This window comes from Canis lupus, chromosome 4 (genome assembly GCF_003254725.2).
Source record: "Canis lupus dingo isolate Sandy chromosome 4, ASM325472v2, whole genome shotgun sequence".
NCBI lineage: Eukaryota > Metazoa > Chordata > Mammalia > Carnivora > Canidae > Canis > Canis lupus.
Genome location: NC_064246.1, coordinates 60285926 through 60430104, shown reverse-complemented (window position 1 = coordinate 60430104; position 144179 = coordinate 60285926). Strand labels below are relative to the sequence as shown.

The 144179-nt window shown below is 45.3% G+C and overlaps 1 protein-coding gene, 2 long non-coding RNA genes and 1 other non-coding gene across 9 annotated transcripts; 2 read left to right on the top strand and 2 right to left on the bottom strand.

Annotated features, from left to right (window-relative positions):
• The first annotated feature begins 3747 nt into the window (after nucleotides 1-3747).
• On the top strand, nucleotides 3748-20173 carry LOC112651578 (uncharacterized). 4 transcript variants are annotated; one of them, XR_003130903.3, is made up of 6 exons: nucleotides 3748-3913; nucleotides 5250-5479; nucleotides 7459-7599; nucleotides 7795-7864; nucleotides 18533-18669; nucleotides 19968-20173. It is a non-coding gene; the product is annotated as an uncharacterized LOC112651578 (long non-coding RNA). The 4 variants fall into 4 exon arrangements; XR_003130904.3 differs by lacking the exon at nucleotides 7459-7599 and adding an exon at nucleotides 18334-18387 and having other exon boundaries at nucleotides 3749-3913; XR_003130901.3 differs by lacking the exon at nucleotides 7459-7599 and having other exon boundaries at nucleotides 3752-3913.
• On the bottom strand, nucleotides 11252-46524 carry LOC112651579 (uncharacterized). The gene is made up of 4 exons (XR_003130905.2): nucleotides 46357-46524; nucleotides 30134-30215; nucleotides 15514-15672; nucleotides 11252-11460 (listed from the first exon to the last, which is right to left on the bottom strand). It is a non-coding gene; the product is annotated as an uncharacterized LOC112651579 (long non-coding RNA).
• Nucleotides 46525-85749: 39225 nt separating this feature from the next.
• On the bottom strand, nucleotides 85750-140793 carry SH3TC2 (SH3 domain and tetratricopeptide repeats 2). Of its 3 annotated transcripts, none has more exons than XM_025434193.3 (17): nucleotides 140599-140783; nucleotides 130086-130184; nucleotides 126450-126577; nucleotides 122821-122926; nucleotides 121262-121405; nucleotides 120018-120219; nucleotides 119192-119265; nucleotides 116615-116810; nucleotides 108512-108645; nucleotides 105967-106008; nucleotides 104154-105842; nucleotides 103866-104046; nucleotides 95696-95846; nucleotides 92346-92468; nucleotides 91013-91163; nucleotides 88970-89181; nucleotides 85750-86688 (listed from the first exon to the last, which is right to left on the bottom strand). In XM_025434193.3, the coding sequence occupies exons 1-17, from the start codon at nucleotides 140648-140650 to the stop codon at nucleotides 86497-86499; spliced, it is 3876 nt and encodes a 1291-aa protein (XP_025289978.1). In that variant the 5' UTR covers nucleotides 140651-140783; the 3' UTR covers nucleotides 85750-86496. The 3 variants fall into 3 exon arrangements, 2 of the variants coding, with proteins under 2 accessions (XP_025289978.1, XP_025289979.1); XM_025434194.3 differs by having other exon boundaries at nucleotides 88970-89166; nucleotides 140599-140781; XR_003130671.3 differs by lacking the exons at nucleotides 85750-86688; nucleotides 88970-89181; nucleotides 91013-91163; nucleotides 92346-92468 and adding an exon at nucleotides 101458-101602 and having other exon boundaries at nucleotides 95708-95846; nucleotides 140599-140793.
• Nucleotides 140794-143844: 3051 nt separating this feature from the next.
• LOC112652039 (U6 spliceosomal RNA) lies at nucleotides 143845-143948 on the top strand. Its single transcript, XR_003131208.1, has one exon. It is a non-coding gene; the product is annotated as a U6 spliceosomal RNA (small nuclear RNA).
• Nucleotides 143949-144179: the final 231 nt, after the last annotated feature.

Genomic DNA, 144179 nt, shown 5'->3' with positions numbered 1-144179 from the left:
ATTCAAGTAGCCAGAAGCTGGAAACTGCCCAGATATCTATCAACAGGAGAACAGATAAACAAGTTGTGGTACATACAATGGAATGCTTCTCAACAAGGAAAAGGATTGAACTGAGATACATAGAACATCATAACTGAATTTCAGAAACATCAGGGTGACTGAAAGTAGCCAGGCGTCCGAGTATTTTCTGGATGATCCCACTTATGTGCTATTCTAGAAAAGGCCAAACCAATCTACAGTAACAGAAAGTAGATCAGTTATCTCCTGTCACTGCGGCAGAAATGGGAACTGACTACAAAGGAGCACAGGGGATCTTTCTGGCTTGGTGGTTTCAGAGCTTAATTGGGGTGGTGATCTCACAAGTGTATTCATTGGTCAAAATTCATGAAACTGTACTCTGGAATTAAGTGCACATTATTCTATGAAGTTGTATTCAGTAAAGTTGATTTTAAAGCTCCTCTTTAAAAAAAAAAAAATAAAGCTCCTCTTTTAATTACCAAGCTAAACAGGAAAAAAAATCCTTTAGAGAAAGAAGGCAAAAAATCTATATATAGGATTTGAAATAAGAATCTTAAACTTAATGTTAAAAGGGCAGATATTCTAAATTGCTGATGTCTCTTTTAAAGCAAACTGCTTCTTCCATGAGCATTGTTGGCAGCTGTGCTCCAAGAGGAGAAGCTGTAGGGATGGGTTTCACAAAGAAGCACCTCCAGAGCTCCCAGTGGATAACCATAACCGGGAAGCGATGAGGGAATGCACACGTAGGGACCAGACTTGTTGGTGTAGGAGACACTCCTAGAGTAGTCCTTCTCAAATCATCTGTGGTGAAGAGCCAGGAGCCTTTTTATTGTTGTTCCTTGTTTGTTTGTTTTATAAAATAAAAAATCACATGTGCTAGAGGTCACAGCATGTCACATTGCTATGAAAGTCTCTAGACACTTCTCAGTACATGTGCTCACCCGGTCAGCAGACATGCACAGACTCGCCCAGCTCAGAGCACTGCCCTGGGCGCCCTGCAACTACTTGGGACCCACTTTGGGAGAGACCACGGCCCAGTGTAGGCAGACAAGGCTGGAGTCAAAGACAACTGGGTTATGTACCTGAACATGCCCTTGTTTGTAGGTAGTGGATCGTAAGGTCTAAGGAAATATGCTCACAAAGATTTCAGAACAGGTGCATGAGGTCAGAAAACACTGCTTTGAAAAACCTCATCTGGAAGCACCCAAAGGATGGTGAGGAAGAGAGGCCCGAATCACAAGATCTGTGAAGGTTGTTGCAACCAACCTGGTGGGCGACAGCCGGCACTTGAACCATGGTGGTGGGTGGGGAACTGGAAGAGAGAGGGTGCAGGCCAGAGGGCTAGGGAGGGATTGACAGCACTGGATCCACAGAGGGGAGACAGCCTGAGGGACGAAGGCAGGGTTGGAGCTGGGTTTGTAAGGTGGGAGGAGGCAGGTATTCTGAGACAGGAGGAGGGAAGAGAGGAATCTCGAGTCTGGGCCTCCATGTACCCAGGAAACAGGAAGTAAACTTCTTGGTATGCCAGGGTTCCCTGAGCCCGGCAGTCTCCTGAGGGCTGACTCTGCCTGCCTTGGCCTCTGGCCCAGCAATCCCTGACCCATCACCACCCACAGTGCCACCCACGGAAGGGGCGGGAGGAAGCTCATGCCTTGTGTGCGCTGTTTTCTGAGCCTGGTGTGCCTGCTTCCTCCCACCCATAGTCCACCTGTAGCTCCTCCTCACCTTGCAGGCCCAGCCCAGATGTCACTCCAGGCAGAATGAATCACCCTTCTCTACGCTGCCATGGCCCCCAAGCGTGTTAGAGCACACCATCACAGCATACGCTGCAGCATCACCATAGCGGTCATGGCCAGCTTCTAGATCGCCATGGGTGCCTCATGCAAGTGACCGTGCTCAAGACACAGCAGACACAAATGAGAAAGCACACCGAAGGAAGGCGAAGGAAGGACCAGAACAGGTGGGGAGCTGGTGAGATAGGCATAACAGATGTGGAGGTGAATAGGAACCAAGGGTCACATGAGTTTTCTTCCCTCTGCCCTTTGATACATGTACAGTAACCATTATTTGAGACTTTAACTTCCTCAATCCCAAGTGTTTTAGGGGCTCTTCTCTGAGTGAAGAAATGCTTGCACCCCATCAGGGTAGAAATAATTCTCTGGGGTGAGTTAGCAGTGCCCAGAGCAGTATTACCTTTAAAGACCATAAGAAGGCAGATGGAAGACGATCTGATCATTGAGCTGGGGAGTCATCACCTTTGGTCTGAGAACAAGAATCAAGAGAGAAGCCAGGTAATCCCTCAGATCCATTGGCCCTAAAGTCACCGGCATGACGATGGAAACAGGTGACATTATCCCACACCTGGAGATGGAAGCCCCTGGGGGCAGAGAGCACCCACTGGTGGGGCCCTGGGGCTTGTGGCTCAGTCCATTCTGATGAGTGGGTGTCTTGCCATAGAGGATGTCACTTGCTTTGAGTAGCACATGTGACCACATCTTTTAGCAGAGGGGATTTTTCCCAGTGATTTTCTAAAGAGAAGAGACATCTACAGCATCGAGGGGAAGGGAATTGGGACCCAAAATGGAAGTACAAGAACCATCAGGCAGGAGAGGTTTCCGGTGGAAACAGGGATTCCTAGACATGAAACATTAATTCCACAGGCAAACCAGGACAGCAGTGAGCAAACGGAGATGGCAGGTTAGCCTAGTTGGAAGCCACCTGAGGGATCATTGCCTAACCCTCTTTCATAAAATAGAGTCCCAGAGAGGCAAATGATTGGGCCAAGTTGCCACAGAAGCCAGTGGCGGAGCTGGGCCTGGAGCCCAGGTCACCAACCAGCCTGCAGGCCCTTCCCTCGACGGCGCTGTCTTGCAGCATCCTCTGGACGTTGGCCTTCTTCACTTCCATGACTACAGCTACCAATTGGTACACACTAAGCAGGGGGTTCGCCAACAGCTGATGAACTGCTAACCGGGACATGGGACGGATGTCAAAGTTTCCCCGACACTCCAGTGTCCAGAGGGGTGGAAGTCAAAGTGGGGGGAAACCCCAAGAGAGCCGCCCTGTGCATCGCACTCTCTTCTGCCTGTCTGAGTCCGGCAGTGCCTCGGGAATCCTTCCAACTTGTTCTCTGGCAGCCTCTGTACCCTATGAAACACTCTGGTCTCCAGCTTGCACTAGGGAGCCTGTTCCCTCTCTCCACCTCGGGCCCTAAACTAGACACACACAAAGTCTCAAAAGGAATAAGGTCCCCTTCCTGGGTCCCCCTCAGCACAGCTTGGGGAGAGGACAGAGAACAGAGGCAAGTGGAGGAACAGTGGTCCAGGGTGCAGAGCTCCATCTACCTGCAGATGGCCCCTTCCGTGCACCACCTCCTGTGAGGTCTGAGTGGCTGAGGCAGTGATCCCTCCACCCAGCCCTCCAGGAGTCCATGGTCCCGGAGCTCAGGCCCTGGGGTGGGGCTGCCTGCAGGCGTGTGACAAGGTGTGCTTCCCCAAGGATGATAAGATCCAGGGATGGGCAGATAGCTGGCGCGGCCAGACTTTCAAAACAAGCATATACAGAAAATGAACATTGGCTTCTCCTGTCTCTCTTAACCCCAGGGCTATCTGTTTACAAATGTGGTGTTTTCTTCTTCTCCCTTCTCATGCCTGAATCTGTTCAGGAATGTCACATTCCAGCCTTTCTGGGCCGACCACATGTCACAGTGGCAGCCGTGGTAATGCCGAGCATCCCGGAATGTGGCATTTCTGAATGAGTCAGGCAGGAGTACGAGGCGTTCAAGAAGCAAAACCTGCCTCACACTCCTCTTCCATCAGGGGACCCCAGGGCTCCAACCCTTCGGTGGGGGTATTTAAGATTCTCGAAGACCACATGCAATTTACTGTCCAATTTGGTAAGTGATAAAAACAGACATGTTTTTACACCAATAATGCAGAGCCTACTTTCACCACTTGCAAATCTATGAAGTCCTTTCAGAGCCATACTCTCAATCGGTTCTTATAAAAATCCTTGCGAGGAAAGCCAGGGTGCAAAAGTGCAGAAAGCAAATGCCTCAGATCAGATGACTGGCGAGGGCCAGGCAGGTCTAGGAGCTGAGCTGTTGGAGGCGAGCAGACTTCGGGGCTTTTCCCACTACCCCGTCCAAGGTCTGTCCGCTCCGTCCTCCTTCAGAAGTAGATGTGCCCATTAATCCATGATGTGGCCTGGCAAACTCACTGGGGCTTTTCTAAAGCACTGCGGTAGAAGCTTTGCAATAAAGCAAATGAGGATTTAAATGAGGATTAAGTAGAATAAGGTTTGGGAAATGGCAGAGTGTCGTGGCTGAGAGCCATAGCTCTGGAGTCGCTGGCCCTGGAATCAGGCCCCAGGATTGCCATGTGCTAGCTGTGCGACCTTGGACGAGTCACATCACCTCTCTGGGTTCCGGTGTCCTCATCTGTGAAGCATAAATAAAATTAGTACCTGCTTCAGACGGCCCCGGAGGATTCCCTGCAATAAAGTAGGCAAAATAGCTTAGTGCAGTTCCTGGCACAAAAGAGGCACTTGATAAATATTTGCTGAATAATGAACTGGCAAGGTGGGGGTGTGCAGGAAGGGCCGGCTACCTCTGAAGCCAGCGCTCTTCACGTTTATGAAACACTGCCGTCCAAACATGCCAAGCATCTGGCACCAGACAATCGGGGTAAAAGGCGTTCTTGAAATAGCGAGGTGATTCTCCTTGAAGCCCCTTCCAAGCCTCAAATATCCACGCCGCTCACCTGCTTTCTGGGATCCATCCCAAGAGCCTTCGCGGGGGAGAAGCTTGGGAAGGAAACACAAGCTCCAGAGCTCTGTCTCCACACGAGGGAAGACTATGAAAAACAGCTGGGTAGATTTGGCTCCATTCTACACCCAAGGCCGGACGCTTCCGTCTTTGGAGCGCCGAGGGCAGAAGGAAGCCATAGGGAGAAGCTGCTGCAGAAGACGCCGAGGCCCAGAGAGGTGAAGCCGCTTGCTCGACGCTGCACAGCCAGGTGGTGGCAAAGCCAGGACCAGAACCCAAGCTCCTGACACACAGCCCCAGACTCCCTGCCACCACCTCCCTCATTACCCAGGATTTCAAAATCATTAGGGGACAGAAATAGTTCAGCACTAAGCTTTCTAAATCCCCACGGGCCCTCCCACAATTCCTCCTGAGGACAAAATTACTCAGGGAGAAAACTGTACTAAGAAGTCTTTTGAAATGGCAGAGGAGGGTGTCCCCCCAGACAGGAGCTCCTGAGAGAACCAGAGTTGAGACCCTGACTCCATCAGCGCATCATCTGGGCTCCACGCCTTGAACAACTTGTCTGCTTTTCGGCCTTCCGACAGCGAAGTGCCAGGCTGGTGAGCCCGCCGCCCTCTGAGAAGCGCGTTCCGATGTCTGGGCTGCGATGCCAACGGAGCGGCAGGACCCGCTCAGCCTTCAGGCCTTCAGCAGGTTGGGAGGAACAGGTTGCTTTAACCCCCTGTCATGTTCATTAGGAGGTGCCCCAACCACCCCACCCACGATTCCAAACAACGGCTCCGGCTCCGTTCTCACTGTCCTTCACAACTAGGTCATGGGCCTGGCTGGGGAACGGATTCTGGAACCCCAGGATATCCGAGCTGGGCAACAGCTCAGGAACGCTCTGGTGAAACTCCTTACCTCTCGACTGGGGGTAGGGGGGGGACAGAGGCCCAGAGGGAGAAGGGGCCTGTCCAAGGTCACTCGGTGGGGTCACGGTGAGAGGGCTGGCCGTTTGGCCCACCATCTCCCCTGACTTCCCCCGTTGGCCTGAGCAGTTCAGATGACAAAGCATCTTGACAGAGAAGCCGGAGCTCCAGGGCAGCAGGGAGCAGGCAGAAGCGCCCAGCAGACCAAGCTGCTGGGAGCACCTGGCAGCCCAGGGGGCCTGTCACCTGACAGTGCAGGTAGCCCAGCCCCGTGCTGCTGCTGCCACCAGGTGCTCGCATAACCCGGAGCCACGCCTACCTCAGACAAGCACCAAAAGGAGAAGGGAGCTGTTCCCCTTCAGGTGTGCCCGCATCGAGTCCCTGGAACTGGATTTCCCGAACAGAGAAGTCACCTGGAGAAGGGACACTTTAGTTCACAATAGGAGCCATGTAAATTAGTTGCAAGGCGAGACAACCCTAAGTCTTGGAGCTGAGTGGCATTACTGAGGAATTTCTTTTTCCTTGTGAGGCAATTTTATTAAAATGGCAGGCATGGTTCTCTGAGAACGTATACTTCTGGAATTGAATAACCCATGTATAGGTAAAGTCTGGAAAGCTTGCTTGTAGAAGTCGTTGCCTCTTGTTGGGATTTGAGCTCCGGGTTTGTGGGACTTTTCTGTTTGGGTTTTGGTTGCCAGGAGTGGGGTCCCTTCCAAATATAGTCCTTGGAGAGGTGATTCAGTTACCCACAAACAAAATAACAACTCTCCAAGAAACGAATACTTGGACATGGGTAGGAACCATGCACAGAATCACAAAATAAATTCTGGTTCCTAAAGTCACCTTCAGGAATAGCTGATAGAGGAAAGCTTTTTGTCTCAAAGAACAAAAATAGCATAGGCACTTCCACGAATCACTCTTGAAACCATATATTCCTTCACACACCAACATTCAAAAGCTTCAGACGTTCATGTTTTAGACCAAATCCTTGAAGTTTGAAAAGAAAAAGAGATGTGTGTTTTCAAGACAACCAACGAAGGTTCTTAACAGCAAAAAGCAGGAAAACTTTACCTTCCTGTAGTTGCTAGCCTAGGCAATGCTTATCCTCCCCAATGTAGACTCTCTCGATCAGGTGACAGTCCGACTATGAAGAGGTCTGGTAAACAGAAGGCACTCAATTCATGTTTGTTTTACAAGCAAGGATAAGAAAGATAATAATTTTTGTGGAAATTTAAAATAAAAAAAAAATCCTGGTCAAAGCTTTGGAGAGTGTTAAGGGAAATGGAAAATGCTGGCTCCATGTCTCTTTGAACAAAGACTGTGAGAGGCTAATGGTGCGACTCACACATACTGAGTACCTTCTGTGTGCCGGGTACCGAGCTAAGTGCTTCACATCAACTCCTGCATCCCATCCTCACCATCACCCTGTGCGCAGTAACCATCTCGTTAGTTCCACTTTCCTGGCTGAGTAACTGAGGATTAGGGAAAGTGAGAAATTGGCCTACTAAATGGCAGAGCTGGGATCAAAACATCTTATTTCAGTGCCTGTTTCTTAAATCATTATGTCCTACTGCCTGCCAATCTAAAGAGTTTCTGGTAATTTAGTTAATGAGGGCCCTCAGTGGACAGTATGTTACTTTCATGAATTAGCAGAAAATAAACTTCAAGCTGAGCATGTGTTCTTAAGTACCACAGTTTGGCTCTCAACCTGGTCCCAAGAATGCTGGGGCTCTTCATTCAGCAAACACGGGTTCCTTCATTCAGATCCCTACCAGCGGCTTCGACAGGGCAGCTTCTATACTTAATATGGATTATGCAGAAAGAAGGGACACAGGGTCTTCGCCCGGGAGTTCCCAGCCTAGTGAAGGGAACAGACTAGATGCTGCTTTGTGACCACTCAATATGGTAGGTGCCACAGGAGGGGTAGGTGTGGGGTCCTAGGAGCAGTGGGACATGGTGGTTATGTGAATTCATGGATTATAGAGTAGGGGAGACCTGAGATTGAATCCTTCCCCCTCCACATACAAGGGGAGGCGGGTGACCTGGACAGGTTCCTCAACTTCCTGACCTTCAATTATTATCACTTTTAAATGTTGACAGCAATATAGTCTCTGCACCACACCACTCTTCCATGGAATAACGCCTGCTCCAGCGCACGGCCTCACACACGGTAAGTGCTCCATAAATGGAGACCATTAGGGAAGGCTGGTCTAGGGAATCCGGGAGGCTTCTACACAAGACTTGGCCAAGACGGCTGAGTAGAAAGTGGCCATTTCAGGAGGAGAGACTCCAGAAAGAAGCAAGAAGGGGTGAACGTGCATCGCGTGCTCAGAAAAAAAGAGGGTTTTGCAGAAGAGAACCAAGGCCACAACTGGAGATACAAGAGTATCAAAAAAAAAAAAAAAAAAAAAGGAGTGTTTGGCAGTGGTCAGTACTCTGAGCAAACGTATGCAAAGATGTATATAAAAGGAATTCATCAGAGCACTGTTTGTAATAAAAATGAATGCATGCATGAATGAATGAATATGCAAATACATACATACATAGAAACAACCTCAGTATCCACACAAAGAAGATTAGTTAAATAAATTATGATATGGCCATATAATGGGACACTGGGCATTTTTTTTAGTGTCTTGTATCTATTGTACTTAGAGAAGGAGCCAGAGAAGAAAAGAAAAAGGGGTGTGCTGCAGAAACCTTGAAGGAAGGTCCAGGGAGGGACAAGGGAAGAATAAGAATAAGGTCAATCCAGTGAAAGGGATACATTTAGGGACGGAGGGAGAGAGGGACGGAGGGAGCAAGAGAGCAGGAGAGGAAGAAGGAGACGGTGGTCAGTGGTCGCCAATCCTGAGTTCTGAGAAAATGGTGAGTGGCAAAGGGGGCAGGAGGTGGTTTCCTGGTCAGGAGAGGTGGAGGAGTGTGGTGAGTTCAGGTTGGGGGACCTGATTTCTGACTGCACCCAGAAGTGACAGGAGGCAGTTGCTCCTAATTGGACCCAGGGAAAGGCATCCCAGTTGGCAAAGCCTGGAGGGATGGGCGTTGCAGGGGGGCTCCCATTCCCGGACTCTGCATCCCAGATTTCCAGGCTTCCTCGTGCCAACACCCTGTGCTCTCTCCAGTCATAGCTCTTTGTTTTCTGTAGTGTCCCCGGGGATGTGAAGGTGAGGAAGGCCAGAGGGTGGGTGGCCTGTGGCTACAGCTACTAACAATGCTGCTTCCGGGTATTTTGTCCCTGGTGGAATAGGAATTTTTTTTTTTGCTAAGGGAGGGAGACACAGCTCTCCAGAGTATACTAGTAAGGCCTGAAGGTTCTCAGAACCAAAGCTTTTCTTCACACCCTGGATCCCTTGGGGTTGGTCAGACCCTGATTGTTCTGTCTGAAACTATAACCAGGAACTCATTCGTATTGATAATTTCACCATTGCTGAAATCATCCTCAGCAAGTAGAACGTGGAATGTGGAAAGAGAGAAGAATGAGGAAAAAGGAAAAGAAGGGGAGAAATGAGAACAGAAGGGAAGGTGATTCTTTAAATCTCAGAAGAAGGTGTAGGTGATAAAGAGAGATGTGTACCTGCAGCCAGATGGGAGGGTTGAGGATGCTGAGTAGAAACCTGCGACTATTTCCTCTAGGTCACTGAGAAGCACTATGGAGCTGAAGGGTTCCATGCAGGGACCCATCCACATCCTCTCATCCTTGGAGGCTGGCTCAAGAGAAGGAATGACAAGCACACAGTTCAAACTTTTCTCGAGCCAAAAATCTAAGGAATACCCACCCCACTTAGGGGAGTAGGGCAGGGCAGTCCTCCTGGGCTGGGCTAAGCAGAGGTCTATGCCAGAGGAAGTTTAGTCCAGAGGAGATCAGCTGACATCATCTAGCACCCAATGACAGTGATGCTGGACCTTCTCTGCTGTTTTGAGATTCAGAGGGCCAACAGCAACAAGAAGACCAGACCCTAAAGGCACAGTGTCTAAAAATACCAGAGCTCGAAAGAATCTTAAAGATCTTCCAGAAAGAATTTATGATTTCCTCCTCTCTGTCTCTGTAGCCCTTTTCACAGATAGCATGCTGTGCTATAATTTATGGTCATGCATCTATCAAAAAACCCTATTTTATCCACTGGTGCATTGGCGAAATGCGATCTCATTCAGGGTCCACTCCGTGAATGCTTGTGAGCGTTTGTTGCACCTAAGTCTTTCCCCCTCATTTTATCAATGAGAAAAAAAGAAATCCAAAAAACTGAAGAGACATTCCAAGTATTAACTTGCCCAGGCTATTGACATGCTGGCTGAAGGCTTAGCTCCAGGCTGTAGCAATCAGGCCAAAACATGAAAGCTTTCCATACTGTGTGGTGAAATGGAGAGAAATCGGTCTCAACACACGGTGTGTACAGCGCAGGCACAGCCTGGCAGCTACAGTTTGAAAACTGCCTTATAAGCAAAAGGGATTCACAGTATCTGGCTAAGGAGGCCAGGCCCCCAAAAGATGCTCTCACCCTAACAGTAGAATATATGAGATCAATCTTGCATGAGGAAGGGCTCCATCTCTTGCCTGTTGAATCCTCTCAGATGTGTTCAGAAAGCACTTTAAGGGAGTAAGGTGTCCTGGTGAGTGGCTGAGTTGTGTATCAGGGACCGTGAAGGGTCAGTCTTTGGATTCACTCCTTGCATAACAGCCTTTGACCTTAGACAAAAAGAGAGAGGATGGAATCCTCTGACACAGTACCTGCTGAAGTGTTCCCTCAGAACACTAGTCCCTGCATATTCTTGGAGAGAAAAACTTTGCTTTGTGTGAACAAGAAATATGGACACATGCTGTGTGTGTCTGAACCTGCTCTGGAGGAGCCATCATATGCATTAATGCATTAAAGGTGCTGAGAAATCCTGCAGTGAGGAATTAAGGTTGAACTCTGCTCAACCCGGTATTGCACAAAATTATGTCAGCACTTTTCCCATGCCATGCTTAGGATAATGGCTCTCTGACTTTCTTTGTTCACAGTACAATTTGAAATTCTGGAATTTGTGGGGCACCTGGTTAGCTCAGTCGGTTGGGGGTCTAATTCTTGGTTTCAGCTCAGGTCATGATCTCAGGGTCATGAGATTGAGCCCCATGTCAGGCTGGGGGTGGAGTCTGCTTGGGATTCTCTCTCTCCCTCTACCTCTACTCTCTCCCCACCCCCTTAAAAATTCTGTAATTTGGGGCAACACACTTAAAATCAGTAATATGGGCAATGTGTATGGACACATCTAATTTCTAACAAGGTCTCTCTATAGGATAATCAGATTGCGTGGTTCACTCTGCCCCTCAGTCCTGAGCTAAAGATTGACTTGAACTTGGCTCTGCCCTGATCAAGCTTTCTAACTCCCAAAACCAAGCTGTCACACCTTCCAGAAAAGTCTTCCTTGGAATGCCTTGCCATCACATCACAACTCTCTGAAGCCAGCTGACCCCACTCTGCAAGATATCACGTCATCCACTTAGCTCAGAATTCTCCCCAGTAGGCATCATTGCATGGTGTGATGTGCAGCTGAAACAAAAATAAATTTTACACACATCGATGTTTGGCAGCGCATTTGTAAATGCTTTAAACCACTCAAGCTGAGAGCACTGGCCCTGGAATTGGTATTCCAAGAAGAAGGACTGTGGAGAAGAGGTACTCGTGAGGTTATCTTGAGCCAGCTCTTGTCCCTCAGGAGGCCTGCAGGATTGAATGGGACAGGGATGGGCAGGCCTGCGGGACCCCTGGAAGCCGATGTCTGAAGTCCCTGAAACACAGCAATGGGAAGTAGCATGTAAATCCCAATTTCCTGTTTCCAGTGACTTAAATAACACATTTTGTTGGAAGGACTTCAACGTTCACTTATTTAATTACATGCTTGTGATTTGCTATTTTTTAAAGCAACCTACCAGAAAAATACGGTAACCCTTAATTAATCCTCATTAGGGAAATCTTGATGTACAAAAGGGCATCAGACAAAAGCAAAGACGCCTGCATTCGCTTCCTGACTCTGCCCTGCCCCCTCTGAGGTTCAATGTCCTTAGCAGCAAAAAGATAGGTTAGATTTGGAAACTTGTAGAATACTTTCAATGCTAATACTATTCTGATTTCTAATAAGTGAAAAATACTATTCTGGTTTCTAAAAATGCACGAGTTAGTTTTAAAATTAATACATTAATAAAATTATTAATCATTTTAAATAATAAGTTTATTGCTAAATTGATAAAATTAGTTTAAAAAGCAAATAAAGCATCATGAACAAAATAGCTATTTAATGATTATTTACCATTACCATTTATTTAAAACAACATGCCAGGCATTGTTCTAAGTTCTTTGCATGTTATTATCTATTTAGTCTTACAGCATTCCTCCCTGTGAGCTGATGTTATTATTAGCTTGTTTTACAGATATTAAGATATTAATCTGTTACAGAGATTAAGTCGCTTGGCCAGGACAACATTGATAGTAAGTAGTGAAGCTGGAATTTGAATCCAACAAGCTGACTCTACACCACAATGCTGTTGATTTTCCAAAAAAAAAATCAAGCTTAGAAGTATAGTAACAGAAGCTGGAGTGTTTATCTATCATATGAAATGCATTTGAAATATAAAGGTTGGAAAGAACATACAAACTCCTAAAGGGGAAAGATGTCTGAAAGGGGCTGGGGTGATAACAAAACTAAACTGTCCAGCCAGAACAGAGATTGGAATCTATCTCACACACGCCCAGCGACCTGACATGTTGCACCCAGGATCGCTAAGTTGCCCGGGCAAGATTCCGGAGCTGGGTTCGAGAAGGAGTGAGGAGTGCAGGGCAAGCCCCAGAGAGAGGAAGCTGGCAAGCATCCAAGGGTAGGTGGTGGGAACCTGACAGTGGAAACTTAGAATCTGTACATCTTCCAGCTACTTGGAAGCCTAGAGGTCATCCCCTCAAACCTCCCACCCAAAGCAGGCATTCCTGTTACAGCCCTCTGGTGGGTGTTTACCCAGCCATGCCCGAATCTTCCCAGAGGAGCTTGCTCTGCTTACCAGAAAGCCTTTTCTCTTGCTGGACACCCTAAGATATTAGAAAGCTCTGCTCCTTTTAATGAGACAAAATATATCCTATGGTGGTTTCTACTCTATGCCCTGGTTCTACCTCTGGGGGACCCAAAAGTGACATGTGATCCTCCCCCTTTCCTATGATAGGCCACAGAAATTGGGAGACTCACTGAGTCTTTTACCACCAAGCTAAATAAAAAGCCTGGCTGCTGTGGATGTTCCTCACGGGGCAGCTCTTGCCCATCACCACCTCATCACCATCCTATGGGCCTTGTTAGACTGGCCATGGCCACAACCTACTCACCATAGTGTCCACTGTAGGACCTGGCCAGGACCTGCCACGTGGTAGTAGGCACAGTAGGACTGGTTGTTTGAATTAAACTGAGCAAGGAAACTGCAAGAGGAAAATACAGCAAAAAATGCAAGTCTGGGGATGCCTGGGTGGCTCAGTGGTTGAGCATCTGCCTTTGGCTCAGGGTATGATCCTTGGGTCCTGGGATCGAGTCCCGCATCAGGGTTCCTGCAGGGAGCCTGCTTCTCCCTCTGCCTGTGTCTCTGCCTCTGTGTGTGTGTGTCTCCCATGAATAAATACATAAAATCTTAAAAAAAAAAAAAAGAGAGTCTGGGGTGTCAGCAACATTGCATAGACAGTACTCAGGGGCATGTCTAGATCTGGGGCAATTTTGCAGATCCTCCCTGAGAGAAGCCATCTTCCCCACATGCTGTAGTTGGGGTAGGAGGGCACTGATCCCTGCCCAACACTTGAAAGGGGGCATTTTGGGGATCAGCGTTATGACACCAGTGCCTCAGCCCAGGGCCTAGCCCACAGTGGCAACCAGAGAAACACCAAACAAACGAAGGGCAATAGTAGCTTTTTGTGTTCCTACTGCGTGCCACGTTCTTCTGTGCATTATACATATCATCTGATGCACATCTTCCAGAGTGGTGATTAAATTATAAATATACCCATTTTACAGACAAGGAAACCACAAATCCAAGAGGTTGGGAAGTATGCCCTAAGTGACTCAACCAGTAGTAGGTAGAAAAGCCACAGTTCCAACCCAGACGTGCCTACCTCTAAAGTCCATGCTTAACTGCACTATACCGCCTCCTAAAAGCAGAAAGGAAAGATGACAAGGAGACAGGTAGAAAGACTAGGGGCCAGGAAAAAGAAAGAGCATGGGAAACAGCTCTGTGAACTGTCAATCTCTCCATAAAAGGAAGCATCAGGACCAGTGTGAGAGAAGGGCCCCTCTAGACCAGTCCCCATCCAGGTTTTCTAACCTAGAAATCAGGGGTGGAAAATCCAGATTCTGATGTCCATGCTTGGCACGCAGGCAGTTTCGGGGTTGAGTTTTCAGAGCTTGGAGGCACATGAAGACATGCATCCTTTTCTCTAAGTGCAGTTGGCAAACACAACTCTTTGCCCCCGTCCAGTTCCAGAGATCTAGCTACAGTGAGGCCAGGCCAGCCTCCAAAGTCTTGGTACACTCCTGGTAGGGTGCACCCTTGCCCCCAGGTATGCCCTCCTCTACCCCAGACACTCCTCCAGGATCTGCTACCCTTCACTGCATCTCTTAAACACAAACATTATCTGGCTTTTGCCCCAATTTAGGTCACAAGGGTTTTGCACGGCTTTGTGCGTCCTGTGTCCAGCTTTGTGTTTGACACCTGTCTTAAAAGAAATCACAGCTGAAATCCCCCATCCAAGCTGTGCATACACGGGTGAATGACACTGAGCCATGCAGGCACTATGCACAGGGCGAGGAGCCAGTGCCCCTATCAAGAAGCCTGTGCTCCCCAGCCCATTCCCTTCAATCCAGCCAGAGAGATCTCACATCAACAGCAAACTGAACCTCATCGCTTTCTTTATTCCTCTACTTGAAACTTTCATGGCTGTCCACTGTGTTTAGAATATGAACTAAAAGCCCAAGAAGCCCATCAGATCTGCTACCTGCCCCCCACCCAGGTTCACCTGTGTCCCTGCTCCTGCATGGGCCAATTTTCAGAGCCTCAAGGTACACGCTGGTCCCTTTGCCCAGACAAGCTCTCTCCTGCTCCTTCTGAACCTCATGTCCTCCAAGCGGGCGTCACTCAACACAGGATTATTCCCCTAACAGAAGGCCTCGAAAGCACCTCCACTCCCTCACTGCATGCCTTTAATTGTTGTTGGTTCAATGTCTATTCCCCTGCTAGAGTCTAAGCTTCATGAAGCCACGGACCAATCTACTGTGCTCACCATTGTCTCCCCAGAGCTATAGTAATCATGGAGGCAACATTTGGTTGTATGCAGGGTTCTCACCCAGCTGCAAGCTCTAGTTGGTGTCTGCCTCGGGCAACTCCCTCCCAGACACTAGGCCTCAGTTTCACCAGCTAAAAGGAGGCAGATGGCTGAAGGACCTCGGAGGCCTCTCACCATGCTAATTTCTAGGTTCCACTTGAGAACATTTACTTGTAGCATCAGCCCTGAGCATAATCATTCTAGAGCACCATGAAGGAAGACCCTGGGAATGTAACTCCCTCCCTGTGGTGTGGGCTGTGTTTACAAAACAAACCCAAGAAATCATCATAAATCATTCCAAGTGGAGCTGCCTGGGTTGAAGCAACAAGACAAAAATACTTCTGGGCACTGCTCCTCTGGGCCCCCACCCAGCTGAGGAGAAGCAGGGCCAGACAGGCTGTGCCCTCTGAAGAGTTAGCTGCTGGCTTTTTCTCTCCCTACTGGGCCCCTCAGTGGGGACTTCTCTCCTACCTTTCAGACTTTTAATCCTTGCCATTACCTGCAGTGTCCTAGTGCCTCGCAAAGGGAGAAATGACCCAGGAAGACCAGGGACTGGTGTCAGAAGATGCCTCTTCTGAGATATGTTAACCCTCCACAACTTTTTCTTTTGTTCTGATCTGATCGGTCAAATAGAGGATATAACATCTGCTCTGATGACCTTAGAAAAACACAGAGGAGAAATATTTGTTAAATCTTAAAGGGCTACATAAAGGCAGGCATACTTTTGGCCATTGTTTCTGGCTGGCTTGCTGACTAAAACGTGGCTACCCAGAGGCCCAGCATTTTCTCTCTCACTGGGAAATGGAAAGCCTGGTCCCCAGGTCAAAAAATCTCAGGCATCCAAGTAGCAGGTGGTTCAATCACCCCGGACTGGCTCAGCTTGCCCTAAAGGTAAACCTAATTCAAGCCTTACACAGTGTCCCTGACTTGGGGTCAGGGGCCTGAGCTCTATGCCAGATCCGGTTCCAAGAGCTGGATGCAAAAGCACCTGGGGCCTTGTGATCCTGGGGACCTTGAAGCCCTGATGTAGCAGAGGGGTTCAATTGTGTACCTTTCCAAACAGGCCTTGATTGAGTTTCTCTCTGCTGTTTAAGGCTCCCTGAACTTCAGTTTGCTCTTCAAGAAAACAGAGAGAGTTGATTGCCCTGCATATTAAAAGCTACGATGGATATAATGCATTTAGTTATATATATATATATATATATAGGATTTTATTTATTTATTCATGAGAGACACAGAAAGAGAGAGAGGCAGAGACACAGGCAGAGGGAGAAGCAGGCTCTGTGCAGGGAGCCTGATGTGGGACTCAATCCCGGGACTCCAGGATCACGCCCTGGGCCGAAGGCAAGTGCTAAACCACTGAGCCATCCAGGGACCCCCTGCATTTAGTTTTATAAACATGTCACGTGGTAGGCATTTTAAAAATAATATTATTATTGTTATTGTTGTTGTCATTTATATTCCAGGGCTCTCACACACACCCTGGTCTTCTCTGCATTCCCTGAGTGCTTTTTCCACTTCCTGCCCTGTCTAGCCTTGCCTTGTCCTTCCTGTTTTCCTCTAACAACATTGCTAGACAAAGATTTCTAAATTTACCTTATAATTTACCTAATTTTACTCAGTATTGCTCAGTAAATGCCTCTGGAAACAAAAATTCTAGACAAACAAGTCTCTTGGTCAACAAGTGTACCAAATTGAAGCACCATGATGGCTATCTCTGGGCATTGGGGCAACATGGCACAGGAAATCAAGTCCCAGACTCCTTGGAGTTGAAATGTCTAGACCCAGCTTGGCCAAGGTGAGAATTGCCATAGGATTTAACATCCCTGACCTCTCAGTCTTCCTATCTATACAACTAAAACATCTATTTCTGGATGCTTTGTCTATAAGCCTTTTCTTCTAGCTAGATAAAAACCTGTTTCTCTAAGAAATCTTCTGCCAAAGGCCAATACATGCAATACGTAGTAGAACAACAGCTCTGTATATAGAAGGGGCCAGATAGGCCTTCTTGCATTCGCACTGTCTTGCCCCTATGCCTCCTCCCCAGGGCAGCCAAGAAGCTCCCATGGGCACCCATCAGGCTTCGTAGAGTCCTGCTTACATAACTGTGCCAGTGTCCTCAGTGGTTGAGTGGGAACTACTACCACACACAAGGTTGTTTGTAAGAATTAAATGAGGTAACATGGATAAAGCCCCCAGCATAGTGCCTGTACTAAAGCACTCAAGAATTGTTAAACCTCACTAGTACTGGTACCGCCACTCGATGGCCAAGGTGCCCCTCACCCAGAAACATTAGGAATCTGTGATCGTGCAGATATGTCATAAAAATGAGCCCATGTACAAAAATTATTAATTACTCCACCCTCCATTAGGGCCCTTCCTCTGTTTTTATGGACACAGGAGGAGATATAATGTTATATCACAAGATGGATCAATTCTGTTTCTATTGAAAGCATGTTTTATAAAACAATACTTCAATATTTTTTGCATTCCTTGATTCTTCTGACAAACAGAGCTTCCATTCTGTATACTGGGGTTGGTACTGGGAATAAAAATAGAAGGGACAAGTAAAGAAAAAGAGAACTCAAATTAACAAAGCAGCCAGTCTGTGTTTAGTGCCTAGTGGCCCATGCTGTCATTTGTCCAACAAATATTTATTGTGCAATTACTATGAGTGGGGCAGCATGCTGAGGACATGCAACAATGAAGAAAAGCCAGCCCCCCGTCATGTGGAGCTTGCTTTCTAAGGGGTACCAATAGGGATTATGTGGAAAGAAGGATTCATTGGAGCTGAAGGTACAAAAGGTGGAGTGGGGGAAGGAAAGGCATCCATAGTGCAGAGAATAATACTTACTTCGGCAGGGTTCAATTCCAGAGCGGAACAAGGGTGTAACCCCAGGTGAGGTGGGGCTAAAGGGAACAGCATGTACAAAGCTATTTATCCAAGGATTTCCAAGAACACTACTGTTTGCTTCTATTAATTCGCTCCTCTAGGAGGACACACACTGCTTTTTTTGGGAACCAACTTTTTGCATTCTAAATAAGCTCTTTTATAAACAGTTACTGTAGGGACACTTGACATAAGCAACATGATTTTGAATGATCCTAGCATTAATCTTCTCTTCCTGAGTAATAGGCCAGAGTCTTGTTTCACTAGAACTTTTCATTCTGGGAAGTTAGTTTGACAAGACTTAATTTCCTATAAGGGACACTGAGAGTGACTTTCAATAGAGGGCCCAGGAAAGAGCTAAAGATATGAGGAAGACCCAACTTTGGACCCTAGATTCTTGTTAATAGAACTTCCTGTCTCTCAACCCAGTTCCTCTTTGGTAAAACGTGAAGCCTGACACTCCCCACAAGACAGGACTACCAGGTGAGACAACAGATGGGAAAGTGACCTTAGGACATATAGAAGCCATTTGTATTTATTTTAATAACTTCCTTTCTTTCTTTGTTTTCCTTGCTCCTGAGTATAATGAAATTGGATAAATTTTTTGGCTCCATTTGTTCTGTTTCAGATGGAAGGATCGATATCTAACAATGGCATTGCAATTCTCTTGGGCTCACGTGTCACCAAAGAATCTCTGATACAATCTATCAGGGAAGCCCATTCAAAGAGCCTCCTTGGGCTGATCCTAACAGCCTAAGATCCAAGGTGAGCAGGATCCTCCCCATCCCCACCTGCTTAAAGACAGCCACTCTGAGCCAGAGTCCAGTTCCCAGGACCCGACTGTCTGTTCCACACTTCCCGGAACTTTTTTTTTTTAAGATTTTACTTATTTATTCATCGTACACGCACACACACACAGAGGGAGAAGCAGGCTCCCCGCGGGGAACTTGATACGGGACTTGATCCCAGGACCCCAAGATCATGCCCTGAGCCGAAGGCAGACACTCAACCACTGACCCACCTAGGTGGCCCACGTCCTGGAAATTTTAAGCCTAGACAAGCCTCTGTCCTTCATCCCAGGGTGCCTCTTCCTCCATCACACCTGCCATACCAGCTCTTTCCCTCCCGTGCTTTTCACATCTGAATCCCCCACTTACTACCTGTGTGTCCTCAGATTGGTTAAGATCTTTGTAACTCATGGACTTTTTTAATCCATAAAAAAGACATGATAAAAAAAAATCTGCCCCCTAGGATTGTTTTCAGGATTACAGGTGATTCTGCGTCCTAAAGACTTCACACAATTCAAGGCAATTCTCAATACTCAGAAAGGACCTATTACAGTTGCTATTACTCATATTTCCTTCCTTCCCTCCTTCCCCCACTTCTTTTCTCCCTTCCTTCATCCCTCCTTCTACCTCTTGCTTCCTTTTTACCCTGTTCTGTCACTAACCCTGGCCTTCTCCTTCCTTCCCCAGCCCCTGCCTTCTGCCTTCCTCTCATTCCCTGCCCTTGCCCTCATGTGCCCCTACCTCCCCTCACCCTGACAGCTTCCCCAGCCATGAGTCATGGGAGTTTGCTCCCACACTGGCTCCCGAAAGCCTCTGGCCAGCAAGCTGGCAGGCTGCAGGGGCAGACACAAGCCCAGGGCGGGAGGCGCAGCTGCCAGGGCCAGAACTTGCCAGATGGAGCCAGCCTGGTACTTGACTTCAGGCTACTTCTAGGACTTAAATATGCATTTATGAAACCACCGGCCATTATTTTTGAGAACCACAAGAGACCCAAAGTCCCTGAGGATGAGGAGAGGATAAATGTTGTATTGCCCATCTTTGCTAAAGGAAAAAGGTGGGGGAGAAAGATTGATTCTGGTCATTTCAAGACCTTCTTTTGATATCTGGGAAACTCTGCACTGAGTGGTCACTCCATCTCAAGAGCAGGGGCCCGTGGCTGAGCTCTCAGGTTCTTCTTAGCTCCTTCTTTCATCCCTTGTCTCTTTCCCAGTTTGAATTTGGTATCTAATCCTGACACCACTGACCTTTTCTCTCTCTCCTCTTCTGGACTCCCAGCTCCTGGAGGACGGCCCTTTGCCCCATTGCACCGAATTGTCTTGGCCCTTTGCCATGGGGGTTAGGACCATGTGATTTGGAGTCAGACCAACCTAGGATTCAAGACGATCTCCACTACTTTGTTCTTGGGACCTTGCATGGACTGGTCGATTTCTCTACCCTCATCCGCCCACGTGCTCATCCAATAAAGACGTACTGAGCCCTTAGTCCCGGGCGCTGTTGCCAGGTGTTGGATGTAGAGCAGTGTAACAGGCAGGCGGCCTTTGCCCTCATGCCACTTAGAGCGGGGTGGGGTGGGGAGAGAATGAGTGAAATCACAGACAAACAGTAACAAAACAATACATCACGATGAGCACTACAAGCAAGACACTCAGGCGTGGAGCTCAACAATGTCACAGGTGGGGAGCAGAGACCTGTAGAGTACAGTGGACATGAGAGCCTAGAGCAGCATTTCTCAATCTCAGTGCCTTGACCCTTCTGGGCTGATGTCTGGAGTGGAGGTGGGGCCATCCTGCCCATTGCATGATGTTTAACAGCATCCCCCACCTCTACCCACTGGATACCAGTAGCCAATGGCCTCCTGCATTGTGGCAAGCACAAATGCTTCCAAGACATTGTCAGTGCCCTCTGGAGAAGCCAGAGGGGCCCAAACCACCCTCAGTTGAATGTGAGTCACACAGATTTGTGTTTGAGTTTCCCCTCCACCATTGACTCGCCATGATGACTCTGGATCGGTAATTACACCCTCGGAGCCTCTTCCCTCCTGTGTGAAATGGGGTGTTACTAGAAGGAATAACATCCAGCGTGTTGTCATAAGGAATAAAGGAGGTAATCCTGGGCCAGAGTGAGCCCTCAGCAAGGCGGCGATTACTGCTGATGCCATCATCATTACAAATCTGTCCTTACAACTGGCCTCTGGCTCCCTGGGGACAGAATTGGCGTGGGATCTTGTCTGTGTCCCCAGCCCACAGCACAGAAGCCAGGACTCCTTAGCAACCTGGTGCACTTCTGCAGCAGGAATGTGAACAGTCCCCACACACAGACAGGACGGAGGAGACCCTCATGGCCAAGTCAACGGCTGTGGTTTTGATCCCAGGGAGCCCCAGTGCTCACTGACTTGACATGTGCCAGAATGAGGCTTTTTTAAGTGATGAAGGAGGTGGCTCCTCCCTGCCCTGCTAAGAGAAGGCTGTGCTCTTTGGAAAGCTCATTCCCCCACAGGGAGTGGCCGATGAAAGATAATATTGCCTTTGGTCTTCCTCTTCTCCCTTAAACAATTGAAGGGGCCTTTCCTTTTCCCGTTTGGCTGGTTTGAAGCCCCTAATTGGCCTTCACGCGTCAGATCTCGCCTCTGTGCAGGCTTTATGGTTCAGCCAGCACACCGAGGCAAGTTTGTTTTCAGATTTCCATGCCAATCCGGGGCGAGCGCGTTGGCATTTCGTGGCCTCTCCTGCTCTTCCGGAGCACTTCATGGGACAACTTTCCATCCCCCGCAGGACTGGATGTGAGGGGATAAGAGTGTCAAGAGCTTTCTCCAGCTCCCTATTCTGCTTTCTCAGGGAGTGTGTGATCTTGGACACTGAGTGCAGATTCCACTGCCCCACCTCGTTGCCCTGAAACCCCTTACAGATCTATTAGTCTAGATTTGTTCTATCCTTACAGAGCCCCAAGTAATTCCTCCATGGGACAGATAAAAGCAAACCAAGAAAGGAGTCTACCTTAACCGTTTCCTCTTCTTAGGGAGTATTTCAAATATTGTCCCAGACCTTACTCGCCCCAGTGTCTGGATACTTGTTCAAGCCCCTCACTGCTTCCAGATCCTGTCTTGAGGCCATTTTGGCAAGAGAAGTAAGGTCTGATTTCAAAAATCTTTCAAAAAATGGTATTTCCCCCAAAACTCTATTGTTCAAGATTCTCCGCTGGCACCACGGTGGTGACAGTAAAGGAGAAGGCCCATCCCTCTGTGAGTGCCATAGAATACTTGCCCAAAAATGCCCAGTGAATATTTGTTGAGTAAGGATGTGGCCTTGACAGGGAGATGAGAGCACAAACATCTATTGAACACCCATCGTGTACCAGAATTTATTGAGTGCTCAAGGTACAAAGTGCGACTCTGCAGATAAACTGAGTCTTGGTGGAGATGAGGCTGTCCGCAGAAAATGATCCTGAAATGGTATATCATTCAGGAAGTGCAAAGAGAATGTTAGGTGCCCACAGAGGGGTGGTACTCTGCCCAGGCTAGGAGTTGGGGAGGCCTTCTTAAAAGAGGTGACGCCCAATCTGAACCATGAGAAATGAGACTAAGTTAGCAGGAAGGATGTTAGACAAGGACCAGAGGAATGAAAGGCATGAGATCTGTGGGCATTTCAGCAACTGGGCTTGACTAGAAGGTGATGGAAAGAGACACGAAGTGGCCAAGGGTGAGGCAGCAGGCAGATGGCCGAAAATGAAGGGCCTATGTGGCAGACACACAGAGGAGCGGCCCAGACCCTGCTGCCCAGCTGTCGGTTCCATCAGGGCCTGCCTCAGCTGGCCAGCCCGAGTGCCCCCACCCATTGGGGTAGGCTGGTCTGGAAGGCCTGGCCATTGGGGCCCACCTTGGGGAGACGCAGAAGGGTGATGCTCGCACCCGAGCTCCCCACCACACTGTCTGGGATTTTTTACTTCTGCCTCTGCCCAGGCCTGCATCTGCCCATGTCCTTAAACAGATGTTGATCCTATATAAACATCTCACACCCCAAACTCCATCCCCGGGTCTGCTTCCGGTGACCCCAGCTCTCTCCAGAAGAGCGGATATATCTGACTGGTCAGTGCCGCAGACTCAGGGTTCTGGGCTCCAGCAGACAGGGGACCACTGTCTAATCTGTGCTCAAGGCTTTGCGGGAAGCTCGGGGTGGCCAGTTCTGGGCTGGCTGGGAAGCCTTTGGTGGCCCTGTCCTGTGGGCACTGGGAAAAAGCGTCCGCATTCTGCTTCCTGTGCACGCAGCACTCCCTACCCAGTTTTAATCAGTATTAATGGGTCTTCGTCTATCTGAACCCTCAGTTCTGGACATGGGCAGCAAAAAAGGGTGTTATTTTTCAAGGCCTCTAAAATACCCCAACACTCACACTCCAACCCTTTAAAATGTCTTGATGTACCAGTTTCTCAGCACCCAGAGAATATCAAAAATAAATGACATGTGTGTCATTCTAATGAAAAGCTACAATCCCACCATAGGAATCATGGCTGTATCATTCAGTGAGGGGTTCTACGTGCGCTCCGGGGATGATGGACAGAAGCCTCAATTTAATTACAGCCTCAAATTGCATAATATTGTCTTAGTGGTGAGCCACAGCATGTTTACACAAGGGAGAAGGCCGGGGAACTTAACCTCCAAGTATTCTGCAGTAGGAATTCAGCCTAATATTTTGAGACTGAAAACTACAGGACATTCAAAAAAAAAAAGAAAGAAAGAAAGAAAGAAAGAAAGAAAGAAAGAAAGAAAGAAAGAAAGAAAGAAAGAAAAGAAAAGAAAAAAAGGTAAAGGGTCTTTTTCTCTAGCAGAAGGAAAAAAAAAAAAAAACAAACCAGATGAACATCTTTCTTGGATCACCTGCTAGAGGCTAAACAAAATGGGACAGTGTCCCCTGAAGGAGCATAGGGTTAGGAGTCCATAGACCTTGCTCCCGACCCACCACCTTGAGGGCTTGCTGAGCAACCTCACTTCAGACATTTTAACTCTTGCAGCCCATTTCTGTATCTACAAAATGGCTATGATACCTGATAAGCTCTCCTCACAAGGGGCTTATGATCAAGAGTGGTGTTTGACTATAAACCATACTAAGAGATACCATTTGTTGGGTGCTGTGCACTAAAGATAATACTATGCACCTTTTGTGGATTTTCACTCTATGAAGTTGTTACTGTCATCCCCATTCAACGGATGAGGAAACTGAGGTCCAGAGAGCTTAAGTAACTTTCCCAGGTTCTCACGACTCGTAAAAGCAGAGCTAGATTTTGAACCCAGATCACAGACTCCAGATCTATCTGATCCCAAAGCCTATGCTTTTAACCACCCTGCTCTACACCTTCTAGGCTGAAAACAGTGGGAGGGAATAGACAAATATTGAGTGTCAGACGTGTCCCTAGCCCTGCCTCAGGTGAGTCATTAACCCTTTCTGGGAAGCTAGAATAATGGCCCCCAAAGACGTCCACACCCTACTTCCTGGAGCTTGTGAATATGTCCTGATACGTGACAGAGAGAAATGCAGGTGGCAGGTGGAATTAAGGCTGCTAACCAGCTGACCTTAACATAGGGAAAGTATCCTGGACTATCCATCTGGGCCAAAGGTAATCACAAGGGTCCTTGAGAGTGGAAGGGACAGGCACAGGGGGTGAGGTGCTGTGATGGGAGCGCTCATCCCATACTGCTGGCTTTGGAGCTGGAAAGGGGCCAGGAGCCAAGGTATGCAGGCAGCCTCTGGAAAGGAATGTAGCCCCGCTGGCATCTTGAGTTTAGTCCAGCGAGGCCCGTGTTGGACTTGTAACCCACAGAGCTGTAGGATAATAAATCCGTGTTGTTTCAAGCCAGTAAGTCTGTAGCAATGGGTTACCGCAGCAGTAGAAGCCAATTCACCGTGCTCCCGACTGTAAATGGAAGGCTTGGGCTTGAAGCTGACCGCTCAGGCTTTTCAGCCTCTGACATCCCCTGAGCTTGTGCTCTGTACAGTTCTTTCCAGAGCATGGGAAGAAGCACAGGAATAAGTGACAAGAAGTAACTTGCCCCTGGAACATAATAGGCAACCAGCCCAGGGCCAAAGTCTCAGCTCATGCCCACCCTACCCATTGTCCTCTGCCCTCCTCCCTCCTGCACCACTCCGCCTCCTACCAGCACAGGCCCCTTCCAGACTCCGCAGGCCGCTCAGTGGGCCTGGAGCCAACAGTAGAATGGAACAGCAGCCCTTTGATCCTCATACCTTGAGTTCCTGCAAAGCTGTTGTTATGCTGCTTGACAGACATTGGTCCAAAGGGGTTGTTTATTTTAAACTATAAGGAATAGGGGGCACCTGGGTGAGTCAGTCGTTAAGCATCTGCCTGCAACTCAGATCATGATCCCAGGGTCCTAGGATCGAGCCCCACATGGGGCTTCCTGCTCAGCGGGGAGTCTGCTTCTCCCTCTCCCCGTGCCCCTCTCCTCTGCTCATGCTCTCTCGCACGTGCTCGCTCTCTCTCAAAAAAATAAATAGAATCTTTTAAAAAATAGAATATAAGGACTGAAAAGAAACAGGAGGAGCTGAGAGTGAGCTGCAGGGATTCTCCTCCTCCTCCCTTTCCCTGACCTGCAGCTGCTCCACATTCTGGACACATTCCAGAGCGTCTTGAAACAGAACCCTGCCAAACAGCACGTGAGCCTCTTGGTGGTCCCGTATCACATTCTCAGGAGCCATAAGAGACTTAAGTGGGAAGGAGTCAGCCAGGTGTTGGGGCTGCTGCTGATCAGCAAGGGGTCATTACCTAGGGCCAAGGTCTCCAGGTATTTTGAGGAAAGGGGGTCTTAAGATGGACACCTGGAGGAGGATGGGAAGGGGGTGAAGTCTCTGAGCAGAGGGGGGGGAGACTGGAGGCCCTGTGTCCCTCAGACTGGACCTCCTATAGGGAGCCTGGCTGGGGTCACCTGCAGCGTCTTGGACAGCTCTGCAAGAAGAGACCCATGGCCTTAGTCACCACATATGACTATTCATAGGAGCACAGGATGACAGATTTGCAGGCTGGAAAGTCTGCTCTTGTACCACCTTCTCTACTTTTGCCAGAAGCATAAGCCCTCCATTCCCCTCTTGACAGAGCGTTTTCTTTAAATGACTCCATTTTTTCTTCAAGAAATTTATTTTCTAAAGGACTTTTTTTAAATCACTTTCTATAGTAGAAACTGCTAGTACTCTTTTTGGTCTTCCTCCCTTTCCAGGCACATGGGAAGATGCTAATCTTGACACTTCCTGCCCTCTCCACATGAGCTGCCCTCAGTTGAATGGAGGAGGCTCATGATGGTTTTAGCCAATGAGTTATGGAGGAAGTGGTGTGCGTTTATTAAAAAAACACAGAACGATTCTATTTATTTTTGCACAGTTTTGCATACTCTTTCAATGTATCCGTGAATCTGTCAATTTTAGAAATATCTGGAAGTCTCTGGATATAGCTGCAGTATTACCTCTGGGGAGGCACCCAAGAGGGATGGGGAAGAGGGAAGAGTGGTTAAAAAAAGAACTTTAAGTTTACTTGTGTTAAGTTTCCACAAGGAAAACATTTGAATGTTACTTATATAAGTAAAAAATTAATTCTAAGGTGCAGCAAAATTTAAGAAGGAAATACAACAAACAGGTAGGTGATGCAGGATCTCTATCTTGAAGCATCTGAAATGCCAAGCTAAAGGTTTGTGCTTGCTGCTGTAGGCAGCCAGAAGCCGAGGAAGGTGTGTGCAGGTGGGCCAGAGAGGCCCCAGACTGGGCCATTCTGGGCTACGATGGTGCCTCCTCCTGGGGGACATGAAGAGTGGGTGAGTGAACATGCCTAGAGTGCTCCCCAAGAGCGCGGGATCCAACGAACTGCTGCTTTCCACTCCGGCCACACTGGCCTTTCCCATTTTCAAGAACATTCAGTGCTTTCTGCCTCAAGGTTTTCATATGTGCTGTCCCTATTCCTACCATTCTTTTCTTCCTCTTCTCCTCATCCTTCAGAGCTCAGCTTACATATTAGCAGCTCCGTGACACCCTCCATGGCCTGCCCTCTAAGCACTTCCCCAGCCAACTGTGAGTGTCTGTTAAAGCGTCCCCTTGGTCTTCAGAACACTTGTCACAATTTGTAATCCCATCTGTGGGCTTTTTAAACTTTTACCTGTTTAAAGTTTACCTCCCCCCCACCCCCCGCCACTCAGAATATGCAAACTCCACTAGGTCAGGAACAGGATGTGCTACCAAATGCTGTTCCCCAGTGCCCATCAGAGTTCCCGACACAAAACAGAAGTAGAATAGCAGTGGTAACAATAATGATAGGAGGGCTACTATTTATTGAGCACTTACTGTGCGTCAAGCATGTTTTCACATGTATTAACTCGTTCCGATACCTCAATAATCCATTTGAGTGGGCATTAATATTGTCTCCACTTTACAGATGAGGAAACTGAGGCATCACAGAGATTAAGAAATTTAACAAAGGTCATACGGTGGAGCTGGAATCCCATCTTTCGGTATACCACGATATTTTATTAAATGATGGGTTAATTAGTTAACATAATGCGGGTTTGTGGTGTTCCTGGTGTCCTTTTAAGCCAAGCATTGCAAGTGCGATTTGTTTTAGAATAAAGGAGAATGATTAGCCTACTCAGTAGAGTGTGTGTTGGGAGGTCATGGCCCTTGGGAGGAGGAGGAGGCCACTGGACTCCCCCGAGAGGCAGTGAATCAAGCTCTGTGTGACAGGGAAGGTGGCAAAGCTGTGCACCCACAGGGCACGGTGTGCTGGCAGCGATGTGGGAAGCTCACCCGGCTCCAGACCACAGAACCTGGTGCTTGGGACAACGCCCCCTGCCAAGCCCAGCCAGGGCCAGAGCTCTGAGAAGGGAGTTCTGGGAGCAGGGGGGACCTGGCCACTCTGGGGAATGATGCCAAGGAAGTAGGAGAAAGCAGCCTCTGAGTTAGGTGAGGAAGATGTCTGTTCTATCCTGGCCTTGAAAGGCAAGCCCTTCCTGAAAGCCACCCCTGGCCAAGTCCTGGGAGGGGGGTCCCAACGGCAGCCAGCCAGGACTCTATTTGCAGAGACGCCCAGAGGAAAAATAAGCCCAGTGGAAGACACAGCTAAGTTCACGCCTTCCGGGCACGTGCCAGGTACTGTGAGAGGGGCTTCGGACCCACTGTTTCCTTTCTTTCTCAAACCTCAACCCCCGCAGAGGTTCCTGCAATGGTCATTTAGACAATAAATGTTTATCAAGCTCCTGCAATGTGGATGAGTCAGGTATTATGTTTAATTCTGTTTTACAGATGAGGGAAAAGAGACTTGGAAAGGTTAAATAATTTGCCCAAGTTAGATATTGGCAACTTTGGAACTTAAATTCAGGTCTGCTTCATGCCAAAACTTCCTTCTTTACCTCTACTCTGATCCGCCTTTTAACCTGAAACCACTATATCTTTCTAGATGTCAGGTACAATGCTCTACCACCTTTACTGGGAATTAGCCAATAAAGTACTATTGCCTGGCCCATAATAAACGGTCTGCAGATATTAGTATATATTATTCTACATATTACATGTTTATCTATTGGGATGGTTAATTTCATATGGCAACTTGGCTAGGCCACAGGTATTTGGTCAGACACATCTGCATATTGCTGTGAAGGTATTTTTAGATTAGATTAACATTTAAATCCAGACTTTGAGTAAAGCAGATTACTCTCCATGAGGTGGGCCTCATCCAATCAGTTGAAGGTCTTAACAGAAAAAAACCTGACCTCCCCCAAAGAAGAGAGAATTCTGCTTTCAGACTGTCTTTAGACTCCAACTGCACATTAACTCTTCCCTCGGTCTTCATCCTGCTGGCCTGCCTGAAGATTTTGGATTTGGCAACTTCCACAATCACATGAGGCCATTCCTTAAGATAAATCTCCTTCTCTCTCTCTCCCTCTCTCTCTCTCACTTTCACTCTGTCTCTTTCTCTGTCTTTCTCTCTCGGACCACATGACACCTCCATGCAGGAATGAGCTGGCGAGTCCACTGACATCCAGCCACCCGTGTGGCTCAGTGCAGGCTGTGTGATGGTACTGGAGGTGTGAGGAAAGAGCCACATCCAACAGCCAGAAATCACTCGGCTGGTCCCAAGGTCACCACTACCAGGCAGGTGACCTGGAGATTTCTTTCAAAGGTCTCAGCTTTAGTTTCTTCCTTACCAAAACAGTAGTAATAATAATTACTCCAAGGGTTATTGCAAATATCCACATGAAATGCCATAACATGATATTATTTTATGAGTGGCAGTTCTTCATCCTCTGCAAGAGGAGTCCAGCTATTAAGTAAATGTAAGCAGTTTCTGGGCTCAACTTCAGAATAGGGTCAGCCCTGGGTTGCGCTCTGGAGTCGGCCTGGATGGTTGATGGTCACCAGGCATGTGCCTCACTGCAGCTGATGGGGGGGAGGGGCGCTAATCCGGTCTAATGTCTCCAGGAGGCAGGCAGCCAGGGAGGAAGGGGTTAAACTCATGGCCCCACTCCAAGGGAGAAGCAAGCTGGGCTCCGGCATCATCTGCACTTGAACTCGAGTGTCTGCCCTTCCCCATCACCAGGTAAGGTCAGCTGACAGCTAGAACCTAACCAAATAATTCAAGGACTGGGAGAGCCAAGCGACTCAGTCACAGGTCCTCCTAAAGCTGAGGCCCTCTCACCACAGTGGACGATCTGGGAGACATATAAAGACTGGAAAGAGAAATTAATTTGAAAAACACAGAGAAAGCAACGGCAGGATTCTAATCAGAGAATCGGGCTGCCAGCAGAATGTCATGTGTCTCTTGGAATTCAAACCTGATGCATCATTTTTGCCATTATCTTAGCATGGGGGAGAAATGAAATGCATTTTCATCTCACCAAACTCAGTCACCACCTCACTCCGTGACATTGGGCAAGTCATTCAGCACCTGAGTCTCGGTTCCCCCTTCCAGAGAGAAACAAAGGCTACAAAATCAGTTTGCCAAACTCCAGGCATCAGACTTCTGTGATCATGAGCTTCACCGTACATAAGCACCCCGGTGACTATTTACTCAATGTCGCTCTTTCTATATTTAAAAAGGAAATTCTCTATCACCCCGTAAACGTCAAAAGAGAGCCTCTTGTGTTAAAATTTATAATGAACACATAATTATTATGATTTTTATATTTCTCACATGCCAGTCCCCTGCAATCACACCCATCCTATCCTTAGGAATCACTGGTCTCCAGAGCTGGCATCCGGCCAGTGAAAGGCCTTGATCCCTCGCAGCATTGCTAACACCCAGGGAAGCCTCCCTGATCCCCTACAGCAGGCTAGTTCCCTCTGCACATCCCCAGTGAGTCGTTTATCTTTCTTTTCCCTGCTCATGTGCAGTGGCTGAGTGTATGTAGTGCCAGACAACCTGCGCTCCAGAGGCGGTGCTGCTACATTATTAGCCCGCTCACCTTACGTAGTGTTGCTTTCCGTCTCCACGATCAGTTTCTTTAGCCACAAAATGAGGTTAATTTTTTCTTCAGTGAATGGAATCTGAAAAAAAAAAAAAAATGTTGAAAGTAATTTAGGTGAGAAAAGCAGAAGATACTTCTGGTGGTGGCCCCAAAGGCTCGAAGTCAGGGGAAAGAAGAGTCTATCCGAAGAGATAGGAGCATGTTTACGTTACGCAATAATGCACATTACGCAATAGAATTCGTGTTGTTCAATAGAATTATGATGGTCATTACTGATACTTACTGATCGGTTACTATTGTGTTAGGGGCTTCAGAAGCATGATTTCAACTGATCTTCACAAGCACTGTTATTCCCCCTTTACATGAAGAAATAAAAGTTCGGTGAAGTGATGAGTCTGGTCCAAGGAAGCAACTAGAACATGACAGAGCAGGGACTGATCTCGAGTCTAGTTGACTCCAGGGCCCCTGCTCACAACCCCAATGGCAGGGGGTTTCTGAACTGGGCACTGTGGTCATCACTCTTTCAGGCTCGCAGCTGACCACCCACTCCCTTCCACAGGCTCCGTTGCTCGTCCTGCGACAAGTGAATACAATTCCTGATAAGACACTGAAACACGTGCCTTATCTCATGCAACTGTCAACTTCCTCTTGAGTCAACCCTTTTCCTATCTTTTCCTTTCTGACCCTTCCTGCATGCATCATCAGATTAAAGTGCCTGAGCTAGGCCTTCATCATGGAAGCCAATGCCCCTCCCTCTGCCAAAGAGTGCCAGTGGCTCTGGGTGACCGATGGCACAAAGCACCAGTGAACTTGGTGACTTCTAAAGGGAGTTCCAGTGTGGCGCCCCAAGAAGAGAGCAGCCGAGAGGGCAGGCCGGCTTCATCTTTACTACGCAAGTATTCCCTGCATAAAGTGTCACACGTGCGAAACTTACTGACAGAATGGCATTGGGCGTGGATTTCAGAGACCCAAGCTTGTTCCTGGCCATGCCACTAAGTAGTGTCTCTGGGCCTCGGTCTCTCCATTGGGACCATGGAAATGACCAGCCTGTCTCACAGCACTGGTGGGGGATGCAAAAAAAGACAGTGGACAAGACTAGTGTATACAAGCAAAGTATACATGAAGTGTACATGTCAACAAACCCACAAAGCATTAAGATTAAAAGCATTGTGTCCCTCTAGCATTTGAAACAACCTCTTTCCCCTTCCTTCCACACATCCTGGTTTCCATCAGTGCTGATCTCCTGTTCATGCCTGTTTCGTCTTCCTTGCCCCACTGGATGCCATCTCCTCCCTCTCCATTGATGCAAATTATAGGAGATCTTTGGGCACTAACCTGTCCTCTCTGATCCAACAGCCTGGCAGCTGATTTGGCATGACCTGGAGTAGCTACCAGCATAGATGCATCTGCCACTTCCGTGCATATGTATGTGGTCTTGGTCTTCATCACCTTTCTGTCTCTTCCCCAGAGATCTCTGGCCATCCCTCAACAGGCAAAGCTGAATGGCCTAACACCTCCATTGTTAGACCTCTCTGCTCACAAGCTCTCAGTAGAGGCAGCCACAAGAGGGTGACCATAGCTCTGAGGACCACCCTGGGCCAGCCTAGCCACCTGCTGCAATGGCCTCATGAAAGGGAAAAGATGGACAAGCCAACAGCTGGAGGGACAGGTCAAGGAGATAAGGGTTCTGATTGAAATATTCCTTGTCGGGAGCCAAGTCATTGGCATGATGCAAGCCTTTTTTTTTTTTTTAAGCCCTGAACGAGGGGGATCAGACCATTCCCTAAGCCCACAGATGATTATCCTGGGCAGGAACTGTGGCTCCTCAGCAATAGCAACCTCAAGGGCATCAGGTTTTTAGCTTCATTCTGGGGCTGCTGGGCCAGTGCTCACCTGTCCCAGGTGGTCAGTGATTATGAATAAATAAATGCCTTAACCTGGAGGAGCTTAACTCTGGGCTTTGAAATTTAATTCCTTGTGCCTTCCACCACAAATGACCCCTGTCTCCCCATTGCTGGAAACTAAGACTGCCAATCTTCCACAAAGCTGAATTCTAGGTATTTTAAATTAATTAATTAATTAGTTTGTGAAGCATAAATAGACGTGAACCTCGTTTAGGAAAATTAACACACATGAAAGAACTCCCCTGGCGTGAGAATTCACATCACAAATGGTTGACTCTTTGAAGTGAGGTCCCTGTTCCTGTTGGGAATATAATGTAACTGAATTACAAGAATTCAGTTTAGACACAACTTTTCTGGAATATGCATAATAGAACATAAACGAAGGTCAACTGGGAGCCTCAGTGTCAAAAATCCTTTCTATGGAAAGATGGCAGGATAATAATTCTCATATCTTAAAGTACATCTGAATCACCCAGAGAGTTCATTAACATGCAGGTTTGGGGCAATGAGGCCCAAGAATCTGCATACTTCACCAGCTCCCCAGTGATGGGAAGCAACCAATCTGAACCACACAGTCAGAGGCCCGGAGATAACTCTTCAGGTGGCTGTCCTCCTCACCTGAACAGTTCCCCCAGACCCTGTATGTTTGGAGGTTCAGCCCCTGGCACCTTCTCAGTCAGAGGCCATGAAGTCAGATCCCCTTTTCACCCAAGAGTTGGACCCCAAGCTCCTGTGACTTCTCAGTCACGAGCACCCCAGATATGTAAGGTACTAGTTCCTATAGGTGAAAGCTCAGGACTGAAATGCTCTGCAATTATACAGTTGGGAGAGCAGAAGACAAAGAGGGGAAATGACTTGTCCAACAGCACATGGCAGCCCAGATGGGCAAAGAAGGCCCTGTCTCCTGATCCCTCTGCCAGTGGCTGCACGGCCTCCAGGTCTCCACGAAATGGCCCTTCCTCGGAGAGTGAGCTCAAGAAAGACTCAGGCGCCGAGTTCCATCCCGCCCCCAGGCCCTGCCTTTCTCCTCCGCACTAATCACAGTTAGTAGCTATGTATTGTTTCTCGATGTTCTTCCCCACTAGACAGTGGACTCCATGAGACAGGGACCTGCTTTTATACCCTAGAGTTTGTAGCATCTCACCCAGGGCTCAGCATGGATTTCAAAGTCACTAGCTATTAGTTGGATGCATAGACAGACAGAAGTTACAGTTGTCTCTCCTACATAGCAGAAAATAGGAATATTGAAAAGGAGAGGGGTTTCCCCACAACCAGGAGCAAGTCCGTGCCATAGGGTCAGGGAAGCCAGAAGAAACAGTCTCCCTCAGACCTTGGCCCAGAATTGGACCAAACAGGCTCTGAGAGCAAGCCTTCCAAGTCATAACAGCCTATATATTTTTAAATTTTATTTGGTGAGTCCAGAGTATGGACAGAAGAGAGTGCACTTCACCCTTCCCCTTCTCCAAAAGGGGCCAGGGTCCCTGAGGCCACCCAGCTTTATGGTTTCACATCGCCCTCTAGCGGCCAGGATATGTCACCTGTGTGTGATGTTCATGGAAAAGCCCCTTAAATAAATTTGTAGGTCGTCCTGGCCTGACTATAATTAATAATTTACATATATACGAAATGTATTAAATCCATTGAGCTAGTCGTGGATCCATTCAACAACTAATCACCTTGCCTAGCACATGCCTGAGACAAGTGCCAGGTAAAAGGATGTAGCAGCGAGCATGCCAGGTGTATCCCCTGTACGCTTTTGCCTTAGAGGGGGATTGGGACATTCAGTCATCACACAAAACTGGGGGAGAGACCCCTGGGAACAATTGTAAGGAAGAAAATATACAGAACATGAATATAAAATATGACAAGCGGTGGACCCTCTTCAGGCAGGCTTCTCTGAAGAAATCATGCTTACGCTTAGATGGGAAAGACAAGAATTAGCAAGATGAACGTACAGAGTGGATGGGAGGGAAGGAAAAGGCAAAGATTCCTGGCAAGAAAGAGTTCTGTGAGCATGAGGCAGAGAAGGCCCAGTAGCCTGGGGTGGGGAAGGGCACAGGACAAGGAGACTGAGGAAGTAGGTTGGTATTATTACTCCCATGACTTTCCCATTAATTAGGGAACTGAGGCCCAGAGATGTGACACGAGTTGTGGTTTCATGGCTTCAGAGCAGTAACGGAGAGAACAAGGGTGGCCCGGGTTGGTACCAAGGGTGGCCCGGGTGGTCAGCCAGGGGGCCAAGGCACCTGAGCATGAGAGAGGGGACCACACAGCTCATCCAGCCCAACAAGCACTCAGGTGACAGCTGCTCGAAGGTCCTTGCAAGGTCACCTAGGCCTCCTGTCCATTTGACAGGTGAGAAAACACCCAGAGAATGGGGGCTCATGTAGCAGAGAACGGAGAAGCATCGGCTCCCACATCACAGATGCTCAGGCCTGGAGAACTCGCTGTTGCCAGGATGCTCCAACCTGGCAGCCCAGCCTCAGGCAAAGGTCCAGTTCTTTGAAAGGGCTCCACCTCTCCTCAAAATGCCCGAATCTCAGTCTCTGAGTACTTCAGTCCTAGGATCCATCTGCTACCCCCTCAGGGGCAGAGGACTCAGAGTCCATATGAACGAGCTGTCCATCCACCCCAACCCTGCCCTCCAAGCTGCTCCAGCCCGTGCCCACCAATTGCTGCCACACTAAATGCCTGCCGTGTCCCTTGGCATGTTGTACCCTCCTTCCTGCCTGCAGAGACTTCTCCCTAAGACCCCTTTTTTCCCTCCTCACAGCCTGGCTGACTGTTGCCCATGCTCTGGGTCTTATCTTGGACTCCATCTCCCCCAGGATCCCCTCTGCTGGACTCCCCCATCAGAGCACTGATCACGCTGCCTTCTGACTGCCTGGCTCCTTGCTCATCACTCAAGTGGACCTGAGATCAGGACCGGAGATCAGGACTCCATACATCTCATTTTCTTTTGTGTTCCTAGCAGCTAGCTCAGTGCCTGGCACTTAGAAGGTGCCCGGAACTGTTCCTTAAATAAATAAATGAAGGCAAATAAGTTACTCTGACCCGAGTCACCTGCTGTTCACCACCCCACACTGCCTTCACTGCCTTTCTTGCCTCTGTCACTCTGTGTCAGAGTGTCTGAGACACTCTGTGTCTGTGTTGGTCTCTGTGCCCCCTGTGTTTAAAGGGGGCCTGCTTACTGCTATAATCTGGTCTAAGAGAAAGAAGACCGCTCCGTCCCAGCCCAGGCAGCAACTCGTCATCCTTATTACTAGTGGCAGCTGCTGAGTGTCCCCTACTCTCCCTTGGAAAGTGCGGAAAGTGGAGAGAGAAGCAGTAAGGAGCAGTCTGCATTTCGGACTTCTCAGGCTTTCTGTCTACCACCAACACTGTTATCCTGGAGAAGAGGAATGCACTTGAAAGATGCATTTTCTTTCTTATCGCTTCCAACTGTTTGGATCTCTCTGGGTGAACCTACAAGCCAGAACAGACCTCAAGGCCAAAAAAAACATAAGGTGGCCCCACAGTGAAGCAGCTTACCCCCCAGCTTCCATGCAAAAGGGGTCCTGGTGGCTCTGCTCAGTCAATGGCACCCATCTATGGAAGGCCTACCATGTGCCACGCTGTGGTAGGTGCTTTCAATAGGCGGAAAATAGTCAGACTTCATCCCTGCTTTCTGCAGAGCTACCACTCTAGCAAGAAATGAAGAATTAACCAACTTATGACACAGTGATTCGAGGATAATTAAGATGCAGACCAAGGAGGAAATGGGCAAGGTGCCAAGAGGACACAACCTGAGTGGCCTGGGCTCACCTGGGAGGTCGGCAGCTGCCCTGAGGCTGTGACCTTGACTTTCCAGTTGAGAGCTAAAGGAGGAGGAAGTGTTCATTAGGAAAAAGGGAGAGTGTGTGCATGTGTGATGTGTGTGTGCCCACATACACACAGGTGCACGCAAGCATTTGTGAGCATGAATAGCCATTGGTTTGGTGTTGTATGTGTGCATGCATGCACATGTCTGTGTGAGCGCACACACCACGTACATCGCGTACCCTTGTGCCTGTGTGCACATCCGCATGCACACATGCGCTACAAATGTATCTATGGCCATGCGTGCAGATGCCTGAGTGTGTGTGGCGGGGGGGTTCCCAAGTGCATGTATGTCTCCTACCTAATCAGACAGTCTTTAGCCTCTGGGCCTCCTTCCTACCATAATAAGTTGTCATGATGAAGCAGATTTCAGGACTTCTTTGTATGGAACCATGGTTCTCAAACCATTTCAGGTCATTTCAATGACAATAACAGCTAGTCCATGTTAGTTGTGTGGCAGCCATCGTGCCAGCCAATTCATGTGTGCTCTCTCATCTACTCCAGCAACACCAGGAGGCAGGCATGGCTACTGTCCCATTTTGCAGAAGGGGAAACAGAGGCTCAGGAAGACCAAGGGTCTTCCCCAAGGTTACCCAGCAAGGTAGTTCTGGAGCTGTGATTTGATCACAGGTCTGTGTGACTTCAGAGCATGCACTCCAATCCACGGAGCCCACTGAGCTCCCTTTCCTGTCTTGAAGGCAAGAGCAACAGAGGAGGCCCATAGGGCAAGTCCCCTCCCGCTGCTGCTGCAACAACACCCTCCCAGCCTTGAATCAAGTCTTCAGTTGAGCCCTGCCCCAGTTCAACCTCGGAGTCACCTTCTGACCTTGGTAAAGTCCCTCCTCCTTCGTGGCTCCTGAGAATTTCCCCAAGCTCTGCCATCCCACGGTGATAGCTTTGCTCTGCAGGTCTCTGTGGGCAGGTTACATCATCTCTCAAAGCTGTTTCCTCGTCTCTGCTAGCTGGAGCTGGAGCTGGAGCTGGAGCTGGAGCTGGAGCTGGAGCTAGCGGTGGGGCTCTCTGCGCAGCACTGTCCTGGGGATTCACGGTTCACCCATACGAACCTGTCAGCCCCCTGACCACCTCACACGCCTGCTCAGCAAACTGTGGCTGCCACCGATGCCGAGAACCCAGCGGACCAGGGTTCAAATGCCCACTCTGCCTTCCCATGGTCATGTGGCCTTGGCAAAAACTACTTTACTGTCCAACTTTCCTCACTTATAAAACAGGAATAAAAATAGTACCTACCTCATGGGTTTGTTTGAGGAATAAATGAGATAATGCACTGAGCACAAAGGGATTGCCCGGCAAATGGTAACTAATATTATTTGCATATATTGTGCAATATTGGAAATAAGGATTACTTGGGGTCTAATTTTGTTCCATTTTGAGGTTTTAGAATACAAGGAGGCATCTGGTTTGACCAGGTTTGCTAGAAATTGGTTTGTAAAAAATGTTTTCTAAAACCAGACCTGACTCCTGGGTCAATGGAAAGTTAGTTTCCCTTAGGCTCTGAGGCCAAGCGGTTCAGTGCAGCTTACTCTGGTGCTAGCTCACAGTTCTGTTAGGTTCAAGGCCATGACCATGAGTAAGTAATTTGCTCTTGCCAGAAACTGTAATCATAGTCATATTCTAAATATTTATACTGCAAGAAACCTAACCTGTCCAACCATCAGGGGCCACAGGGGCCACTCACTCACTCAATGGAGTTCATTCACTCATCCAGCTCAGGATTGTTGACCATGCACCTGGTGCCAGCCCCTGGGCGCTCGGCCTGCTGGTGGCAGAGGGGACAGTAGCTGGTCCTGGGCTGTGCGGAGTGCTGAAAAGAAAGCAGGCATCGGGGGGGGAGGAGCAAGATGGCGGAAGAGTAGGGTCTCCAAATCACCTGTCTCCACCAAACTACCTAGAAAACCTTCAAATTATCCTGAAAATCTATGAATTCGGCCTGAGATTTAAAGAGAGACCAGCTGGAATGCTACAGTGAGAAGAGTTCGCGCTTCTATCAAGGTAGGAAGACGGGGAAAAAGAAATAAAGAAACAAAGGCCTCCAAGGGGGAGGGGCCCCGCGAGGAGCCGGGCTGAGGCCGGGGCGAGTGTCCCCAGGACAGGAGAGCCCCGGCCCGGAGGAGCAGGAGCTGCACCGACCTTCCCGGGGGAAAGGGGCTCGCAGGGAGTTGGAGCAGGACCCAGGAGGGCGGGGATGCCCTCGGGCTCCCGGGGACAGTAACAGCAACTGCGCGCCCAGGAGAGTGCGCCGAGCTCCCTAAGGGCTGCAGCGCGCACGGCGGACCCGGCGGGACCAGGAGCAACTGAAGGGGCTCGGGCGGCGGCTCCGCGGAGGGGGCTGCGCGGCCCCGGGAGCAGCTCGGAGGGGCTCGGGCAGAGGAAGAGGCTCCGTGCGGAGGGGGCTGCGCGGTTCCAGGAGCAGCTCGGAGGGGCTCGGGCGGCGGCTCCGCGGAGGGGGCTGCGCGGCCCCGGGAGCAGCTCGGAGGGGCTCGGGCAGAGGAGGAGGCTCCGTGCGGAGGGGGCTGCGCGGTTCCAGGAGCAGCTCGGGGGGGCTCGGGCGGCAGCTCCGCGGAGGGGGCTGCGGCCCGGGAGCGCGAATCCACCAGCGCAGGCCCCGGAGCACAGGGCGCCGGGACACAGCCCAGGATCCGGCCTCCCCGGGACAGGCAGAGGCCGGGAGGGCCCAGGACAGCGAGGACGCTCCTGCCCCAGCTGAGCAGATCAGCGGCCCCGCCCCGGAGCCTCCAGGCCCTGCAGACGGAGTTCCTGCCGGAGCTGAATCCAGGTTTCCAGAGCTGCCCCGCCACTGGGGCTGTTCCTCCTGCGGCCTCACGGGGTAAACAACCCCCATTGAGCCCTGCACCAGGCAGGGGCACAGCAGCTCCCCCAACTGCTAACACCTGAAAATCAGCACAGCAGGCCCCTCCCCCAGAAGACCAGCTAGACTGACAACTTCCAGGAGAAGCCAAGGGACTTAAAGAACACAGAATCAGAAGATACTCCCCGGTGGTTCTTTTTTTGTTTGTTAGTTTTTGTTTTTGTTTTTGTTTTTGTTTTGTTTTGCTTTTTGATTTGTTTCCTTCCCCCATCCCCTTTTTTTTCTCCTTTCTTTTTCTTTCTCTTTTTCTTCTTTTTTTTTTTTCGTTTTTGTTTTTTTCTTTTTCTTCCCTTTTTTTTTCTCTTTCTCTTTTCTTTCCTTCTTTCTCTCCTCTCTTTTTCTCTTTTTCCCAATACAACTTGCTTTTGGCCACTCTGCACTGAGCAAAATGACTAGAAGGAAAACCTCACCTCAAAAGAAAGAATCAGAAACAGTCCTCTCTCCCACAGAGTTACAAAATCTGGATTACAATTCAATGTCAGAAAGCCAATTCAGAAGCACTATTATACAGCTACTGGTGGCTCTAGAAAAAAGTATAAAGGACTCAAGAGACTTCATGACTGCAGAATTTAGAGCTAATCAGGCAGAAATTAAAAATCAATTGAATGAGATGCAATCCAAACTAGAAGTCCTAACGACGAGGGTTAACGAGGTGGAAGAACGCGTGAGTGACCTAGAAGACAAGTTGATAGCAAAGAGGGAAACTGAGGAAAAAAGAGACAAACAATTAAAAGACCATGAAGATAGATTAAGGGAAATAAACGACAGCCTGAGGAAGAAAAACCTACGTTTAATTGGGGTTCCCGAGGGCGCCGAAAGGGACAGAGGGCCAGAATATGTATTTGAACAAATTCTAGCTGAAAACTTTCCTAATCTGGGAAGGGAAACAGGCATTCAGATCCAGGAAATAGAGAGATCCCCCCCTAAAATCAATAAAAACCGTTCAACACCTCGACATTTAATTGTGAAGCTTGCAAATTCCAAAGATAAGGAGAAGATCCTTAAAGCAGCAAGAGACAAGAAATCCCTGACTTTTATGGGGAGGAGCATTAGGGTAACAGCAGACCTCTCCACAGAGACCTGGCAGGCCAGAAAGGGCTGGCAGGATATATTCAGGGTCCTAAAGGAGAAGAACATGCAACCAAGAATACTTTATCCAGCAAGGCTCTCATTCAAAATGGAAGGAGAGATAAAGAGCTTCCAAGACAGGCAGCAACTAAAAGAATATGTGACCTCCAAACCAGCTCTGCAAGAAATTTTAAGGGGGACTCTTAAAATTCCCCTTTAAGAAGAAGTTCAGTGGAACAGTCCACAAAAACAAAGACTGAATAGATATCATGATGACACTAAACTCATATCTCTCAATAGTAACTCTGAATGTGAACGGGCTTAATGACCCCATCAAAAGGCGCAGGGTTTCAGACTGGATAAAAAAGCAGGACCCATCTATTTGCTGTCTACAAGAGACTCATTTTAGACAGAAGGACACCTACAGCCTGAAAATAAAAGGTTGGAGAACCATTTACCATTCGAATGGTCCTCAAAAGAAAGCAGGGGTAGCCATCCTTATATCAGATAAACTAAAATTTACCCCAAAGACTGTAGTGAGAGATGAAGAGGGACACTATATCATACTTAAAGGATCTATTCAACAAGAGGACTTAACAATCCTCAATATATATGCTCCGAATGTGGGAGCTGCCAAATATATAAATCAATTATTAACCAAAGTGAAGAAATACTTAGATAATAATACACTTATACTTGGTGACTTCAATCTAGCTCTTTCTATACTCGATAGGTCTTCTAAGCACAACATCTCCAAAGAAACGAGAGCTTTAAATGATACACTGGACCAGATGGATTTCACAGATATCTACAGAACTTTACATCCAAACTCAACTGAATACACATTCTTCTCAAGCGCACATGGAACTTTCTCCAGAATAGACCACATATTGGGTCACAAATCGGGTCTGAACCGATACCAAAAGATTGGGATTGTCCCCTGCATATTCTCGGACCATAATGCCTTGAAATTAGAACTAAATCACAACAAGAAGTTTGGAAGGACCTCAAACACATGGAGGTTAAGGACCATCCTGCTAAAAGATAAAAGGGTCAACCAGGAAATTAAGGAAGAATTAAAAAGATTCATGGAAACTAATGAGAATGAAGATACAACCGTTCAAAATCTTTGGGATGCAGCAAAAGCAGTCCTAAGGGGGAAATACATCGCAATACAAGCATCCATTCAAAAACTGGAAAGAACTCAAATACAAAAGCTAACCTTACACATAAAGGAGCTAGAGAAAAAACAGCAAATAGATCCTACACCCAAGAGAAGAAGGGAGTTAATAAAGATTCGAGCAGAACTCAACGAAATCGAGACCAGAAGAACTGTGGAACAGATCAACAGAACCAGGAGTTGGTTCTTTGAAAGAATTAATAAGATAGATAAACCATTAGCCAGCCTTATTAAAAAGAAGAGAGAGAAGACTCAAATTAATAAAATCATGAATGAGAAAGGAGAGATCACTACCAACACCAAGGAAATACAAACGATTTTAAAAACATATTATGAACAGCTATACGCCAATAAATTAGGCAATCTAGAAGAAATGGACGCATTCCTGGAAAGCCACAAACTACCAAAACTGGAACAGGAAGAAATAGAAAACCTGAACAGGCCAATAACCAGGGAGGAAATTGAAGCAGTCATCAAAAACCTCCCAAGACACAAGAGTCCAGGGCCAGATGGCTTCCCAGGAGAATTTTATCAAACGTTTAAAGAAGAAATCATACCTATTCTCCTAAAGCTGTTCAGAAAGATAGAAAGAGATGGAGTACTTCCAAATTCGTTCTATGAAGCCAGCATCACCTTAATTCCAAAGCCAGACAAAGACCCCGCCAAAAAGGAGAATTACAGACCAATATCCCTGATGAACATGGATGCAAAAATTCTCAACAAGATACTGGCCAATAGGATCCAACAGTACATTAAGAAAATTATTCACCATGACCAAGTAGGATTTATCCCTGGGACACAAGGCTGGTTCAACACCCGTAAAACAATCAATGTGATTCATCATATCAGCAAGAGAAAAACCAAGAACCATATGATCCTCTCATTGGATGCAGAGAAAGCATTTGACAAAATACAGCATCCATTCCTGATTAAAACTCTTCAGAGTGTAGGGATAGAGGGAACATTCCTCGACATCTTAAAAGCCATCTATGAAAAGCCCACAGCAAATATCATTCTCAATGGGGAAGCACTGGGAGCCTTTCCCCTAAGATCAGGAACAAGACAGGGATGTCCACTCTCACCACTGCTATTCAACATAGTACTGGAAGTCCTAGCCTCAGCAATCAGACAACAAAAAGACATTAAAGGCATTCAAATTGGCAAAGAAGAAGTCAAACTCTCTCTCTTCGCCGATGACATGATACTCTACATAGAAAACCCAAAAGTCTCCACCCCAAGATTGCTAGAACTCATACAGCAATTCGGTAGCGTGGCAGGATACAAAATCAATGCCCAGAAGTCAGTGGCATTTCTATACACTAACAATGAGACTGAAGAAAGAGAAATTAAGGAGTCAATCCCATTTACAATTGCACCCAAAAGCATAAGATACCTAGGAATAAACCTCACCAAAGAGGTAAAGGATCTATACCCTCAAAACTATAGAACACTTCTGAAAGAAATTGAGGAAGACACAAAGAGATGGAAAAATATTCCATGCTCATGGATTGGCAGAATTAATATTGTGAAAATGTCAATGTTACCCAGGGCAATATACACGTTTAATGCAATCCCTATCAAAATACCATGGACTTTCTTCAGAGAGTTAGAACAAATTATTTTAAGATTTGTGTGGAATCAGAAAAGACCCCGAATAGCCAGGGGAATTTTAAAAAAGAAAACCATATCTGGGGGCATCACAATGCCAGATTTCAGGTTGTACTACAAAGCTGTGGTCATCAAGACAGTGTGGTACTGGCACAAAAACAGACACATAGATCAGTGGAACAGAATAGAGAATCCAGAAGTGGACCCTGAACTTTATGGGCAACTAATATTCGATAAAGGAGGAAAGACTATCCATTGGAAGAAAGACAGTCTCTTCAATAAATGGTGCTGGGAAAATTGGACATCCACATGCAGAAGAATGAAACTAGACCACTCTCTTTCACCATACACAAAGATAAACTCAAAATGGATGAAAGATCTAAATGTGAGACAAGATTCCATCAAAATCCTAGAGAAGAACACAGGCAACACCCTTTTTGAACTCGGCCATAGTAACTTCTTGCAAGATACATCCACAAAGGCAAAAGAAACAAAAGCAAAAATGAACTATTGGGACTTCATCAAGATAAGAAGCTTTTGCACAGCAAAGGATACAGTCAACAAAACTCAAAGACAACCTACAGAATGGGAGAAGATATTTGCAAATGACATATCAGATAAAGGGCTAGTTTCCAAGATCTATAAAGAACTTATTAAACTCAACACCAAAGAAACAAACAATCCAATCATGAAATGGGCAAAAGACATGAACAGAAATCTCACAGAGGAAGACATAGACATGGCCAACATGCATATGAGAAAATGCTCTGCATCACTTGCCATCAGGGAAATACAAATCAAAACTACAATGAGATACCACCTCACACCAGTGAGAATGGGGAAAATTAACAAGGCAGGAAACAACCAATGTTGGAGAGGATGCGGAGAAAAGGGAACCCTCTTACACTGTTGGTGGGAATGTGAACTGGTGCAGCCACTCTGGAAAACTGTGTGGAGGTTCCTCAAACAGTTAAAAATATACCTGCCCTACGACCCAGCAATTGCACTGTTGGGGATTTACCCCAAAGATACAAATGCAGTGAAACGCCGGGACACCTGCACCCCGATGTTTCTAGCAGCAATGGCCACTATAGCCAAACTGTGGAAGGAGCCTCGGTGTCCAACGAAAGATGAATGGATAAAGAAGATGTGGTTTATGTATACAATGGAATATTACTCAGCTATTAGAAATGACAAATACCCACCATTTGCTTCAACGTGGATGGAACTGGAGGGTATTATGCTGAGTGAAGTAAGTCAGTCGGAGAAGGACAAACATTATATGTTCTCATTCATTTGGGGAATATAAATAATAGTGAAAGGGAATATAAGGGAAGGGAGAAGAAATGTGTGGGAAATATCAGAAAGGGAGACAGAACGTAAAGACTGCTAACTCTGGGAAACGAACTAGGGGTGGTAGAAGGGGAGGAGGGCGGGGGGTGGGAGTGAATGGGTGACGGGCACTGGGTATTATTCTGTATGTTAGTAAATTGAACACCAATTAAAAAAAAAAAAAAAAAAAAAAAAAAAAAAAAAGAAAGCAGGCATCTGATGCTGTGGCCTGTCTGAGCTGGAACCCACCCTTGTGGGTGCATCTCAACTAACGCACACATTTAACAGATAGGGTTAACAGAAAGAAGGGGGAATGAGAGCCACTGAGATCCCAAAGCTTCAACAGAACCCTGCTCTCCTGACTCCTAGGGCACCGCCTCTCACCCTGAGCCTGCTCCCTTACTCCCAGACACTGCAAGGCTTCGGGTCCACCGCACAGAGAACGGTGAGTTCTTGAGACAACTTAGTCCACACATCACCCCAAATGTTGACAGTAAGAATAAAAAAGCAACCTCATTAACAACAGTATGTACCATTTCCTGGAGGACCACTGGGTGCCAGGTAGTTTGTGAGGGATTTTATATGCCTAGCATTTACTACTCAAAACCACCTCACTGGGATGGTCATTTTTTTTTTAAGATTTTTACTTTTTTATTCATGAGAAACACACACACACAGAGAGAGAGAGAGAGAGAGAGAGGCAGAGGGAGAAGCAGGCTCCATGCAGGAGCCTGATGCAAGACTCGATCCTGGGACTCCAGGATCACGCCCTGGGCCGAAGGCAGGCACTAAAACACTGAGCCACCCAGGGATCCTCTGGATGGTCATTATTATGTCACTTTAGGGAAAAGGACCCTGAGGCTCAGAGAGGATTTTTCCAAGGCAGTACAAACAGAAGTTACCTCACCGTAATTGAATTTAACTATGCCTGACTCCAAAACCAAAGCCCAGGACCGCCATGCAATGTCCCTCGGTAGGACACAGGGTGCAAGGTACAAGCCCTGCAATACCCTCCTCTGAGCTCATCCAGGCTGTCAATGGTTTGATCTCTGCTTCCAAGAGGGAGGAAAGAGTGGGTGAGCAATAGGGAGGCTTAATATCCAGGCCTAGGATTGAGCACCCACTAAGATCCCAGACTGTGGCAAGCTTGGGGTGATACAGGTGGAGTGACGGAGTGCTCACTATCTGGACAGACATACAGACTGTTCTGACTCCTGTCCCAGGCTCAGTGTGGCACCAGATGCTATGAGGTAACCTGTGGCATGTGACATGGAGCAAACCATTTCCTGTCCTCTACAGAGGGGACACCAGAGAGTGATTAAACCCAGAGCCTCTGGAGCCAGACTGCCCAGGGTTAAATCCTAGCTCTGCTCTCACCTGATGCATGACCCCATGCAGTATTAGCATTTACTGAGTGTCACTTGCCTGTTCTGTAAAATCGAGATAATAATACTTATTTTATAATACAATCAAATAGGTATTATGAGGACTAAATGAATCACCATTTGGAAAGTGGTGACACAGAACAGTACCTGACACAGAGTAAGGACCATACACATTTTTGTTAGTTTTTTTTTTACATTATTCAAACTTGAGTTAATAGTACCCGATTCTTTGAATGAAGATACTTGCTATAAAATAATAGAATGCCTGGCAAGTGGCTTTAACAAGAAGATTTTATTCAGGGATCCCTTGGTGGCGCAGCAGTTTGCCACCTGCCTTTGGCCCAGGGCGTGATCCTGGAGACCCGGGATCGAATCCCACATCAGGCTCCCGGTGCATGGAGCCTGCTTCTCCCTCTGCCTGTGTCTCTGCCTCTCTCTCTCTCTCTCTCTCTGTGTGTGACTATCATAAATAAGTAAACAATTTTTTTAAAAAAAAGAAGATTTTATTCTTCCATAATGAGAACCCTTTGAAGGGCAATTGTTTCAGGCTCAAGGATGTCTTCAGGAACTCAGGATTTTTTCATCCTTCTTCCCAATATCTTCTGCATATCATCGATGCAGCCCTCATGTCCCAAGATGGCTGCAGCAGCTCCAAGCATCACATCCTCATAAACTCACACCCAGAAACAGAAAGGAAGGAATGTGGGGATCTCTCTGGCACATATTGCTTTCTTATGAAGAAAGGAAGTATTTCCTAGAAACCTCCCAAAAGACTTCCCTTATCTGTCATTAGCCAGAATAGGATCATGTGATTGCCCTAGTCACTGTAGAAAGCTGGAAAAGCACAATTCTGCTATTTTTAGCCACTACCTACAACAGAGTTCCATGGCAGAGAGGATGGGAGGAAGAAGAGCTGTTGAATGAGCAATCAACCTGCCTTGCAGAAGAATCTTGAGAAGGAAACCAGAGAAAAGGTACACGAATGGTGCAAAACATACCTACACATACTGAAGATATTGTTCTCATAAGTAATAACCGCAGTGCTAATCTCTGTAGCTAGGAGGTAGAGCCTACAGAAAAAGCAGGGTGCCGATAATTCTAGGTAGTCCCGTTCTTTCCCTATGGACGAGGCAGGCAAGGGAAAAACGAAAGGAAGCCAACTGCCTCATGACCCTGACCACTAACTCTGACATTATATGACCTCACAATAACCTAGACCCAGGGAACAATTGGTCACCAACTTCCCCTCTCAGTTTGTGGGTTATAAATAAAGCCTGGAGGGGGAAAAAAATAAAGTTAGTTTAAGAAACAGTGATATAATCCCTCCGAGAGGAGAAAACTTTTGTTTAGAAAACACTCTGATGGGCCATTTTGCAGTGAAAAGTCAGCCCTCCAGCCACGATCTAGATCAGGGATCAGCTAACTTTTTCTATAAAGGGCTACACAGTAAATATTTAAGGCTTTGTAGACAATATAATACTTTTGCGATGCTGTACCCTGAGTAGTGTGAAGACAGCCATGGGCAACATGTCAACAAATAAGTATGGCTGTGTTCCAATAAAACTTTATTTATACAAGCAGGTGGGGGCCAGATTTGGCCACAGGTCATAGTTTGCCAAGCCCCGCTCTACATGGCAAATTGCATAAGCCAACAGTCTTGGCTAAAGGTCTTAAATTCCAACACAGGGGAGTCCACACAGGTGGAAGTGAAGCAGGCTGGGTGGGGTCTGTGGCAATGTGGTGAAGACGTGACTCACGGAAATGGGGCAGTTGCAAAAACCAATGTTGTCAGATCCTCCCACTTTTCAAGCAAAGCAGAAATGCAGATATTTCTATCTTCTCATTTTTAAGTGATGGCAATCAATTCAAATTTTAAATCCAATGCAGACCAAACCGAACCCATCTGGGGACCAGCACAGCTTGTGGGCAACCGGTCTGTGACCTCTGGCCTAAAAGATCATGCTTCTTGAGCAACGTGCTCTGACAACCAAGTACACATGACATATTTGAGTGACACAATCCAGGAAACTTAGCACAAAGCCAGTCTGACCTATTGCAAATGGAATGCATCGCGGCTACCGTCCTGCCTGGTGGCCGGCCATATGTCAGAGGCCTCACACAGAAAAGGCAGCATGTTAGCCAGTCTGTGCTGTATTTGTCTCCCTACCCCACTAATGTCTTCCTTCCCCTGCACGGTGGGGGCATCACCAGTGTTCTGTGACATTCATTTTACGGTCCTCAGAGAAGCAATGAGGCCACGTGTAGAAAGGTACTTTGCAAACCATAAAACTACATACATGTCACCTTGACTGATTTCTGGCTTCCTTAGCCCCGGATACTAACTCAAAGGTTCTGAGGAGAAGTATATCTTTTAGAGAGAGGTCAAAATAGCAGCAGGACAGACACAAAGCAGAAGGACTTAACCAGATTCCTTGCTGGTACAAAGGCCCTTAATCTGTGTCCAACTGGGCTCTGAGGAAGCCCAGGCACCACCCAAACGCCCCAGGCTGCAGACAGCTCAGCGTGTGATACCCTGTCCTGAGCTGTCTGTGAGTTACTGTCCTCACCTAGTCACTGATTTCTTTGTTCTTACCACCAGGTCCTATAAATCCAAGACGCCCTGAGTTCCTCTCCTGCCCAGCTCACCTCTCCATCATCGGGCCTGTTTGCCCGGAGCCTCAGCTCTAGAGGATGCGCTGACCGGCCTTTGCTCATCTCTCTGTAAGCCACCCTATGGATTCCTTCAGCCATGTCTGGGGGCAGAGAGGGGAGGGCGAGACAGAGATGGAAGGAAAGAAAAATGCAAGCTTCTTAGCTCAGACGTTGCTCAGAACCATGACCACCAAATCCAATGCAGTTCAAATTACGTGAGGGGCCAGCAGGTGTCCAATGATTCCTTGTCCGATGCTTCCTCAACACCCATGATTCTTCAGAGATGCCTCAGGGACCCAGGTAGGAGAATTAATCATAGGAGATGCTACAGGTCAGGGGTGACTTCAACAAAGCAGCTCCATTTTAGCTCTTTCATACATTATAGTTCCTCATAAACCTATGATCCACAAACCGATTCCATTTCTTAAAAAAAAAAAAAAAGTTTGAAACCTCCTATGCTGGTCACAGCGCCTGAAGCTGATGGAAGAATGCAAGCCCCTACACCAAAAGGAGCCTAGAGGATAGTTTATGGTAAGCAACTTCTTCTGGCCAAGGGCAATTCAGGAAGACTTGAGCCAAATTTTTGTTCAAAATAAAAATAGCTTTATTGTGTCTCAAATGGGAAAAAGGTTCACACAATTCAAATTATTTACTTAGTTAATAATGAAGAATAACACTGAGGAAATGAGTATTACTTTGTAGCCACTTTGATACAAAGATCTGTTTATATTTGCCTAGTGGTGGTACAGGGGACCTTTTTTTTTCCTTTTTTTTTAGTTTTTATTTATTTATTCATGAGACACACACACACACACACACACACACACACACACACAGAGGCATAGACACAGGCAGAGGGAGAAGCAGGCTCCATGCAGGGAGCCCGACGTGGGACTTGATCCCGGGTCTCCAGGGTCAAGCCCTGGGCTGAAGGCGGCGCTAAACCGCTGAGCCACCTGTGCAGGGGACCATTTCTAATCTTGCGTCTGCAAGTAGAGTGTGAAGTGTTTCTTGAAGCTGCCACGAGGGCCAGCTCAGCCTGCAGCGATAGACCATCCTGAGGCCACGCCAGGGATGGCACGGGGCAAAAGCGCTTGCAGTGTCCCAGCTCCTGGGATCTTCACCTTGTTGCTCAAGTTCAGATTTCTTCCGTGTCATCTGAGGACTTCTCCCAGGGAAGTGGACAGCCCGGGTCTCGTGGACAAGCCCGGGGCCTCTGCTGGCAGGGCTGTGTGATGCAGAGCTCCAGGGAGAGGCGGCGTGAGTAAAGGGAGGCGGTCTGTCAGCTGAGCCCAGGTCCCCAAGCCCTCCACGCCCTGCCTGACTCAGCTGCCAGCTCAAGTCGACAGCTAATTTGGGAGGGGGATTTGCAGGTGTGAAAGAACAGAAAAGGAATTAATCATATCATATTAGAATCCTATTTTCTCAGATTTTCAGCAGCTTAGGACCTCGTGCCTAGGAGGAAACAGAGAGGCACCAAATTGCATAATGGTCAGTTTCATGGGCCCTGGAGGCAGACAGACCTGAACTCCGGACCACCTAAAGACTTTGACTAAAAAGAAATTTCCTAGAGGGCATGGGGCAGCTCGTGGAAGACAAGAGAAGGTTTAGGGCAAACTCGGAGCAGGCAGGGGAAGTTATTCCGCAATCTGGTCCAAAAATAAGCTGCACTCAACAAGTCCTGAGGATTTCTTCTGCACTCAGATGATAAGCTGAGGATCCCAAATCCTGGAAGAAAGAAATTCCCGTTGGACTTTCTCTTGCCTCACCAGTATGATTTGAAGAAAACCTCGGGCACCGTGGTGCCGGGGGAAGAGATCTGATTTACCCCCAACAAGACTGTAAACACTGAATGTGATAGGACTCCCCAAGGGAACCGGGCATGTGGGAAAGCTGCCTGGGACCACAAGCAAGGACATCTGCAACCGTGCACCGGCCCCAGGCTGCTCAGAGGGTTGACAGAGACATCTGTGTATTGCCTGGTTCAGAGCAAGCCTTTTCTTCACCTTAGTGCCTTCCATCGTAATTTGTGCTCCAGTGTGGAGCTAGATCCCCTCTATGGCACGACTGACCGTGAGACCTCCTTCCCCCTTCCCCATGAGACTGAACCTGGAATCACGGTTCTAGGTTCCCCATTTGGCTGGGGGAAGTTTCAAAGATTTTACAGGCCACCATATGTGTAGGCCATGCTGTTGAACTTCCAACAATATTTGGAATGGGACAGGCGGCTCAGAAAGAGAATTACACGTGGACTTTATTCTCTTTATCGTTCCAGGAATGTTCTCTATCCTGCCCCGTCTAATCTAATCAGTATGAGTAAAGGTTTTGGTGCTGAAAGCTTAGCTTCATCACACCCTTGGGTCAGGAAAAGAGATTCAGAAACCCTTTCAGAAGGCACAGCCTTAGAGAACCTGTGTCCCCTTACTATTCCACAGATTTGGGACCAGAATCCTTGGACCCTCTGGCCAAAAGCCCATGCCAGATAGGGGGACACCTCACCCACTTGCTTCCCTGCACCCAGCTACGCCTTATTAAAGGGCTGCTGCAAGACTCTGGCATCTGAAGACATGGTGGTTTCCACTTGAGGCATATTCTGACCAGAAAATCAGTTATGCAGAAAGGGGAGGTTAGATGGAAAGTCATTCTGCAGCTGTCTGGCCAGTCAAAGCTACCCTGGCCCAAAGGACATCAGCATTGGCTGACAAATAGCAGATCTAAAGCTTGTCTCTGAGTTCATTTCATTCTGCTCTGATATTTGATGGGATATCAAGACCATAACTCAGTAACACACATCTTCAGCTGGGATCCCTCTGGCTTCCTCCCTCTAAGGCAGCCAGCTCATCATTTTCTCATTCCACAATCATATACTGAGACCCACTAGGAGCCATTGACTGTGTGAGGAGTGAAAAAAAAATTAGCAATTATTTATGGGGGGCCTCTGATGGGCAGCATGCTTTATGCACATCGTCTCGATTCATCACCAGGACAGCCCTGTGGAGCATATCACTTGATTCTTTTTGTATTAACCGTCTGTGCTGTTAGAGCAACTAGACAGCTTTTCAGTACATTGTAAGAATTCTGCTTCCATTCACCATGCCCTTAATGTTCCTTTGCCTTCTGAAAGGCTATTAAATGAAATCAAATGGTTGGAGCTGGACAGAGGCGGCAGGATGGTCCTCTCTGAGAAAGTCCAGTCTCCGGCTCTCGGTTCCACCAACTCTGGTTCCAGAGGCAGCAGTTCCCAATGACTACTGGAAGTCAGAGCCAACTACAGCTCCAGATGAAGAAGGAAAAAGAAAACACAGATGGGCAGGTGTCCACAAGGTTCCCCTGTGTCCGGTGTTCTCCCTTGGACCTGAGAAGACCACCTGACCTCTCAGATCCCCCCACACACAGGGGCAGGGATGCCCAGGCCAGGACATTGTTTCTGTGGAATCTTCCCACCGATGACTCTCCCGGCAAGACCAGCTGTTTGGCTGTGCTTAAACTGTCACCCAGCCAAAGCAACTTGGTGACACGCCCAAACTCCCAACTCAGCAAACACACCAGGTCTGTAGCCCGCGCCAAAACTTTAAAACATTAATTTGAACCAAACAGCCAGTCAATTTAAAAGTACTCCAGGCAGAGAACCAATGAAACTTGGAAACAAAGAAAACTGAAAATAGAAGCTAAATACATTTATTTTTTTTGTTCATTCATTCATTACTTAAACGTTGACTTTTCCCAGAGAGGATCTAAGATGTCAAGAGGCAAATTATATTTCTTTAACAGTATGACATATGTTCTACAAATTTCAATGATATCACAAAAATTCAACTTGGGTTGACATTCAAAATGTAAAGGGGTTTTGCACGTGTGTGTACGTGCCTGTGCACGTGCACCCACCTGTACCTGTCACTGCTCCACAGGGTATGAAATGCATGCTCTTTTGTTGCATGAATGCTTCTCTTTTGTTCCCAAACATGTAAAGGTGTCACAACCCCATATTTTCTACCTGAATCATGCATTCATTCATTCAAAGTCACTTAATGAAATCCAACCGTGTGCCACCTACTGAACCAGATGTTTCAGACAGTGGCCAAAAAATCTCATACAGTTGACTACACACACAAACCTTACATTTAAACACTTGGAGGGAGGTGGGCAGGGGGTTGGGGTGACTGGGTGATGGGCACTGAGGGGGGCACTTGACGGGATGAGCACTGGGTGATATGCTATAGTTGGCAAATTAAACTCCAATTTAAAAAAAGAAAAAAGAAAAAAGAGAGAGAAAGAAACACTTGGAGCCCAGCAATGTGTGCTCCATGGTGAAACTGGGGCATTCACATCCATGGACCCTCAAAGCTGGAAAAGTCATCTTGATCAGAGTTTTCTAAAGGGCAGCTATTCATCTACCAACCTCATGGGTTTTGCCATATGCCAATACCACTTTGGTATATTTCTCTAAATATTCTCATCTACACAAACACTTTTATGGGAAAACTCAACATCACTTCTGTAAACAGAAAACAAGGATCACTTGTCATTAACAAACAAAAAAGGTAACTGTAAAAATAAATAAAATGAAAATAAAGCAGTGTCATTAAATTCTCATCCAGATAGATACGTGCAGTCCAAGGAAGACTCTGAGCCCAAAGTCTGCTCTCAGTTTGCAAAAAAAGGAAAATCGGGAGGTGTTGAAAGGTGTTAAAGATAAATGAAAACAACTGAGATGTTCTCCTTTTTCTAATCAGGAGGATTAAAGGAGGATTAAATTATGCACAGGTTTCTACTATGTGATTTAATGGTTTATAATGTTATGATAATTAGTCACAGCATTTAGTGAATTGTGATCTAATTCAGGCTTCTCATTTTCCAGAGGAAGGTGGAGCTCAGAGACAGGTGGCAACTTGACTAAGGGCAAACAGCAACTGAGTGGTAGAGTCAATACCAAACTCCAAGTCCCTGCCTTCTGCCTAGACCAATGTGTTCTGCTACAGGGGGCTGCAGATCCCAGAACTAGCATCTTAAAGAATTCTTATATTTTCAATATACCATGGTTGAGGACCAGGCTTGACCCACCTTACTTTTGGACTAGAAGAAACCAAAACTCATCTCAAAACTGGCAGACATGGTAATCCCTCTCTTTAGCAAAGATGGAAAGGGGTTTTTTTTGTTTTTTGCATCCATTAATTTTCCATGTGTTAAGGAGGTCCTTGTAATAGAAATCTCCACTAAGATTCCAAATAAAATCTAGAAAGTATGTAGAGACATCTGAACATCCCAGCGTTCAAACAGGATCCCTAGCTAACCTGCTTTGAAAAAGAATTCAGTGGGGAGAGAATACCCAGCCCTACCCCTTAAAGACTCTTTGCCCTGTAAAACCCTCCATGTGCACATCCTGTCCTCGGGCCTCACTGCATATTGGTCATAACATTTTATTTATTAAGATTTTATTTTTTTATTCATGAGAGACACACTGAGAGAGGCAGAGACACAGGGAGTGGTAGAAGCAGGCTCCCTGCAGGGAGCCTGATGCGGGACTCAATTCCGGGACCCTGGGATCACGGCCTGAGCCAAAGGCAGGCACTCAACTACTGAGCCACCCAGACATCCCTGATTACAAAATTTTAAATCAGGTGTAGGAGATAAAAGGAGAAAAACTCCTCTCTTGCCCCCACTGAGAAGGTCAAATTGCAGGTGCAATTTGCCTGCCCTCGGTCCTCCTCAAAGAACAGCTTTCCACAACAATCCCAGGGAAATAATTGGGTGTCAAAGTACCCATGAGCCATCAGCCTCATCAATGCAGGGAGGGTGCATTCCAGCATCCTTGCTCGCGCTGCTTCTCTGGGAAGATGAAGCCAGGGTTTCAAAGTTCCTCTTGGGGGACAGGAGGGATGGGAAGGGAGAGATGACGGTTCATGAAAGCTGGTCTCTTTTTCTTCTTTCCTTTGAAGCTGACATAGGAACATGCTCAGACTCTTGGGCAGACCGAAATCCATGTTTTATGGAGACAACTCCTCAGTTCAGCTTTCCCCTGCCTTTCCTGAAAGAAGGATTCCTGCTTAACCCCCCAGGACAGACTGTACCTATCCACGGTGTTAGAGCAGCATTACCCTGTGGCCCCAGGGCTGGTGCCGTGTAAGCACCCCAAAGCAAAGAGAAGTGGCTCTCCTTCCTAATGTGGAAAGAGCAGGACTTCCTATGATGCAGCTGGCGTTGCCTGAAATAGAACAGGATTTGAGCAAACGGTTTTCACTAGGCGGACAGGAAAAGCTGAGTGTGGCTCCATGTTTCATTAGTGGTGACTCAGACTCTCGCTCCTGGGCACTCACTCATCCTACTTGGGTCTGACTTTTTTCCAGTTATCATGCTCAGCCGTTGGATTCCCTCTTTGCCAATGCTCAATGTCCTGCCAGCGCATTTTGTTTCCTGCAGAGGCCATGCCTCTGTCCTTACTCTTATGTCATTTACACTCAGTTCCAGGTTCTATTTTGAAATTGATTAGGTCTTGATCAGCCAATCGTGCTCATTTCCAGAACCCCTCCTGTGCTGCTCTGCCTCCATCTGGGAGAGACAATGATTAACGTTTATCTCCACCAGAGGCAGGACTTCTTCCGGAGCTGTTTTTTCAAATTTGGGGCACATGCCCAGTGACTACGAGTTAATTGGAGACAGGCGTATTGAGGGTGCCAATTCAGCAAAGACTGCCTCAGACTTGCTGCACCATCAGAATCCCTACCAGACTCTCCATCCCTGTCTCCAACTGCACCTCGTTGAGTCAACATTCAGTGAGTCCTGACCGTGGCCCCCAACGTGGGAGAGCATGCCCCCCGGGTGCCACAGTGGCACTCTAACATAGAGAGGACTTCACAGAGTTATTATTGAAACGCTGTGGGAGTCAGAGAGAGAGAGGCAGCATGACCTGGCACCCCTGCCTCTCCAGCTCAGTCTCAGTGCTCTTCTCCTCACTCTGCATTGGTCTCCCTGACCTTCATTGCATCCCTTTGTTCTCCTCTTCTTCCCTTCTCTGGAATGATCTTTCCCCACCTCTTCACTTGGCCAACTCCTGAAAACCATACAGCCTCGATTATACATCCTCCGCCACGACCTATCACATTACCTTTTACCCTGGGATGCAAGCTTTACTATCTGATATTACCTGGGTTATTGATTTGTATATTGCATCATGTCTGTTTTCCCCAAAATAACATGTGATCGCTGCAAGAGCGCAAACTTTGAATCTTGAGTTCATCGTTGTACCCTCAATGTCTAGATCAGACTTGGCACACATTAGATATGCCAACAGCAGATGCTGGATCATTGAAGGGGTGAGTATTCTATGTGAGGAAATCAGGAAAGGCTTCGGGAGGATGCGACTTTGGGAGGTTTCCAGGTGAAGAGGGATGCAGGTGAGCAGTTCCCAAGCCGAGACATGAAGAACATTAGGGGAATGATGGGCAGACAGTGAAATACTTGAGGAGGGCTCCAAGCGGAGGCTGAAAAGTAGGCAGGGACCCCGTGGTGATCATCTTTAAATGCCAACCTCAGAAGTTTTTACATTTTTTTCCCCTCTAGGGCGGTAATGAGGTCATGCTTCATCTGCATCCGAAAGAGGAGGCTATTTCACAAGAGGTCTTCCATCTAGACAAGTCGGAGGATCAGGGCTCACTGTATGCAATCGCTCAGCCTCTATGTCAGCACCATTAATGCTATGGCTGCCACTTCTAAATACACACTGTGTGCTACACACGGAGTTAGGGCTCAAGCCACCATCCTGTTCAATCCTCACAGCACTCTTAGAAGACAACTTCTCTCCCCCACTTGAAGAAATGGAGATGAAAAGAGACACGATTGGCTTAGCATCTGCTAGGTGGCAGAGCTGGGATTTGAACCCAGGAATCTGACAAACCCATGCCTGACTGCCTTCTATTCCATGGGACTGGAGAGGGCTTCCTGACTTTCCATGAAAGGATGGGCAAGATGGAGGGTTCCGGATTCCTTGCTCTCCGCATTTTCAAGCATAGGCTCAGGTGCCGGAATATTATCCACCTTCCTGGCTGTTTAGAATGTTGGCTTTTGCTGCCTACATCCTGAGGCCTTCACTGAGGATGCTGTGCACAGCCATGGCCTTAACTAAGTCATCCAGCTCAAATGTAATCTCGTTGGGTCTCATGCCACTAAAGACCTGATCTCTTCAAAGATGTCTCAGGGAAGCAGGAGAATAAGCCAAGGTTGAAAAGGTGAGATAAGATTGGTGCAAAGGACTTTCTATGAAAAACACGTGCCTGACCTACCGTTCCTCCTCAGCCCCATCAGGGGCCACATTTCCCTGACAGTACTGTCAGGATAAAGTCAAAGGTCCTTGTCAGGCCCTGTCCTGTCATCATCAAATGTCATCTCAGCGGCCACATCAGCCTTCTGTTTTAAGCCAGATCGCCTCTGTTAGATGCTCACAGGGACATGTATTTCTCGTTCAAAGCTCTTTACCACAGTGGCAGGGTTGCATTTGTTGGCATGATTGTTTGACACCAGTCTTCCTCTCTAGACTGTGAGCTCCATGAAGGCAAGGGCATGTCTATTTTTTTCCATATCAAATGCTCCTGGCCCAGCACAGGACCTGCTCACACTGAATTAGTGAACTCAGATTCGTAAGGCAGCTACTGCATGAGTGGTAACAGGTGAATTATTTCACCTCTTTCATTTTCTTACTTACAAAAGGGATTATATCCGTTCTATGTCCCTGTCAAGGTGGTGAAATAAAACTAAGCATTTTATAGTCATTGAGTGCTCTATGGATTATTTTTGTGAAGGAACTACTGATAGGGTGTATCCCCAGGATTTGGAACACTGCCAGAAATATCAATCTCTAAAGCTGAAGCTGAGCTGCTCATAAATGGAGCCGTGACCTGCTCTCAGAGGTGGCCTCCTTGTCGAAATGGAAGTGGCCACCGGGACATGCTTGAAGCAGCTAGGAATCAGAGCCTCTCTTTGAGATACTGTGCTCAGAACAAGGCAGATCTCTGGGATCCGACTGTGGCAGGGCAAAGGTCATGACTGTTGTCAGAACAGACAAGCTGTGAGCATGTGGTGTAGAAGGGGAAAAAGAGAATAAAGACGTGTCCGTGTGTCTCCTGCACAGGCTGAGGAAGGGGAGGTCCTAATAGGCAACCAGCTCCAAGGACACAAATATCCCAAGTGGAGAAGAGAACTTGTCACATTTCCCTGGGAAAAGTACCTGACCAATTCCACCCATATTCAATTATTACTATATATTTTCAGCCTTAACCTCATCTACTAGCTGAGCCAAACCCTGGTTTCTCCTAACCTGGTGAGAAAACCCCAGTTTTGGAATCAGAAAACCCAGGCTTAAGTCCCAGGAAACAACAACAAAAAAAAAGCTGCTAGATATTGAGCTTTTGTTGTGTGCTAAGCATTGTGCTGAACACATGGCATCCTTTGCTTCATTTACTCTTGCAAGAGACCTTCTAAAGCAGTGGTGCCATCAGCCCCATTTTACAGGTAAGGAAAACAAGTCTAGCCACTTGCCCAAGGTCACACAGCTTAATTTTAAGCTCTGTATGTTTGTTTCCTGATCCACATAATACAAACAGACATCTCACAACAGGGTGGTCTTGAAAATCAAGTGGCTAACCCCAGTATCCTGGCTCTGTGCTCCCTGGGCCGGAGCAGCAACCTTTGACCTTGTTGGAATGCAAAAGTTGGGGTCCCCTTCCAAACCTGTTAAATCTGCATTCTGACAAGATTCCCAGGTGATGTATGTACACTTTAAAGTCTTGAGAAGCGCTAATGTAAGAGTTCACCAGCCCCCACTATAATTGTTGAACTGGTATTAGACTCATTAGGGTCCTCTCCGTGGGTTAGTGAGAGCCTGTTGCCCCAGGCTTTGATTGCTTCCAGACCACTCTTTCTCAAACGTTAATGTTGAATACAAATCAAACAAATACAAATACAAAATTCTGATTCCATCATCCATCTGCGGTGGGGTCTGCATTTCTAACATGCTCTCAGATAATGCAGCGGAGCTCATGGACCCCAATGACGAGGAACCTGACAAATCGAATATCTGAGTCAGCAAAGCAGAAAACCACACTTCGCTGGGATGATGCTACTCAGGGGAGGCATCCGCTCCACACACATACCTAGAGGGGGGCCAGCAGCATCTCCACCTTCCTTGTGTGGCCAGCACCTCATTCTGTATCTGTTGCAAAGGAGGCCTGTGTCATCACTGACTGAATGCATGGACACCAGTCAGCTCTCACCTGTTCCCTGCTTTATCCTGTCCTGTGGTATCCCAGACTTATGCAATCCCATAAGACTCCTGGCGGCCCACCTGGGCCCTGCCCACCTCCCTGAGCCTTCTTCCTTCTCCCCAACTCATTTCCAAGACACCAGCCTTTTCCTGGTTCTCAAACACACCAAGTTTTTTCTTGCCTCAGGGTTTTGGCACCTGCTCTCCCCTTTACCCGGAATGCCCTTCTTCCAGCTCCTTCCACAGCTGCCTGCTTCTCATCACTCATACCTCACCTCAAATCTCACCTCCTCAGCAAGGCCATCCCTGACTGACCTGTCTAACCCAGTGTACACACACACCCCACCCCAAAACTATCATATTTTTTTTCCTTAGCCCTTATCAACCTAAAAATATTTTCTTTTTTTTATTTGCTTCTTTTTTTTCTGATTCTCTTATCAAAAAGGAAACTTTATGAAAGTGGGAACAATGTCGACAACCCCCAGCCCATAGTAGGTACTCAATAAATAGCTATGGGATGAATAGATAGATGACCTAACACCCCCCCCCCAAAGAACCCATAAATTGCCCCCATAGCCACAACAGGCAAAGGAGAGACTGAACACTGTGTGAGGCCGGGAGAGGAACAATCACTTCCTCCTGGATGAGGAAGTACATGTAGTAATCAGGGCAGGCTCCCTGAAGGAGGTGGTGTTTCAACTTCACCTCGAAGCACAGGAAGAGCTTTTTTGGCTGATGAAAAGTGGCGTGGCCACCTGCCCGCAGAAAGAACAGCTTGGGCAGAGACTGAGGTGGGAGGGCTCAGGGAACACAACATACAGCTGCCGGGTGGAGACTCAGTACCTGCCCTGTCTCTGCCCAGCCCAGGGCTTCAGGCACAGGCAGCCCTTGCTGTAGGTGGGACAGAGTCTGGCCAGGCTCCCGCAGCTGAATAGCTGAGGTCACTGCCTTCCCCCAGAGCAGGCCTCGCCACACCCTTAGCCAAGATGACACAGCCCAGCTCTCTGAAGCAAGACAAGGCATTAGTGGGGGACAGGTGGGTCTGAGGGCCTCCCCTCCTTTCCTCACCCCATGGGCAGCTCTGAGGCCTGCCTGGCTCCTCTCTGCTGGTCTGTAAAGAGTCAATTGTGATTATTGCACAAACCTCCATGGTAAGCTGTTTCAGGTCCAAGTTCCGGTCTATTCGTAAGTGCTGTTTTAGAAGGAGCCACAGCTCTGTTGGCCAGCCTCATCCACAGTTCTATTCCCAGAGCTAAGGGCAGGGAGCTCTTCAACAAGATGCGTTCTTCATTCACCACGAATGATCAAGCACCTGCAAGGTGCCAAGTATGGCACTCTACACTGAGGCTTCAGAAGTGACACATGGCAGCAAAGGTCTCTACCCTACTAAAGGTAGGATTCTATTTGAGAGTAACATAATCTACAAACTGGATTCAGCAGTCTCACTGTGTGACCACAGCAAGCCCCTTATTTTCTGGGCTGCCTGCAAAGTAGAAAGGAATAGACTAGATCACCTAGTTCAGAGTTTTGAACTAAAATTTGAATGTTCTAGGGGTCTGTGGTGCCTCCTGGCTCAGCAAACAATGATATGTTTCTCTTAAGGAAGATTTAATTAGTCTAAGTAGGTCTGGGTGTTTGTTTGTTTCCTTTTTTTATTTTTTTTTATTTTTTTATTTTTTTACTGTTTTCTGTTTGGGATTCCATTTAAAAGTTTGTGTGTGAAAGAAAATTGTGAAAACACTGACCTTGGCCAAGGTATGGGCCCGAGTGGAAGAAGGTAGAAACTAGACATGCCTCTGTGTTGGGGACATAGCTGTAGGTGGTGGAAGGCCACTCTGGGAAAGAGAAGCGATGACTGAGGAAAGGCAGCAATGGGGTGCTAGCCAGAGACAGAGGGCAGCCTGTTCGAGATCCAGCAAGGTGAGTTAGAGACAGGCACTCCCCATGTCCTGGGCACAGAGAACCTTATGCCTGAGAGCTGGCAGTGGCCAGAGAACTTTCCAGCAGTTCTGAGAGACAAGATTTATGCCAGAACTGAAGTCCAAGGTGGAGACCCAGTTGGTTTCTGAAGAGAACCATGACCCACACAAAAGTCGGAGTCATGACTGCAGCAAGCTGGCTTAATCAGGCTCCGTGTCCAGGAGTTTGCATCCCCGCTGAGGTTTGTCCGCAGTCACCTGGGCCGCAAAGGTGGCTTCAGAAAACACGGTTCCTTTGACCAGATCCTCTGAGCAGTGCTGTTTGGAGGACCTGATCTGTGCAAGGCAAACTGAACTAGATTTCAAATCCAGATGGATTTTCTAAACCTGCAATCGACAATGAGTTGTTTCTTGAGTGCTTGGTGAAAGGGAAGAGGTAACTTTTTCTTAACTGACTTCTCCCTCATGATCTCAGGAATTAGCGCCAGCCCATCTGGGAGGACTGGAATGGCTTTTTCGGTCTCTAGCTCAGCACCCCTGGAGCCGTCTTCATGACAATGTGAATGTTCTGTTGACAGAACACCAAAGCAACAGATCAGTCCAGGCCAAAACTAATAAAAAATTACAACTGTGAGAGCACTTTGCTCACTTTACACACAGATTTTTTTTTTTGTTCCTAATGATATCGAGGAGAACCACCTGCCCCAACCTCCGCTCCCTCTATCACATCACCCAGTGCTATTCTTTAGGACACTTTACTTTCTGCTGAATGATAGTCTAGTTGTTCATCCATTTTGTAATGTCTTTGCTACTAGAGTATAAGCTCCACAAGACAGGGAATGGGTGTCTTATTTGGGACTTTATCTCCACGGCCTAAAACCTGATACATGCTCAGGAAATAGCTATCATATGATTGAATGAGGCAGATCTCTATGTTCTGGGTGATGACAATGATGTATTTTGAGTGACAAAAAGTTGTGAGTACACCTGAGAGCACTATCATCAGAATGATAATAGAAATTTATCCTGGGAATGGGCTTCAGAAGAAATGAGGAAGGGGCATTCAGTTATTGTTTCTATTGCTATAGTTTGAATTGAAAAGCAGTGAGATAACATCTCGCTATGGTCAAATATACAAAGATATAAAATTTGGTAACAAGCTGTTATCTGAAGAAAGAGGCCCCCTCAAATGTTAGAGGAGCCCCTGTTGACAGGACTATCGTGGAGGGCAAGTTCAACAACATCTGCGCAAACAACAAATGCATGTACCCTAAGGATTTCACTACTTCATTTCAGGAGAAATTATCTTACATGTATAATCACAGACATGCGAAATAATATATTTATAAAGTTATTTGTAGCAGCATTTTTGAGAACAGCAAAATGTTGAAAGTTGTCCAAATTGCCACCATTAGAGGACCAGTGACATAAACTATGACCCCATCTCACAATGGAGAACTTTGCAGCTGTAAAATGGAATGAAGATCTTTATATAAGCATATGGAAAGTTTTCCAAGATAAGCACTTGAATGAGAAAAGTAAAATACAAAGCAGAGAATATAGTGTGTTATAATGTATTTTTTTAATGGGGAGTAAGTATATCATTGGATGGTTTGTACATGCACAAAATATTCCTAGAAAAATATATAAGAAAGTAATAAAATGTGTTGTCTGTGGATAAGGGAAATGGAGGCAGAGAGGGAGAGATGATTTATATGCCTACCATTCCCTATTTAATTTTTGATTTGGGAACCATGAGAATGCATTTTCTGTTCATATATGTCGCTAAAAGAACATTTTTTGAATAAAAATGAGTTCTTTAAACACGTGTGGACCCTATCGAAAATCATTTCAGGAGGTTGGAGCAGCAGAAGCATTGTCTCTGAAAACAGAATAGTACCAGGAAAAGATGTTGGTCCCAGGTCAACTCTAACATTGACATTGACGCTGACATCAAAGCTGATGTTAACTTTGGAGAAGTCATTCCCTTTCCAGGGCTTCAGTGCCCCCTTTTGTTGGAAAATGAGGGTGAACTAGGAGACCTTATTAAGGTCCCTTACTGTTCTGAAATTCTGGGATCTAATCTATGACATTTTACTTAATTTGATTTAAACCGCATGTTCTATAAAATATGTCCTGTTAAGGCATTGTGAGCTCGGTGTGTTGTTTTACTCTGCTTCATTTGTTTACTTTTTAAAAAATTGCCACTTAATCTTTTTAGTAAGAGTTTCTTTTGAGAAACACTCACCTTGTCTCTGCTGAGTGTCACCTGGGCCATGAAGGTGACTATGGCCCAGGCTGTGGTGGAAAAGACAGGCCAGATCCTGAGTGCAAGATGGCCTAAAAAGAGACAGAGAGCAAGGAGCACCAAGAAACAAGTTCACTAGGATGGGAGCAGCCTCTTAGATGCGTGCTAAACACCTGGGCTCAGTTTACCCAGCTGGATGTTCCAAGACCCCAAATGCAGCTCCCTTCTTCACACTTCCACATGCCTGAGAACTGAATTGCTCTGAGTAATCAGATTTGAGATGAGGTCAGACACATGGGTTTCATTTTTCCAAAGTGGACGTTTCTAATTCCAGTAACAACATTCTAGTTTTCTGCTGAGCCAGTGTCCTGCCCACCCCCACTATCCCCAGACCATGTGTTCCATCCTTAGATCCAGGTATTCAGGTATCCAGGTTGGCTGGCCCAACACTGGAATCCTCCCTCCCTGCCACAGTGATCATCAGACCCAGGGCTTTTGTGCAAAGCACCGAGCATGAGATGCTCTCTTTGCTGTGGGAACCAAACCTGGGGAGGGGACATGCAATGTGGAGCTGCCGGTCACCACACTCAGACTGCATGAAGCTAGGGAATGGAGGGGAGCAGATGGTGACATCTTAGAGGGACTGTTAACTCATTCTGGAACTGGCTTGGTTTTTGAGTCACGTGAACCCGTACCTCCCTCTCTTCCTTCCTCCCTTCCTTCCTTTGTAATTACTCAAGTTTCACCTTCCATTTCTTGCCGTCAGAAGGCAAGACCTGCACCCAAATGCCAACTCCAGCAGTCTGAGAGTGGCTGCGTGAACAATATTGAGAAGAACCTAGAGGCTCTATTGAGGCTCATGACTCATGAGCAATGTATGCCCGAGACAGAAAAGGAGATGTTTAAGATGGTGCGCCCCTTCGACTAGGGTGAAAGAACCCCTGACTCAGTCCTCTGCCTCACTCTGGACAGGGTAGTGTTTCATATTTTTCCAAGGTGTGGTGTTTCAGGTGGGAATACGGGAAGGAATGTGTCAATGTGTGCCCCAGAGCGATATACATCTGCATTTGCTTCAAGCTGTAGCAGGTGTTCTTGCCCTCAAAGAACGGTGCTTGGTGCCGCAACTAAATTAGTGTGTAGAAGCTGTCCTCAAAGAATTTACACCGTGAAGGGAAAATCTGCTTCTGCCGCATGCTTTGGGCTCCACTCACCTGACCTCAAACAGTTTGCCAATTTGTATATGGTTGGAATGAGTGAGGATGCTCAAAACACAAGGGATTATGGAAGTTGCATTTTACAAATTTACAAAACAGAGGCTGGATGTCAGTCCTAGGGACCAAAGTAATGAAGGATTCCTCATTGATTAGTTCTAAACAGTTTGCATGGCTCCCCCAACTTGGGTAACCTGATCTGGTTAACTGAGATTCTTCCTGACAGAACTTTTATTAATCTGACCCCATCGTGCAGCCCCGGTGGCCCAGCGGTTTAGCGCCGCCTTCGGCCTGGAGAGTGATCCTGGAGATCCAGGATCGAGTCTCACGTCGGGCTCCCCGCACAGAGCCTGCTTCTCCCTCTGCCTGTGCCTCTGCCTCTCTCTCTCTCTGTCTGTCATGAATAAATAAATAAAATCTTTAAAATAATAATAATAATTCTGGCCCCATTTGACATCCTCGGGAAACAAACATGGCATAAAAATGGGATGCTTTTCTGACATTAACTATGGACTATTAACTCAAAACATTTTAAAAATCAAAACACATACAAACATATTACTACTTTTTTGAGGCCGTCAAGTTGTGAAGATGTCATTTATATATACTAAAATGTCTTTTGTAGTTACCTAGTTTCTTGAGTTTGGACAAATGTATTCAATTGTGTTACCACTAACCCCATCAAGATATGGAACAGTTCCCCTGCCAAAAAAAAATAACAACAATTAAAATTTAACAGGGTGCCTAGGTAGCTCAGTTGGTTAAGGATCTGACTCATGATTTCAGCTCAGGCCATGATCTCAGGGTCTTGAGATCAAACCCCATCCACATCAGGCTCTGTGCCTGCTTGGGATTTGCAATCTCTCCCTCTGTCCCTCCCTCCAATTCCCCATCCCCACTTGTGCACACACATAGGTCCGCATGCTCTCTCTCTTTTCTCTCTCTCTCTAAAAAGAGAAAAAAATTAAAATTGACAAAAGAATAATCCCATCACTTCAAACGATTCCCTGTGTCCCCTGATAACCACTCCCCCAATCCCAATGCCTGGCAGTCACAAATCTATTTTTTGAACTTACAGTTGTTCAACCTGTCACAGCTATGGATTTACACAGTATGTAGCCTTTTGCGTCTGACCCCCTTCAATTAGCATAATGCACTGCCGATTCACCGAGGTTAGCAATCCATCCCTCTTTATTACTGCACAGTATCCCATAGCCATGGGTACACCACACTTTTGTTTATCCATTTACCAGTTGAAGGACATCAGGTGCTCCTGTTTGGGGCAACTATGAATAAAGTCACTATCAACATTTGCGGACAGGTTTTTGTGTACACAGGTTTTCCTTTCTTCTATAAATCCCTAGGAGTGGAACTGCTGGGTCATTTGACAAGTGTATATTTGTTTATAAGAAACTGGCAAAGCATTTTCCAAAACGGCTGTTCTGTTTTACATTTCCCCAGCAATGTGCCCGCCTTCATTTTCTAGTGGATGACTGTCCTTTTTTTGTTTTGCTACATTGTCATGTCTCCGCAAGGCTTAAAGAACTTCCTGTCTGTGGCAGGGGCAAAGTAGCCTATAGATATCACTCAATCATACCTGTGGCGGGATCCCTGGGTGGCGCAGCGGTTTAGCGCCTGCCTTTGGCCCAGGGCACGATCCTGGAGACCCGGGATCAAATCCCACATCGGGCTCCCAGTGCATGGAGCCTGCTTCTCCCTCTGCCTCTCTCTCTCTCTCTCTCTCTCTCTCTCTGTGACTATCATAAATAAACAAAAATTTTAAAAAAATCATACCTGTGGCATCCTAGCTCCAGAGTGGTTTTTAAAAAATTTTAAAAAAAAACATAAATGTAGAACTTAAATGTTGAAAGGATATCAAAGGTTACTGGTTCAACATCTCTGAATAGGGTTTAGAGATTTTTTTTGGTTGGAGGCAGGGTTTTTTTTTCCCCTGCTTTATTGAGATATAGTTGACAAATTAAAATTGTATAAATTTAAGGTGTACACGGTGATGTTTTGGCATATGTATGCATTGTGAAATGTTTGTCACAATCAAGCTACTTAACACATCATCACTTCACATAATTACCTCTTTTTTCTCTTTGTAAGAACAATTATAATCCACTCTCTTAGTGAATTTCAAGTATACAATACAGTACTGCCAACTATAGTCACCAAGCTGTACATTAGATCTCCTGAATTCACTCATCCTGAAAATCTGGAACTCTGTACCCTTTGACCAACATTTGCCCATTCCCCACACCTTCAGCCCTGCTAACCACCATTCTCTCTGCTTCTCCAAGTTCAAGTTCTTTTAGACTCCACATATCAGTGGCATCATGTAGTATTTGCTTTTTTGTGTTTGACTTATTTCACTTGGCATAATGTCCTTCAGGTTCATCCACATTGTTACAAATGGCAGGTTTTCTTTGTGTTCGCTGCAGCATCATTCACATCTGCTAAGATATGGAAATAGCCTGAGTGTCTGCCAACACATGAGTGAATAAAGCAAATGTGATATATATATATATATGGAGAGGTAATTGGATACACATACATATTTGGCCTTAAAAAAGAAGGAAATATTGAGATTTGAGTAGGGCTGTTTTGATCTGATCATAATCAACTGTCACTCAGTAAGACCCTGCTCACAGACCTAGTTACTGCCCGTGTGAAACTGGGTATGTTACTTAACTGCTTTAAACCTCAGGTTCCTCATCCCCACAATGTTTTTGTGAGGATCAAGAGGAAAATGTATGGGGAAGAGGTCTGGAATCAGAAAGCAATTAAGCATTGAGTATTACAAAAACAGGTCTTGCTAGTGAGTCTAGCTCTTTATGGGCAACCTTACCAAAGCCCAAATGTTCTTAAAACTTGAAGTACAAATCATGTGATTTTTAAATGCAAAAATTAAAAGAACCTTCAAGATCTTCCACCAGGTCATAGCTTTTAATGACAGTCTTAGTGAGGAAGCAGAGGCCCTGAAAGGCCAAAGTCACACAAAGTTCTTATTGCAAAGCTAGCTAGAGAATTTAATACTTCTGATCCTATGCCCACTGTTCTTATTATTCTGCACAACCTTCTAAGGGATGGTTTGAACAGTAATCAGACACAATCAGTTTTTAGGCCAGTCCCCACCACGATGGAATTAACACCCAAATTAAATTAACCCCCAACCACTCCCTATCACATATTCCTGTCCAACTGCATAGCACCGATTCCCACCTTCATTCATTTGTTTTACTGTCTCTTTGCCCATTGGATTGGAAGTTAAACTCTGCCAGGTTAGGCACCTCTATCCACTATATTGCCTGGTACATGCTAGGCCTTCAATAAATGTTTCTTGAGTGATGATTTGGAATATCGACTTTAATCAAATTATTCATTTTATTAAATAAGTTTGGCTAAATAACACAGATCTTCTTTGACAAATGTTTAAGCCACTTGTTTGGGTGCCTTGTGAGTGTCACAGGGCAAATCAAAGCATCAGAACCACTCAGGCAACCAGATGCAAGGGGCCCAAATCCCATTCCCATGCTGTAATCACCCAGTCCTGCTCCGTCTTGCTCCTTTGAGGGACACGTTGTCTAAATAGCATCAAGTGTTAACTTGTTAAATCAGTTACACCCAAAAGGATTGAGATTATTTAACAATGCAATAAGATGAGGTCATATCAAGAATTCTGAAGAGAGGCAGAGTTTTCAAAGACTCCTGTTCCATGCCAGGGAGCTATTGTTTAGGAAATGATTTTTGGAAAACGAAGAATTAACTCAGTCAACTAATCTCTTTCATGGGAATTCATTGTTCTTAATTCTCTAACTTGAAATTCTTTAGACCCATTCCATAATCATTTTATTAGTCTCACTTTTTTTTTTTTTTAAAGCAGTCTCCACACCCAGCTTGGAGCCTAATGCAGGGCTTAAATTCATGAACCTGAGATCAAGATCTGAGCTGAGATCAAGAGTCGGACACTTAACTGACTAAGCCAGCTAGGTATTCCAGTCTCACTTTTTAGAAAAAAAAAAAATATATGCTAAGCAAATGCCTCTAAATTTAATTTAACCTTTAGCCACTGTAACCCATCTGTGTGGAGAAGAAACCCAAAATTGCCAACCATCTTTGTTTTCAATAAAGATTGGTGCCATTTGCCATCACTGAATCTATACTATACTCCAGGAGGTCAGGGATCTGATAGACTTTGTTCACGGGTCTATTTCCAGAGCCTGGGGCAGTGCTCAGCTCATAGAAGTGTATAAAGTTGGAATAATTTTCTCAGTTTGAAGCCCTCTCATGGCTTCTTCAGGGAGAGATCAGCTCCCAAATCTGTCCCAGAAGAGACCTGTGTGGCTTTTACGTCAATGATCTCAGGCATGTTCCATGTGAACTCTGTGTGTTTAGCTGGGCTTTCCACTCCAGCTAATTTATGGTCCTTTTCTGAGAGCCTGACTACATCCAAGCACTGAAATAACTACGTGCCAGGAACCACTACAGAAACAAAGGGAAACCTTACAAGGAGGGAGGTAGGGTGACTCGGTGAGGATCATCAGATTAAGACTCATACATTAAGACTCAGGATGCAACACAGTTCTGGTCACTCCCACACCACTTAACTGGCATGTGAGCTTGCCAAATCATGTCCTCACTTGAGACCTCATTCAAAAACTGGGCAGAGGGAGGGGGTGTTCTTTAGACCTTAGGTTTTCTCATCCCAAAAATCTCCACTCTGTGGCCTAAAGTTTATTTACCCTAAACCCAAAGTTGAGCCTATCTACACTTCTGTTACTCCTCCAGATGTCCATAAGAAAGTTCTGAGAATGCTGTTGCACCTGCCTTTGCCTGGGGAGACAGTCATTCCTGCCCACTTAAGAACAGAGAAGGTAACTGGCTTAATATACTTCCTGCAGCTCTTAGGGACAAGACTGGTTTCTTTTGGCCTCACTAGATAATAAAAACTTGTGCATGCATGCTAGGAGCTGCATGATGGAAGGTTCGAGATAACCAGCTGAGTTTTATGAAAAACAGGCAGATACCCAGCTTTACTCTTTTTCCATGGAAACACAAATAATTTTCAAAAATATTACCTAGATAACAGTGCTATCTGATCTCATAAAGCCTTTTGATATCTAGTCTTCAAAGATGACCCCAAGGAACCATGCCTCCCAGTTTTCATGCCCTCCCACATCAAATTGAGGCCATACCTGTATAACCAATAGAATAGAATGCAGGGGGAGTGACACTGTATGACTTCTGAACCTTGATCATAAGAAGTCTTGCAGGTCCCATTTTAGTCTCTTAGAATGTCAGTTCTTGGAATGCTCACCCTTGGATCCCAGTCACATGCTGCAAAAAGCTCAAGCTAAGTGGAGAGACCATGACTCGGCATTCCAGTTGACCATGGCCCCAGTTGAGCTCCCAGGTAACAGCCAGCATTGACCACCAGCCCTACAAGGGAGCCATCTTGGAGGTCTGGCCCCTTCAAGTCTTTGGATTACTCAGCCCCAGCCACCATTTATCTGATTGTAACCAAATAAGAGAGACCCAGGTAAAAGCTGCCCAGATGACTCCTGCTAACCCACCAGACCAAATGAGACAATTGTTCTAGGTCACCGCATTTTGGAGTGGCTTGTTATGCAACAATAGATAACTAGAACACCATCTCAAATTCCTTTATACGTTTCTGAACCTCAGCTGCTCTCACAAGTCACTTATACTCACTACGCAAGACTTTGCCCTTTCTTAGCAGAGGTTCATAAACAGCTGGTTTTGTTTTAAGCACCTCAAATCAAATTTTGACGTGAGGGTCTTTTTCCTATTAAATTTGGAAAGGTTTGCACCTAGATATGAAACAATGAAGTTACATTTTTTAAAATATACCAAAGAACTAACTTTATAAACTTGCCTACAAATATGTGTCTGTGACTATGGGTCTATAGCTCTTATAATTATATTTTTCAAAATTATCATGATTTCAAATCATCTTTCCCATAACCCACAGGAATTTTTTGGAAGTTATGATCCTGCATCCAATCTGCATCTTGCAAGCTGCCTCTCACACTAAAGAATTGTACAGAAACCCTAGGTCAGGTCAAGTATTCCCTTTTATAATTCAAAGAACATAATCCCTATAATTCCAATTTTCCATGGTTGTCACTTTGCTTTCTTCTTTGGATTTGAGATACTGATTTATCTGGTCTAGCTGGGCCCTACTGAGCTTAAAAAGGAGAGAAAAAAACCAACCCCTAACCACACACTCAAATGAACACACACAACTTGCATAAGGTCTTCTCATAGAAGATCTTGGATCAAGGATGTTTTGTCACTTATTTTGCTTCTCTGGGTTTGTTTGTTTATTTATTTATTTATTTATTTATTTATTTATTTATTTATTTATTCATGAGACCCAGAGAAGCTGAGACATAGGCAGAGGGAGAAGCAAGCTCCCTGCAGGGAACCCAATGCAGGACTCAATCCCAGAACCCCGGGATTACGACCTGAGCCAAAGGCAGATGCTCAACCACTAAGCCACCCAGGTGCCCCATCTCTGGGTTCTTTTGGGAATTGTTGGATTCCCTTTATGAGTCTTTTTCCCCCCAGATAAATATATAGGCTTCAGCATAGCCATAAAGTAATATCTTCTATATTCCAGGCACCGTGCTAAGTGCCTTAGATACAATTATTATCCCACTTTATAGCTGGAAGAATCATGGCTAGGGATAATGACATAATCTGTTAACACCTCACAGATACTAGATAACCTGTGCTGGGATCTGAACTTGGGCCTCCCTCTCAAACAGAATGAAACATAGCTGAAATCCCACACATGCAGAAATCACACCTGAGTTATGGCATCACCGGGCAGGAACCACAGCTTGGCTGACAGAACTGTGTATCCTTGGGGATCACCCTGAGGGAAGCATTTAAATCTGAGCTTGGGAAATTAAAAAGGGTTATCATTTTCTGACTGCTTACTTGTTTTAGAACCATTGCTGGCACAATGCTTTAGTGTCCTGGGGGTTTCTCTACCCGATTAGAGTTTATGCTGTATTTCAAGTGCACAGATGTTGGGGATTACCCATAGAGAGGGCTTTGGACAGTCACAGAGACCCACAAGATTCAACACTGGGACTCAGAAGCAGCTGAAATGGGCTACAGCAGAAAAGTTAAGTAGCAACCAGAATATTTGGGAACTATCACTAGGAATTGATCCATGACCACTGGGGAAGGAACAGGCTGCAAAGCAGAATAGAATGGGTTCTTGGAATGGGTGTGTATTACGCATGTGTGCATATGTGTGTGTCAGATGGGGTGGGGACTGCTTTTTTCCATGAGTTATCGAGCTGTCTCCCCCTTAAGCCAACTTGCTCTGCATTCTCTCATAGACAAACAGTCCTGGGGAAACTGAGAAAGCCTGATGCCTTGAAATGAGAGTTTATACTGGAATTCAGGGGTGAGGTGAGGTGCTTTTTGTTCCTTTTTTCTGACCTATTCCTGTCTCTGGTCGCATCTGCAGTCCTTCTTTCCCTCTGGGACATTGGCCACTTAATATACTCACATTAAGATAATCTATAGTTCTTCTTGGGAAATGCAAGCATGTGACTCTCTAAGCCTCAGTTTCCTTGTCTGCAATGCTCATACATCCCTTCACACATGGGGTGGCCTTTGTCAACATACACATACACAAGCCATTCTATTGATTCTATAATCCAGTTTCCTCAAAAGCAAAGTTAACCCCAGCTTTATGGGATCATCCGGTATGTTCCAGTTCCTGGTAGAATTCAGAAATTTCTCGAACAGGCTTCTACGTTGGTTTTTGCCTTGAGTCAGGCAACAAGGTGATTGTGTCAGAAGGGTTTCCCCCAGAGCCTCCAGTGCATGCTTCAGGGGTGGTGATGTTGAGCAGCCCCCAGACATCGCAGCTGGGTGGTTGAGATGCCTACTCTGGGAGGGGTGGCCAGTCATAGAAGCCAGGGTCATAGAAGCTTTGTAATTAGAATTAGTGTGACTAATTTCCAGTGGAATCAGAGACTCTTGCAAATTGCTTTTGTAGAAATCATACCCACTGGTGTTCAACCGCCCTGAATCATTCTGTGCTCACCCGCAGAAATAGCTGGTGTCGGAAAACTCTACAAATACAACAAATAATCACACTGAACATAGTCTGAGGGCATGGGCCTCCTCTTGCATTGAAAAACGGTATGCCGATGACGTCATGTTAGTTGTCAAATTTTTCCAGTGTCTAAGGGGAGTGTCCTGAATTGACATGAATGAGTAGGGTGATCTCAGGTGAGGTTCCTCCCTTTTCTGATGCTTCCTAAAATGAACTCGATGGTCTCCAAACCCCACTGGCTATCACAGTTACCACTTGTATGACATAAAATTCTAGAAGCATTTGTTCATATAAGAGGTGATAGGAGGTGACTTAATCAAATATCTAGCTGTTTCATGTAAAAGCCCTTTGAAGTTGATACTATAATATTCCTATTTTACAGATGCAGAAAGTAAGGTCCAGAATGAGTTAGTGTCTTGCCCAAGATCATGCACAGAATGAGGATTTTAACCCCAACAGTATAACCCCAAGGTCTAAGCTCTTAACCATTTATAGCATTAATGAAAACGTACTAATGAACCAGCCATGCATGCAAAAGATTCCAGATCCTTCTTTTCTGGATTTTTCCATTTTTATCTGTAAACAGTGTATGTGTCAGCTCTCAGGAATCACCTGGCAGATGTACATATATCACCCACATCAGTCCTGGCATGTCAATCCTGGACAGGTCCCGGCAGATCACCTATGCTGGGTGTTTTTAACTCTCATCATCCTGGGGCATGCGTTGAAAAATCCAGGGACTCTCTGAAAATGTGTACAAAATGTGAGTGTGTGTGCAGATTTCCTTAGATTTTCTAATGGGCTTATGAACTTTTAGGACCAATCCATCCTTTGACAGTTGGCAGACCTAGAGAGGAAAATGGACTTGCCTGAATACCACAGTAAGGAGTAACAGAGCTGCGTTCAGAGCCCAGAGCACCTAACCTGGAGCTCAGAGCTGTCAGCTGCATCACACTGATCTTACTGTTCCCTCTGAACACTGACACCCGGCCAGAGTCAAGCTGCCTTAGTGGGGAGCCCATGCGCAGCTCACAGGCTTTGGGTATGGTTTAGAAAATCATTGTGCTTCATGTCTATCTTTGAATTTAGCCTTTGGCTTCTGCATCTCACTGTTGCTCTTAAGTTTGTTTGTTTTTTTAAGATTTTATTTATTGATTCATGAGAGGTACAGAGAGAGAGAGAGAGGCAGAGACACAGGCAGAGGGAGAAGCAGGCTCCATGCAGGGAGCCTGACGTGGGACTCCAACCCAGGTGTCCAGGATCACGCCCTGAGCCGAAGGTGGTGCTAAACCGCTGAGCCAACCAGGCTGCCCTTGCTCTTAAGTTTTTATTATTATTTACTCGCTGATCCACCTGTATGCTCTGGAAGAAAATTTAGGTGATAGCACTTCATTCGGACCTGATCAGTCTGCTTGTAGCTGGCGCCACTTCTCCATAGATGCTGGAGGTGGTAGGGCCTCTGTGTCTCAGTGTTTGAAATAATCAGTCCAAAATAAAACTGGCAACAGCTAAACTACAGAAAGCAAAATGTGTTAAAGACTAAACATTGTCAAAAGAATCAAACTGTCCTGACAAAGTACAGAACTGGGGAAACTGGACTTATTAGAAATAAACCCACAATACAAAATTCACTTGAGCAGAAGCTAAAATTTGATCCAATCAAATTTGACACAGATAAATCACACACGGTAAGTTAAGACATTCTTACAAAAGTTCACGTACAATAGCATTAATCTCTCTGAAATGATTTTGATAAAATAAAAAGGGAAATGACAAAAAGTAGAAAGAGTTTCACTGTACAAACTTGAAATTAAAACTATTGAATGAGAGTTAATGAAAATTTCTTGACAAAAATTCAACCCTCTTGGTCCCTTAAATGTTTGTGGTTATAACCATGGAATCAAAGCATCCTCAGTGCCAAATCACAGAGGCCAAAATGTCTGCCATGTTAGGGGCATCTGGGTGTCAGAATCTGGATTTTGGCTCAAGTCTTGATCTCAGCTGCAAGATGGAGCCCCGTGTTAGGCTCTATCCTGGGTGTGGAGCCTGCTTCAGATTCTCTCTCTTTTCCTCTCCCTCTACCCCTCACCTCCTGCTGTCTCTCTCTCGCTCTCTAAAAAAGAAAAAAAAATTAAAATTCCTGCCACATTAAACAAAAGGGTCAAATGGAAGTTCCAACTTAAGGAGGAAGAAACTTCCCGTAGCTGTGTTCGGTAAGTAGGGAGGCAATCATTTGCAGGCGCTGCTCTGATGAGGCAGGCAAACTAAACTAAACACTGCCTTTGCAAAACTCGCTTGAAGAGCCAAGCATCTAGCATGGACTACATTCTTCTTACACATGCTTTAACCCTAGAAGGTCAACGACAAAGCGAGACACCAAAGAGTATATGTGATGAGTGGGTGAGAAAAGAATTTTTCCAAGCCTGCTGGAGGGTTCCTCAAGATCTTCTTTTACTTCCTGGACAAGAGGAGTCTCTTCCTTCTTTGCCTTCCATTTCTTGTGGTGCCATCAGTTTATTTGCGCCAGGTCATCTCCAGTACTAGGCACTGGCTCATCCACCAGATCTCTCGCCCACTCAACTCTCATGACCTCATCTTTTTTGATGGAGCCGGGGTCAGTGGTGTGCTAGAGCTGGCTTAAACCTATTCCTGAGAGCCAGTTGTTAAATTTCAGGAATTTTGTAAGCTGGTTGTTAAACATAGCCACTATTAGTCAAATTATACAAAGAATATAAATTTATGATTTAATATATCACCTTAAAAAGAGGTCATAAATAACTCGATATTCATCACTTCCTAATTGGCTTTAGTAGTTTTTGCTATTATGTGAATTCTGGAGTTTGTTCATACCCATAATCTGTGTGGTATAAATACTACATGGCTGTGTGCACATCTTCAGCCTCATACTCAGTGACATTACATTAGTAGCTTGAAATCAGACAAGGTAGGAGGATTTTTACCACAGAAATTCACAAATGCTATAAATCAGAACATAATTGATGTCTTTGTTGATTGTCTAGATTTAAGAAAGTGATGCTAATAATGCAGATTATACTTAAGATTGTCAAGTCCGTAGTCATTCTATTGTGGTGAGCACAAAAAAATTGAGGCAATATTCTTTCAAATTCAGCAAAAAAGTCACTCACATTATTGATAAACAAGTGATTTCAAACTTCCTTTATCTGACTTGTAAAGGAAATATCAACCAACATTCATATCAAAACTGTGCTTGCTATCCAATTGCAACCATAGTTGGCACTAGATACAAGAGTTCCACATAAATCAATGAATGCATTGTCTGAGAATCAATTGGCTATATGAAAATTTACAATGAAAATATTCATACTTATTATTTGTAAATTGTTATTGTATGTCCTTTACAATAGAAAATTTTATGATAAACTTGAGTATGCATACACACACACACACACACACATTTTCTTTTTTAGAAAGCCGATGTTAGGCACTTACCTCTGACTTCCCTCAGGAACCCCTCCAGCTCTTCCCACAAGACCACCAGAATCTGCTGCATCCACCAGACCTTTAGGCCAAGTGAGGTCATGGTGGGCCCAGGGAAGTACCTGGAAGCTTTAGGCCAAAGAAAAGGAAGGCCAGTGTTTACAGTGAGGCCTGGCTTCAGAATGGCCTTTGTCTGCCCAGGGACTTTATTTATTTTCCAACCAGCCTAACGCCTTTGACCCCAGCTTGAAGTCAAAGGACAGGAAGAAAGGTCCTTTTCTTTCATGGGGATTGGCCACATGGGTTGGCTGGGAGAGAACTTCGGGATGCTGTGAAGGCCTGGCCCAAGACCTTCCAGAGCCCTGGAATGACAGCTCATGTTAGAAAGGGAAAGAGAATGACCTTGCTTCTTCCTGGAGGCCCCACATCCTACAGAGTCTCTGCAAGAAGCCCATACTTACTCACTCAGTACCTCTCTATTTCAGGTCTGCTGATATCCTACTGAGGGCATATTCCTTTATTTCATCATGTTATCTAGGTTTAATTTATACCCTAAATAATGTTTACAGTCCATTCATTTATTCGTTCATTCATTTATCCAATAAATCAATATTGAGCACCCTCTGTGAGTCAGGCACTATTCTCATACTGTGGGTGCATCAGTGACCCAGGTGACCTCTGACCTCAGGCAAATGAGGTCAAGTGGACAATATGGGCATTAAGCTCTTTTCACATCCAGTTGGATACACACTATAAGTTCCACATGTTCCAAGTTGAATTCATGATCTTCACTCAAACCAGTACTCTTCTGAAATGTCTGTCAGGAGAACAACCACCATCATACCCATCACTTACACCATACATGCCCAGAACTAGTCTAAGCACTTCACATGTATTAACTCATTTAACCCTCACAAGTACCCCATGGGATAAGTACTATTATGACCCTCACTTTACCAATGATGAAAGTGAAGCACTGAGAGCTAAAAACTTGTCAGAGGCCACACATTTGAAAACCAGTGAAGTTGTTCATTGGTACCACATCACTCATCCTGGGCAGAATGCATAGGTGAACAAGATCAATCTAGCTGAAGTCCCATGAAATTTAGCAAAAGTCTAGTTTCAGTTTATGCGATAGGAATATGGACAAGTCTTTTTTTCCTTTGCTGACTTTACCACTTCCTACCTACAGGATTATCTAACCTTCCTGAACTTGTTTCCTTATATATATGTACTGTATGAACAATTATCACATGCAATTACTTCCTGGATAGAGAGAAACTGTTAGGAGGAGTCAATAATATAATGGGAGCACACATTTAGCACAGTTTCTGGAGTGTGAGTGTTCAAATCTCAGCTATGAAGGCAAGAATGTTGGAGAAGTTCCTAAAAGGACCCTGGTCACCGAGGAGCCCATAGGTTACATGGAGTCATGGACTGTGATTACCTTGCTCACTGGAGATAAGCCTAGTACATGAGAGGTGTTGAACATTGATTGGTTGGTTGGTTGGTTGGTTGGCTGGTTGGTTGGCTGGTTGGAGGGAGGGTGGAAGGGAGTAAAGCATGACTTGCGGCCTCCTCTGTCCCACAGGAGCTATCCCATGATTTTCCCTCCTAAAGCTTTTCATATATGTATTCAGCTCCTCCAAGCAGACCAACAGATATTCAAAATCAGGGACTGGGGCTTTTGTCATGCATCTCACCAAATCTCTTGACTTCCCAGGGAAGGACTCTGGGGTTTCTGAAATAAAACTGCTCACTTAGGCCAGAAAACATCATAAAGGTATCACATCACACCTGGTGCTCTTTATTCCATAGACCTTCAGTACTGAAGAGGTCACCTGTGACATTTGATGGAGCAATGCATATATGAACCAAGGGTCCTTCTTCCAGGTTTTCTGGTCACTACTCCTCCCAAAGACCAAGGGAAACCAGCATATGCTCATAAGAGAAATACTTCTCTTGAAGGTCCTAAGTTTTAAACAAGAAAATGTGAAACCAAAATTACATAGTTATTAAAAGTACTGCTTTTCAGCTCAGAAAAAAAAAAAACAGGTTTTGAATGTTTGCAAGTATCTTAATGACTTTGAGACTTGATTTCTTAGTCTGGAAAGTGGACAAAATTACACCTCTGAGGAGCCATTTAGGGGATGAGGTCATATACTGCAGGTGAATTACTTAGCACAATGCCTACTATAAGGAAGGTTCTCAGGTAACAGGCTATGATTATCCCTGGTCAAAACTGCTACTTCTTTGAAAATTAGGAAGACACCAGCAAATCTATCACTACTTATCTTAAACAAATAAAAATTATGCTTATTATGCTCAATAAACTCGAACTAAACATCTGCAATGAATGTAAGCAGCCCTATCAACCAAGTCCCCAGTCACTCATGAACAATAAGCAGGTAGGTTATGATTTTAATAATTTCTCCCTCTCTTAAGTGATAAGAAGGGGTCACAGTCAGAATCCAAAGTTTCATTCATTCATTTTTTTATTAATCCATTCACCAAATCTTTATTGAGATTCTACTGTGTATCCACTGGGCATAACTCTGAAAATACAGAGCTAAGTGACCCAGACAAGGTTCCTGCTCTCATGGAGCTTCCAATCTAGGTGGGATTATTTCTGCAAAAGCCACACAGACAGTATAATAATAAACTGTGATTATTTCCCGAAGGAGAAGTATAGGGATCCTTGAGTGCATGAAAAAGAAAGAACTTAATATAAGAATACTAGAAGAAAGAAAGAGACACAGACTTTACATAACTGGAAAGAAGAGAAAGGAATGCCACGGAAGTGCCCGAGTATCAGTCTATATAATCCCTTAGGATTTTAAAACAACCAAAAGTGCAAATCCTCCAGGTCATCTGTCTGTTTGGCTATCCTTCCCTCCACCCACCAGAGTCCCAAAGGTACATGTTCTAGGACAGACAAAAGTCCATTTTGTTTGTTTCATGAATAAGTAGCTGTTTGGTCACCAGGATTACCACGCAGCTGTTACTTAGCCTGTCCCGTGGCAGATCCCCAGCAAGGAAAGCAGATATAGTGAGTGTCACCACTGTCTGTACAATGTGTAGAGAAGTTAGGGGCATTCTTGTGAGCATCTCTATGAAGCAAATGTCTGATCCATCTCTAGATGAACAAACTGCAAAAGTCCTCAATTTACAAGAAGTTTCCAAAACAAAGATTTGGCCTTCACACACAATAGTTGGCCCATGCAGGAAAGGTAAAATATTTGAAAGTCATACACATCATGTTTAATTTTATACTCCAGATCTGGAAGGTTAGAATCAAAGGCAGAAGAGATCACCTATTTTAAAAATTCTTTCCATAGGTAAATAATTCATAATCAGTGAAATTTTATAATCCCAAATAAAATAGAAGGTTAAGAGAATACATAAGCATTTCTTAATACTGTGAATCTGTGAAAAACTGTTTCTAGCTCTTTTTATCCATAAGAATTAAAGCGTCTCCACATGAGCATGGCTACCTCCAGGCTATTCGTTTCACAAAATGTGTCTGGAGGTTGATAGTATTCCCACCAGCTCTTTCATGATATCAAAAGTAGGTGATTCTTGATGGAACTGAGGAATTTTGCTAAGCAAAATAAGGCAGTCAGAGAAAGACAATTACCATTTGATTTCACTCATCTGTGGAATTTAAGAAACAAAACATATGAACATAGGAGAAATAAAAGAAAAATAAAATAAGAAGAAAACAGAGAGGGAGACAAACCATAACTGACTCTTAACTTCAGGAAACAAACCAAGGGTTGCTGGAGGGGAGGTGGGTGGAGGAATGGGGTAACTGGATGATGGGCATTAAGATGGGCACTGTATGTAATGAGCACTGGATGTTACATGCAATTGATGAATCACCAAGTTCTCCCCCTGAAACTGGTAATACACTATATATTAACTAAATTGAATCTAAATAAAAAATTTTTTTAAAAAAATCACATGTCTGTGATCTCATTTCTTACATTCAAGCCACTGGTACCATGATGAGTGAGACCCTTGAGGCTCCCCCTGGTTGCCTCCATTGCTCAGGTATCTGTATGCTTCCATTGTCAGCTCTGAATTACCCTGCAAATTCCCTTCACTCACCCCACTCCTCACCAGGAATCTTGAAAATCTAATTTATAATTTGTTTTGACCTATCACCTCAATGCCATTGTAAACTTTCTGTTCCTCCTTTCATTGTCCTTTTGGGAGTCATGGTTTATCCTCTCTTCCAGGATGCTACTTGACTGCTCAATGATAACCTCCATATTTTTCCTAAGACTTCTTAGAAAATTTCTCCAACCCTGTTCGGCAGTAATTTCTTTTTTTGAGCCATCAGAATCATGAAGTCGATTTCAGCCCAATATGCCAGGCTGACAAAACAAGTCTTAATCTTGTTCCTATTGGTGATCACATTAGTGGTGGTGTCTATCCCAGAGACGTGTCACCTGACATGGACCCATAATATAGTGTAATATAGTGTAATAAGTTAATGCTCTTATTTCAGTATCAGGGAGACATGAGTTCAAATCTCACCTCCACCACTTACTAACTATAGACTTAAGCCACTTCCATTCTTTAAATCTCAGGGGAGATTAAAAGCAATTGTATCTTCCTCCAGACGTTGTTGAATAACATGAGAGTTTTGGAGAGGCCCTAGTGCATAATATTTATTCAAAAATATCCACCATTATTTTTATTTTGATATGTGTGTATTGCCCAGTCTCAATAAAGTTGTCCACCAAATGATATATAAGGAAGAACAAAGGCCAAAGCTCTCTTGCACTCTCTGTGATTTCTCCCAGGTCAGTGCTTTTCAAACTCAAGTTAGTGAGTCTGTTAGAAACCAATTTAGCAGGTCATAAGCTGGACATTTTTTAATTAGAAGAAAATAGTTTTAAAGTAGCTAGAATATGCCAGTGCATTTCATGTCACAAGGACTAAATGCTGTTTTGTCAACCGTGTATTATACGTATGTTTGTGCATATGCATACTGAAATACAAAGTAAAGTGCATTTCTCACTGTATGTCACAGTACAAAAAAAAAAAAAAAAGAAAAGAGTCTGAAAGCCACTGCACTAGGCTGGTCCAGAGTTATTATATACATTCTTTGGTAATGCTATACTATTTAAGAGGATATCACTGCCCCCTACTGGAACTCTTGATTTCTCACAAAGAGGCACAAGCATAGATGAGCAAAAGCCTTGCTTCTCTTTGTCCATGTGACTTCGTCCTCCTCCCAGTACCAGGCCTGGAAGCTCATCCAGAGGAAACTCTTCCCTGGACCTATACTGATGCCCTGGGCAATGAATTAAAGGCAGTGGGATCTGGAGTTCTCACCTCTAAAATAATTTGGAAAGCACAGTGTCCTTCCCTCCCACTTACCTTCCACAGTCTCTCTTGGAAAACTAAGCAGAGCAGCCCCATGACTGAGTCTCACCTCTACCCCTCACACATCACGGCTGCGAGGAGCCTCCCCAGCCCCTGAGTCAACACCTGTCTCTGCTTCTCCGAGGAGACTTCAAGGCTTACATCAAGAAACACCTGATTGAATTGTAAAGTGGCAAAAAAGACACAGTAGGAAAGAAAGCTTAAATCTTGACTTTAAAATAAATTAATAAATGGGGTCAGGCATTTTTTTTATAACATCAACCATTTATATTAACTCCCTTTAAAAATAACCTCATTTGGGGGCACTGGGTGGCTCAATAGGTTAAGCATCTGCCTCCAGCTCAGGTCATGATCCTGGAGTCCTGGGATCGAGCCCCACATCGGGCTCCCTGCTCAGTGGGGAATCTGCTTCTCCCTCTGCCCCTCACCCTGCTCCAGCTCTCAGTATCTCACTCTATCTCTCTCTATCTCTCTCTCTCTCAAAGAAATAAATATCTTTTTTTTTTTAATTGCGTCACTTGTTTTGAATCTTGAATCAAACTTCTTTCTTCCTTGGGTAAAGTCCTACCCCAGAGAGAGATGTGCTTCAGCCATTTCCTTGTCTAAAAAATAAAGAAGGTAAACAAATCTGTGAGATCATCTAACATTTAAACCATGTGCCAGGCAGTGTGCTCAGCACTTTTATGTGTGTCATCTGATCTAACTCGGACAGCACCGGGCTCAGAGATCTGAATGAATTTGCCAAAAGTCGCACAGCTGGTAAGAGCCAGATTCTTCTGACTCAGTGTGCCAGGCTTCCTGGGATTTCTCCTTCCTCTCCTCCCCTTGTCTACACACCTCAATGGGAGCAGTTATCAAAAAGGAAGGAGGTCACAATGGCCAACCAAGGTCATGAAAATAAGGAAAGACTGAGAAACTTTCCAAGACCAGAGACAACTAGGGGAACATGAGAGAGAAATGCAGCATGGTACCCTGGGTTTCTGGATCACAGAAAGGACTTCAGTGGGGAAACCGAAGAAATCCAAGTAAAGGTTGGAGGCTAGTGTCATCATAGCAAGGTCCTAGTGGCTTCCCAGCTGCCTTCCCAGGGCCCTGTCATCCATTCTCATTCCAGAATCATCTTTGTAGCAGACAAATTTGATCATGTCTCTTCCTCCTGCTTAGAACCTTTCCATGGCTCCTTCTCACCCTCAGCTTCCTCTCTAGCATCTTCTCTCACTTTTCCTTCTCTACTTCCCTGACTCTGCTCCAGCTTTACTAAATTCACTGCTGTTTTCAGAAAATACAAGGTCCCCTCTACCTTCTGGAATTTGCTTGACAAAGGCCCTGTCAACGCCATACCCCCCAGCAACTGGAATTAAATAGATCTCTCTCTCTGACTCAGTTTAGACGTCATTTCTTCCAGGAAGTCTTCCCTGATGCCCAGGGTCCCATGCTGGATTAAGTGCCTTCCCCTGAGTTCCCATAACACTCTGTAATAACTCCCATCACAGAGCTTCCCACCCTGGATCATATACATATTTTCCCCTTCAATCTTACAAAACTGAGTCCCCATTTCCCTGAATGGGGAAGAATATGCCAGGCATGACATTGAATAGCACTGGCTGTCATTGTGAGGATTTCAGTCCTTGATGTTGCTTTCTCCATTTCTTTGATTACTCAAAGAGAACCATGTCAGTCTGTCTGCAACACTCCCTGCCACTTGTTCATCTTTTTATTGTCAAATAATGCCAGATCAAGCCAAGGCCAGTCACTGACTGTGGACAACAGGACCTAGCTTGAGTGTCGTGCATTGTTTGTTTTCACTATTTGTTTTGATTTATGAAGTTCTATTTAAGGAAGCAAAACATGTGTTTTCCTTCAACATAGATCAGCCATTCTTTATAAAATTAATTTATATGAGTAAAGAAAAAGTTTATACAAGTTAGAAAAAGTTTGATAAATGGTTGTTCAGATGGCATATACAGTGGAAAATGCATAAGTGCAAACACACATGCACACACATACATCCCTGCATGAAGGTCACCCTGAGTAAGAGAAGCACTGTCATTAGTGTCACTAAGTCCTTGGGTCATGAGATCCAGTCACTGCAGTCTTTGCCATTAGTAACTGTAACTGGGAAAAAATTACTTTTCTGTTTCTCAGTTTATTCCTGTAAAAAGAAGAGAATAGAATGGGGTTATACAAATATATGATTCCATCTCCCAGATACAAATCTCTTTTCCTGCTCATATGGTATGGAAACAACATTGCTGAGAAGGAACCTAGAGGTGATTATCCTTTTTATATCACAGCTCAAAGATCTAACAGGTATAGAGGCTCAATGACTTGCCCAGGGTCACAGTGCAATTTAATGTCAAATTCAGGACCAAAAAATACGTCTCCCCTAACCTAATGATGCTTCTCACCCTAATTCTGACACTTTCCACTCCTATATACTCCCTTCCCCAGGTAAACTTCTGTCAAAAGAGTTATGTGTTACTTACAAAGCACAAGCAAGCACGCACACGCACGCACACAGGAAGAGATGTAATACGCAGACGTCTTAAAATAACCAAGAAGCAAGCAAGAAAAGGATCAAAGCAATATTGGATTTCAGAGTGTTAACACCTTTGGGTAGGAAACAAATGCACCTGAAAGCTAAGAAAACACATTATGGGGTTTGCCACAATGTTGTAATTCCCTTCTTGTTCTTTATTCAGGTTAGGTACAAGCAGCCAGGAGCCAGACGGGTCTCACAAGTTTTAGGGAAAGATTAGGATAAAGAGGGTAACTGATTCATTCACCTTTGGCTACTATAAGTGCACAATAGAACCTGCTTAAATACAGACTAGATCCAATCATGACCCCATGCTCTGTGGATAGTTGCAGGGGAGGGGGGAGCGGGACAGAGGGAAGCATCAATATGATTCCAAGGGGAATAGCTAACCATATTTTTTAAGTGGGATTCTTAAACACTTTCAAAGACTATTTTAGCAGAGCAATTTCATATATGTTGTAGTCATTGCACTGATACAGTGCAATGTTTTTCTCCTTTAAAAAAATAATCCTACCCTCATCTTTGGAAATATGTTGAACATTTTTATAACTTATCTGGATATAGGCAAATTTACCAGGTTTACAGATGAACCAAAGTGCATAGAATCAGAAAATTCTAGCCAAAATTCCAATGAAATATAAAATATGTAGATATATTTTAAAAATAAAATAAAATATGTAGTTATAATGCCCTTCTCTTAAAAATAAATAAATATAGGATACACACACACACACGCACACATACACATTTATTTTACATATATAGATCTGTTGCAATTAAGATCTAGAGAAACAGAAGCTCACATGGGAGATTTCAACTGATCATAAGCTGAATGTGAGCCAGAGGTAAGATGTGATTGCTGGAGAGAAGGAACATCTTAAGGCAATGTTAAAATACAAACTAAATTACATTAAGTACAGTAACATCTTCTGTATTCTCCATAAGCCAGTCCCAAAGCCAGGAGTATTATGGGAAGCACACTTTCAGGGGAGCTGAAATTGGCATCTGGCCAGAGGAGAGCAATAGGTCAGTGGGAAAAAGGAGAGGGGCTGTAACCTGAGACAAATGGGGAATGGTTCATGGCATGGGCTCCAGGGCCAAGCAAGCTCCCTTCAAAATAAGATGCATGACTGTTCTGGAACGCATGTGCCCCTGTCTGTCTCCCAGGAATGTTGTTGAAAGGACTCTGCCTGGGAGGTTAGACCCATCCACAACATCCCTCCCTGCTCAGGGATTTCATGGTTTGTGGTGGGAACAAAATCACATCTATTTTGCATGGTAGTGGATTAGATCACTTCATTTCCTCCTCTGAGAAGAATATTCTAGAACAGAGAGTTTTTTGACCACCAACCAAGCTCCTAAAAGAAAATAAGATGTACTGATGTGTAGACAACCTTGATGACTAGAAGATGCCACGTTGACTCAACTCACCACCCCAATCCCAACCCACCACACCACCAACCACCTCGTTGGCCCAAGAAGTAGAATTAAGGGTAGAGGGTCTGACACAATATCTAAGCTGCTGGGCATCAGGTGGAGAGCCTTACAACTAGATCTTCTTGTATGGTCTCACATTTCAGAATAAGGGTGAATCCCCTGCATCAGGATCACTTGAGTTGCTCATTTAAAAACGCATATACCTGTGGTATCTCTCAGACGTACTGAATCAGAATTACTGGAGTAGGAACCAGAAAGTTCATTTTCACCAAGTTCCCCAGGTGATTCTTTTGCATATTATCTGAGAACTGTGCCTCCATAGCAGTGTTCCTAATGCTTTCCTGTGCATTAGAATCATTCAGAGAGCAAGAGCTCTCTGACTCCAGAGGACTCCAGAGATATGATTCAGAGGCCTTAAGTGGGCCCCAGAATTTGCATTTCAAATCATCTCACAGGTGAGGCTGATGCAGCTGGTCCAGTCCGTGGACCATACTTGGAGTTCACTGCCTTAGGGACTTCCTGATGCCATCATCAAGGAACTCATACGGTGATAGGCAGCTTCTGAAGGGCCCCCAATGGTTCACTGTCTCCTGGTATTCACACCCTGGGTATATCCCTCCCTTTTTTTGTGTGGACTGGAGCTAGCGAAACACTTATAATTATTAGAACAGGCAAAAAAACTAATTGGATGTCACTTCTGAGATGAGGTTACGATAAGACTCTGTCCTTTCACTTGGCTCTCTCACTCACTTGCTCTCTGACGAAGCCGGCTGCCATGTTGCAAGCTGCCCTGTGGAGACGCCCACATGATGATGGGGGCCTGGGGGCAGCCTCTTGCAACAGCAAACAAGGAACTGACCCTTGCCAACAGCCGTGGGAGTGAGTTTGGAAGTGGAGCCTTCCCCTAAGCTTGAGAAGACAGCAGCTGACGCCTTGATTGTAGCCTTGTGAGCCACCCCGAGCCAGAGGACCAGCCAAACCACACTTGAGTTCCTGTCTTCCTGCACAGACTGTGGGGTGATGGGTGTTTCAAGGCACCCCACGTGTTATGCAGTAACAGATAACTGATAGAGATGCTTTGTCGAGGAGCTTCCCTGAAATCTCTTGGTATTTAACCCATCCCTCAAGCCTCCCATCTCATCTCTCCCTATTAGAAAGGAGACATGTGCATAAATGTAGATGAGCAGTATTTAATCATATACACTATTTACATATAATTTATGTCATAGTTTTCTTAGTGTTCAGTGTTTCAGCCTTGGCCCTCGGGGAGCCTCCTGGAGTTTCCGAGAGGTTAAGGCAGGAGCAGAGCCTCAGGCAGGATGGAGATGAATCGGCATCAGACCCCAGGCCCTGTGCCATTCTGAGGCCATCTTTTGAGCTAAGAGCATGGTGAATTCCCACCTACCGATCCCCAAGAGCAGGAGGAGTGGCACCTCCTTTGGCTGAGGAAAGGGAAGACAGAAACTACCAGTTCCTCTGCCGGCAAGGGGAGGGGGCTTTCCCTGAGAAAAGTCAGCGAGGGGAGCAAAGGCCTAAGGGCTTGCCTTCTCTCCAGGGCAGTGCCGGGTTTCCTCACTGTGGGCAGGAGAGAAGCTCCCCCTAGGGGCAAGGTCTCTCAATTTCTTTAGGAGAACTGCACGTTGAGAAAGTGCATTTCAGAGGCTGTACGGGTGCATGGGCCACAGTCTACTGGGAAGGCTCTAGTCACAGAGCCAGGACTTCCAATCCCTGCCCTGTCATCCCTCCTTGTGGGGCCGACCTGGAATGAGCCCCTCTCCCTCTGGGTTGTGCTCATCCCGTTGTAAGACCAGGACCTGGGCCAGGGGATGACATGGACCCTCCTGTGTAGGAGCCCAGGGCAGGGAGGCAGCTCTGGTCACCAGCCAAGGCCACTGGTCAGATGTGGCACAGCTCCCCTCAGAGGGCCAGCCCCCCACCACTCAGCCACCGCGCCCTCTCCGAGGAGCGCCCGAAGGGGCTGCTGTGCCACAGGGAGCTCCGACAGATGTTGTCCAGCCTGCTCCTAATGGTGTCCTGCAGCTCCTTGTCATCCAGCAGGACCGCTGCCGCCAGGGCCAGCCAGAAGTACTCGGTGGCATCGTGGGCATCCTAACCCCATTGCAGGGGGGCAGAGAAGAGACAGCAATAAGCAAATATTTCCAGGAGAAGCCAAGAGGCAGTGCCAGAACTCAGAATTCAAGCTTTTGTCTGTCCCATGCACTTTCCCATCCCCTTCTCCTAGTTTCTCCTTTTTTTTAAGGATTTATTTATTTATTCGAGACAGAGAGAGAGAGAGAGAGAGAGAGAGAGAGAGAGACAGGTAGAGGCAGAAGGAGAAGCAGACTCCATGCAGGGAGCCTGACATGGGACTTGATCCCTGGTCTCCAGGATCACCCCCTGGGCTAAAGGCGGTGCTAAGCCACTAAGCCACCCAGGGATCCCCCACTTCTCCTAGTTTCTGGGGGTGCTCCTTCCCCGCCCTGCTGTGGACCAGCCGCTCTCTCCACTGGCCCTACACCTCAGGCACAGGGGTGGCACCTCACCCAGGAGCAGCCAATCATGAGGCACCATCGTCCCAGGCCTGGTGCCTCAGGGATTCCTAAATGACTCCAGCTGACTGGGCTCAGTCACTCCCTGGGACCTCTCAGGGTGATCTAACAGAGTAAATGTTCCCTCACCCTTTCAGCTGTGGGCTTGAGCCTGCCAATAGCTGAACACACAGGACATTAAGAGACAGAGAGAGATAGAAACATACAGAGCAAAAAGAAACAGGAAAAGGCAAGGAAATGTGTACATTTGAGTACCAGCATCCAGAACTACCTAAAACTCCTAAATTTATACTTGAACTTCCCAGTCACTTGAGCCAATAAATCACCTTTTTTGCTAAAGCTAATTTGAGTTGAAGTCTTCCGCCTTGCAATCCCTAGATTCCCTTGGTTGGGTGGATCTGATCACAAGCACTTTGTCCCTAAACCACTTCTGGGGAGCTATGGGACAGAGGCAAGATGGCCAAGGAGTCCTTCACTACTCCGTCATCCTTCCCCACATGGTGGGAATGAGGAACAGATGCTTCTTTGGGTGAGATTCAAAAAGGGATGTCTGGTTCCCATTAACCCTCGTAAGTCAATAATTAATTCAGGCCAGAAACCACGTCTGTCAAATAAGAAAAGGACAGCAGAGTTGCCCTGAGGTTCCCCTGGGGGCCAAACACAGGCGTGACTCAGAAGAATATTAAGAGATTTAGGGCTGCGCTGGTGCAGACAGGGACCTCTGGTAAAGGGAAGCCAGTGCCAGGGACAAAATTCGAGGGCCAGAATTGTAACAGAGACTTTCGGACCACCAACACAGCTCTAGAAGTGGTTGGGAAAATAAGAGCTCTGGGTTCAATTCCCGCCAAGCAAACAGGAGAGTCAGGGCTATGGCCTCATTAGGACACAGGCATGCCTGCATTTGTAGATACCACCCTCACTATCTCAAACATGTTAGCATGTACCCAGGTTTCTCCTAGAGTTTTATACCACTTTATAAGAAGTATGTTGTGGGGCAGCTGGGTGGCTCAGCGGTTTAGCGCCGCCTTCAGTCCAGGGCCTGATCCTGGAGTCCCGGGATCCAGTCCCACGTCAGGCTCCCTGCATGAATCCTGCTTCTCTCTAGGCCTGTGTCTCTGCCTCTGTGTGTGTGTGTGTGTGTGTGTGTGTGTGTTTCTCATGAATAAATAAATAAAATCTTTAAAAAAAAAAAAAAGAAGTATGTTGTGACTGACTAGTTAATCTAAAATATTTGGAAAAATAAAATAAAATATTTGGAAGATGCACAGTTAAGTATTAATTTTGATTTTAATGTTGGAGTTTACAGTTCTTTTGTTTTGCATCTTGTATATTTCTCTCTTTTAAAGATTTTATTTATTCATGAGAGACACAGAATGAGAGAGAGGCAGAGACACAGGCAGAGAGAGAAGCAGGCTCAATGCAGGGAGCCTGATGCGGGCCTTGATCCCAGGACCCCAGGATTACACCCTGAGCCAAAGGCAGATGTTCAACCATTGAGCCACCCATGCGTCCCTCATCTCATATATTTCTATAGGCCCCTGAGGAACTCATAAGCACTGGGCAATGTCCCCATAGGACCTGACAGATAAAGTGGCTATGGAAACACAGCAGGGCAAGGAGAAAGAAGAGCTATGATCCTTCTCCTCAGTAGACAGGAGCATCTTTGAGGTCTCCCATGGGGCTACGTGAAAAGAGCCATCGTGTCCCTGGAGGAGTCACTCCCCACCCTATGAGATGTGACTCCTCATTTTGGCCCACTCAACTTCACCTTAAAGGATGAGGGTCAGGGGAGGATAGGGTTGGAATGCAGCCTGGCACAACTTCGTAAGCCTGGCTCTTACCTTCAACTGGTAGAAGGTGAGTCGGCCCAGGCGATAATATACCTTGGCGTAGTATAGGGCCTCCTTGGGACTCTGTAGCCACGGTGGACAGAGGGACAGAGTCTTCAGGTAGCAGTCCTCAGCCATCTCATACATGCGCAGGGAATAGTACACTGTAGCCAGACGGTGAAAGGCCACCAGCTCCTGCTTCTGATCTCCTAGGAATTGGAAGACTGAGGGAGAGATCTTGTAGCCAACGCTTCATTGCACCCTACCACTCACCCATTCTGCACTGTTTTTTGAAAGTCTTCTAGGGATCAGGAACTGTGCTTGGGATATACAGAACAAAGCAGAGGAGGTCTCTGCCCTTGGGTGAGGTTTATCATCTCATAGGACACAGATGTTCCTTAAATAATCTCACACACAAAGGCAAAATTACACCTGTGGTAAGTGACGCAAAAGAAAACACCAGGGTCTGGGAGTGACTGCTTAGAGCATGTGTGCTGGTCAAGATTTTATAGGATTATTTCCTGAAAAAAGAAAAAAAAAAAAAGCTTTCTCTTTATTATAGATGTCTCTATAACTCAAGATTCTGGGAAATAATTATTTCCATATCCCTGTAATGAGACATGGTGACAAGACTAGTTTGATGGGGAACTAAAGATTCTTTGTAATGAATAACTCTTTAGTACAAACGTCTTCTCCACATGAAAGTCTCCCTCTTCCCTGGGACTGCCACCAGTAGCAGTTACCCTCTGGCTCCTTCACAAGCTCAAGGTCTCAGATGACTACAAAGACCCCCACCCCTCACTTTTAACCCATGCTTTAGAACCTTGGTTTCTAATGGGTCTATGATTTGTTGTTTTGGTTTTTGGTGGGTCTGTTGTTTTAATAACCAACTCCTTTAACACAAAGTGGCCCTTTAAAGAGAACAAAGGCTTCCCATTGTGTTTTTGGAATATTTGCAAGGTGGCTGTTTGATGCAGTCTAAAAAACATCACTTTTAAGCTTCAAAGAGACAAAAGCCAGAAATGAAAGAAAAAAATCCACGGGAGAGAAAACTCTCTGATATGGAAAAATCCAGTCTCAGGGAAGTGCATAAAAGAGTGGATATGGCCTCCTTTCAGCTTCTGTCCAGGGAAGGATAAAGAGTGCTCAGAAAGGGAGCTGCCTGGGGCTCCCATGGCCTTTCCTGAGATAGCAGACTGTCACTCAGATAAGATTTTCTGCAGTAAAGAAAAAGGTAGGAAAAAGAGAGAGAGAAATCTGAAGTGCAATTAGACACAATAAAGTCCAGTGCCATCCACATCTCTGGCCCTTGAGAATGCCCAGAAGCCCCTTCTGGAATCATCTCAGAAGACTCCATTTGCCCCTACATTGAATCAAGCCTTCTCTAATCAAACCTGCTTTTCCTTAAGACCAGCATTCAAGGGGAGGGTGATTTTTTTTTTTAATCTTTTTTTTTTTTTTTTTAATTCTGCCTTTTTCCTGTTTTAATGGTGCACATTGTTTCACACTAGCTTCTTTGGAAATTGCAAGCTTTTTCAGCTACACAGTGACTTCAGTTCATGAGAATCTGATCTTCATTTACTTTGCAATTCTGCATGGAAAATGTGCTTTGGACTAACAATCAACCGATTAAAAATTTAGGGCAGAGACCTTGGGTAACAGGGGCACTGGCTGTGCATAGGATAAAGTACTATCTACCCCACAGTGGGGAATAATAGCAACGGTGGTATGATAATCAGTGTGGCACAGGTCGCACTCAGCAAGGACTTATGTACCCAGAACTGTGCTGTGGGTTTTAAGTGGATCATCACTGGTCTTCATAACCACCACATGAGGTGGGTGCTATTTTTAATCCTGATTTGCCAATGACACACTTGTGGCTTATAGACATTAAGCAGCTTGTTTACAGTTAAGATGCCTCGAACAATTGGACTCAAGATTTGAACCCACACAGTCCAATTCCAGAGCCTCTGCTGTTACTGCTTTGCTGTCCCCCACGGTTGGATAAGTGGTTGGCCCTCCCATTCAATACGGCAGACCACCAGGACCACCTACCTATGACTGTGCTGAGTCTGGCCGCCAGGGTGGCAAACTCCAAAGCCTTCTCATAGCCTTCCAGACTGATCTGCAGCTCCGTCAGCTTGTTGAAAACCCGCAGCTCTGTTCTCATGGCTTTCATCCTTCTTGCTAGAGGAACAGCCCCAGCCTGAGAACAGAAGTACATGGACGCTTAGTCCAGCTAAGAATCCTTGGTACAGACCATACTCCAGGGGGGCTTACATTCTGCCAGTAGGGGTTGGGGGAAGTGGCCATGCTTCCATGCATGGCTTGTCACAGCTCATTCTCCTGGTCCTTGTTCAGGTTGCTCTGCCCAGATTTTAGAGGTAGGAGAATTAAAGATCACCAGGCCTCCTAAGACTAGAAAAATGGAGATCAGGAAAAAGGAAGATGATGTTTCTCGAAGCCACATGGGAACTTCTTCACCTCCCAGCCACATGCTCCATTAGCACCCACAGCACAATCTGTGGAGTATGCACATGGTATCTGAGAGTGCCCAATAAATAGTCACTTCTATTATTTTTATTATGATAGAATTTTAAGCAGGTCACTTTATCTCTCTAGACTTAATTTTCTCATCTATAAAGTGCATATGACAATGAGTAGCTCAATAGGCAGGAACGTGCTCAGTGCCTGGCACATACTGGGTGTTTGATAAATGTTTGATGACTAAACAAAGAGCTGAACAAACAAATGAATGAATAAATAAAATTCTAAGGTCAAGCAAGATGATGAGCTTTCCAACCTTCAGTCAGTGATGATCAATTATAGTTTTGACATACTTGCTTAAAATCTGCACAATTATTTAACTGCCATTATTTTTTAAATCAACTCTCTCTTATTATTTTGCCTCATCTTTGCAATAACATCTGTGAAATCACGGTTTTGATGAGCTGGGTGTTACACATTTTTAATTTTTTAAATATATTTTAATGCACACTTAATAAAAACAAAGTAAAACAAAAACAAGTAAAACGAAAGTGTTCATACGTGGACCCAACATCTCCCACCATGCCACAGGTGGTAGACGGAACATTCTGGTAAACACAGAAGTGTGCAAGAAGCTGTAAAATACCATGCACCCAAGAGATGTAGTTATTTTGATGTGTTTTCTCAGAAAGGATCATTTATCAAGCCTAGGAATGACAGGTGACCAACCCCTTCTTTGAGAATCTGTTGGCTGAAAAAAAGGGAGAACACGTGGGTACTGGATGAGGAAGAAAAGAAAAAGGAATACCAGTGAGAGAAGGGAAAGGGACCCCAGGCCATGTGTCCCTGCCCACACTTGTGCCCAGGCCCGGCTTCACGCACTGTGCAGCCCAGAACTTACTCGGTAATACTCCACCGCACGGTGCCTGTGGCGGGTCCCATTGAAGAACACGTCACCTGCTTCTTCATAGAGTTTGAGAGCCAGAGAGGGCTCCTCAGACTTCAGGGCTTTCTGGATGGCTGCCTGGATGGGACAGAGACAGGTGTCAAAGGTAGAGAGGACTTCCAAATGTCCACACGAGCTGTAGAAGCGAGATCCTGACCACCTGGTTTAAGCCTCTGCTCACATCCTCCGAACACTGAATTGTCCTCCATGCTCATAGGGCCCACAAGAAGCCTTTGTAATTCCTTGGTCTGGCACTTCCCCATCGTGGTATGAGAGATTACTTTGGTACCCTAGAGATGACTTTTAGAGACCAAACAAACATTTAATGTTTGAAAGTTAAGTATTGGGCAGCCCCGGTGGCTTAGCAGTTTAGTGCCACCTTCAGCCCACGGCCTGATCCTGGAGATCCGGGATCGAGTCCCAGATCAGGCTCCCATGCAGGGAGCCTGCTTCTCCCTCTGCCTGTGTCTCTGCCTCTCTCTCTCTGTCTCTCTCTCTCTCTCTCTTTCTGTGTGCGTGTGTGTGTATCTTGTGAATAAATAAGTAAAATCTTTTTTTAAAAAGTATTTATTTTCATGTGTTTTAAAGAAAAAGATTGGTAATGCATCCATACCTGTGATTTCAGATAGTGTTATTTAGTGTAGAAAGCTAAGTTGATTTAAAGTTGAGCCAAAGGAAACAATGGTACAGAAAATACATGAAGGTGATAAAACCATGAACTTCATCCATACATGGCTGCAGTCTCGAAAACAGTGATCTCATCTAACACCTACAATTTGCAGATGGAGAAACGCAGGGTGTGTTTGATGAGCAGATCTGCCCTTTGGGACAATTAGTTGGACAGCCACATGGGGGATGGATGAGAGCTGAGGAAGGGACAGACTTCGAGGTTACACACAAATCCAGAACCTCAATGCCCTGAACCAAAACATTAGCAGATCTAGGACAAGAGGGTGTGGATGCAGGATGCACCTTGAAGCTAGTCTCCGGGCTTCTCTCTCAGCACCCCATCTCAATTTTAACTCACCAATTAATTCCTTGTGTCATCTTATGTCCACTGTCTTTCTCCCCAGCTAACTGGATGCTGTGAGAGCAAATGTGACTCCCTTTTCCCTGCCACAGCCCCAGGGTCAAGAACAGTGCTTGGCAGAGTAGATGCTCAAAGAATACTGGTAGTATGAGTGAGTGAGTGAGTGAGTGAGTGAGTGAGTGAGTGAGTGAATAAAGAAGTCACTGACTCTAGAGTTTTCAGCTGAGGCAACTGGAAAAAAGCACGCTAGAAGAAAAGATGGTTGGGTGAGGGAAGCAAGAGTGAGATTGATCTTTGGACAGATTGAATCTGAGATTATCCACATGACAATATCCAGCAGAGAGTTAAATGTGCAAGTGGGGGGAAGGGTATCTGAATAAAGAAGGGCATAAATCAATAGGGTTGGGTGTGATTCCCAAGGGAGGCAGTGGGGGAAGGAGAGACAGCAGGAGGGGGAAGAGGGAGAGAGATTGTTTTGGGGGAACATCTACATTTTAACAGAAAGAAGTCAGCAAAGGAGAGAAGACCTGTCTGAGAAGCAAGCCCGAGACCACAGGAGTGCTCTGTCACAGAAAGAATCCAGGAGATTCCAGAAGAGGGCTGAAAAACAGAGGCTCCGAAAGGAGGAGGAAACTCTAAGTTTACATTATAGTAGCAAAAAAATGTTAGTGTCTCCCAGCCCTGTACCCTTTTCCTAGCGCCTGGGGACCTCTTTATCTCTCGAAAGCGCTTCCCTATTTCATCTCAACAGAAGGCAGGGAGGAAGCCAAAGGAGAGGATGTATCCCCCACAGCATCTGCAGCACAGCTATGGGACTGCAAAGAGCCTGAGGTTGAGACTGACCCTGTGGAACAGCAGGTAGCAGTCCTAGCAGTCCAGGCTGCATGGGCCTGGGACCAGGCCTGGCCAGTGAGTCTCTGGGACAAGACCCCGCCGTACTTATTACTGCCTAGCTGCACAGAGAAGCAGAGAGGGAAATGGAATCCTGGCATCAGGAGGCTCTGCTGCCCAGCACTGCACAACCCAAGTGGCACCCTCTGGGCCTCGCCTCTCACCAAGCCAAAGGCGAGACCTAATTATCTGCTTTCCAAAAAACGCTTCCAGCTCTAACATCCCACAGTAGAATAGTATAGAGGCTGGGAGTGGAGGCTTTATGTCACCCTGTCTGTGTGCAGTTTTCACCACTTATTAGCTGTATCACCTGGGGCAGTTACTCAGGCTCATTAAGCCACATCCATAAAATGGAAGTTGGAGTAAAACTCCTGCTGCATTTGGAGTGAGGGTGTAATTTCAGCAGGTATGCAATCAATGTGCTTGCAAAGTCTCCTGAGCATAGTAAGCCCGCACTCAATGTCACACAGCCAGAATTAAGCCTTGGTGGAAGTGGGTTTGTGTGAGTTTAAGTAATAAGGGGAATAAAAAGGGAGAAAATAAAAAATGGGAAGGAAGAAAAGATAATTGGTGTATTTTCAATGGAACAAATCATACAAAATGTCAGCATCGTGCAAACAATAGAAATGATGATTAAAAAGAAAAATCCAAGGGATTTTTTAATAATAATAATAGATTTTTAATAATAATAAAATACCATTCATTAAGAATTTACTAAAAAAAAAAAAACTAAAAAAAAAAAAAAAGAATTTACTAAGTCCCATGCACTTAGGAAATGATTGCTTTGCATATGCATTTACTATGCAAGTGACACACCTAACCCTGACTCTAAGAGATAGGGTTTATCCATGAGACACTGAGGCCCTGTGATGTATTGGAAGTAGCTGATGTAACAAGCCCAAGGTCACACAGCCCGTGATCGATGGCCCTGTGATTGGATTCCAGGCCTGTCTCTCTCCAAAGCCCAGGCCTTTCATCACTACACTCACCATACCTCAGGTATTAAAGGGACACAAACAAAAAGACTAGAAGAGGACGATAATGTTAATGCCCTGTACACATCAACCTTGCCTCACATTGCAGCAAAACCCCAAAGTCAAGGTGTGTGTTGAGCTTAGCAAAAAATTATCTACTTGACATGGCAAATGAGCAAGTCTCCTACTACATTCTTTGAGAGCTCACACATGTATCTGGGACTTGGGGACTGATGGTCAGCCAACCACCCTGGATTCTATCTTGTGCCTGGGAAACATCCCAGGGTCGACCTTCCCTCTAAGGCTCAGCATGGACACCACCTCTCTCTAGCTACAGCTGGTCACTTTGGAGGATACAGCTGTCTCCCCCAGAGGCCCAAGTGGGAAGATGAGCTCTGCAGGAGGCCTACCTGCAGGTACAGCTCCACCAGTTCATCTTCCTGCATGAGGTAGTAGAGTCGCCCAGCTCCAAGCCAGGCCTCAGCAGCCTTGTCTTTCTCCCCAAGGTCAATGAAGATACGCAGGCTCTCCTTGATGCAGATGAGAGACTTCCTGAGAGACCTGGCAGGGGTGGGGGCAGACACAGACCCATTAGGTGTGAGTCCAGGGACCCCTTCCAGGGGCCTCGGAGTCACTCAGCACTGGAGGAAACTGAGGTTCTGGGAGGGAGCAACATTGACTCTGATCACACGGAGAGGTTGGGGCCTGATTTGAATCCTGACTCTGCTTCAAACATCTGTGCAAACTTGACATATAAAACTTTTCTGTGCCTTAGTTTCCCCATCTGTAAAATGGGAGTATCTTTGTACCTGCCTTCAGAGGATTGTTGTAAGGATTAAATGAGAGATGAGGTTGGAGTGCCCAGAACAGTGCCCCCCACAGAGTAACAGTGATGAGTGCTCACAGTAGTTGTCACTTTTATTATGGCCCATGGCCCATCCACCTTTTAGCTATACTATGACATTTTTTTCCCATGAGCACCTAATACACAGGATATCCCAAATGCATTGTTATTGAATAAATGCACAAACCAATGATCATAGTGGTGACCTAAAATCATCAAAAAGATGTTGATGTTTTGTTTAAGAAGAAAAATCAAAGAAGGGCAAAAGTTTTAAAAGGTTGGTGCTTAATGGAGGATTCTAATTATCTGGAAAATTGTCTTATGTAGAAAACTCTTCCCCCATGAGAGGGATTAATGAAGAAATGAGGCATAGGTAATGTAGTGTGGCACAGATTCAGAATTCTAGAACAAGAAGGAACATTGGGCACCATCTAGCAGTTCTCCATTCCAGCAACTAGAATCACCCAGAAGCTTTTTAAACATCCGTACACAGGAAAAAAAAAAATCCGTACACAGGGATCCCTGGGTAGCTCAGCGGTTGAGCATCTGCTTTCGGCCCAGGGTGTGATCCGGGATCAAGTCCCACATCAGGCTCCCTGAATGGAGCCTGTTTCTCCATCTGCCTGTGTCTCTGCCCCTCTTTGTGTGTGTGTGTGTGTGTCTGTGTGTGTGTGTCATGAATAAATAAATAAAATCTAAATAAATAAATAAATATTAAAAAAAAAAAACATCCGTACACAGGCAAAGTGGCCCCAACATGTTGACATGCCATGCTAGCCTGAGACACCCTGGAAGCATTTTATCAAAGCTCAGTAGCAACTTCCCTGGGAACATGGGTTGAGACTTGCAGATCCAACCCCATCCCTTATGTTATAGAGGAAACAAGTGCAGGTGCAGGGGTGGGAAGTAATTTGCACAAGGTTTCACAACACGTCTGGGGAAGATCTGAGGCCAGAACTCCCTTCTCCCGAGTCCCAGCCTAGAACTCATCCCACAGTGCCCACATTCCTCTGAGACTTGTGGCGCTCCTGCAGCAGCATTTTCTGGGAGTTTATTAAAAACACGGACTCCTAGAGCTATCTCAGACTCACTAGGTGCAAATCATTACAGGTGCAAGCCCTGAATCTGGATTTCTAATTCACCCAGGTTATTGTTTATGCACACCAAAGTCTGAGAACCACTGCTCCAAACCATGTAGATCCTTTTAGAAACACTTATCATCATCAACCAAGTGTATGAACAGTTAGGAGGGCCTCATCGAACCTCATTATGAGCAATTCAGCCTCAGACCCTATGGTACACAGTGATGGAAACAAACATCACCTTTGACTAGTGAGGCCCTGATTCATCTTGGCAATGAGACAGCTATTGGTCTTCTAGAGGAAATGCCAGGCATTTGGCCCTTGCAAGTCTTGAGAAGAAAGAACTCAGGTTTTCCCCTCTGCCCAGCTCTTGCTATGACACCCAGGAAGGGCACAGGCCACCTTCTTTCAAGTATTAGAATGTCAGACTTGCTGCTGAGACCATGCCATGAGCTGAGAAGCTGCACGCAGTGCTGAGCTGGTCGCCAGCCTCCCTGGTTGAGTTAGGATAAATGCAGGCCTCTTTTACTATTGAAGGCCTGACTTCTCCTGCCTGCTCCCTCCCCTACTCCTCCCCAACCCCCAGACCTCAAGCAGAGTTTCCAAGCCCTGCTCTCCCGACTCCCACTGGAACAGTTGATAAAGACAGGACTCATACATCTCATCCTCCTATTTCCTGCTCTGCTTTTCTTTATTACCATTTGCTGTCCTGGGAGACCCTTAGGCTATGGTTGTTTTCTTCAGACCCCTGGGGAACAAGATTTAGGTTTATCACGAAGAAGTCAATTATAGAGGAAGAATGGAACTTTGCTTCTTAGACCTTTTCTCTCTGAGCTTACTATGACTGTGGATGAGAGATCAGTATTTCTCTCCAAGAAACACCCCATAGGGATAGGCAAGACTTACAGAAACCTAGCTATTCACACGGCACCATCAAGACCCCTTGTGCATGCAAAATTTTCCAGAGACATGTACAACATGTACACCTGATCCGTGATGTCCAGTAAAAACACATGCGTTGAGGTCTGAACATGGGAGGTGGTTTCCAGTCTCCTCGGTCTTATTATGTCAGCCATCACCACCCCAACGTTTGCACATGCCAGTGGTAGTGCTGTGCCACCAGCTGGGCCTGCAATGGTCCAGTGTCCCCAGTTTTTTCAGCCACACCTGCAGGCAGGTTCTAGTTGTGCTTTAGCTCCCAGATCAAAAAGAAATAAAGAGCCTGGCTGGTGGGACAGTCTTCATCACAAGTGTCATGCACTCCTGCGCCACCTATGTCCTGACCCTGCTGGGGTATCTCTCCTCTTCTCCAACCCCGAGTCCTCTGGTTCCCACTTTTCCTGCCCCTGAGGTTCAGTCTCTATAGCTGAGTCCTTATTTTTTCCTTCCCACCTGGCTCCCAGCCATGAACTTGGGACCAAGGGACTCTGATGCACCTGCATTCCCAGATTTCCTCTTTCCCTCCCCTACTGGGACTTTCCAGATCCCTGTCATGCCTGAATGAGTGACACTAACTGGTTCTGCCCCGTGTCCATAATAAGAACTACTACTTACAAAGTGCTGAACCCATGCCAGGTATTGGGATATGAATTCTCAGCATATCTTCTCTCATTTAAACTTTAGAAACTAAGTCATGAAAGGGATCGTAGCCCACTATGCAAATAAAGAAACCCAACAGGGACTTTTTTACCTTGTTCAAGTTTATATGATTCATTTCTAAAGCTTTATGTTGAACCGTCTGCTGTTTTGTCTTGTAATACGTGACAGTATTGTTCCCTGGCATTTATTGAGCACTTGGCATGCATCATCCCATAATAATCATCACAACAGCACTAAGCGAGCATAACATTATTATATCCATTTTATGAATAGGAAAAATAAGGCTCAGAATAAGGTGAGTGACAGGGACCAGATAATAAATGCTATGTAAACCAGAGTCTAACCCTGAGAATTTGACTCCAGAACCCCACACACACCCTCAAGCACTTGAATTGAACTTGAATACCTCAAGTTCAATATCAGGCTCAGAAGTAAGCATATGGGAAGGTTTCTTCTTTTACCAATCTAACAACATAGAAGTTTTGAAGAACATAAGCTACTTCAAACCTTGAACAAAGTTTTCTCATCTGCAGAAGTGGGATGGTGAAGTATATCCTATAGCCTAGTGATCAAAGGACATGTCAGTGAAAGCAGTTCTTTCCTTGTTTGAGATTACAGAAATGTTAGAGATTGGTCATATTAATTACATTGAAAACCAAATGTTGAGGCATTTCTTTTTTTATTCCACAGGAATAAGAAGCCTAAGAATGAGAATAAAAGCCAGGAGTAATAACTTCTAGGCTACTATTATATTCACATGCAAACAATTGTTATTTTGTGAGGACCTATTGCATCCAATGCATTGCTTCTTTCTAAAGGTAATATGCACATCCCTCGTGGCACTTAACACAATTTATGTGATACTTTTGGAGAATATGTATATAAATATTGTCAATTTCTTGAGCTAGGATATAAGCATTGTGAGCTCAGGGACTATATCTCTCTGTTAGGTTTTAGACTATAGTAAAAACTCTCAGTAAAAATTTGTTGCATAGATTCAATAAAACCTCAAAATTCCCATGGATCCCACCTGGTTCAGCTCTAGAACAAGGCACAGTTTGCATTGTGTCACCCAAAGACAGGAAACAAGATCCCCAAGGACCCTGCGCATTGAGATATTGAAAATACCAGACCCTGGGGATACCTGGGTGGCTCAGTCAGTTAAGTTTCTGCCTTTGGCTCGGGTCATGATCCCAGGATGCTAGGATCGAGCCCTGAATCAGGCTGTCTGCTCAGAGCCTGCTTCTCCCTCTCCCTCTGCCTGTCACTTTGCCTACTTGGTCTCTCTCTCCCTCTCAATTAATTAATTAATTAATTAATATCTTTTGAAAACACCAGATCCTATAGCTGTCACCCTGGAGGCAGAGAGAGCAAGACTGAAGGTACTGGACAATGGGACAGCCAAGTATTCCAAAGCAAAAACCCATCACAGCTTTCATTATTTGCTTGCCCTCCCCTACCTCCTCCACCTCTAAATCCTAGAGAAAAATCTTTGAAAGAGGAGGCATGAATAGAAAAGTAGCAGGGAGTAGTGAAGCCTTCTTAAGTTGAGGAGGCAGGGATCTGGGCTGCTACCAGGGCCACCAAGTGGGTCATCAATCTGAACTCTCTGGAATAGGCAGGGGTCAGACCAGATGAAAAATGAAGCCCTTCTCATCCATACAACTCCCAGAGGCTTCACACTCTAGCCATCCACATTTATGCTTTATTTAGGGTGAAAACTGTTGGCTGAATAGGCAGGATTCCTACAGAGTAGTTAAGAATACGGACTCTAGGGCAGCCCGGGTGGCTCAGTGGTTTAGCGCTGCCTTCAGCCCAGGGCCTGATCCTGGAGACCCGGGATCAAGTCCCACGTGGGGCTCCCTGCATGGAGCCTGCTTCTCCCTCTGCCTGTGTCTCTCTCTCTCTCTCTCTCTCTTTCTCTCTCTCTCTCTCTCTCTCTCTCTGTCTCTCATGAATAAATAAATAAAATCTTTTTAAAAAGTGAATACAGACTCTAGACCAGGGGTTGGCAAACTATGGCCTGTGAACCCACACAGCCTTCCTCCTGCTCTTGTAAGCAGCGTCTCAGCGGCACACGGCCGCACCCATCCGTTCACGTACAGTTTACGGCTGTTTGCACAACGCACCTGCAGTAGAGTTGTGACTAGACCACATGGCCACAAAGCCTAAAGCATTTACTATCTGGCCTTTTGCCAAAAAGTTGGCTGACCCCTGGGCTAGACTCAGCCTGGCTATTGATCCGCACTATGCAGTTCACGCAAATTACTTGGCTTCTTCTGTTCTGTTTCTATAGCTCTCTGTGCCACATGTAGTTATCCTGAGAATACACATTGCTTGGGAAATGCTGTGTGCTCACTGAATGCCATCAGTTACTACTGCCACCACCATCTTCACTATGGCTGCTCGCTGTGCCAGTCTGGAGGCCCACTGCTCCCCACCCCAGCCCACCCCCTCACCCCCTCCTAGGGCACAGGAGGGAGGCCTCTCTCTCCTTTACTCCCTCCATCCACTTGAACACCAACCTTCATCAAACCTACAGAATACCTCCAAATGTCAAATGTGTCCCCATCTTTCCATGGCTACTGCCATTCCCTCTGCTGGGAATGCTTATCCTCTTACCCTCTTCTACTTTCCAAAAGCTTACCCTCCCTCTAGGCCCTCCTCAGATGCTACCGCCTTCACGAAGCCTTCTATGTCAGATCCTCAACCCTCAGCTGAACGTGTCCTCTTCTTCCCCTCCAGACCCACTTCTGCAGATGCCTGCCATCTCACACAGGAGTGGTTTCTGCCTTTTTTTTTAAAAAAAAAAAAAAAAAGGTTTTATTTATTTACTTATTTGACAGAGAGATAGAGCACAAGCAGGGGGAGCATCAGGCAGAGGGAGAAGGAAAGGAAGAAGCAAGCTCCTCGTTAAGCATGGAACCCAATGTGGGACTTGATCCCAGGACCCTGGGATAATGATCTGAGCTGAAGGCAGATGCTTAACCAACTGAGCCAGTCAGGCACCCCCATTTCTTACCTTTGAGTTTTGTGAGGATGGAAATCTCATGGGGAGAGTGTAATTGAATAAATCTGTCCATATATCAAGACCCAATTAATAAATACCTCCTAGAAGTCACTGTCAGAAAAACATTTGCTCCAACAGATACATTTGTTTATGGTAGTTTTGTTTTGTTTTGTTTTGTTTTGTTATCAGACAGTGAGAACCTCATGTGGCTTTCCCCTTTTTACCTCAGCTACCAGGAAGCTTAGAACAAAATTACTGTAACCACTTCTAGGAACATGCAAATACCTGTTTACCTGTGTCTGCTGGGCACTCTGTAGGAGGAGGTGATTTATACATGCTAAATAAATGTAGCATTATAGCACATTCTCCATGATGGCCTGAGCATTCTGCAAAAGGATAATGACCTTATGTCTGCAGGGTTTCCTCTGAAATCTGAGGCACTTCTCCATCTACTTCTTTGTTTCACTCCCATTGGTGGTAAAGCAGGAGAAGGGGAGGTTTATTTCTTTCCAGTTATACAAGTCAGGATCTCAAAGATTAGAATTATAGAATATTAGGGTTAAAAGACCCTCATCTGGATCAACTTCCAGAATGATGGACTAAGAATCACCAAAAGCCCACTCCCCCAATAAAAGGACGTTTGTAGGGTCTCCTGGAATGGAATCAGTGTCACTCTGGGGTCACAGCTCCTGTCCCCTCACATCCTGCAAGGATCCCTTCCTGGAACTGAAGGCAGAGATAGTGGGAGGTTGGGAGGACACTTGATTCTTGCAAGAGAGGGAAAGGGTGAGGGAGAGGAGACAGAGTGAGGGGGACATAGAGAAAGAGAATTTGTTATCTGATTATTAGCGATCTGGTTGTCTGGGCGCCCAACGTTGCCACGTTGCCTGGAAAAACAAAACTTGTCATTCAGTGAGCTTCTCCTCAACCACCTTTCTCTGCTCAACACTAGCAATGATCCCGGGTCTACTTTAGATGCCAGTCATAATTATGTACATGATGCTGCTAATCTGTTGCAAAATGAAATCAGATATCTCGCAAACCATGCAGAATGTAATGGAATCAGTTAAAAGTCTGTAGGAAAGCAGAACTGCAGGCGACACCGCTGGAGAGCAATGGGTGAGCAGATGCCACCCGGTGAGGACACAAGAGAAGAGAAAGTCAGCAGGAGACAGACAGCAAGATACTTCACACGGGAATAGTTTCAAGATCCAGGGATTAAAAGAAGCATTGGGGTAAAACAGTTCACTTTTGGTGTGTTTTTGCAAAAAGGAGCCTTTTCAAGAGAGGGCTGAGAAGTCGATCACCAAGCAAAGCATATTTCGTGGTGCTGTTATACAATTCTGTCGACACGATTAAGCTAAACGTCAACACTTCTTTTGCAATTGATCCCATGACTTACTGCACGGCTGCAATTCTAACCTAAGTGTCTTCACGAAGCCGTGAGAATAAAGCACAGTTCCATCACTTCCAGTTTCATTGTAAAGGTAGGGTTCCAAATCAAACTTCTTTACTGTGAGATTTTACCCTCCCCTGCCGGTAGATGAATTAACTCTGTGCTGTTTCTCTAATACCCACTGTCCTCAGGTAACCTCAGCCTCCTGGCGGCTCCAGTTCCCGTATAATAACTGCCCACTCCCTGACCTAGGCACCCTCAGCCACGGTCACAGGACGGTTCTTACGGAAACACGGAGGTAACTGTCACCTAGCCAACATCACCAAGCCCCTCCTATGGATCAGGCCCTGTTCCAAGGGTTCCATGTGCATCAACACATTTATTCCCCATATGAATACTGTACTGTAGACGCCCCCATTATTGCCTCCAAGGAGGAAGCTGAGGTACAGTGAATTTCGGTAATTTGCTCAAAGCCACACGGCTAATAAGCGATAGAAGACACTGTGCGGTGGCTGCAGGGCCCACGCTCTTTTCTGTAATGTCATAAACGCACCGCATGCATGTGAACATCACTTCCTGAGGAAAAGAGTGCTGTCTGCCTTGAAGGAACATAAGCAGTTTCTAGAACTGCCCCCAAGCCCAGACTTACCTGGGTGTGTTCAGGTTTCGATAGAGCTGCCCGAGGGACTCCAGCAGCCGCCCTTCCATCTCTCGGTCCCTGAGTTGATGAGCCAGGGCCAGCCAGTGCTCATGGTAGGTGATGCATGCCTTGGGGTTTGGGGATACAGAGCTGTAGAAATGGCAGAGGGATTTGGTGATCTGAAGCTGACCTGAACACAAAGCGGGAACACGAATGAGATCGCTTAAGGATAGGGCGAGGGCAAAGCGCGCTCTAACACTTTTCTCTAAAGCTTTGAGTAGCACAGGACATACTCACTCTTTAGGTGTCCATGCCTTAAGCCAAACAGCAATGCCATTTCATAACAGAGGCGACCACTGGCCAGTTGGCGTCCATGCACCAGGACTTGGGCCAACCAGAGAAGCACCTGTACTAATTCCATGTCCGTCTCCATGCTGGTCTGGAGTTCAGAATAGAGTCGGACAGCCTGCAGGAGATAGTCCTTGGCTGGCTGCTGAGCCCAGGACTTAAGGGTCAGGTGGCCAAGATTGGCCAAAGTCACTGCCTGGTTGCGTACATTCCCCGTTTCCTTTGCTCTGTTCAAGGCCCGGAGATAATTCTTGGCTGCCCTGTTCACCCACCCTTCACCTTGAAGTGCAAGTCCCAGGAGGTTCTGGACCACCCCCTTTTGGGATGTCTCCTTCTGGGAGTATAGGAGCGGTTCGAGGATGTCCAAAGCCTTCTTTGCCTGGCTGGCTAAGAGATAAGCCCATGCCAGGCAGAGGGAAGACTCAAAGGCTTCCTGCTCACCCAGCAGCTGCCCTACCACCAAAGCCTGGCTCAGATAATGGATGGCACCATCAGGAGACCTGTGTTGGAGGTACACTTTGGACAGGATGAGACACAGGGCCCTCTGGGTGCTCCAATTGCTCTGCTCCTCGCAGACAGCCAGCGCCTGCCTGAGTGCTGGGCAGGCCAGGGCAGAAACTTCACCCCAGTTTGAAAAGGGAACTCCAAGGAGCTTGGTGGTGTTCTGAAGAACCAGGTAGACCTGCCAAATTGGAAGGGACATCCCTTGGTCACCCTGGGTACCACGTTGCTGGACAGAGGCCACTGTAAGGTGTGGAAGATATTTTTTATCATACAGAAAACTTAAGATGGTGGCTGTAGCATCCAAGTCAGGAGGGTGTCCAGACAGGAGCTGCAGGCGCTCAGCAAAGGGCAGGACCTCCTCATGCCGGCCTAGGCTTAGGAGCAATCGGATGGCCAGAAAACAGGCCCTGGCCTCCAAAGGACAGCTGCCTGCCACAATGCCCTGGCGTAGTACATAGGCCACCACGTCGAGCTCATTCTTGGTACTAGACTCACGGTCAGGCAGGCAAGTCAACAGAGCACCTGCTTTCTCCAGCAGAGTGGAGCCTTTATGCCTCAGCCTCTGCCTCAGGTAGATGGCAGCCAGATTGATATACAGAGCAGCCACCAAGGATAGGTCTTCAAATGCCCCATCAAGAATATACACAGCCTCCTCAAAGTACACCCTGGCCTGAGAGAGTTTGACCTTTCTGACACTCAGTCGGCCCAGGAGGAAGCAGAGCCGGGCATGGGCCCAGGTCCTGTGGCTCCGCTTGGCCCACTTCCTTGAGGCCTCCAGGTAGGCCACAAGTTCATCCTCCTCAGAGAAGCTGTAAAAGGAAGATGTGAGGAAAGAGAAAGAGAAATCATAGAGGCTCTTAAAGTGGTCAGCGTAACCCTTGTGATCCAAAAAAGCCAATATGGAGGCGAAGTTCTCAGCCTCCTCCTCTTCCTGACCAGTGTTTAGGTCCATGAGCAGTTCTGGGTCATCTAGGTCATCAGGCTCCGGCAAGTGGTAGCTGTCCGAGGCGGCTGAGAGGAGCTCCTCCTCCAGGCTGGAGTCCTCAGAGCTGCTGGACTGTCTGGAGCCCATGGCCTGCTGCTCTTCCCAGCCTCTACCAGGCCTGGCCTCCTTAACGCCTTCAGGCTGGGACGCTGTAAGGGATAAGCAGAGTTGAGCAACCATGAGCACCTGCCACTGTGGCGGCCAGATCCTGGCAAGAGGACAGGATGCTTCTCTGAAGGACCGTAAGTCAGGTTCAGCATGATCTCTACTCACCACTTAGATCGTTTGGAAGATTCTGGATGGATTCAAACCCACCTGGGTAGAGATGAAGGACAGACCTGGTGTTAGGTCAGAATAGGCTACCATGCCTATGCTGCAGTTGCACCCCAGACACTTTGTGTTTAAATCTCTCTAAAAAACTGGGCAGGGGCAGCCCGGGTGGCTCAGTGGTTTAGCGCCACCTTCAGCCCGGGGCCTGATCCTGGAGATCCAGGATCGAGTCCCATGTCGGGCTCCCTGCATGGAGCCTGCTTCTCCCTCTGCCTGTGTCTCTGCCTCTCTGTCTCTCGTGAATAAATAAATAAAATCTTTAAAAAAAAAAAAAACTGGGCAGGATTTTCTCCTCCATCACCAGTGTAAAAGCTGCGGGGACCTGCAGAGCATCTTGTTTGAACTGCTCACCTTACAGGTGGGAACTGAGGGAGAAGTAAGACCCAGAGCCCAAAAAGAAAATCAGAAAAGCTAGAAACACAGCTCTTTTCCAGGAGTTGTGGGATAGGGGGTGGAGGACGAAATCTGAAGGCCCAAATCTCCCAGCTAGCTGACAGCAGAGCCATGAACAAAATTCCAAGTGTGGCACATTTTGTGGCAAACAGCATCCCCTCCCATTTCTGTGCATACAGCTTTCCTTCTCCCTCACTCACCATCATCCTCTCAACTGTCGTGGACTCAACTGCACAATGTGACACATGACTAGGTGACCAAAGGTGACTAATGAAGGAAAGAGGAGCATCTGTGGGTCCTAGCCTTGTTCCCTGAAGTGACTTTGTGGGGAATAAGGTAGAAGAAGGGGCTGTCTGGAGCACAGCTTTGGACATTCTGAGTCTGAGGTATTCCCAGGAGCTCTAGGTTGAGGAGGAAGTAGATCTATAGCCAAAGAAAAAAGTTGAGACTTGCAAAGACAGATTTAGAACACACCGCAGGTCGCAAGGAATGTGTTCAAGTCCTAGAAGAAGCCTTGGGACAAGAAAGCAAAGCAGCTGGGGTAGAGAAGCTTGTGAAGGAGCCAGAGAAGCATCTCCCAGCAGGTGGGAGGCAGCGAAGGAGCCTAGAAAGGCACCATCTGAGAGGAGAGGAGACACAGAGATCAAGGTGCCTCTGGGACAGCCACTTGACGTCACAAAAGTGGAAGAAGTCTAGATGAGAACTGAGAAGACACCTTGGATTTGGCAGCAAAGAACCGAACCCTCTTGGCAAAAGTGGCCACAGTGTAACTGTGGAGGCGAAGGCCAGATTCATGCCCCCCAGGACACGGGCTGCTGGAAATGAGATGTTACCTCTTCCCGGCAGAGAAGCAACAGCCTCCTGAGCCCTCATTCCGGGTTCTCCAGTAAACCTTGAGGACAGCGGAGCCCACACCGGGCCAAGCCTCTGCCTACTACTCTCCATGACAGTCATTGTAGCTACTTGTGATCTGTAACCTCCATAGGTAGAAGGCCTCACAGCCAAACGTGGGAGAGCTGGAGAGCTGGGCTATGGAGAGCTGTCCTTGTGCCCCAGCCCTTGCTGACACTAAGGACACATGCCAGGCCCTGGGGGAGCTGGAATTTACCAATAGGATGCCCCTGTGCTGACTGCCTTGGTGCCAGGAAAATCCTGCATCCAGCAGAGCTGCACTCCTGGTCTATCAATGGGAGGCAATGGATTGCCTGGGACGTGCTCCTAGATCTCTCCCTACCATTGGATCAATGGTTGGTGGATCCCTTAGATCCAAGTCTGTGGACTGCCCCTGCTCAAGGCACACCTGCAGTCATCCTGGATTTTCAGACCTCAACTCCCCCTACCAGGCAGTGCCCATAGCATCAGCCTCCTGGCTCAGCCTGATGGGTCATGTGATCTGTTTGTGGCTAGAAAGTTCTGGCAGGGCTGTGCAGATGCCTAGGCTAGGTGCTCCTCACAAATGCTCCTTGTGCATGGGGAAAGACCCTGCTGCCTGCCCTCTGCCCCAGGGAGGGCTCCTGTAGAATCTTTGATCTGCCCCATCTAATGGGCAGTGCCCCATCTAATCTGTCCAAAGCGGGGTGAATACAATACTACCCTCACTGAAGAGATGGGGGGAAACAAGAATCCTTCCTCAGATGACTGTCAAAAGGTGAAGGTACTTCCTGACACAGAGCAGTGAGCCCTTCCAAAGTAAGGGGAAAGAGTGGCATTCATTTGTTCAAACAATCATTCGGACACTAAGGCTCTCCCCCACCCAAAGCCAACACACCCCAACAGTCCAGTGTCAGTTTGTGTTGGGGGAAGCATGGTAGAGTAGGGATTGTCCTGAGTAGAAAATGGGGAAGGCTTTAATTCACCAGGGCCTCAGTTTCCCAATCGGTCAAATGAGAGGAGAAATCACCTCTTACAAGCTGTAACATTCTATGGTCCTGCCTTTATCGTTGGGGACCTAGACCTCCTTCAGCCCTAGAAGTGACCTCAGCCACAATTCAGGAGGTTTTCTTCCCCAAGGTTAGAATGGAAGGCTCAGTAGGGCTGGCCTCTCATGCTATCACTGGCCTGAGCTTTCAAAGGGGTCCGAGGAGCAAACACTCACTAAGCCGGTAGACAGACGCGATGTCAGTATGAGCAAGTGTGTGGAGGAAGCTGGCACACTCAGCTTTCCTATCACTTCCCAGGACCCACAGAGAGCATCTTTCCTCGTCACTGAAAAAGGCAGAACTCTTGTTCCTGCATTGAGACAAAAGACAGGTACACAGATCAGTGCAAGGCTCCAGACACAACCATTCTCTCTCCAGCCCAGGATACAGTGAAGGACATAGAGAATCCATCGACTGACTTGTCATAGCTGCAACCAGACTCCTCATCTCACTGCCATATACTGTATTTATCTATGCTGCCCAGGAAGAAGAGCTCTGAGCACTTCATTCATGAAGAAATGAGCTACATGGCTGCCGAACAGGTCAAAGTGGGAATGAAAACACCCCTTCTGTTAAAACTATCTCCAAGAGAAACAAAGTCCCTTTCCTTGACCCCTTCCCTTTCTTTGAGACCACTGGGTGCCCATTCTTAATGGAGAAATAGGAACTGACTGCCTCAAAAGTAAGAGTTGAAAAGGAACCATTAAAACATGTTTTGTTTTTGTTTTTTTTAAACCAGGTTATTTTAAGAAAACATTAGGGATGGGTGACACAATCTAGAGAAGCAATGAAAAAAGTTTGACTATGGTCAGAAGAACCCTTCACAATTGTTGACATCCTAATTCCATGGCACAGAACAAGAACATTATGTGGCATTCAGAGAAGAGACAGGAAGTGGGTAGAAGGAAGGTCAGGGGCTGGAAGAAATGACTGCAAATAATAGAAATCCTTATATTCACTGTACTGTGTAAACTCATTGTTAAAATTAATTTGCTTAGAAGTTTGTCATAGAATCAAAGAATGTGAAAATTAGAAGTTCCTTAGAAAAAAATCAATCCTGAAATCTACATGAACAAATTTTAAGGTCTCTTTCAGGTCTAAATAAAGTTGTAGGGGTAGCAGGAGGTTTAACCTCAGAATCCATTTTTTAAACAAAAATAACTTGGAAGCCCAAGGGGTTATAACAGCTAATACTTGGGGGTGAGGGGATCCTATTATGAATCAGACACTCTTATCTCATTTAATCTACATAATTGCCCAATGAGGTAGCTACTATTCTTATCCCTTTTTACAGAGGATGAAACTGAGGCACAGAAAAATAAAGTTGGTAGTTAAGAAGTGTTTAAAAAAAAAAAATCTTCTCCAGTTCAAGCAGAATTAAGGGAGGAGTGGGGATGGGAGTGCCACGGTCTGCTGCCTACATTTGTCCTCGGTACTCAGGTAAAGCCAGGGATGAGAAAACCAGGAGCTAATATGAACTGCTCAAGGTCGCACCACTAATTAGTGACAGAACCAGCACTAAAGATATGGCCTGATGTCTGGCCCAGGACTCTTTCCATGACACATATTGAGCCCACACCTCTCTGGACCGACTTCCAGATTCTCTCAGCACCATGAAAGCAGCCATCCTCAAAAGAGCATCTAGTTTAAATCTACAACTAAGTTATCTGAGATAAAAAGAACTATATGATTTTAAATTTCTATAGAACGTTTAAATTTTGCCAAGCATTCCTGAATTTACTATTTCATTTAGTGCCATGCTCAGAATGACACAGCTGGCAAGTGGTAAAGCTGAGACAGAAACTGTGATCTTCTGTCTCTGTAGCCCATTGCCTCACAGCTGATATGCTATGTCCTGAGTCCTTGGAATGTTCTTGGAAAGAGTCCAAGAAGCTTGAAAAATTACATTAGGGTTTTCCTAGCATGGAAATGAGGCTAGAATGGTAAGATTTCTAGGATATATGGCAGGCTGAAGTGTTCCACAGGGGGCTACTCTCACCCACAAACACAGACAAATCATAGATAAAATGTGACAAGGATAAATATTTTACTACATTCTTAGACTTGAAAAAAGGAAAGAGAAATGCCTGAAAGCCAGAAACAAAAGGAGATACCAAAGCCCAGTTGGTAAACAACAGCAGATAGCCCAGAGATCCCAGGAGTTTTCAGCCGGGATACTGGCCCTCAGGACTGGGGCTCACTTTGTGATGCCACCTAGGGACAGAATATGTGACTTTGGGTCTGTCTGAAGCTGTGAAGCTGACTTGAGCTCCCTACATAGCTTTGAGCTCCCTACAGCCTGAAGTCAGGAAGAACTACAGCTTCTGGGAAGAGGAGGTGGGAAAACTTGCCTGGCAATGACACACTTTCCATCTGACTGCATCCCTGCGGAAAGAAAAAATCAAACACCTGGACTTACACCATTAGAAGGTGTATATTCTGAATTACACCATACAGTGTAAGTACCACAATTGAAGAACATAACATTTAAAAACCAGCCCTGGACCACTGAGTTCCTTAATTTGCTGGGAGGGCAAATGCCAAAATTGTTCTACTGGTATATTTTCTTCAATCCAGGCTTCATGCAAAGACTGTCTTTTAAAATGTTGAATATTCAGGGCACCTGGGTGGCTCAGTTGGTTAAGCATCTGACTGGTGATTTAGGGTCAGATCAGGTCACATCTCACAAGTCATAGGATAGAGCTCCACATAGGGCTCACCCTCAACCGGGAGTCGGCTTGAGTTTCCCCCCCACCTACCGCCCCCCCAACATGTGCACATACTCACACATGCTCTCTCAAATAAATAAATAATTCTTTAAAAATAAAATAAAACATTGAAAATTGGTTCACATAGCCAAAAATACAAACACAAGAAAAGTAACTACTGACAATGAATGCCAGCAGGTTCACAAATAGGTAAATTAACACTAGAAAAACTAAAAATAATAACAATCAAAAGATTAATTTATAATAAGCATGGTTAAAATGATGAAATAAAAGACTGATTAGAAGCTACAATGAAAATGTGGAACGTAGTGAGCAGAAGTAAGTATATGCGGAAAATAGCAAAATACAAATTCTAGAAATGAAAAGAAAGGCATGAACACTTACAACTACAGGAGTGAGTTAAACAGCAGGTTTAGTCATAACAGAGGAGAGAATTAGTGAAACTCAAGACGGCTTGGAGGACATCACCCAGAATGCACCTAGAGGGACACAAAGATGAAAAAATATAAAAGAACTGATTAAGCATTAGGGCTAGAATGGCAAGTCCAACATACCTCTGTTAGGAATTCCAGAAGATAGACTAAAAAGAATGAGAGAGAGGCAATATTCAAAGGGAGAAGGACTGAGAATTTTCCAGAATTGAAGAAAGACATGAGTCTTCAAGCTGAGGAAGTGCACCACGTCCTAAGCAAAATAAATGAAAATAATATCATTTTCAACATGACTTCCATTTCTATAGGGCTATTCATCCTCCTGATCCATCTTTCTGGGTTCCATTAGCTATCGCTTGGCAAATCAACCTACAAGATGAAAGCATTAAACAGAGAGGATAAAGGCATAAAGCAATGAAATAAAAACAAAGTAGAAGAAATAATAAAGGTAAATGTGAAACTAGTGAAATAGAAAACAAAGAAACAAGAAAGATGGCCAACACAAGAAAACTTGTTTCTCCATCCAAGGATTAATGAAATGGACCCTGGCAAAACAGATTTGAAATTTTATGCTAGTAGTTATTGTTCCTTCCACTTTGAAGGTTATTCTACACCTAGCTAAATTATCATTCACAAGTATATTTTAAGTTTATTTGACACAAACAAGGACTAAAGGCTGAGAGTAGTTACAACTCACAGATCTCCACTAAAATAACTCCTAAAAGATAACACAGATGACATCTAACGATAAATATGTAACAGAATAGGTCACATCTAGATATATCATAGTACAAAACATCAGTAAGAAAAACCTAAAAGAGAGAGAGAGAGAGAGAGAGAAAGCTGCCTACCTGCAAAGAAATGGCTATGAGACTAACGGCAAACTTGTCATCAGCAAAAATAGATGCCACAAGAAACGAAATTATAAAGAAGACAGAGATAAACAATGTGAAGAATAAAAGAGAGGATATAAAAAATAGAATTTTTCAAACTTCTAATACTATGAGATATTGGCTCATCCCCCATGTTTGTTTGTTTTTTTTTCTGGTATTGAGTGCATTAATTTTTCAATCTTGCTTATTTTTTAGTTTACACATTCAAGTATCTAAATTTCCTTTAAGAAACACTTTATTAAAACAAACTAAATCTACAACGCGAATAAGTCCTAAATTTACTGTATCAATGGAAAAGAAGGGGCCAGTTACAGAAGAAACATGTATATACATTTTTTAAAACACAGAACTCTAGTATTTTTTTTTACAAATATCTGTTTCTAAAATGTATCAGAATGATGACAGGGAAGATACGTATCAGCTTCAGCTAGAGCCCCCTCACCCCCACCCCGGGGTAAGAATCAGGATCACAGGGTGAAAGTAGGAAGGAGTAACAAGTCTTCAGTTATATCTAAATTCATTTTTCCCTCAACACACACACACATATACATATACACACATATACACACATATCAAATACTTTTTGAAAGCATAAAACCGAAGAATAGCAAGGTGTGGCATTTGTCACCATCAGCAATTCTTAAATCTCTAAAGGCATGCTGGCCAAGACAAATACCATGTCTATTCAGATGGAATACCTGCCCCAAGCTTTAAGAACTGGTTTTCCAGCTGCTGTTGCTGTGAAACCAGGTCGCTGGTGTTGAAATATGGGCTGTAAATAAAAGGAAACTCACAACTTTGCTCCCGTGGAAATACAGGATCCCTTTCCTATGTGTCAGAGGCACAGACTAAATCTGACTCACAAGACAGCTTCTGAGAAATTTTACTCTCAATATATTGCCGATTTGGTTAAATAAATACAAATGGATGGATGGATGGATGGATGGATGGATGGATGAGTGAGTGAATGAATGAATGAATGAATGAATGAATGAATATACTTTAAGAAGTAATATACTAGCACAGGGAGGGAGCCTGTGGGAAGAGGAAGGAGACAGCAAATGCTGGACCGTCTTCAGAAACCTCATACCAAAAAAACAGACTAAGAGTGACACCCAGTGGCCAGACCACCTGCATAGCACACAGGATGATTCCCAGGAACTCCACCCAGTGGCTGCTGCTTGTATCAGGGTGTTTGTGAGCTTTTCCTCTCATTGCTGTGTTTTGGAGAGGTTTGTCATCTAGGAAGTGCTTGGTTGTGGGGTGGAGGACTACAATGAGTCAGTTCCCCTCTCCCCTCTTTCTTCCACCTCTCCCTCTTTCCTGGCTCACTTTCCGCTTCCCTACCCAATGTGCAGTCTCTGGTGATGGTCCCACAGGTGACCAGGTGGAGAGGCCAACAAAAGACACTATAGAAATAACCAGAAGTTCTCAAGCCACCGCTACGATACAGGAGGTGATGTTCTTTATGGCACGAGTATGTCCCCTACAACTAAGCCAGTTAAAATGTGATAATCAAATTAATTTAGTGGCATAAGTTATTGAGATTTGGGGCAACGTATGAGGTTCAGAAGTCCAAAAATAGTTTATGAAATCTAACACCTGCCCCCGATATCCTATTAAAACTACCTCTCAAAGATTACCACCATGGCAGGAACAGCAATAGTAAGAATTAATGCATATTGATTTTTTTTTTCTTTTTAACGAGAGACACAGAGAGAGAGAGGCAGAGACACAGGCAGAGGGAGAAGCAGGCTCCATGCAGGGAGCCCAACGTGGGACTCGATCCTGGGTCTCCAGGATCACACCCTGGGCTGAAGGTGGCGCTAAACCGCTGAGCCACCCGGGCCGCCCAATGCATATTGATCTTAAACACACACTGTGCCGGGCACCATTCTAAGTGCTTTACATGTATTAGCTCATGGCAACTCCTGACAATCCTATGGACAAATACTAATATCATAAGCATTTACAGATGAGAAACCTGAGGCACAGAGAGACCAATTAACATGTCCAAAATTGCAAAGCTGTAAGCTAATGGAGACACCCAATATGCTTGCGTGGCCAAGCATAAATGCCTTTCAGGCAGTCTGGCTCTCAAACTCTGATTACTAAGCTACTCGGCCTCCTGATGGCCAGGTACCTCCCAATGGCCACTGACGTCTCGATGACCAGTACCTCCCAGTGGCCAATCCCAAAGGCCTTTCAGCAGGCAGCCCTGCTTTAACCTCTCTGCAGTCTGCAGCAGTGTTTACTGTCCCCCCTCCCAAACCCCTTCCTTCCTTTCACAGGACTCCTTTGTTCCTTTGTCTCCTTTGCTACATTCTTTCTTCCTCTGCTGGGTACATTGTTCTTCCCCACCAAATCTCTGTCCTATTTATTCTTTCTCCCTCTTACTAGGACCTCAGCTGCAAAACTGTACGGTCGAAAAAGAACCCTAGAGGCACCTGGGTGGCTCAGTATTTGAGCATCTGCCTTTGGCTTAGGTCATGATCCAGGGTCCTGGGATTGAATCCCGCATCAGGCTCCCCACAGAGAGCCTGCTTCTCCCTCTGCCTATGTCTCTGCCTCTCTCTCAGGGTCTCTCATGAATAAATTTTTTTAAAAAAAGAACCCTAGATTTAATGTCAGGATTCTAGAATTCCAGACCCCAAGGTTTAGCCCTTTCACTCCTGAGGTCCTCACTTGCCTCTGGGGTAAATGAGGGGGTTGTCCGAGCAGTGGTTCCACCTTAGCTGTCCATTAGCACCACCCTCCAGAGGAGCCAGGGCCCAGCCACACGGATGAGATAGGACCTCTGGAGGCAGAACACGGGCATCCATATTTATGAAGCTTCTGGAATCTTAGATTCCTGATGATTGGTCCTAAGCTGTGCCCTCTCCTCCCTGTTTCCCTGCCCCTTCCCAGGTGCCAGCCTTGGTCTTTGAGCTCATCTCCTGCCTCCAGGTTCTCCCCTACCCTTGCACACCTTGCTCAAAACCAGGGTTCCAGTCTCATCATTTGTCACTCTTGCTCAGAGACCCTCACTGGCTCCCCATTCCCTGTCAGGTAAAGGACACAAGCATTCTCTGTCTGCCACATCACAGACCCACTGAGCCTTTGCTACACCAATGACCTCCTGGCAACCTGCCTCTCAACCAACACCAATCATTCCTCAGGATACCACCACACACACACTTTCCTACCTGTGATTGTTCTTCCCCATGGTCACTTGTTGAAATATCTTGCATTGTGCAAATACGGCCTATTTCTCCTGACACCGTCTTCCTCCTTATAAACTCCCATTTACCCCATAATCCTCCAGGGACTCAGTGAACGCTCTTCCTCATTGAGAGTCCCTTGAGTTCCCACATTTCTGTGTAGAGAACATGACCTTCTGTCTCCTCCCCCTACAAAGGGCAGGGCTTAGAGGGAGCATCTGCCCTTGGTCCATCTCCTTGGAGGCTCTTTTGTACAAGGGAAGACATTCTAGTCTGAGTGCGCAGGGCCTTGGACAATCCTTGAGCCACATTTTCCCAGGATCTCAGTGTGAGCAGCCAACTCTGTGACCCCTCTGGTACTTTCTGGGGGCAGGCTTCCTACTGTTTCCTATCCCCATGCAGGAAGCCCACCCCAGAGACTGATCAGTATTCTTGAGCCCTACTCCTCCATGACAGGGTAGGTGACACAAGCTGGCCATCTGCCACTGATTGGTCTCAGGGGTGGCTCTGCTTCTCAGAACCAGCCCTTCTGGTCGAAAAGGAGAAAAGCGTAAAAGAAGCATTCTAGCATCTAGGCCAACACTGTCGCTATATATTAAGCTTTCATCAAACCTCCATGGGAGGGTGCCTCCTTTCACTAAGCTGTAGTCTGTAGGTCTCTGTGTGTGCCCTCCCCTTACTGGGGCTCCTTGATTAGATGAGGTAGTGGTAGAGTACAAGTACCAATACCAAGTCTGCAGTGGTAACAGCAGGCCCTTTGTCTTGGGGTTGTGCCTCTCTCCTTGCACATAGGAAGGCCTCGATGACCACCTACTGATCAGAACTGAATGGACTCATTCCTTGATCACTCGTCCTCTACTTCCCATCACCCCTTGTGACATCCTTGGTTGTCAGAAAGTGCTCCTTTGACTCTATCTTGCCAGGCAACCCTGAAGTTCATCTGCAACCCTGCTCAACATGGGGTAGGGCCACGGAAGAAGGTGGCCCACTCCAAGATATCCTAGAGGGCCTCTCTGCCATACTCACATTGGGGAATAAGACTCAGGATCTATGTTCCTGGTGGGAACAAAGCCCACTTCTCCTGAGCGCGTCGACTTCCCAATGAACCACTGAAGCCCAGGTATGACAAAGCCGATGATCTCGATGCTTTCTCCCTGGTGAAAAGTCAGCTCATCCTTTTCTTCCCTCTCATAGTCCTTCCAGGCCTTACATTTTCCTCTGCCTGTGGAGAAATAACATCCAGGTCAGCCAAATAAGGCAAAACCTGCTCCCAGTGTAATATGAAATGAAGCATCCTCAGAATTTAGAATTTTAAGGACCAGTAAAATCCTACCCCCTTACCAAAAAAAAAAAAAAAAAAAAATGGCGGGAATGAGACAGGGTAATAACTGGCTTTTAATGTTGCCAAACTAGAACATTCAAAGAAAGACACCATCCACTTTCATCATCACTTTACAAAATAAAGGGTGTTATAACAAATGTAGGAAAGATCATCTCAGAATACTGGATATACCCTAAAGCTGAATAAAGTTCACTCATGGAAAACTGGGAAGCTTACTATATTGTCTTACTGTGTCTGATTTGCCATTATCATGTAAATATTTCATCATGATTAGCACAAATCCACAAACCAGGGTGAGAAACATTGTGGGATCTCTGTTTCCTCCCAGTTCCTTTGGCCACTATGACCCTCAGTCTCCCCAACTGTAAAATGGGAATAGTAAGAATATTTGTCTCATAAGTATTAGGAAAAGTCAAAACGATGAACAATGTCTGGTACCTAATCAAACTTCAAAACATGTTAGCTTCCTATCACTGGTAAACAGAAAACTGCTCAGGATCCAGAGGGATTTGGAAGACTCCCTTTCTGACTATGGTCATTGCTCAGCTTGAGACTTACCCAGCTAAGATCTAGTAATGACATATTTATGAGCTCTGTGCTGTCTGATTTACAAAATACATTTAAGCTCATTTTCTCAGATCTTTCCAAGAGTCCTAGAGAGTATGTAGAGTAACCATCAGAATCCCCTTTTTCTAGAAGGTTAAAAGGTGCAAGTACAGTTGTCGGAGGAGCCGGGTGTAGAAATCAGTCTCTCAACTGCTGGTTAACCCTTCTTTCTACTAATCCTGCTTTGCTTGAGATGCTTGAGATAATGGCTTTTATGTGTCTTGGTTTCCAAGTTTGCTTTAGCTTCTCTGCTATAGCGACTGGCTTTCCCCACCCCCCCCACCCCCGACATTTTTTATAAAGTTTCTATTGATTGGGTCTTCAAGACCAGAAATTCCCACCATTTTGTGGGCTAATAGGATCTATAGTGTATTAAACACTTGCAGTGTGGAAAAACTGTACTAAATGGTTTTCAGATGTCATTTAATTGATTTTTCATGGCATTCAAAATCAGCTTTAAGGTAACATTTTACTCATGAGGAACTTGCAGCACAGTGAGAGCTTGCGAATTGGCCAAGGTCGTGCTGATTTTAAGCTGTGGAGTAAGAATCTGAACTGAGAACAAACTTCACAGCCCCATATTCATAATTCCAAGGAATGCTTATACTGTCTTGGATAGCCAAAAATCTTGTTTATGGTCAGTTAATTGATTAGATCTAAGGTCTAAGTTCCATAATTACCTCTATTTCTTTTTTTTTTAAGATTTATTTATTTTAGAGAGATAGACAGCATGTGAGTAGGGGGAGGGACAAAGGGAGAAGGAGGATCTAAGCAGACTCCCCGCTGAGTGTGGAACCCAACACAGGGCTCGACCTCATGACCCTGAGATCATGACCTGAATCAAAATCAAGAGTTGGATGCTCAAAAGACTGAGCCACCCAGGTGCCCCTCCTTCTATTTCTTTTTTAAAAAGTGTGATTTGGGCTCACATCTTACAAAATTGCACTTCAGCTAGGCTAATTGGGGGTAGGAGGGGCTTTAAAGATGAAGATGAAAGGAATAGATACTCCAGATACCTAGAAAACATTAAAGTTCATTTCCAGTAGATACATATGTACTTATAGATGCATGTGTATATGTGTGCAAATGTACACACATACATACACATTCTTACAGAGATCATCTAAAATATATGCATGTTTATATAATATATACTATTATATACATATATATATATTTCATTTATTTATTCTACAAATATCTACTGAGTATATCCATCATGTGCCAGGCCTTCTTACTCTTCCAAAATTCAAGACCAATTTCACAAAAGTTTAAGGGAAATTGAAAATGTTTTGACCCGAGATTGAAAACAGGCAGCCTGCAGGCCACATTTGGCCCCCACTGGGCTTTTGATTCACCCAATGTATCATTAAATCCCCATGGTCCCGCCATTCCCTAACATCTTCCACCCAGGTCCACATGCATCTGTACATTCTGTCTGCCACTGTGAGCATTTGTACCAACAGCCCTGGATTGAGACCTCTCATCCCACAGGAAAGGAAACCCATGTTACAGAGAGCAACTGGCTTCTCCACATCCAGCCAGCAGCAGAGGCCAGTCAGGAATTCACATCAACTGACTCCAAACTTGCAGATAAAATTAGGAGGCAGGACAGTATTAGCTCCCTGACAATACTGTCTTCAACCCAGCCATACCGATCTGATAGGAGCCTGTCCAATTCCTCTTCCTGGAAAGGCCACAGCTTCCTGGGTAATTCTTTAGGAACCATCTGCCAATGGAAACACGGGGTTTGCAAAACCGGATTTCAAAAACATGACACCAGTGAGCAGAAGAGTTCATTAAAATAACAATGGCGATTATCATAAGTATCATGGTTATTACTCCAGTTATAACAATGACAAATATTTATTGAGAACTTACTTTGTATCAGGTGCTTTATGAAAAGCAGAGGAATTCAGCAGGCCTAGGATGTTCTCTGGCTCTGCAATTAGTTCACCAGTTAAATAACTAACAAAGGATCTCTTTCCATTCTGTCAGATTCTAACCTCTAGATATCAGAGTTTACAAAACCTTCTGACCTGGATTCTCAAATGTAAGTATGAAATACATCCCCTTATGTTCAAGGGGAGCTTATATAAGATACAAATTCCTAAATCGAAAACAGTCTGAGGATGGCCAGGTGGGCTGAACTTAGAGTAAATCCCCAGGTGATTCTGATACAAATGGTCACCAGTCCCCATATTAAGAAACACTGTGTTTGAAGACTGGCAGTAGATTTCCTCTTAGATACAATGTCCATTTGAAATTTTGAGTTGTCTCTAATTTCACCAGATTGTGCAAATTTTGACTGTTAAAAATAAATAAATAGATAGATAGATAGATAAACAAAAAAAGACCAAAAAAAAAAAAAACACCCAAATTTTGTTCCCTCCCTGGCACCGCAGATGCCCATATCTGCGAGCTTGTCTACTCTGTTGTGCAGACCTCAGTCTGCTCTGGGACCCACTCCTGGCTACTCACTGGTGGAAAGGGAGCGGCAGAGCTTCCAGAGCTGACAGGGGCACCAGGCCCCGCTGACCCGTCACCAAGGACACGCCCTCCCACTCAGATTCGCCTTCAACTATCTTCACGGAGATTAACTCCTTCTTGCAAAGCGTCAAATACTCCCCTTCCTTCTCAGCTGGCTGAGCCACGGAGCACATGGCTCTGCAGAAGAAGTGACCTGTAGATAATGAGAAAAGCCCCTCCAAGGAGTAGCAGTAATGGAAAAGGGATTACCACACAATGTAATGTTTCTAAACAGAAGCCCAAGTACTTTGTTCCTGGGACAGGAACAGGCCAGGGGAGAGGTACCACAGAAAGCCTTTGTGATCCCAGAAAAACTGTAGCAGGGGAAAAAAAAGCCACTGAGAGGGAATGCACTCGAAGAAGATATCATAAGCTTGGAGTAATTTGTGAGAATAAGGCTCAACTGGGACTTCCCCTTGGTAAAAATAATAAAACAAAAATTTACTTAACAGAACTTCAGTTACAATTGCAACCCTCTGCTTAATCTTAGGATCAAAACAAAGAATAAATTGATTTGGTTGAATATAATTTATCCAAATATGGTAGCACTATACAAAATTCTTTCCTTCAACTGTGATTTGTGCAACACAATCATAAACAGAATCCCTTTGCAAAATATTCTATGCAAATCTGGGTTCTTTCAATGTGCCTGTGATGTCATCAGTGGTTAGCGTTGGTTGTCGCCCGGATCAGATCCCTCCTTGCAAACAGATTGGCTTGTTCTCCAAGAGGTTCCCCAGCACCATTTTCCTCCATCTCAGGAAATCTTGTAGGTTTTGCAAGATTTGCAATTTTATTTCACAATCAAATTGTATCATATATTTTAAAAGGTGATTCTTTCTTACTCTTGGATGCATGTTAGAATTGCCTGGGCAACTTTCAAAAAATACCAAAGCCTGGCCCCTACCTCTGGAGATTTAATTGGCCCCAGTGGAGCCCTAGCATGGGCACTTTCTAAAAACTCCCCAAGGGGTTGTAACATCAGACAATCAGTGTGAGACTGAAAAACATAGCTGTTCATGTGATGTCAATGTCAAACTGAGAGTGACGTTTGGAATAATATTGGTAACAGGTGGGTTCATTTATGATTATTCTCACCTTTGAAATGTTCTTTGCCTCCCGTTGTGTCCTAATTATTTCAGAGACTGATCATAAAAATCCAGATAAAAGCCCATCCCACCCTACTCCATCCTCACCTTCCTGTATCAGGAGTGCCAGGTATATTGTTTCCAGATGTTTCTCATCCACTGACACTTGGATCTCTGTATCTTCCACCAATCTGCAGTTGAGCCAGTACTTATGGTCAAAAAGGAGATGTTCCAGACATGCAGATACATAACCTAAGAGGTCAAGCCAACATGATTTCTGAACAACATGATTTCTGCCATAGCTGAAAACAGAAAAGTGTGAGAAAGCTCCTTTCTGAAGTTCCCTCCCAGACCTTTGTCCCTTAATGAGAACAAGAAGAGCATAGAGAGGTAGCTAGAAAATTTCTAGGGTGAGTTGATTCTTCTCGGCATCTGTTGGGAAATACAAATCATTTTTAAATAATATTTATGATTTTCAATACATTATGGATCTCCATAAAAGCACAATGAGATGACCAAACCTAACTACCTCTTTCTAATACATCTATAGAGGAATTTCAAAGATTATAATTTGGATTCTGGGGGTCCTAGTCCCCCCTTACAGTTTTCCTGACTTGAGGTTCAAATTCCTGGACCCCTAAAGATGCAGTGACTGGGGGGTTGTCCATGACCTCTAAAGGAGTCAGGATTTACTCTACCACCCCCTCTGATCTTCTCCATCACTCATGCCCAGCATGCTCTCCTTTGTTAAAACCAGACTAGCTGCTCTGTAGTTGCAATTATGGATGGTATTTCAAACATGCCTACAAATGTGAATTATTGATGCTAAAATTTTGCTTCTTTTGAGACTTCGTCTTTCTTAAGATGCAAAAGCCTGTTTGTTTCCATTCTGATTCTGTTGTACCTACTTAGGCCCAGTGTGTTTTCTATCATTGTATTTCTTGTACTTTAACATGCACACCAATCACCTGGGGATCTTATTAAAATAGAGATGCTGTCAGTAGGCCTGAGATTCTACTTTTCTGACAAGCTCCACACGATGCTGATGCTGCTGGTCCATCGAGCACACTTTGAATTGAAGATGGGTCTCTAAATGATCGTGGAAAGAGATGCACAGTGTGGAAAGCAGAAAATCACCATGACTACGAGAGAAGTTATACCTTCTAGCCAAGGGCCATCTTGACCCTCGACCTCTACACAAGGTCACTTCCTAGAAAACCCTGCCATCTGAGTCCCCTTTCACACATAGCTCCCCCATCTCTTTTGACTCTTTTCCAAAAACATAGGCTGAAGTATCCACAACTTTACTATTTTGAGCAGCTACTTGATCTTATTCAACTGGTCCCCGTTTTTTTTTAACCCTCAGTCTGCATCTCTCTCAGTCCTTTGAATTTAGTGATCACCAAGAACTGTTCACCAATTCATTATCTAAGAAAGTAGTCTCCCCCTGAAAACAAAGTAATGCTCCACATCCCATTAGAGAGTAACAGTTAATATTTGCCTTAGATTTAGTTCCAGGCAGTTTGTGATATTTCAAAAGTTAACCATCCATGTGAAGGCTCTACCTCTTTAATTGTCAGAGCCAGACCAATTCCCTGATGTCAAACCCTACAAATTGGCTGAGCTATAACACAGTTTCTCCTCCACCTGTCTGCTCCACATCATACCTAAGTTCAAGTAGGTAGAAAATTTCCAGATTTCCTCCATGGTCTTGAAGGTGATGAGGAATTGAGCCTTCTGGGACTGGATACCCACCAACCTGGCTGAGAGGTCCTGGGGAAAGAGAAGAGTGAGTCAGCCTGGGATGACAGTGTCCTGTTCATAATCTCAGAGGAGTGCAAAATGCTCTGTGTGATTTCTTGACTGTGGCATTGATTTTTTTACATCACACACACACACACACACACACACACACACAGGAAACAACCTAAATGTCCATCACTAGGAGATCAGTTAAAATGAATTGTGATTCATCCATGCAGTGGAATATATGATATTATGCAGCCATAAAAAAGAATAAAGAAATCCTTTGTGCACTGATGCAGCCTCCAGATATATACTACCAGATGGATCAGTAGCAGCAACAGAAAGGAACCAGGATGTAGAACTGTGTGCAATGAATGCTCCCTTTTGGGGAGCACCTTGGTGGTTCAGTCAATTAAACATTTGCCTTCAGCTCAAGTCATGACCTCAGGGTCCTGGGATCAAGCCCCCCATCAGGCTCCCTGTTCATTGGAGAGCCTGCTTCTCCCTCTCCCTCTGCCCCTCTCCCCTGCTCATGCTCTCTCTCTCTCTCTCAAATAAAAAAAAAAAAAAATCCTTTAGAAAAATGCTACCTTTTGTGTTTTAAAAAAAAATGTGTACGGGGAAGCTGAAGGATGAATAAGAGAAGGCACGTTGGAAGCAAGTTTGATTGTCGATCTATGTCTAATGATTATTTTTATAAAGCTGATAAATAGAAAAACCAAATTACACAAAACCAAAAATCACAATCCTTCCTCCTAGAGATAGATCATCAGTTAACACTTTTATGTATTAACTCAGAATCCTTTTTCCTGTGCACGAGCTTCCAGGTAACTATTTTTTTATAAATAGAATCACATTACATAAATTGTTTTCTAATCTTCTGTAATTAAACAATATTTTGTGAGCCATCCCCTACTTCAGTAAACAATCTATATTATTTTTAATGCTTACATATGCCATCACTACATTAACATAGTTCTTAGCATTTCCTTGTGTTTAGACATTTGCGTTGCTTTCATTTTTTTACCATCCTAACCAGTACTGTGATAGACATCCTATAGCTAAATCTTTGTTCACATCTCTGATTGTTTTGACATAAGTAATTCTCACTGAGAAGTGCAGTTGGGAATGCAGATATTCACATTTTCGATCCTAAAATGCAAGAGAGAGCCAAACTGCCCTTACAAAAGGCTGTGCTGTGCCAATTTGCATGCTTCCCCACTCCCTTTTTTAATACTTGGGAAAACAGGTCTAAACTACTGTACCGACTTGGTTTTCCCCTAAAATCTTTCTCTTGTTTGTCCAAGCTTCTAGAGTTGACTCTAATGAGTGAAGGTCAGAGCATCCTTCCTCCCTCAGGCCAAGTTGTGCCATCAAAAATAATTCCCTAGAATGCTGTTCTGGGAGAACCCTGTGGAAAGAAGAGATTAGAGAGGAAGGAAGAGAGGAGTTCCTAGGTCAGCAAAGCCAGAACTCTGGGGTTCTCCCATACAGGCCCCAGGAGTCCCCAGATCTTGTTGCTCAGGGAAGGGGTCCTAGATAAAAACTGACTCCAGGGGCACTTGAGTAGCTCAGTGGTTGCCTTTGGCTCAGGGAGTGGTCCTGGGGTCCTGGGATCAAGTCCCACATCGGGCTCCCCGCAGGGAACCTGCTTCTCCCTCTGCCTGTGTCTCTGCCTCTTTCTGTGTATCTCTTGTAAATAAATGAATAAAATCTTTAAAACAACAACAGCAACTGATTCCAGGAGATTCATTGTCAGGCAATTCACCTATTCACAAACAATGCCCCATTTAACTCACAATAACCCTATTCAAAGAGTACAATGACACTACTTAATCCATTCTAAGATACACTTTTACCACATTTAATCATGTCTGAGATAAAAGATAAGGAAGCATGTGGCTCATACTTAATTGGGAGCATTTATTTCCCTTTCTTCCAGGTATATAAAATATTGCTGCATTTGATAATCAAATGGCATTTCAGCCTTAATAGAAAATGGCATGATGCATGTGTTATAGTCTAGGAGGCCCAGGCACACACAGTTTAAGCAATTTACCCCGGGTCACCTGTGTGTTTGTTGTGGCCCCCTGACTGGAGCCTAGATCTAGCTGACTCCAGGCCTCAACCCCGGTGCACCAGCTGGACCGATTCAACCCTCAGCCCAGCAGATCCCCTGGCTCAATCAAATGCAGCTCTTGCCCACACCAAAAGTGACTCAAATTTTTAAAAACTATGGTGCCAGTTAACAGCTCGTGCCTCCAAGTTTCTGAATTCTGGAAATTAAAAAAAAAAAAAAAAAAAAAACCTACTATTTATAATTGATCTGCTATTTAGGGAGCACATACTGCCACCCAAGCAAAGTGCCAAGCTCTCTACAGATACTGACTCACTGACTCCTCCCAACAAACCAGTCTTTTTTTTTTTTTTTACGTGACAGATTAATAGAACACATTTCCCTTTTTAATTTGTATCAAATTAATTCAGAGACTATAAAAATAACTAGAACATATTAGTTTATTACATGAAGTAATATTCTTTTTCTCCCACCTCTAGTTGCAACAATTTTTAATCATTTCTGACTTTGGTTCTTTTAGTAAGTCCCTCCCAGGGGACACCTGGGTGGCTCACTCAGGCATCTGCCTTCAGCTCAGGTCATGATCCTTGGGTCCTGGGATTGAGGCCCTCTGGTTCCTTGCTCAGCGGGGAGCCTGCTTCCCTCTCTCCCTTTGCCTGCCACTCCTCCTGCTTGTGTTCTCTCTCTCTCTCTCTCTCTGTCAAATAAATAGATAGGGTCTTAAAAAAAAAAATCTCTCCTAAACTATAAATAATTTGGTTATATCCTTCTTCCTTGGTTTAACAACTGAACATACAAGCTACCCACTATGAAAGAGAAGGAACTGGTTTATTTACTTTGTTGCCTTTTTCTCCTCTCATTCTAAAATTTATCGTTATTAATTTTTTGATTAGCAATTTTGGTACTTAAAAGAATATATACTTAGTGGTCACCAGTGGTGAGGGAAGGGGATGGGGGGGGTTATTGTTTAATAGATACAGAGTTTCAGTTTGGGATGATGACAAAGTTCTGGAACAGACAGTGGTGATGGCATAACAACGTGACTGCATTGATGCCACTGAATTGTACACTGAGAATAATTAAAGTTGAAAATTTACGTTGTGTATATTTGATTACAAGAAAAAATAATCCCAATGTACCACATTTTATTAAAAAAATATATATATGCTTTATAAGGTAGATATCATAACAATTCCATCCTACACAGGTGAAGTCACTTGTAGATGGTCAGACAGCTATGAGTGGCAGGTTTGAAACCATTTTCTCTGACTGTGCAACACCAGAGGTTGCCACCTTCTGAGTTCCGTGTATCCTTGCTGAGCAGCAAGTATGTATATTTTCATTCATTCTTTGTTCCTTCAGCGGTTCTCTGAAGGGCCTACTTTGTTCCCGGCGCTGTCCTAGGTGCTGGCAAGCCTTGCAGCGGCCGGACACCAGGCAGGTTCAGCATTGCAGTGGGCCACCCAAGCTCACCTTAAACAGGGCACACACCTCCTGGTGCTCATTCTCCAGCGCCCAGAGCCGCCTCCTGGCCGCTTCCTGCAGGGGGCCGTTTACACACCTCCTGGAGCGGCTCTTCACACTGAAGGAGAGCGTCAGATCTTAAAGAGAAAGGGGGGAGAAATGCAATCAGATCAGGCTGGAAATGCAATAAAAGGGAAGAAAGAATTAGATTAAATGGACATCAATTAAATTGATGTCCTCTTTAATGAGAGGTTACAAGTAATCTTAATGATATCCGGAGCACCTCCTTTAAAATGTCCCCCAAGGAAAGAAAAAAAAGAAAGGAAGGAAGGAAGGAAGGAAGGAAGGAAGGAAGGAAGGAAGGAAGGAAGGAAGGAAGGAAGGAAGGAAGGAAGGAGAGGCTGAAGCCTGGGAATGTTCTGGAATCCCAGGAGCTGCTGTTGGTTATTTCTGCTTTGAACAAGGTATATTCCTAGGCTGCCTGGCACCAAGGTAACAGTGCCAACACAGAACAACTACACATATATTTCTTCCTGTGGATGATTTGTAGCAAATACTTAATCTATCCATATATATGGAAATACACGTCAAACACGTCAAATTTATTATGTGTAATAGATATTCTATGCTTTATGCATTATGGATACGCCATACATTTTCTCTAAACTATTTCTAATAAAATGAGTTTACTAATGTTTGCCAGGGCAGGTCCTTAATGTATTAAAGCCTAACTTCAATTTCTTACAAATGCACATTTGTTCAGCCAATACTGTAAGCAGAAGCTGTTTCAGGTGTTGGAATACAGCAGGAAACAAAATAGATGTGCTCCCTGTTCTCATGGAGCTTGTAATCTCTGCAAGTAACCAATTCTATGAACATAATAACTTCAGATGGAGAAAAGTGCTAGGAAAGCAATGTAATTGGATTAACAGACAGAGTGATGGAGCAGTTTGGGGGGCAGGGGTATGCCTTTGGATAGTGTTGTTGGAAAAGGTCACCCTGAAGAGGCTCATCTTATAACTGCACTTTGCCACATGTCTCCTTTAGATAATAAGTAGCAATCTCGTTAATAATTATCAAACACAATGAACCAAAAAGACATTGGACTGGATAATTATAGAGGTCTCTCTTCTAGCCCTAACTTGCCAGGGACTTTGCAAATCCCTGAGCACATTAAAGACAGCCCCTCTCTTGCTGGCCTGGGTAACACAAGTCAGCCTGGACTCCTATGTTTAAAGGGCCCATTTTTAACCTGGAAGTCCTGAAAATGCCTTGGCTACCAAGCAGCTCCAATAGGACATCCCCAACTGACCTGACACTGGTGTGAACTGCGGGTGGATGTTTGTTCCACTCCATTCCTCCCTGGCCTGTGTTCTAATCTCATCCAAGCCCTCCATCCTCAGCCGTCCGATTCAGTGCTCTGTCCAGTAGCCTCACGGATCAGCACACTGACCGCTATGAGGAGGCGAAGCCGGGGGAGGCGGAGTCACACAGACCTGGGCTCAAGGCTTGGCTCTGCCCTCGCTTGCTGTGCCATGCTGAACAGTTAATTACATCTTTACACTTGACTTTTCTCATTAGCAAAATGACTTGTCGAGTACCTATTTCACAGAGCTTTTAAGAGGCTTACAAATGAGATTATTCATACAAAGCTTTTTGTTCAGTGCCTCCTACATAGTAAATATTCAATTAACACATTAAGCATCAGCTGTCGACTCTCAAACTCCCCACCCTATCACTGCCCCAATTACTGCTCCCTCTGACCTCATCTTGTCACATCTGTAATCAACCTTGACTCTGACCAACTCTGTGACTCCTTTTCACCAAATCCATTTCTCCTGTCCTTTCAAAGTGTGATCCAAACTCCCTTCTAGAATCTCTCACAATAGCTCCCGCAAATGGCAGCCCCTTCAGTGTGGATCTCCTAGTCCTGCACCTGAATCCATGGATTTGTCACTCAAAAGACCTGGACTTAAATAAGCAAACTGCCTTTGAGATCTCAACAGGCCAGAGCTGCCACTGAGAGCCTCCTGCATGGGCCACTGTGGGATCCTGCAGTGCCTTCAGCATGACCAAAACAAGGGAATAAATCAAGTTCACTCCAGTGTCAGTGTGAAGCATACTTTGTCATTTTTTAAAAATCCTTCTGAAAACCGGTTGTTTAATCATGCTAATGTATCTGATTGATTTTGTCTGTGACTCTTCCGCGTCAAGGAGAGATTGGAGGCTGGAGCGGAATGCCCCCTTCTTGCTCAGTGACTTTCCTGGAAACAGCACCACAGTGGTAAAGGCTATAAGACAGACAAGTTCAGCCCTCCAGGTACCCTTTGTTCATTGGCCTTCATGGCACTATTAAGGCAAAATGCTGACTACACTGTATTCAGGAAACAACAGGTGGCGAGTCACCATTTCTCAAGGACAAGCTAACAGACAAGCAGATTGATAGAACAAGAAAGGGCAAGGTCGTTCTCATTGTCAGCCTGGCTGTTTGACAGAATTTGAAACTGGGAAAAGAAAGAACCTGATATGACATATGAACACTATCCATTTACCTGGTTTATGTTCTTTGAAACATTCTTAATGTAAATCTTTTCCACAAATCTATCATTTGTATGCCAGGGAGGAACAAAGATGCACCTCCATCGTGGCCATGAACAAGATGAGGGTCTGAATGCCTTTCTCCTCACTAGCTGTGTGGCAGTGGGGAAGATGCCTTTCTCTCTGAGACTTGGCCACCTTTGGAATGGGGAGTTTGGTGGCACCTCCCAGAGGTGAGCATATGAGAATGAGAGGAATCATTTAGCACATGCTTGGCACATGATTAGCCCCCCCAAAATGATCCCTGTTACTGTACAATAAACACTGAGTCTTCTGCAGGTTGATCCTCAGAGTTTCTGGTACAAGGTTCAGCCCAGGTATACTACCCTCTGATGCCAACTCCCTGCCAGCTTCACTGAGGTCTCTTAGTCGGAGACTTGTGAAAGATGTGTCTTGAGAATAAGGTTTCTTTTGCACTAATTTCAGAATCTTTTTCTGATTCTGAAAGATTCATACAGGTGCTCTTCTGCTCCACCAATCTCACTCCACATATTCAACCCTTTATTTGCTTATTCGTTTATTTAACAAATATTTATTGAGAATGTGCTATGTGTATAAGGTACTGTATATAGAATATAAACATGACCTCCACATATTTATTCAACAATTTGTGTATTTATTTACCAAATATTTTCTAAGCACCAACTATGTACAAATAACTCTTTTAGATGCCATGCACAATAAATACCTAAGTCTTCAAAAAAATTATCCCTGCCCTCCGGCACCTTAAAATTTAATTGCTAATGTATTTTCTTTAGTAGAGCAAATACGTATGGAGCTCCTAATATGTGCCAGATTGTGAAGAGGTTTGAGAGTCAGCCTGAGAAGCTTTAACTTAATCTTGCAGGCAATGGAGAGTATTGGAAGATTTGTGAGCAAGTGAATGCCATAGTCGAGGTCATGCCTACAAAGATGCATTTGATGGTGGTGCCTGGAAAGGATAAAAGAAAGGGAGCCTACAGATGGGAGAGATAAAGAGGTTACTGTGGAATTCGACATGGAAAATACTTTAAAAAAAAATAGGGCTTCTATTTGGGTTTTAGATACCTGGAGTCATATTCTGTGGCACAAAACATTTTTCCTTCTCTTCAGATAAGGCTATACACTCAGTTGATACGGTTGGATTCTTGGAAGGAGTTTCTTTACCTGGAAGAGATCAAATGAAAGATCATTTGTGTGAGTGTAAGCAAGTGATAAGCATGGACTACAAGTCTTTGTCAAGTGACAATTTTTTCTCCTAGGCTGGTGGCATGAAGGAGTTCTCTCCGCTATCACCATTGCCTTACAATTATTTAGTACTCAACTGTTATCAAAGACCTGTTATACCTGCTATGTCAATACTGCAGTAGCCTGTGTATCCCCATTTTATTTAAAACGAGTTAATAAGGGAGGCCTGGGTGGCTCAGTTAGTTAAGCGTCTGCCTTCAGCTCAGGTCATGATCTTGGGGTCCTGGGGTCAAGCCCTGTATCAGGCTCCCTGCTCCCCAGTGACCAGGGAGCCTGCTTCCTCCTCTCCCTTTGCCTACCACTCCTTCTGCTCATGCTCTCTCTCTGTCCCCCTCTGTGTCAAATAAATAAAAATTTAAAATAAAATAAAACAGATTCCCACCCACAGGTCAGACTGAGTCCCATGGCTGAGGACACTGAAAATGCTCCATATATGTTGAACCTACAAGGTCATTATAGATCTGACTGCGATGAGGTTTAAGATCAATGGGTGGATAACAGAAGTGTCACCATAGAAGGAGAGAGGGTAGCATCATTAGGGAGACGCCTGGGGCATGCTTGTAATGTATTGATGGTCCCCAGACTGTCTGACCACTAGAGTCCTGTATGGGATTTCTCCTCAGATCTCCAAAATGTTCCTGTCTTTGCCACTGTAGAATTGAAGTGAAAAAGGAAAAGAAAGAAGATCACGGCACAGCTGGGGTTAGGGAGAAGGCTATTTTGATGGCAGAGCGTTGAAAAGAGAAGAGAGTACAGCTAAAAAGCACAAGGCAGTGGATATAAAAGAATAGAAGGAAATTTCACAAGTATCACTATGAAATGTGGGCCTCCCTCATGATATTCCCAAAATACAACAAGAGAATTCAAGTCCTTAACACATTACTTTGGGTTACTCTGTTCCTTTGACCATGAAATTGCTCAAAGACTATACCATGGGGTCAGAATATTATAAGCTGCCTGGTTCTAGAAAGAGGGATTAGGAGTCTTGGCTCAACCATTGTTTGCAAGTCCCTCACCTAATTCTCCCAGTTTCTTTGATTATAAAACTGTGCTAGGTCAGAGTCAAGCAGATCAACCCATTTTGCATTCTGGACCTGTTCATCTACTGATGCAGCCCAAGAGTGAGAGGGACCAGCCATCACACTCCATCCACTCACAGCTGATTAATGCTAACCCCAAATCTTCACATTGCTACCAGGAGTCTGTGCCTCTACTCTGTGCTCCTTGCCTATGCAGAGAGATTTTGAGACACCAGTGGAGGACCAGATTCTATTTCTTCATAGCAGGAGCAGTTAACACTTTTGGGGGTGATAGAGGGAGGGAGAATGAAATGGATTTGGGTTTGATAGGCAGAAGGAGGGGCCCGTCAGCTCATAGCTCCTCATCCAGTCAATCTTGTTAGGGGTTCAGTGTTAAAAGCAGCTTAGCTGGAAAGCAGGCAGTAATGAGCTACAGTTGAACTGGATCATTTTGTAGTTCTGCCCCCAGGAACCAAAGGTAACTGTAGCAAAAAGGCACTGGCTTGGGTATCATGAGATAAGAGGTTGAGCACAAATCAGATTCTCCCATACATTAGTTAATAACCTTGGGCAAGACGTTTCATCCATCCGTTTTCTGAGGTTTCACTTTTCCCACTCATAAATGAGAGATGGATCTAAGTTAGTGGTTCTCGACTCTGACTGCCTATTTGAATCACTCAGATTGCTTTTTAAAAATAGCAGTGCCTAGGCCACGTCTCCAGAAATGCTGATTTACGTGGTTTGTAGTGCAGCCCAGCCATAAAAATTCTTTTAAGTTCCCCAACTGATTCTAATTTGAGCCAGTGTTGGGAATCACACATCTAGACTGATGCTTCTCAAATTTTCATATGTGTATGAATTGCCTGAGGATATTGATAAAATTTAGACTCTACCTCAGTAGGTTGAAAGCCTAAGGTTCTGTGTGTCTAATGTGCTGCCAGGTGATACATCTGCTGGTTCCAGCATCACACTTGGAGTGGTAGCCTGCTTCCTCACTCTGGGACAGTTTGAAAACTGATAGCCTCAGGGTCAGAAGCCATCAGGAACCCACAAATATCATTTTTCTTTCTTCTTTCTTCCTTCCTTCTTTCCTTCCTTCCTTCCTTCCTTCCTTCCTTCCTTCCTTCCTTCCTTCCTTCCTTCCTTTTTTGGTTCTCTTTTGTTATTCTTTTTTTATTTTCCCACATGGTAAATTTTTATTTTTATTTTTTTATTTTTAGATTTTATTTTTTTATTTGTCAGAGAGAGAGAGAGAGCACAAGCAAGGGGAACAGCAGACAGAGCGAGAACCAGGCTTCCCACTGAGCAGGAGCCCAATGCATGATCCCAGGATCCTGGGATCATGACCTGAGCTGAAGACAGATGCTTAACTAACTGAGACACCCAGGCATTCCCCCATACACTGAATTTTTAAAGTTCAAATGTGAATTGCTTGACATCACTCAGAACTTGGGATATTTTGCATAACCCAGATTCTTGGCTTTGCTTTGAAAATGGGAAGATCTATAGTTCAGAGCCCTCATTCTCATGTAGCAATAATTGTCTGGGGTCAAGCATTTGCTGCCCCTCTGTGGGCATTCATTCTTCTCTGGCTACCACAGTCTGCATGCCATCAAATTTACCCATTCACATATGGGCCCCACAAGCTGTGAGAGTGTGTACCTACTGCAAGACTGCGTGGAAAGAAAAGATAGCCTAAAGATGGTGAATGTCCACCATATAAGTCCACCTTGAAGAAGGAAGTTCATGGTCATCCTGCTTTGAGCAAGAAAGCTCTGAAAAGATGTGTGAGGTTTAGAGCAGAAAATTGCAGTGTTTCATAGGACATAATTTGTAGACTGTTTGCATCAGAGCTACCTAAGTGCTGGTTTTTAAAAAGGTATCTGCCCGGGCAGGCCCGTGGCTCAGTGGTTTAGCGCCGCCTTCGGCCCAGGGTGTAATCCTGGAGACCTGGGATCGAGTCCCACATCGGGCTCCCTGCATGGAGCCTGCTTCTCCCTCTGCCTCGCTTTCTGTGTCTCTCATGAATAAGTAAATAAAGTCTTTAAAAAATAAGTAAATAAATAAAATAAAAAATAGAAAGTTATCTGCCCAAACTAACTAAGAAAATTAGAGAAGGGGGATCCCTGGGTGGCTCAGTGGTTTAGCGCCTGCCTTTGGCCCAGAGCACGATCCTGGAGTCCTGGGATCGAGTCCCGCGTCAGGCTCCCGGCATGAAGCCTGCTTCTCCTCCCTCCTGTGTCTCTGCCCCCCCCCCCCCATGTCTATCATGAATAAATAAGTAAAATCTTTAAAAAAAAAAAAAAGAAAGAAAAAGAAAATTAGAGAAGAATATCTGCATGACTGAAGTAACCAGTTATTTCCTGAACAGGATGGGAAAGCACTACGCACTATGCACAAAAAAATAATGGATAAAATTAGGAACTTTTTTTAATCAAAAGATGCAATTAAGAGAATGCTAGGTAAGTGACAGAGTAGAAGAAAATATAAAGAATGTGTATAGAATGTAAAGAATTCAAATCCAGAATATATAAAGAATGCTATGCATCTTTCAGAAAGAGGTAGGCAACTAGAAAAATGGACAAAAGGGTGAAGAAGCCCTTATCCAAGGCAGTATCCAAGTGGCCAATAAATTTATGAAAATTTTCTCAAGCTCATCAGGAGAATGAAAACTAAAACCATAATGGAACACCACTACACAGATTGACCAAAATAAAAAAGACAGATAAAGCCAAGTGTTCAAAGGATACAGAGCAATTGGAACTCCCATCCCATGTACTGCAAGTATGAGAATAAGGTTTGAAAATTTTTACTTTGGAAAAACTGTTTGACATATCAGTTCAAGCTGAACATATACATGCAATAAGATTTAGCAGTTCCATTCCTAGGCATATACTCAGAAGAATACATATATGTGTTCACCAAAATACATCTACAAAAATATTCACAGCTCCAGTATGTGTAACACCCAAAACAGCCTGGCAACAACCCAAATGTCCATCTACACAGAATGAATAAGTAAGTGTAGTATATACAATTAAGTACAATATAGCAATGAGAATAAATGAATGACAACCCCAGGAAGTAGTATAGGTGGACATTTTCACTTTTTGAAAATTCACCAAACTGTACACATATAATTTTGTACATAGCTCTGCATGAGTGGTAAATTTGGTAGACTACAAATAGAGAAATATTCCTTGAGCTCTTCTCTACCTACTTCACCTCCGAATATCTAGAGGTAGAGTCTGGAGATGTGCATTTTCAATTAGCCTCTTGAGGATTTCTCGTGTGCTCTAAAGTGTGAGAATCTGTGGAATAGAGAGCCAATTTGCTAGGTGCTTGGGGACCCATGAGCCAGAGAGCAGCCACTTGAGACACAATAAAGAATCTGGAAAATCTGGGTGAGCTGCATAATAGGAAGAAGAGTTAATACTTGCATGGGAAAAAAAAAATACTTGCATGGGGATTCATAATTTACAGAACTCTTTTGTACAGGGATTATATTTCAACATGAAGGAATATGGAGACTTAGCTGGGCATTAAAAAAGGACCAGAGACAAATCAAGGCAACAAAAAGCTATCATACAGAATGAAGTGTGTTAAAAAGAAAAAGATATGATTTTTTTAATGACTGCAAGGAAATAGACCAGTAGGTCCATAGTGGCTAGTGCCGAGTCATTTTTAATCATCTTTTTGTCTACTTTTGTCTACTTTCCAAATATTCTGTAAGAGACATACACTTTGTTTTCTAGAACTGAAGGCAGGTAGAGAAGTAGGTGGGAACAAAGACTGCAATTAGACAGTCCCAGACTCAATCCTGTGCTTCTCATTAGCCAGATGAGCCCCGTAAACCATGTGGTTCAGGTGGGGCTGACTCCATCCCTAGCTCCAGAAGTGGGCACTTGACTCAAGCATCAACCAATCATGTTATGTTATGCCATGGCCACATAACCAAGGTTAAGCTAATGAGAATTAGTCTCAGGACCCTCAACAGCACTCTGCAGGAAGAGATTTCTTTCCATTGCACTTGGAGCTGTGAATATGACAGCCTGGGTGGCTCAGTCCGTTAAACATCTGCCTTCAGCTCAGGTCATGATCTCAGGGTCCTGGGATTGAGTCCTGCATTGGGCTCCTGCTGAGCAAGGAGTCTGCTTCTCCTTCTGCCTCTCCTCCACCTTTCGTGCTCTCTCTCTCGCACCCTCAAAAATAAATAACTAAAATCTTTAAAAAATATATATATGACAGCCTAGAACTGGGAGGCCTACCACAGGTGAAGGCCTGCCTAAAGTTGAGGCTAATCCAGTAAAAGTTTAGGAGTTTAGGAAAGATAACTTTCTGATAACATCAATTGAATATCTTGATCCAGCCATACCTAAAGCAAACAACACCTGGACTTTTCATTCATTAATCAATAAATTACTTTTGGTATAAGCTCATTTCATTTTTATTATTACTTTGGGTCGGAAAAAGTTACTAATTAAAAATACATTGAGATTTGTTTAAAAACTGCCAAACTACTTTCCAAAGCAGCTATACCATTTTGCCTTCCCATCAGCAACGCAAGAGAGTTCCGGTTGCACAATATCATCACAAACATCTGATATTATCAGGCTTTTTAATTCTAGCCATTGTATAGTTGTCTTATCTCACTGTTTCAATTTACATTTCCTTAGTAACTAATGATGTTGAGCATTTTTCTCATGTGCTTATTTGCCATACATATATTTTCTGAATGAAAGTGTCTTTACAAACATTTTGCTCCATTTAATTGGCTATTAACCTTCTCATTACTGAGTTATAAGGGTGGTTTTTTGGTGGGTTTTTTTTTTTTTTTTTTTTTATGTTCTGGATACAAGTATTAGATATGTGGTTTTCATGTAATATCCCTGAATCTGTGGCTTCTTTTCACTTTCCTGGTAGATTTATATGGGAGATGGGGGGAGTAAAATTACTGGCAAAGAGATCAGCAAGATAAGTTGGAATGAACTTTGTATGCACATGAGACAGCAGAAACCAGCCTGTACATACTAGCAAGGTCAATGATCATGTAGTTAAAATTGTTAAATATGGTAGAGTCAGGATAGGGACAGCATTTCAAGGCAAGCAGAGGAACTTAGAATAGATATAGTAAGCAATAGGGAGCCATGAAGCATTCTTGAACATAGGAATGGCATTGTAGCAATGGAAACTCTACCTGGGGTGGCACAAGAAGGACAAGGGAGAAGAAAAGACAAGAGGCAGGGAGGCCAGCTAAAAAAGTTGTATGGCAATCCAGGAGTATAAGTGTGAGACTGTGCACTATGATTTTGGCAAGTGAGAAGTGAGGGGATTTAGTGAATGGTGTGGTTCTTTTTTTCTTTTTTTTTAAGATTCTATTCATTTATTCATGAGACACACGGAGAGAGACAGAGACATAGGCAGAGGGAGAAGCAGGCTCCCTTTGGGGAGCCCGATGCAGGATCACGACCTGAGCCACAGGCAGATGGTCAACCACTGAGCCACTGAGGCGTCCCTAGTGTGGTACCTTAAAGTTAGAAAAGGGAAAGTATCTTGACAAATTGAATATGAGGGATAAAAATAAAGAAGAGGCAATAATTATAGAAAATGAATAGATAGAAGGGATTTAAGAGATCATTTAGTTCAACTCCTCACTTCACTGTGGAGAAACTAAGGCCTAGAGAGGAGTAGTGATTTTACCAAGGTCACATAACAAGTTCACAAGAATCAGAAGCATGCAGATCACTGGGAGCCAACTTTACTGCCACCATGACGTTAATCTAATCTCAGAACTCTGAGGTCTGAAGTCTCTAATCTGGAAACATCTCACTCTTAGAAACTTGCTAGAAAAAAAAAAACAGAAAGAAACTTGCTAGACGTGAGCATTTGACCCATTTGAGCAATAGATGCATTTCTCCTCTCTCAGTCTCTCCCAACTTCCACCCCAACTTTAAAAAAACATTAAGAAGTGTTTCCCTGCATGCTTTTTTCTCCACCTACATATTTTTTCCTTCTTTGACTTGACATTCATATCCACCAGTAGAGTTTATGATGTAAACCTACACTGTCCTCGTTAGGATAAATGTCAAATTACAGCTATAGGTATATCTACCTACATGGATGTATCTCTGATCATAATGTAGAGGGAGGGGAAAAAGCAAGCTGCACAATGATATCATTTTGTTTAAGTATCAATCTTCAGAAAAAATTCTTTGCAATGATTATGAGTACACAAACATGTAATAAAAGCACAAAACCGCTGAATTCATGAAAGTGATTAACTCTGGGGAGGAAACGAGGGAGGGAAATGAGACTGGGAGAGAACTACCAGGGGACCAGGGGACCAGGGGACTCTACTTGCATCTACAATGTTTTGTTTTTTTTTAAGAGAATGAAATTAAGGTATTCTGAAGCAAACATGGTATAATGTAGAAATGTACTAGAGCTAGATGGTAGTTTTATTGTTCTGAAATTCTCTGTTATCAGTAAGTTCAAAATGCCTCACAAGCTTTTTAAAGTTCAAATATGAGGCATCATTCAGTACTGCCAGCATTCTTCCTCAATTTCCTATTATTATACTCATGATTCACATTTACCAAAATTGTTGAAAGTTAAAAACACCAGCAATCAATATAGGCAAATGTTCCCTCTCACGTCCCCTGTTTAAGAGTGTAAGTCTGCCAAACTTCTCCAAGCAAGTGTTAAAGATAAGGGGACAGTGCTAGAAGCTTTTAGGTCAATAAACTTTGACATGACTTACTCTGTGATCCTCAGTGAGGAACTATAATTTATTAAACAGCGACAAGAATCTCCAAGGGTCCAGGAAGTCAGACATGACAGCAGTTGACCAAAACCAGCACCTCTCACCATGTGCAATGGGGAGATTTATGTGAGCAAATGAGAAACATTACAGGGAACAGATGCTGCAGGCAGAGCCCATGTGTGAGAATGCAGGTCACTTGAGTGGCCAGAGCCAACATTCATCATTGTGTGACACGGTGGCAAACCAGCCAGGCATCTGTCCAGAGCTCGGTGCTACCAAGAGCCTTCTCCTTTCCTGCTTCCCTTACCCCTGAGGACTGCTGGTCTTCATTGTTTACTCCACTTTAAACAGATGTAATGGCAGAAGCAGCTAGAAACAGGAGCACAGTGGAGCCAGGAATTAGGGAGAAGGGTTGTAGGAATAGTCTTTACTAGTGAACAGTAAAACAGTCCACAATTACTGAGGGGTTATCAGAAGCCAGACCCTGTGCTAAATCCATGAGATGAATTATCTGATATAATCCTTACCCAAAACTCTGTGTGTGACCAATAGTACCATTGGATCCAGGTTACAGACAGGAAAACTAAGGTTTGAAGAATATACGAGTTTTTCCCTAAGTCACGGAACTATGGAGTCACTCCAGAATATGTCTCATACTTTGTTCTATTTCCCTAGGAAAAACAGGGGAGTCTAAAAAGGGATTTTATATCAATGGTCCTCATACCTACAACACCCATATCACCCTCTCTGGGGAAAAGCCCTGATAAGCACAGAAAAAATTTTAGGGAAATGGTATGAAAAGCCTTGATAAAGGAAATGGCAAGTTGACTCAGAGAAATAGTGGATTCGGGATCCCAGCCACTTAGAGATACCCCCAATCAGGTGAAACAATAAAATCATTGGACAGTAATATCATAAGAACTCTGAGGATGCTTTCTTCAGTGTTGATTGGTTGGCTGGTTGGTTTTGAGCCACAGAACTCTTGTTCATGAAATCTTGGGCTGAGGACAGGATGTCACACAGAAGCAGAGCTGCTCCAGCTGAAGCTGGGGGTCAGAGAGCAGGAGCAGAGCTCCCTAAGGCACCTCTGCAGGCCAAGCCTACATTCCCTCATCTTATAGATGAGCAAAGGCCTAGAGGGAGAGCTTGATAGGCTAGAGTCACAGAAATGTAATTAATATGGCTGACATTTCCTGTGTTAAATCACTGTTTGCCAGGTTGTTTTGAGTGTTTCACACGTAGACTTAATCGCCCCCACACACAACTCTATGAAGAATGTATAAAAATATATCAATAAATCTATAGACAAGGGGACTAAAACAGAGAGGTTAAGTAAATTGCTCAAGGTCAAGTCAAAGAACCACGATCAAACCAGACATTTTGGCCTCCAAGACCAGGTTATTAACCATGGTGATGGTTAACTGCCCAAGTGATGGTAGACCTAGAACCCAGGACCCTGGCTTGCAGACCAGTGATCCTTCATGTTCCCCCACACTCCATTTAATGTCTGCTCCTGCAGGGTACAATGGCAACAGGATTTAAGGAAAGGGTCTGACAAGCTTATAAATCTTAGAAATCTGGAGATGCAACATGTTTTCATAGCTAATGGTTGTGCCTTTTGTGCCATCTGCAGATCTGTTTGTCTTGCCTAGCAGTTCTTCTGGGCTCCCTTTCCAAGGAACCACATGGTGCTCCAGGAAGACATGGAATCCTGACAAGGGTTAGGAATGATTCCTCGGCATGGTGCTCTCCTATCTCCCAAGTTCTCCCCGACTCTGCCACTTTCCCCCAAGGCTGCCACATATCCTGATAATTGCCATACTTGAGATGGCAGGACCCCACCTTGGTCCTGCTCTGAAAAAAAAGTGAGGAGTCTGCACTAGGGTGACAAACCACCCTAGTTGCCTGGGACTCTTCTGGTTTTAGCACCGATTGCATCCTGAGAAAGCCCTCGGACCCGGGCAAAACTAGGATGTTGGGTCACCTGATATCAAGTCTCAGATGACTTGACAATTTCTTAGGGCAACGACTCCATGGCTTCAAGCTGACGTACCAAAAAGAAAAAAGGAAAAGAAAGAAAATCACTCTGTAATAGGTAGGAGGCAAGAAATTGCCTGTTTTTGTCTAGTGACAGCAACCCTGATGAAAATAGGGTTGAGTGACTGAGGCCAAATTTATGGCCACTCATGCGCCCCAGGGGCACTCACTGCCTGAGGTTCTTTCCTGACCTAGGGAATCCTGGGAAGAAAAGACGGAAGGGGTTAGTCACACCCTGCCAGTGGCAGCCAAAAGCAGCACTGGCTCCTTACAGAGCTCAAAGTCTCTCTCATCAGGAAAAGTAGAAGTTTCCCAGGGTCCACTCCCTTTTCACAAAGCCAGAATGACAAGCACTGGACGAGGGAAGGAGAGGGGGCCAGAAAGCAAAGCCATCTCGCCGCTACGATCTTTGGAAAAGCAGCTTCCCCAACCCAACAGATCCCTGAGTCTTCACTGGACCAATCACCTCAGGGAAGCCACAGGCCAACCCCCTCCCCCAGGTCAGGAAACTCACCTGGGCCCCAGGATAGACTCGGCTCCCCGGGAATGCAGAAGCAGCCACCCATGTGTGCATCATTCTCCCCAGGCCAAGGCCCCTGGGAACAGCAGCCAGAAGAGCACTGGGAGGGACAGCCTCCCAACGGTGTCCCTCCTCCCGCCTCCTCCCTGGCACACTAGGGACCAAAACCCAGCTCAATGCACAATGCAGCCTTTGACATCAGGCTGCAGCAGGAGGCCCAGGCAGGAGGGGAGGGGCAGCCCAGCCCTCAGGACCCATAGTCCCTACACTGTCAGGCCTCTGACTGGGGAGCAGCACTCCTCCCTGCCTCTCTGCAGATTGCTTCAGGCCTATCAGGCTGTGGCACATTCCTCACATTCTAGGACTGAGATACACAGTTGGGTTCCTGTGGGGGAGGCCAGGGTGGAGGAGAAGGGCAGAGAGCATCCCAGGAATCAAGGCTGCTGTTCTTGTTTCCCCCTGGCTGACTTGGCCCGCACTGACTTGCCTGCCCATGAGAGAGCCATCCCCACCCAGCCTCTCTGTCTGTGAACACCTCCCCTGGGCGCAGCAGCTCACCGGGGCGCCAGCAGCATTGGTGAGCCAGCTCCTCACTGGTGAACGGGCACAGCCCCAGCCCCTGTTCCTAAAGCCTTGGTCAGAAGGAACCCAGGCAATCGCCTGCTGGAGCCCAGCACCTTACTGATGAGAGGATGCAGGACCAAGTCCGGTAAGGTTACAAATTTGCCCAAAAACCTGGTGACACCAGACCAGCCTCTTTTTCACTTTGGACAAGTTGCAGAGCCGGAGAATGCAGTGGACGCAGTACAGAAAACCTCCTGCAACATCTTCCAAAGGAGGCAGGGAAAATATGGTTGAATGTCCACAAGACTGGATGGAGGCCTGACTGATCTAACAGCCAAGTTCAAGGATCACTAATTACTTATTATTTTGTTAGTGCCTAGAGCAAAGTTCAGTGGGGAGTGAACCAAGGAGGGAGGAGGCACAACTGACAGGACACAGGAGTCCTATCCACTGCTCTGCAGGCTACATGCAGGCTGGACTGGAGGTCACTCGCACAGCATTTTAAGGAGGGAGGTGAGTTGGCCATGTTTATATTCTGGGAGGAGCACCCGGGTGACAATATAAAGGATAGCCCAGGGGCCAGTCCCATGGGGGCTGTCACGAGTGTCCACTGCACACACCAGCTCAGACTCAGGTGACAGAGTCTGGCTTCAGTTTCAATGCTGACTCATTTTGACACCCAGTCACTTAAACGTTTGCCATGGGCCAGGCACTCACTATACATTACTTCATTTCAATCCCGTAACAGCCCCATAACATAGGTCCTTCCAGCTCTATTCTCTAAGTGAGGAAACTCACAAAGAGGGGCATATAACACATCCGAAGCCCCACTATGTATGAATGTCAGATTCAGGACTGGAGTCAGGTCTAATTGATTCCACAGTTGGGGAGCTTCATTTTTCTGATATATAAGCTCTTTCCATGACCACAGTGAAAAAACAATTAGATGATCTGATAGTGAACCCTCAGAGCTTGCTGACCACTATGGAAGGCCCAGGAGAGGAGGGCTAGGGTGGGGCAGGGAGGGCAGCGGCGGTGGGGCGGGGGGTGGGGGGGACAGGGTCTCTCCAGTCACATGGGGGATTACATGCAGGATGTTTTCTCTGTGCACTTCTGTCTAAAATATCCACTTTCATAATGTCCCATGCCTTTTCCTTCACCGAAGCAGTGTTTTAGGATGTTTTCTTGGGCTTAAGATAAAAGAGCAAGAGTTTCTTTAGAAGATAGTCACTCAAAATTTTGGGAGGATATAAGAATCAGATGGTGAAAAGAAACCATGGTTTTGGGACGCCTGGGTGGCTCAGCGGCTAAACATTAGCCTTCAGCCCAGGGCACGATCCTGAGACCTGGGATCGAGTCCCACGTCGGGCTTCCTGCATGGAGCCTGCTTCTCCCTCTTCCTCTGCCTATGTCTCTGCCTCTCTATGTGTCTCTCATGAATAAATAAATAAAATCTTTAAAAAAAAAAAAAAAAGAAAGAAAGAAAGAAAGAAAGAAAGAAAGAAAGAAAGAAGCCATAGTTTAAATTGCACATGATGACAAATGCTCAGACTTATCATTTCTCCTTGACTAACCTGTCCACCATTCTTACGCAGGTACAGCAATAGAGATCAGAAATTGTAAACGACCAGGACCAACCAAAGGAAGTCTGTCTGTCCCAGGTGACACTCTGAGGCAGTTGGCTGAGACACACATTTTGGCAAGTCCACTCTGGATAAAGTCATTGTTTTTCTTGAGATGCAAGAAACTAGTGCTATTCTGCATATGGGCTAAAGCGTATGAATATGCCTTAGATGAATTAGCCTGAACAAAGGCTTTCCAGACAGAGAGAGCAGCAGGTGCAAAGGCCCTGAGGCTGGACCATGGCTGGCAAGTGGAAAGAAAAGCATGTGTGGTTGAAGTCCATGAGACAGAGCAGGTATAAAGATGAGGTGAGAGAAAGCAGCTAGAGGCTAGATTGCAGAGGACATTGAAGGCCATCTAAGGATTTCAGCTTCTACTATGAGTGAGATGGGAGACAATATAGGATGCCAAATAGAGGAGTCTCATGATAGACTTATAGTTTTAAAGGGTCACCCTAACTGCTCCTTGAAAAATAGGCTGGAGGCACCTAGGTGGCTCAGTTGGTTAAGCATCCAACTCTTAATTTCGGTTCAGGAGATGATCTTGGGGTCCTGGGATTGAGCCCCCTGTCAGGCTCCACTCTCAGCAGGGACTCTGTTTGAGGATTCTCCCTCTGTCCCTCCACCAGCTCATGTGTGCTCTCTCTCTAAAATAAATAAATCTTAAAAAAAAAAAAAAAAAAGGAAAAAGAAAAATAGACTATAGCTGGGATTCCATGTATGCAGCAAATGTAACATCCAGGAGAAAGATAATGATGGTCTGTACCAGAGTGACAGCAATGGAGGTAATAAAAGGGGTTTAGGTATTAGATATATTTCTGAATGACGAGTATCTTAATCAAGGCTCTGCAAAGAAGAAGAATCAGTAGGATACAAATATATCTGTGATACAAGGTGGGCACTGTCCCACCTAAGAAGCTCCCACTAGGCTTCAGGAAATGAGAAGTATGATGCCATGTTCTTCTGGGAAGTAGCCAGACGTCCTGATTTGTCATAGAAACCAGACATCAAGATTTTCACATGAAGTTCCCAAATTTTTTAATGGCCACAAACTAGGCTCACTCCAGTAGCATATACACTAAAATTGGAATGACACAGAGATTAACACAGCCCCTGTGCAAGGGAAACATGCAGATTCATGAAGTATCCCATGGTTTTGAGTATTGTATAGAACTGCTGAATCATGGGGCATCTGGGTGGTACAGTCAGTTAAGAATCCAAATCCAACTCTTTCAGCCCAGGTCATGATGTCAGGGTGTGATGAGACTGAGCCCGACTCAGGCTCTGCACTATCAGAGAGTCTGCTTAAAATTTCCTCTCCCTCTCCCCCTCCCATGGGGGTGCTCTCTCTCTCTCTCTCTCTCTCTCTCTCTCTCTCTCTCTCCCCCC

Excerpts from the sequence above, each read along its gene's own strand:
- SH3TC2 (XM_025434193.3), bottom strand. The coding sequence starts at position 140,650 with ATGGGTGGCTGCTTCTGCATTCCCGGGGAGCCGAGTCTATCCTGGGGC. Across the intron at positions 120,220-121,261 it reads GGCACTCCTGATACAGGAAG|GTCACTTCTTCTGCAGAGCC; the intron begins GTGAGGATGGAG and ends CATTATCTACAG. Across the intron at positions 89,182-91,012 it reads CAGACTCAGCACAGTCATAG|TCTTCCAATTCCTAGGAGAT; the intron begins GTAGGTGGTCCT and ends TCTCTCCCTCAG.